We start from the raw sequence: 101,053 nt of genomic DNA, 5'->3' as shown, positions 1-101,053 counted from the left end.
GGAGAATCACCTCCCTTGCCCTGCTGGCCACACTTCTCCTGATGCAGCCCAGGATCTGGTTGGCTTTCTGGGCTGCAAGTGCACACTGAGAGCTCCTGTTGAGCTTCTCCTCCCCCAGCACCCCCAAGTCTCTCTCCTCAGGGCTGCTTTCCAGCCAGGCACTGCCCAGCCTGGATTTGTGCCTGGGGTTGCCTCCACCCAGATGCAGGACCCTGCACTTGCTCTTGTTGAAGCTCCTGAGGTTGGCTTGTGCCCACCTCTCCAGCCTGTCCAGGTCCCTCTGGATGGCCTCCCTTCCCTCCAGCTGTCTGCTGCACCACACAGCTTGGTGTCATCAGCAAACTTGCTGAGGGTGCACTCAATGCCACTGTCCATGGCACCCACAAAGATGTTGAACAAGCCTGGTCCCAGGACTGATCCCTGAGGGACTCTGCTTGTCCCTGGCCTCCACTGGGACATGGAGCCATTGACAGCCACTCTTTGGGTGCAGCCATCAAGCCAGTTCCTTATCCATCCAGTGGTCACCCATCAAACCCATGTGTCACCAGCCTGGAGACCAGGATGTGGTGCAGGACAGTTAATTATCTGTTAAAACTGCAGACTCAGCATGTTTTTTTTCCATTTTGCATACTCTTGCCACCACTCAGAAAGAAACATCACCAAAATATCCACATCTTGGTCTTCAGGAACTAGTGGGAGTGCCTGACACTTGGGAAGTCTGTTATGAACAGATTTCCCTTGCAGTCTATACTGAGACACCTGAAGGCTGTGTGGCCATTCAGTGAGATCTGGACAGGCTGAGAGCTGGGCAGAGAGGAACCTAATGAGGTTCAGCAAGGATAAGTGCAGAGTCCTGCACCTGGGCAGGAAGAATAAACTGCAGCAGGACAGCTTGGGAGGGGATCTGCTGGAGAGCAGCCCTGTGGAAAAGGACCTGGGAGTGCTGGTGGGCAACAAGTTCTGCATGGGACAGCAATGTGCCCTGGGGGCCAAGAAGGCCAATGGGGTCCTGGGGTGCATTCAGAGGAGTGTGTCCAGCAGATCCAGGGAGGTTCTCCTCTGCCTCTACTCTGCGCTGCTGAGACCTCACCTGGAGTATTGCATCCAGCTCTGGGCTCCCCAGCTCAATAGGGAAGACTGAGAGGGATTTAATAAATGTTTATAAATATCTGAGGGCTGGGGGTCAGGAGGCAGGGGCCAGGCTCTGCTCAGTTGCACCCTGTGACAGAACAAGGGGCAGGGGATATAAACTACAGCACAGGAGGTTCCACCTCAACATGAGGAGGAATTTCTTCACTGAGAGGGTCCCAGAGCACTGGAGCTGGCTGCCCAGAGAGGCTGTGGAGCCATCTGGACCTGTGCTGGATTCTATGGTCCTGCTCTGGCAGGGGGGTTGGCCTTGGCCTTGTTGATCTCCAGAGTTACCTTCCAACCCCTAACATCCTGTGAGCCTGGGACTTTACAGAGCTTCATTTCTGTTTAACTCACAGGTGGTGAGAGGGGAAGAATGATCCTGTCTACAAAGGGGGCTGTTTATTATTGTGGAGAAGAGGATGCTACAGGGGGCTATGGGATGGATGTCAGAAAGAGGAGGACAGACTCTTCTCAGTGGTCCCCAAAAACTTGAACACAGTTGCATCTAAACATGAGAAGGAACTTTCCTTTGAGGGTGGCAGAGCACTGAACCAAGCTGCCCAGAGAGGTGGTGGAGGCTCCATCTCTGGAGACTTTCGAGGTCTGCCTGGATGTGTTCCTATGTGTTTTAGGCGATCCTGCTCTGACAGGGGGGTTGGACTTGATGATCTTCAGAGGTCTCATCCATCCCCTACTCTTCTGTGATTCTGTGAGAGGCTGGTGGGACAGCACCAGCTTGTGCCCAGCTGAAGGAAAGTCACACAGAAAGAGTGGAAAATATCAATCATCTGTTGACCAGAATTTAAATCAGCAAAGCTGAGCACAGCCTGGGACCTGTTTGATGAAGTAGGTAGTGACTCATCCTCCACCTTGTCCAGGACATGGCTTGTCTGGAGTGACACCGAGATTGTTGCTCCTCTCAGTCCTCAGTTTCTGCTGAGACCAGCAGCAAACAGGTGAGAATGCTTCTAGGAAGCCTCCATGATCCTGCTTTCCCCTTCCACTGGGGAGGCAGCAAGGACAGCTCTAGCCAATGCAAACCCACCAGCTAAGGGCTTTCAGCCACTACTGGCCAGCTGGGTTCATAAAAAGGTTAAAAACTATGCATCCTGTGTGCAGATCCCAAAGCCTGTGACTCACTGCTTCACAGGGCAGCAGGCAAAGCAATTAGCAATGATGACTTAATGTAAAGAGAGGAAAAAAAAGGTTCAGCTGGGAAAGAAGCTATGAGGGGAATTGCATCACCAGCTCTTAACTCCAACATCAGTGTCTCAGAGAGACGCCACATCAGGTAGAGCAGCACCGAGGCCTGCCCAAGCGGGGAGGGCTACTTGTCAGCCAGCCCAGGTGAGCAGAAGACCAGCAGCAGGTTGGAATGCTTTTCCTCATCACCTTTAAAAATAGTTTCTCATTATAATGGAATCAGACTCATTAGGAGCCTTGGCTGCTTTTTTCCCCTCTCCATGTCTGGCTCCCATTCCTGCCAAGCTTTTTATACTCAATAAAAAGGAGGCACAGTTGAAGTGAAAAAGGGCCAAATTCCAAGCAGAATAAGCGGTTGCTGTGAAAGAGCTGAGCACCCTTTTATGTAGGCTGGGCCAAGTACTGAGCTCAGGTCTTGGCTTGTGCTAGCACTGAGCTTATCTGCTGCTTGCAAGAGGGACCACTTCATTCTCCACACTCTGATCACACTGCACTTGTACTTCGCTGGGGTGTGTATCCCGCCCAACGTTTCTACCTTGTCTTGCATGATAAACCCAGGAAGACAGGAGAAAGACTATTCTGTTACCATCCTACTTTCTAGAGCTCTAGAAGGGACTGAAACAGGTTTTGCTGCTGTTTAGCTTGCTGTTTCCCACCCACCTCTGCTGCAGAGCTCTGGCTGGCTGGGACACAGACAGACCTGTCTCTGGTATTGCCTACACCTCTGTGGCAGCTCAGGCTGGCTGCTTCCTGTTCCTGCCACATAAGCTGCACTTCTGGTGTCCGAGGGTCCAACCCCGTAAGGTGGACACAGGAAACAGCTTGTTTCATACCCATAATGTCCTGTGCCCTATAAATCCATCTGCAAAGCCATTCTCTGCCTCTTTCTTCCCTCTCTGCTGCTGTGGGAGATGCTCCCTATCAGGTAATGCTGGGGGAGTATCTCGGGTCTCTTAGGCCTAATGCCAAGAGAAGAGGGGAGGCAGTCTCAGACCTGACCAGCCTGAGACCAGCCTAGCAGCGGGGTGGGGGAAGAGTGAGCCCTGGGGGTTTTGGGTGTACCCTGAGGTGGGGAGATGGGAAGTGCTGGGAGGCTTTTGGGTGTGCTATAAGGGACTCTGCATGCTTTGGGATTCTTCTGTCACTATGCTTGCAGCTTCTGTACAACACTTGCTGCTTTCCATTCAAACATTCCATCCCTTCTGCAATCCTTTGGTGTGATGAGTGTCATTCTTTTGCCCCTCTCAGGGGCAAGAGAGGATCTGCCTGGCCTCAAACCAGGACAAACCTTGGTCACAGGAAGCCAGAGGAGCAACGCCTGGCTTGTAATCCCTGCTGCGCGGTGATGTGGTTGTGAGTAACAGAGAGAGAGAGAACTGAGCCCTTGTAGGAAGACAATGTATTTGTAAAACATGAGGGGAAGCAGAATATCCCCCAGCTCCAACAGAGGTGGCCTGGGAGCCTCCTCGAAGGCACAGAGCCACTGTAAGGCAGAGAAGTCAAAGGTACAGTTCAGGTTTTTAACACAAGGCATCAGTAGCTACAAACCCATCAGACATTTGTAGGCAACGAGGTGAGATGTTCATAGTGGGCAAACGTTAAAGACACTGACAAAACAAGTCACACTGTAATTGTCACACAACACATTTCTCAAGAACAGAACCCAGCCCTTCTTGTTCCCTTTGCTGACCTCTGAAACCAGTCTCAGCCCCACAGCCCTGAAGATGGAGTTGGCGTTTTTGGGCAGCCCCCCTCCCCCCCTCTGTACAACCTGCACCTGGGGGCCCAGGGTCCCCAGTCTGCCCACCTCCTGCCTCAGAGGAAGGTCTCCCCTGCAGCATGGCCCATCACCTCCCCAGCTGTCTGCCTGCAGGATGCACAGGAAACTCCATGCAGCTGGCTTCCTCCTGCCGCAGCGTCAGGATACAGCCAGGGTGCACAGGAAGGCACAAACCTGGGGCAACCTTCACTGCAAACTCAGGCACAGCTTCCTAAAATATCCTGGTGACAACAATGAGATCGACTGTCAGGAGGGGTCAGCTATCTGGCCATGGTGAAGACACACTGCCTCTTGTCCCCTGGGAGCTCTGCTGGACCCAGGACTCTGCCCTGCTCGCAGTGGCAGTGCACACTGTGCAGCACCAGTGCCAGCAGCAGTGGTGGCGCAGCCGCTGCCCTGTCTGGCCATGTCCCCTCACTGTATGGCTGTGGGATGACCTGCTCCTGCCCTGCTCCCTGCTTCCCCACTCCTCATGGCTGTTTGGGGAGAAGACCTGCAGGTTGTTTTGGAGAAGGGCAGCAGCCCCAGAGCAAAGGCAGCACCGTTCCTGCAGGATTTGCTGCTGGCTGGCAAGCTGGGCAGTGTGTAGCCACTTGTGTCCCTACAGCTTGCAGTGGTCTCTGTGTACGTGGGCTGAAAGGCAGCTTTTGTCTCCATATGCTCTCTTCATGCCCCTCCACAGAGGCTGCCAAGTAGTGCCAATTAGTATAAATCATGTTAATTGGTAATCACTACAAAGCTTAAACACCAGCTAAGAATCCCCACTGCTTCAGAAAGGGAAGAACATTTGTGATGGCAGCTTTGGCAGTGGGGACACCAACTATCAGGAAACTGAAACCACTAACACCTTACAACTTCATCCAAAAGTCCTCTTGAGGTAAGAGTTCTGCTTGTCACCAGCCTGGGTTACAAGGCTTGAAGGGAGGAGCACACTCATGGCTAAAGCATGGGGGTGAATCCTTCTGAGGTTGGCAGCCTACTTCCAGATCCACTCTCTTCTGACTGCTCTCTCTGGTGAGGAAGAGAGGCTACCTGTACCATTTAAGCCAAGAGAGTCACCCTCTGGATGCACCTAATTCTTCCCAGTGTCTGCAGATGAATGCCAGCTGCCAGCTGAAGGTGCTGCAGGTGACATTTAAGCTGGATGTGATAGCACATGGTACCAGTAAACCTTCCTCCCTGTGCATGGCACAAGGGCCACCACTGCATCCATCAGCTCCCCATGGGCAGAATGGGCCTCATGCCATTCCCTACTTGGTTAAGCCTCACAGCTGGGTCTTGTGTACCGGCACTCACCCTCCCCAGCAGCCTCTCCCCATTCCACAGGGATTGCGTGAGGGAGCCAGCCTGGGCAGGCTGCGGAGGCAGAGTCCTGGCGGCTGGAGAGCAGCTGAGCTGCACCCTGGCAGGGCTGTGCCGGTGTCTGCAGGGAGCGCCAGCTCTGGCAGGGGCCCGCGGCAGGGCTGCCGCACGGCACAGGACGTACTGCAACAGCACATCACTGACTCTGCCCTCCTGAACTTCCCTGGTGCACGAAGAAGTTAAATAAAACAACAGTGCAGACTGGTGCCAGCCCCAGAGCTCTCACCTCAGCAGCCATGCTCCATTTCTTAGTCTCTGCTAAGAGACACCGATACCTTCCTCAGTAAAGAGTCTGCTGTGGCCTGGCCAGAAGGCTGTGGCTGCCTCTCCCGAGGAAATCAGAGTCTGCATGCTGAGAAAGGTTCTGTACGTGCAGAGACACAGCTGCCTCTCCCCATGGCTGCACGCTGGACAGGGAAACGTTCTGAAATATAATTGACTTTGTCTACCTCTGTCAGTCCCAAAGCCCAGACTGAGGCAAGCAGATGATCTGAGAAGATGTCTGCCTCACGTGCCTCAACTTGAGTGTGCAGCTTCCCACTGCGACAGTGGAACCTGATGGACTTGTCAAGCATTAATAATGAATGAATGTCTGTTCTGAATTGGCTTGCAAAAAGCAAACAGCTCTAGTACCAAGTCAGCATGGCTTGTGTCCTGCACACCTCCCTTACTCACTGCTCAATGCTCCCAGCGGAGCACCACGAGCATCATCCCGAGGCATGCTCTCCCCTCAAGCTGGAGACCTTTTCAGGATGGTATGGGGAACGTGAAGCTCTGGTGTAGAGCATGGAGTGTCCTGGGATTCCTGGGTTTCTATACCCCTGTGAAGTGGCTCCAGGGGTTCAACACCTCGCCTTAGCTTAACGGAAGTGTCAGAGGATAGGAACTCCCTGGAGCATCAGGACACAGATGGACGTGGGCTACTTCCACAGCTCTTGGGTCACTGCTCACGTAGATCTGCCCCTCCTCTCTCCTGTTCTTGCTGCTCTTCACACACAATGCATGTGCCAAGGCCTCCCTACCAGGCCAGAGCTCACAGGGCTGTTCCAGAGGTGAAGCATCAACAGCTGTGCTGGTTCTTCCATCAAGAAGCCTTCTCCTTACATACCAATCAAACTAAGACAAGACATAACTGTGAGGCCATAACTTATTAAATTAACCTTTAGATGCTGCATACATGTACAGGATTTAGAGAGCAGAATACTCTGTCTCCTCTTTTTCTGACAAAATCACAACATTTCAACTAATAAAATATTGCCACTTCTTCCCTGCTAGGGTTTCCCTGATATTGTTAGGACAAACATATGTCTGTCAGATAAGGCTGCAAAGTTCCTCCTGAGATGCTTCTAGCTTCTCTGTGTAACATTCCACTATCCTCAGGCAGTGGATCAATAATTTAAGTGGAGTTGCAACTTCAACCCCTGCTGCTTCAACCTGACCCAGCTGCAGGCAAATGTGGCTCCCATAAGGGAAGCCGACTTGCATCTCCATCCACGGCCCACAGCCTGCTGGATATGAGCACAGTTTTTCATCATGACTCAGTGAAAAGCACAGAGAAGCATCTAAGCACCAGCAGCCTAAAGTGCCTACCAGCTCCTCCATGTACAGACTTCCTTGGGTCAGCACATGGAAATACGGACACAACACAGCTGAGAGAACTCACTTTGGTCCCCTGTCCAGAAGCATGGATACTGGAGAAACAGGGAAGGAGGGGAAGTGAGCAGGTTGGGTTTCCTTTCTTTTCATTCAAGTATTAGAAGAGAAGCTGTGCTGCTCTACAGAAATGATTCTGGGCTTAGCTGGGACTCATGTTTGTTTCGTTTGCACCATGCCAGACTGGATGGGAACTCTGGTGCCTCTCCCACTGCACCATCCAGCAGGCTGCACGGCAGGAAACACCAGCCCTTCACGCAGTACAGTGTCTCCCTCGCGCTTCTTCCCAGAGAGACACAGATCCTGCATCTTGGATACAACAGCTCACAAGAGAAGCTCCCACTCCTCTTGCCTGGCCACCCCTTCCTGGGCTGTGCCATCCCCTGGCGGGGCTCTGGAGGCAGAGTTCAGGTGCTCAGCTGCGTGCCTCGCCAAGGAGCAGGCCGAGCCGGGCGCGGCCGGTGCTGCCCCGCAGCGGGGCGCCGAGGGTCACAGCGTCTTCAGCTGGCGCCGGTTCCACATGCCCCGCTTCGAGTGGAACCAGTGGAAGAAGTTTCTCAGGGACAGGCGCTCCACTTCCAGCCCGGCCTGCAAGATCCTGCCACAAAGCAGAAGGGCAGACTTAGCCCAAACTTGGTCACAAAGGTACTGAGAGGCTCGGCCCGAGGAAATCCCGTGTACGACGTGCTGTTGTCAAGAGACTGCAACCAAACTGAGGAGTCCAGAGCAGCTCTGGGGTGCCTCATGTCCATAAGGGCACATCTCAGGATGCTTGCTGAGTGCTTATCCACACCTGAGGGCAGCACTGGGCAGGAGCACCTGCCGTGCTAGGCTAGGAGGAAAGGCATCAGGCAACACGGCACTGCTCGAGATGTTAGTCTGTACTGCAGGCAGGACGGGCCCCCAAACCCAGAGGCCTAGGATTTGTACAGCAGAGATCCTCTGTCTTAAACTGCTCAGAAACTGTAACTGTACCTCATGACCATCATCTAACAGCTACTCTTCTGGGCAACTGGCACACACAGTGTGGGAAGTCTGCGCACCCAAACTGGACTCGCTTGCAACAAAGTCTTTGCAGTCACCCACCAGTGCCTGAGTTTAAGGTCAGGACATGCTCAAAGACCCTCCCTCACTGATCAGGCTTATTGTGGCGTCAGTCTCCTCAGCCCCCCGCTCCTCTGGTTGTTAGTCCTCCAGGATCTAAGGGCTGTCCCCTCCTGAGCACAGGCGTGATGACAAGCATGTCCTACCTGTCCAGGAGCTCCCAATCCTCTCCTCCCCAGCGGTCCCGAAACTCTTTTGTGTTCATGCCTCCAATCTTGTCCAGGTCAGACTTGTATATGCCCAGGAGACCAAACCCATTCACCTCCCAGTAGCCTGAGGACAGCACAACAGAGGCACAGGTGTGTTAGAGCTTTGAACCACTGATGACTCCAGCAGGGCTGCTGGAGTGAGATTCCAGCTACCTTTAGCACAATGTGAACACCACAGTCCACTCAACAGCAAGGCTGAGCCGGCTGTATGAAAGCTTTGGGGTGTGGGCAAGGCTTGCCAACAGGCAGCACAGGCTGTCCCATCAGACTGAGCAGAGCCTCCCACGGCTCCTGTCTGCCAGCACAGCACCTAACTGGACTGGCACAGCTCCAAAGGGCTGTCTGCATGCCTGGGTGCCTCAGGATGGCCACCTCCCACTAAAGGAAAAGCTGTGCTCAGATGATCTGTGCCACTTTCCACCGCCTGGCATGGGTTGCTCACCATCAACCCCGGGCTACTAGCTCTCCTCAAGACAGGCTGTGCCCCCTAAGAAATAAGACAAATGGACAGAAAGGAGCCAAGTAGGGGTTTTCCAAGGTCCTGGAATCCACAGAGAGCCCCAGGAGACAGCCAAGAGTACTGCTAGATAAAAGGTTGGCTTTTTGATCTCAAATTCCAGGTCCCCGACACTCTGAAACCCCATCCTGCATCTAATGCACTCTCACCTAGCGATCCTGGAAGGGCCTGAAGCTCCAGACCTTGCCAGCGCCAGAGGAACAAATCTAGGGGTGGCAGAGAGCCCCAGTTCATTCCCCATTCCCCCAAGACTGAGCCAGAGGGCTCCCCTCCCTCTTACCCTCAGGCCACTGCGGGGACATGCCGCAGTGCAGCCTCATGACCATGGGGGCGAAGGCCATCTTGCCTTCCACGCAGTGCTTCCGGATCGAGTCAATGACTCCAGCCGGGAAGTGGATGTGGAGGTCACACAGGAAAACGATGCTGTGCGGGTCCTGGAACCCACCACACCGGTGGGGAAAACAAAAGGTTGACTTTGAGTAAGTGGACTTTGAGGAAGACAGAGATAGGGGAGAGAATTAAAGAGCCATTCACTGCTACATCAGAAATAGGTCCTAGGGGCTAGCAAAATGGGCACCGAGAGGCTGTCCAATGATAGGTGTGAAACACTGTGACCATGACCTGGCACAGCCAGCATCACAGAGCTGCAACTCACAGGATCAGAGGATGCCAGGGGTTGGAAGGGACCCAAAGAGATCATCAAGTCCAACCCTCCTGCCAGAGCAGGACCATGCAATCTAGAGCAGGTCACACAGGAACACATCCAGGCAGGTCTTGAATATCTCCAGAGAGGGAGACTCCACAACCCCCCTGGGCAGCCTGCTCCAGGGTTCTGTCACCTTCACAGGGAAAAAATTCTTCCTCCTGTTTCCATGGAATTTCCTCTGCCTCAGCTTCCACCACTGCCTCTTGTGCTGGCATTGGGCATCCCCCAGCAGAGCCTGGCTCCAGCTTCTGGGCACTCACCCTGCACAGCTTTATCAACATGAATGAGGTCAGCCCTTGGTCTCCTCTGCTCTAAACTGACCTGGTCTGCCAGGCTATTCCCTTCCCTCTAAAGCAGCATGTTCAGTATGAAAGACAGAGATAGCATCAGACCCATGCCCGCTCCCAGGGCCCCCTGGCTTACCGTCACAAGGTCTATCCCGGCCTGCAGCCCAGCAGAACGCTCGAAATTCCCTTTCAGCTTCAAGTACTGATAGCTGGGGGTCAGATGGGAAAGAGAAGTTCAGGGTGTGCATGCTGGTGAGCAGGGGAGGCACTGCCAGCAGCAGGGCACTGCAGCTCTCATGCTGCAGAGCTGCACCCTCTCCAGGAGGAGGAAAGCCTTTGCTGTGTGAGTTCCGCACTGCTCCAGGTCACAGCGTGCCCTGAGGGTGGCTTCTCCGTGCAGCACGGATAGGGAACTCTCTAGCAGAAGCCTTTTCAGCTCTAGTGCAGCTCTATCCTAGGACCTGTTACTGGGAACTGCTGGCACACACATGGTCAAAGCTGGCTCAGATCAGAGTAGAGAAAACCAGAAGTTATCCAACAAAGGAATCCCCACAGGGCTCCAGGCTCTCTGTGCCCCTTCTCACCGCTTTCTGGACTTCTCTCTCCTCCCACCTGTCCATCACTGTCAGACTTGCTCCCTTGCAAACTTCAACAAAAGCCAGGAGAAAAGAGATGCACCCAGATGGCTAACTACAGCAGCTCCTGCCTTACACTTCTCTACCATGCAGTCTCCAGGTGCTCTGTGCTCTAACAATGTTCAAGCAGATGTGGAAGGTCTGCACAACCTTTACCATGGGATTTCCAGCTGCAGAAGGCTGTGGGTGGTCAATACACAGAGACTGTTTGCATGTGAGCAGCTTTTAAGGGCAGGAAGTGCTCTCACCTGTGCAGTGCAGACCTTTTCAGAGCCTTCTCTACATCCATGTCATCACTGCTGTAGTCTGTGATGATGACGTTGAAGTAGTGATCCTTAGTGACTCGGAACAGCTCTTCCATGTCGGAGATGAACTGCAGCATCCAGCGTGCCTGGTTCTTCACTGGTTGGGTTGCAAGAGGCAGAGGATCAAAGCAAAACTAGTTTAAAAGACTCTGGGTTCTCATCAGGTGAGGCTTCCTGCCTCTCCTCAAGCCCCACTAACCTTGCAGGAATTCTGCAAGGCCTTTGCCACAGTCCCCCACACCATCCTGCTGGCCAGGGTGGAGAGAGATGGATTTGCTGTGTGGATGTTCAGTGGGTAAGGAACTGGCTGGATGGTCACATCCAGAGGGTGCTGCTCAATGGCTTGAAGTCCAGCTGGAGAGCAGTGACAGGGGTCTGTACTGGGACCTGCACTGTTTAATACTTTTATCAATGACATAGCAGGATCCAGGCACCCTCAGCAAGTGTGTGGATGACATCAAGCTGAGTGCTGCTGCTGATATGCCAGAGGGACAGGATGGCATCCAGAGGGACCTGGACAGGCTGGAGTGCTGGCTCAAGTCAACCTCATGAAGTTCAACAAGGGCAAGGGCAAGGTTCTGCACCTGGGCTGGAACAATCCTCACTATCAATACAGGCTAGGGGAGGAGGTGATAGAAAGCAGCCCTGAGGAAAAAAACTTGGGGGTGATGATGGATAAGAAGCTGGACATGAGCAGGCAGTGTGAGCTTGCAGCACAGAAGGCCAATGGCAGACCGGGCTGCATCAAAAGCAGTGTTGCCAGCAGATCCAGAGAGGTGATTCTACCACTGTCCTCTGCTCTGGTGAGACCTCACCTGCAGTTCTGTGTCCAGCTCTGGAGCCTACAACACAGGAAGGACATGGACCTGATGGAGAGGGCCCAGAGGAGGGCCATGAAAATGATCAGAGAGTTAGAGCAGCTCTGCTATGAGGGCAGGCTGAGGGTGCTGGGGAGCTGAGCATGTTCAGCCTGGAGAAGAGGAGGCTCTGGGGATACCTAATAGCAGCCTGCCAGTACCTGAAGGGGCTACAAGAAGGCTGCAGAGAGACTGTTTGCAAAGGCCTGCAGGGACAGGACAAGAGGCAATGGCTTCAAACTAGAGCAGAGCAGATTGAGATTGGATGTTAGGAACAAGTTCTGCACCATGAGGGTGGGGGAACACTGTTCCACCAGCACTGAACACCAGTGTTGCCCAGGAAGGTGCTTGAGGCTCCATCCCAGGAGATATTCAAGGTGAGGCTGGACAGGGCTCTGGGCAACCTGATCTAGTTGGGGAGGTCCCTGCTGACTGTGGGGAAGTTGGACTGAGTGACCTGTGGAGGCCCCTTCTAGCCTGGACCTTTCTATGATTCTATGAATGCTGACACAGGCCCAGGCTGAAATGTTGGCCCTGAGAGCCCAGGAATCAGCGTGGGTTCTTTCCCCACGTGTGAGGTGTTTTCTTTTGGGAGTTTGGGCCCTGCCATGTTCCTGAGGATGCTTAAGTTGTGGAGAACAGAAATTGGAAAGGGCCCAAGCTGGAAACGTCCCAAACACAATGGTGGAGGCTGGAGCAGAAGCGCTTCTCAGGACTGCCCCTGTGGAACCCACCCCCTGTGCCCCCCTCAGTGTCCTGCCCGGGCAGCTCCTCCTCACCTGGCACCACGAAGTGCACCACGGCTTGGTGGTTCCACGAGAAGCCCTGGGGCCAGCACAGCTCCGGTTCGCTGGCCGCAGCCATCAGGTGCCGGCGGCGACCCCACGCCATGTTCCTCATCTTCCTCTCCTCCTCCTGGTCGCCGGCCAGGCCCTGCCAGCCGCGGGCAAAGACGTACTCGGAGAGGCGGACGAGGCGGCGGCCCTGCTCCCGCAGCTCCAGCTCCAGCAGGTAGCGGCTGCCCCGCATGCGGTCCTGCCGCTTCTCCACGTTCACGATCCGCTGCAGCTGGAACCGCCTGCAGGAGAGAGGGCTGAGCTGGCCCCGGCCCCCTGCACCAGCCCCGCTCCCACCCCCGCCTGCCCAGCTCTGCCAGGCTCTCTGCTGCTGCCTAGCACCAATCCTTCAGTCCCCAGCTTCCTCCCGCTCTGCTGCCAGGCTCCCACCGCCCCCCGGGAAGTTTTAGCACCTGCCTCCCGAATCCACACACGTGGGACTGGCTCTGGGATTGTGGCCAACAGAAAATAGCTGGCAAGGAGAATGACATCAAGGTGACACAGGAGATAACAAGTGTGCCTGAACGATTACAGGGCTGGTAATGCCGAGTGTGTTCAACACCTCCCACAGTGAGCCCGGCACGAGGAGGCTGTTTGGGCTACTGAAACCGGCTGATGACAGCTTATCAGCCAGGGACACCGAGGAGGGCTGAGCAATCCCACAGGGAAAACTGAGGTGAGCTGGAGGTTTGGAATGGCCAGAACAGGAAGAAGTGCCAGCTCGAGCCCTTTGGGATCACGGGAAGAGTTCCTGCTGTGAAGTGGAAGCTCATCAGCTGAAAACCCTACAGAAGTCTTGTGTCTGCTGACAGTTACAGCTTGACTGTGCCTGAGAAAGCAAATGCAGTCTTAAGATGTACGATGAGAGCTATGGATTGAAGGACCTGCTGAAGGACCTGTGGGTGCTGGTGGATAACAAGCTCTGCATGGGACAGCAATGTGCCCTGGTGCCCAAGAAGGCCAATGGGATCCCTGGGGTGCATTCAGAGTGTGTCCTGAAGATCCAGGGAGGTTCTCCTTAGGCTGGAGGTTAGGAGGAAGTTCTACACAGACAGAGTGATTGCCCATTGGAATGGGCTGCCCAGGGAGGTGGTGGAGTCACCATCACTGGAGGTGTTCAGGAGGAGACTTGATGGGGTGCTTGGTGCCATGGGTTAGTTGATTAGGTGGTGTTGGATGATAGGTTGGATGCGATGATCTTGAAGGTCTCTTCCAACCTGGTCTGGTCTATCCTATCCTATCCTATCCTATCCTATCCTATCCTATCCTAATTCTATCCTATCCTATCCTAATTCTATTCCTCCCCCTCTACTCTGCCCTGGTGAGACCCCACTGAGAATACTGAATCCAGTTCTGGGCTCCCCAGTTCAGAGGGACAGGGATCTGATGGAGAGAGTCCAAAGGAGGGCCACAAGGATGCTGAAGGGACTGGAGCCCTGCCTGGGGAGGAGAGGCTGAGAGCCCTGGGGCTGTTTAGTCTGGAGAGGAGAAGACTGAGAGGTGATCTGATCAATGTCTATCAATAGCTGAGGGCTGGGGGTCAGGAAGGAAGGGACAGGGACAGCCTCTGCTCACTTGTGCCCTGGGATAGCACAAGGGGCAGTAGATGTAAACTCCAGCACAGGAGGTTCCACCTCAACATGAGGAGGAACTTCTTGACTGTGAGGGTCCCAGAGCCCTGGAGCAGGCTGCCCAGAGAGGTTGTGGAGCCTCCTTCTCTGGAGCCTTTCCATCCCTGTCTGGATGTGTTCCTGTGTGACCTGTGCTGGATTCTATGGTCCTGCTCTGGCAGGGGGTTGGACTGCAAGATCTCCAGAGTCCAACCAGAGGTTCTTTACTACCCCTAACATTCTGTGAGCCTGTGATTGGGAACTACTAACATCCATTCTATAAAACATCCAGAATAGTGTTCAGTTGTGTACAGGAAAACTAACCCAGACAGAAACCCACATGGAGAAGAGCAGATACAGAAAAGATGGAAGTAGAGGCCCACTCAGCAGAAGGCTCAGGAGTTGAATTGCTTATCTTACAAAAGCTCAGAGGAAGTATATCTCTTTGCCAGAAAGGCAATCAAGATGGTAAATCTGGAAAAGAAAAGGAACCATTTTAAGACCATAAAAAAATAGAGTACTTGAAAGAGCTGACCTCCAGGGGGTCAATGAGGAGGTGGTGAGCTGAAACATCTCCCTAGGTCAGTGCTATGATCTTGGAATCCAGCTGGTTTTAAGAGAGAGGTGCACACAATCAGACAACAGCCTTGGGTATTTGGTTGTCCTTGAGGGCAGCACATGATCTTACAGGTTCCTTCTAGTCCTCAGTGATTCATAAGCTGCTATGTGGCCAATGGGATCCTGGGGTGCAGCAAGAAAAGTGTAGCCAGCAGGGCTAGGGAGGTTCTTCTCCCCCTCTGCTCTGCCCTGCTGACACCACACCTGCAATACTGTGTCCAGTTTGGGGCTCCCCAGTTGAAGGGAGACAGAGAATTGATGGAGAGAGTCCAACAGAGAGCCCTGGGGCTGTTTAATCTGGAGAAGAGAAGGCTGAGAGGGATCTGATCAATGTCTATCAATAGCTGAGGGGTGGGTGTCAAGTGGAGGGGGCCAAGCTCTTCTGGGTGGTGCACAGCAATAAGACAAGGACCAATGGATACAAACTTGAAGAGAGAAGGTTTCAGCTCAACATGAGAAGAAACTTCTTTACAGTGAGGATGACAGAGCCCTGGAGCAGGCTGCCCAGAGAGGTTGTGGAGTCTCCTTCTCTGGAGCCTTTCCAACCCCACCTGGATGCATTCCTGTGCAGACTGCCCTGGGTGATGCTGCTCTGGCAGGGGGGTTGGACTAGAAGATCTCTGAGGTCCCTTCCAACCTCTAATGTACTGTGGTTCTGTGATACTGTGATGTGGTACCCATCAAATCACAAGCTCAAGGAGCTGCAGTCCTACTTCTCATCAGCAGGGTTTCTTCACCTGAAGCTCTCAATACCTATGCTGCACAAGCAGGAAGTCAGCAAGAGGCCAGGGATGCCAAACAGCTGGAAACCTCCAATCTTACAAATTCACTGCCACCAGCTTTGGAGGGCAATATCCAAACCCCAGACACAGTCTGTTGTCCATCAATGCCCATTTCTCAGCCAAAAGATGTATTTAAAGCCCAGGCTCTTACAGAGAGGCCTTACCTGAAGTCTTATTTCCCACCTCTAGCTTATCTTCCCATTCCCCCAGAATGAGCGCTCCCTTGTGCTGCACGGGATGCCAGCCCTGGCACACTGCCCCTTGGTTTTTGCCCTGTGCCTCACCCTTTGCTCCTCTGGTTGAGCTTCCTCAGGAAGACACGTGTGACCTCCAGGGCCTCCCTTTCTCTCAGCAGCAGGTTTCCTGAGGTGTTGCACTTCAGGTCGATCCAATCTGTACGCAGCATGTGGAAGTCCAGGTTGCTTGTGCTGAAGGTCTGCTCCCAGTTCACCGCCTGGTCAAACACTGGCACATAGTCAAAATCCTCCTCCTCTTCCTCCGGCTCTCCATCCGCGTCTTCCTCTCCTGCTGTCACAGGTTCAGGCTTGCCCTTCACAGGAGATGCCACCTGTGCCTCTGGCTTGCCCACCTCCCCACCATTGGCTGCCTTCTGCTCAGCAATGTAGGACTGCACTTGGTTCAGCCACTGCGACAGCCCAGGCCTCTGGCTGGGGCTGGCAATGCCCACGGCACGTCTGGTGCCCTTGACAGAGCCTGGGCCTCCTTTCCCAGCTGGCATGGAGCCCGCTGCCTGCAGCCCATCCTTAGTGGTGCTAAGGTCTCCTTGAGGTCTCATCCTTCTGGGAATCATGACCCCTGAGTCCCTGGGGTTGCTGAGAGGTCGCTGCCTTTGCGACACAGCCCCAGAAGGAGCGTTTGCCCTTCTGAGCGGTGCTCGGTCCTGGACGGCCCTGCTGCGCTGCGCAGGGCTCCTGGCGCTGGCTCTGACACCCCCTCTGAAACCAGGTCTTCTCGTTTCTGGGTTCCCCTCCAGACCAGCCTGGCTGAGGCTTTGGTTGGCAGAGGCCATCACAGCTGATTTGAAGCCAGCCCTCCTCGTGCTCCTGGTCTGTGTCCCCTCTCCTGTGCCATCCTCCAGCAGGGAGAGGAGCCGGCGCCGCTCTGGCCGGGAAGAGTCCCGGTGGAGGCTGTGGCTGCTGGGAGTGCTGCCTGCCGCCCTCCCCACCTCGGGGCGCTGCGAGGGGACGGTGACCTCCACCTCCTGCTCCACATACTGCAGATCATCCGTGTTCCGCTCCTGGGAGCCTGCAGAAGGAACTGCAGTTACACCTCTGGCATCCTCCTGCTGCCTCCCCTGCCCTGCCCCTGGCACCTGCCCAGCTGGGGGCAGCTGCTTTTTGCCTTATCTCAGTGGCTGTCTCCTGCTGTGGCAGTTTCAGGCTGATGCCTAGGAAATTTTCAACAGACTGAGTAGAAAGTGAGAGGATGCAAACAAATTATCAGTGGATGTAAAAGGGAAAATAATGCTAAGGTCTAAACAATCCCATTGGCCTGGTAACTAACATGAAGTTAGTTGTGTAAACTAACTCTCCCTCAGCTCTGTGCTCTAGCAGATACCAGCTGGTGCTTCTGCTTAGCTGTTGCTGACCGAGGTGACCCCATTGTGGCCTTCCAGTATCTGAAGGGGGCCTACAGGAAGGCTGGGGAGGGACTGCTCAGGATCTCAGGTAGTGATAGGACTAGGGGGAATGGAATGAAGCTGGAGGTGGGGAGATTCAGGCTAGATGTGAGGAGGAGGTTCTTCACCATGAGAGTGGTGAAGCCCTGGAATGGGTTGTCCAGGGAGGTGGTTGGGGCCCTGTCCCTGGAGGTGTTTAAGCCCAGGCTGGATGAGGCTCTGGCCAGGCTGATCTAGTGTGGGGTGTCCCTGCCCATGGCAGGGGGGTTGGAACTAGATGATCCTTGTGGTCCCTTCCAACCCTGAATGATACTGTGATACTATGATACCTTGGCTGTGTTTCTTGTTGTGGCTAGCTACTAACAAGCTACTCTCTGCTCCTCTCTGTGCTCCTTTGTATGGGGGGGGGGGGGGGAAGGGAGTAAAGAGGGCAAAGCTGTTGGTAAGCCCCTGCTTTTGTCCAGGGGGATTCTTGTGCTGTTTATAAATCATGTAAGAGTTGCATAGTTTGGACATATCCAAGGCATTTCATACTTACAGATTTTAGTCTGCTTGTAAATAGAGCTTCATTTGCTTTCCAACTGAGCTGGTCTGGCAATTCTATTTTGGGGGGCAATTTCAACCCACCACACCTGCTTAGAGGGACAGGGATGCTCTCACACCCAGGAGCTGTGCTCTTGCTAGTTACCAGCTTTCTCAGGTCCTCTTGGCTGGCACTGTGGAAGGCTGTGGAGGTGTCTGGCTTCGCTTTCAGCTGATCTGGCCACAGCTCTGCAGGGCATGTGTGAGCACACCTTTGGCTCTGTTGCTTGTATCTTTTTTTCCCTCTGAAACCACAGCTCAGTTTAGCTGTGGGCCTGAAAGGGAGCTGCCACATTCTCTACTCCAGCCCACTGTTTAGTGACCCCCTGACCTGCCCTGGAGAAAAGTCCAAGTGGCAGCAAAAATCTCCTCCTAGCCACAACAATCAGGCAGGGAAGGGCTGCGACTTCCTTGGTGCAGAAAGTAAACAGCTTCTTTCAGCTGGTGCTGAAAGGTCACTCACAAAAGAGATAGACAAAAGAATGCTCTGGGCTCTGATACTAGGACCCCTACCTGGCTGCTCTGTCTTCTCTCCAGAGTCTAGGCTCTTCTCTGGGTGATCCATTTTCATGTACTTGTAGAAGCCAAATCTGCAGAGGGAAGGGCAAAACACAAGTTTGATGACAGGTACCTTGCTGTCTCCAAATGAATTCTTCATCACAAGTGATGATCCTTCACTTTGATTACACCCACCCAGCATTTCAAAATCCTTCTTTTCCAGCAAGTCACAGACTATCATCATCCCCATCTTGCAAATTTTTGGTCAGCTTTCCTTGCTTACTATCTTTCAGACATTTTCTCCTCAGTGCAGAAGGACATCCCATCACAGCTATCCTGAAACCCTTCTTCAGTCTCCCTTAAACTGCTCCCTAAGGCTCCCTTTTGATGTAGTGTTCACAAGTCATCAAGCTGCAAAAGTGCCTCAGGCAGGTAACTGCAGTGATGTCTCTCTCTTCTCTCTTGCCACTACTGTCTGTGTGCCATCCTCATAAGTCCCTGCTTCAAGCTTTTGGGAGGGATTACCAGGACCACCTCCCTCCATGTACGCTAAGCAAAATGGCTCCCCAGTTCCCACGCCCTGTCACAATACAAATGAATTGTCAAAGCAAAGAACCTGGGCTGCAGCCACCTTCTCCACCCTTCACTATGAACCACAGTCCCAGGAGTTCCCTCCCAAACCTACAACTTGGTGTTTTGTTCCAGCCCTCAGAATAGTCCTGTAGGGAGGAAGAAGATCCTGAGCACAGGGAGGCCACCATGACCTACCTCACTGGAACAGTGACTCTCCTTATCCTGCAAAAAGGTCCTTCTGAATAGAGGGGAATCCTTGCACAAGGTCTGCTGTGGTTCTCTCACAGGTCCACAGCTGGGAGCAAGAGCCCAGGGGAGATGAATGGCAACCATTTATTTATTCCCCCAGAGAGACACCTGGTGGTGAGCATGGGTTGGTTTGCACAGCCACAGCCACAAGGAGGCTGCAGCTGCTGGCAGGCAAAGCTTGCTGGAAATCCATTCCCTGGTGTAGAGGGAACAAGCAAACACACTCTGACCCAGCTCCCAGGTTAACAGAGCAAGAGAAGCAGTGGAAGATTCCCCTTGAGACCTAAACAGCTTTCCACTTAAAGGGAACATCATTTATTAACAGACACTACAAATGCTTTCGTGTTTGGCAGGACCTGGGGAATCTTTAAGAGCCCTACAGAAGTGATTATGAGCTTCCACCCTAATTCCTGCCTTCCAACTGTCTCCTTCCTCCCTGCTTAACCAAATCTGCATGTTCAGCATCCTACCTTTCCAAGTAATGAGGGCTTTCCTGATAAAAGCATTTGTTGTCTTTCTCCATGTGGCTCAGGCGGCTGTAATCATTCGGGTAAACAAAGGATAAGTGAACCTGAGGAGGAGGGAGAAGAATGAAGCAAAACCCTCATAAACGCCAGGCATCAGTCACCAGGTGACCCAGACACGGCTGCAGAGCCACCAGCCCCCCCAGAGGGAGCAAGGATTGCTCACTAACCCTTTGCCTCTCCAAGGCAGCCTGTAGCAAGCTCTGAAAAAGGAAAGCAGAGGGCAGCATGCTGGGATGTGTGCACTGGTGTGACTTGCTCTGAAGCCAGAACTAACTAGGAGAGAGCTGGGAAGGCCTGAGGAGATCAGTGCTGAGGCCCATGATCAGGGGGGTGGAGCAGCACTGCTACAGGGACAGGCTGAGGGAGCTGGGGGTGTTCAGCCTGCAGAAGAGAAGGCTCCAGGGAGACCTAATAGCAGCCTGCCAGTAACTGAGGGGGGCTGCAAGAAGGATGGAGAGAGACTGTTTGCAAAGGCCTGCAGGGACAGGACCAGGGGCAATGGCTTCAAACTTCAGAAGAGCAGATTCAGATTGGATGTTAGGAACAAGTTCTTTACTATGAGGGTGATGGAACACTGGAACAGGTTGCCCAGGGAGGTGTTTGAGGCCCCATCCCTGGAGATATTCAAGGTGAGGCTGGACAGGGCTCTGGGCAACCTGATCTAGTTAAGGATGTCCCTGCTGAGTGCAGGGGGGGCTGGACTGGATGAGCTTTGGAGGTCCCTTCCAGCCTGCAACGTGTTGTGGTGCTATGATTAATGAGATATCCCTCATTCCTCCTTGCTTCTTCCCTGGGCAGGTGTCTGCTCAGGGAACAGAACTTACAAACTGGAGGCCCTGGTAGCGCTGCAGGGGGAATCCATTCACCACGTAGCTGGGCTTGTATGAGCACTCCGGCAAGGCGCGGTGCACACGAGACCTGCTCAGCAGAGGCACTGCCAACAAGAAACAAGAAGTCAAGGACTGCTGGAGGAGCCCTGCTGGATCTGATGCAGCAGCTGAGCTACTTCTGTGCCTAGTTTCTGTCTGTCCATGTGAAATACTAACAGATGCATAACACAAACGATCCTGTGCAGCTCATCTCTTTACACTGCTCTACAGCACTTGCACTGAAGCCTCACACCTGGGGGATGTTGAGAGCTGGATGCCAAGAAGAAGGAAAGGAGCCCAGCCTGTGCTTTGTCTCCTACAGTGACTCTCATTGTATGCTCTGCTCTGGGGAGAAAAATGTGTGGCTGCTCTGCTCCACTCTGGTGAGACCCCACCTGGAGCTGTGTCCAGTTCTGGAGCCTCTATTACAGGAAGGATCTGGAGGTGCTGGAAGGTGTCCAGAGAAGGGCCATGAGGATGAGCAGAGGGCTGGAGCTGCTCTGCTATGGAGGCAGACTGAGAGAGTTGGGGTTCCTCAGTCTGGAGAAGAGAAGGATCCAAGAAGACCTTATTGTGGCCTTCCAGTATCTGAAGGGGGCTAAAGGAAAGCTGGGGAGGGACTTTTTAAGGTAGTGATAGAACTGGGGGGGATGGAGCAAAACTAGAAAATGGTAGATTCAGATTGGATGTTAGGAAGAAGTTGGTCCCCATGAGGGTGGTGAAACAGTGGCACAGGTTGCCCAGGGAGGGGGTTGGGAGTGGATGATCCTTGAGGTCCCTTCCAGCCCTGACAAATCTGTGAGTACTGTGATACAAAAGGACAATCTTCCTTGGCTGTGCTACTGCATATCCTGTGACAGGCTGCAGCTACCTCCTGCAGTGCTCTGCAAGTCTTACCTTGATAAAGAGTGTCCCGAGGGTCAGGCTTCAGCATGTCAGCTGGGTGTGCCCTGCTGCCTGTGCTGTCATCAGGCCTGCTCCTGTGGCTGGCCAGCGTCCGAGGGATGTGCTTCACCTCATCCATCTTTAGCAGTGTCTCATCTAGAAAGCAGAGAGAGAGCAGGAGGGAGAGGGCACAACTAATTCGACTCTTGTCCCAGGAATGGCCTTCCTCAGTGTCAGCCCTTTCTAAATGGCACTGCATGAATGCTGTCCCTGCACAGCCATGCCTAACTGGTGCAGAACAGCAGCTTCACTGCAAAGACTTGCCCAGGGAGGTGGTGGAAGCCTCATCCCAGGAAGCTTTTAAGCCCAGGCTGGATGTGGCTCTGGGCAACCTGCTGTAGTGTGAGGTGTCCCTGCCCATGGCAGGGGGGTTGGAACTAGATGATCCCTGAGGTCCCTTCCAATCCTGACAATTCTATGATCCTGTACACTGTAGGAAGGAAAGGCTTTGACTCAGAAAGCTGCAGATACAGAAGCTCTGGGGTAGGAACATGGCTACCATTGAAAGCAAACAGATGAATGGGATTTTAATGGACACAGCTGAATAATTAGCATTACATTTACTTTAAAAGGAGAGAGAAAAGATGAAAGGGAGGAGAAATTTGAGCAGAGCTCTCTCTTGTTCTGGAAAAGCAGCAGGACCCTGGGGCAAGGCCTTCAGTGGCTGAGGAGGATAAAGCTCCAGAAGGCAAATGGAGACTCACAGTAAGCCAGGAGCATAGGCAAGCTTTTTTGTTGGGTGCTGCTGCCAGAAGACTTCAAGTCTCTATGGATCTTGTACTGAGATGAGGGGAACTAAATAAATGCCCAGGAGGGAAAGGCAACATACTGCCAGGGGTGCTGGGGTTAGTGCCAGCAACTTTTGGGAACTGAACAACATGGGAACCCAGAAGGAATGGGATGATGTGATACAACCAAAGGCTGATGTGGGAAAGGGAAGGACTGCACGGGCAGAAGGTGCCAAATAAAGATGAGACTGCAGCACTGTGCCCAATCCCAAAGGGATCTTCTGGGATGTGAGTCTTCCCTTCTACAGAGAAATAAAAAGAAAACAGTGTAAGAAAAAAGGATGGAGGCAGAAGACCTAAAGGAAAGCTTAGACCTGGCCAAATGGCAGGTTTCAAAACATACAGCAGCAGGTTTTGAACCAAGACAAAGCAAACAGATGTCTCCAGTGCATCAGGGAGTCTTTCATGGGCAAAACTGTTGTCATGGAAAAAAGTCCACAGATGTTGAAAGGCAATGGCAGACAGGGAAGGGGAGAATGCTGGCAGAGGAAAGCAGTGCTGACAAAGCTAGACACAGGTAAAGAGCACTAAGGAGCTCATTAACTGATGAAGATATCACTTGATGTGATAAGAAGGGTTTACAAAGCAGGAAGGACTGAGCTAATGTTCTTGCTGCAATCCAGCAGCACCTTGAGAGACTTGAGGCTGGTGCAGAAGAATGCAGCATCCCCAAATAGAGCTGCTGTAAGACACCCAGAGTGGACACCCAGTGCTGTATCCAACCCCCAGAGTGAAATCTCCTGGAAGTGCTACAGCAAGCCCCTTCTCCCTGGTGGAGTTGTTAGCACCCCCACAAACACCCAGATCCCATCTTATGGGCCTCACAGCACCCCTAGCTCTCTGCAGGCAACCTGCATGCTGTACCACCTGCACATCTGGAACAGCTCTCACCCTCACAGACTCTCCTCTCTGCCTCTAGATTCTCCTGAAAGAATGTTCCAGTCTTACTGCCAGCTCTCCTGTATGTAATGATGAGCCACACTCTTGTCCAGAGGTCTCTCTTGACCTCTGTACTTCTCTTTCACGTGATCTGTATGCAGGGTGTTTGCCTGGCTAGGCTTTGCTCCCTGGGGAAACGCCAGAGAAGCGTTTGGGAAGAATGGGAAGGTGCTTGGGGAAAGCTGTGGTCCAAATACTTACTAGCAAAAAGGGAGAGGTATTTGGAGTCAATGACTTTGAACTTGGCTTCTGGGTCATTCAGTCTCCACTAGAACAGAGAAACACACTACAATGAAGTGCAGCTTGAGCAGAAGGAGCAAGCACAAGATGTTTTTTCCACCAGATGGGCTCACAGCTTCCTCCTTCTGCATACTATGGCTGAATTTACCTAGAAGTAACACACTGGGAATGAGCTGAGATCCAAAGCCAGGAAAGGACAAAGAGCTGCAATGGAGATTGGAGAGGGCAGAATAACCCCAGGCAAGCAGGGGAAAGGGTCCTAACCTGTGGCCAGGACTATCCCACACCGAACTATGTAAGGGCTCTGGAAGGGATTAGATAAATCTCATGCAAGGAGGAGCTGGGGCCTGGGGAAGGAGGGAAATCATTACAAACATCACTCCTGAGCTCTGAGGGGACATACAGGGCATGGCCATTTGCACAGACTCACTGCTACTTCCACATGGTCTGTTCCTCTGTCATCCTGCTTGTGCAGCACCTCAAAATAGTACCTGCCTGCGGCTGACAACCTGTGAAGAACAACATGTCTGTCACCAGCAGCATTAAGTAACATTTCTTAGCTTGTCAGCAGACAATGAGTGCAGAGCAACCACACCCATGGAACAACCTAATTCTCAGGGTGAGCAGAGTTAGGACCACTAAGACAATCCAGATGCTGGCAGTGAGATAGGCAGCTCCCCCTCTGCGCCTGGAGGGCTAGAGACCCTTCTCAGTTTAATTCTGTTCTTACTCCTTTTCAGTTCTGCCTGCTAGGTTTTAACCTCTGGAAAACCTGGGCAGTTCCAGGGCAGGAGTCTCAGGATACAGTTCATAGAGGAGTCTGAATCTGCTGGTGGCAGCTTCCCCCAGGGAAATAAAGAAATCAGTGTTGCATGTTTGCAGTAGAGCAGCAAAGCAGCCGGCACAGATGTGGATGGGGTACTCCAGCTTTGGCCATAACCTAGAGTAATCCTCTTCTCCATATTGCTGAATTCTCCACAACAAACCTGGCTTCCTCTTCCACATCCTGGTGACTTCCTGTGCAGAACAAAGTTGGGAGCAAGGGGCTCTGTTACTCACCTCACCATCTTTGACTGCTGGCTGTGAAATTTCCCAAACTCCCCTGGCGCAGTCCACTCCTTCCCTGTCTGTGGAGGGACAGAAGAAGCTCTGGTCAAGAGAAGTCTCTTCCCTGGTTACTGCCCTAGGAGTGATGAAAAGGGAAAACTCCTGGGAGCTACTCCTGGTAAGCTGTCTGTGAGCTCCATGACCTGGGTCAGATTGAAATTCTTTAATCATAGAGCTGGGGCTCCCAACAGCACTGGCTCAAGGTATGTCACATCATACCCATCCAGCATCTGTGCTGCTGGTGTCTGGAATCAGACAGGAAAGGAAACTTGGGTAGTACAAACAAGTATATTAGACAGGAAGGTCTCCATCCTCACAGAAACATTAAAGCCTTGATAGAAGGAGCCCACAGCATGCACTGTACCTTGCCTACACTGGCCAGCAGCTGCAGACCTGAGGTCTTCTCATCTGGACTCAGCCAGAACTCAGCATTGTCGTCTGCAGCAATGGCAAACTGAAACTCCCCTGTTGAAAGATAGAAGGAGTAAGCAGGGCTCTGGGTAAGGGCTCGTGCACAGAATGGATCCTGCTCCTCTAAAAGACTGTCCTCACCCTTTTTCTTGGTGAGCCCATACCTTCTCTTTTGGTATTACCACCCCCACCCCTTTGAACCTCTCTGAACTCTCTAATGCGGCTGTGACTGAAAACAAAACCTCAAATACATATCTGGTTCACTCTGCCCCCTGCACTGGCTGCATCCAACACCTGGCTTGAAAAGCCAACAAGTCCACACAAAGCCTCTTTGCCTCCTCTTTTGTTTCCAGAGCAAATTTCTGTGAGAGAAGCTGTGTTTGGACAGAGGAAGGTGCACATGGAGCCATGAAGGGAGACACGAGTGCCTGTCCTGCCTGGGGTCACAGGGACGGCAGCTGAAGGCCAGGGGACCGGGCAGGACGGGTGACTGCTAGCAGGCTGCTCTGGGCAGAAGCCTGCTGCTGGCTGCTGCAGATGTCAGCTGCTGTTGGGTGGCATTCATGAACAAACAGCAGTGATGACATCTACAGCCCCCTGCATGCCAGAGAGGGAGGCAAAGCTCAGGGCTGGTGCCCATGTCCACACGTTCAAGGCAGCATTGTTTTTCATCTAGCACTTCCCAGCTGCTCTTTCCCAGCCTCATCCTTCCACCCTGCAGGGCAGGCAGATGTGTTGCACCCATGCCAAGGGCAGGGCTGGTCATGCACAGCTGGCTGGGGCTGTGGGGGCTGTGGCATGGGGCTGGGCAGGGGAAGGCAGCAGTGCCCAGCAGCAGCACAGCAGGCTCAGAGCCTCACCGTCGGCGAAAGGATGCAGGTAGCCAAATATGCGGAGGCCATAGTTGGTCCACCTGGGGGACACTGCCAGCTTCCTCAGGGTGGTTCGAGTCTGAGGGGCAGGAGAAAGAAACAAACACAACCATTAGATGTGACAGGAACAAAGGGGAGAGGCAAAAGCCCTGTGACAAGAGGGCAGAGAGAAGCAGGAGGTTTGCCCTGGGAAGGTGATGGGGAACAGTGTGTGCTGGAAAGGGGCAAAGGAGCAGGCCAGGTAGGGAGCAACTGATGCAGGAGCCACTGCAGAGAGGGGAGAGCTGCAGGGGACATGTGGGCAAGATGGTGGGGAGGAGATGGCATAGGCCAGCCTTCTGGAGGGACAGCACCAAGTACAGGGCTCCTTCACTCTGTGCCCAAGGCCTGTGAGACCAGCATGGGTAAAATGAGCCTCCCCCACTCAGCAGAAAAGCTGCCAGTGTTGAGCCCATGTGCAAGCTTCCTGCTCCCCCAGGAGCAGCAGGACAGAGAGGGTGATGGAGAGGGATGGGGACAGGATGCAGAGGGAGCAGGGGTGATCCAGCTAGGAGGCTGAGCTGGGAAGTGTGGGACAGAGAGTGTTGGTATCTTACTCACGTGGGGGAAGAGGGGAAAGTGGAGGTTCCTCCTGAGCTGCTCAATGGAGCTGCCACACCAGTCCTCAAACACGTGCAGATTGGCCAGACCCTGGAACTGAGGGGCAGAAGTGGGGCACCATGAATGGATGTGTCTCTCCCCTGCATCCCTCCACTCTCCTGCCAGCCTCAGCAGTGGCCCCTGGCAGTGGAGCACTGTTGCAAGGGGCTGCTCTGCAAGGACACATGGGGCCAGCCTCCTGTTTCTAATCTGCTGAAGGTTTAGGACCGGACCAGGTGACAGTGTGAATGGCACAGGGAACTGCAATATGCCCAAGACATCTCAGTTAAGTGGCTGATGCTAGCTCCATCTTGCTTCACCAAGAGGTCTTGAATCAGAAGGCTGTGATGTGAGGCCATGGTGTGGGAAATGCTGCAGTGTGGCAGCAGCCCTCCACAGTCCAGCAGGCACAGCACAGGGTCTTATGGCCCTCAAGAAGGTCTCTTTGGCTCCCTTGCCATATTAAGGTTGTTCTCCTGACCTGAGACAGAAGGGATACCCTAGGGAGAGGTGGCAGATCTCCTTCTTAAGGGTGTCTGTGAGGTCAGGCTCATGGGGGATGCTGGGGACAAGGAGATGGAGGCTCAGCAGGGTGGGGAGCAGCAGCACAGGCAAGACCACGTGGCCTCCATGTGCCCAAAGAAGCCAAACTGCTGTGAGAGGAGGGGGTCCCTTCTGGGCCAGCTTGGCAGAGTGTACAGTCTGGGTCTGGGTGGCTGTCCCCACTACACAGCTGGCCCTGCCAGGGGCCATGCCTGATGGAGCTCTGGAGCACAGCTTTGCTAGGAAAAGCCTGCTGGCCCTGTTTCTTTCTTTTGCCTGTGGGATTTCAAGGAATGGATTTATCTTCTTTTCACCAGAGCCAGTCAGGAGAAAGGAGCTGGCTGTACCCCAGCAAAGCCTGAGCTCTCTGCTTTCAACCTGCAGAACTGGACACTGAAACTCTCCAGGCAGGAATGACATCCAACAGTGGAGAATAAATAAACTGGAGACTGTAGAAGCTACCTTAGATGGGGAAATGCTGAAGAAAGGAGTAGGTTGCCTTGGGACCAGGGAGGTTTTGCTGTGGCTGTCTTGCCTGTATAAGGGCTGTGTGAGCAGGGCTGGGGAAACAGCCTGACCAGCACCCAAATGTCTACAGATGGCAGCACATTCTTAGTTTTTGCTGGGGACTCTCTAGCAGGGCTGAAGCAGCAGGCTGGGGGAGGACCAAACCCTTCCATCCACTCCTGGCAGAGAAACTTCTTCAGGGAATTATTTGTCCCAGGACAGAGTGCTGAAATTTCATTTTGGAGGAAGCCATGGCTGGAAGGAAGCATGCAGAGCAGGCTTGGCCTGGCACCAGCTGATGCAGTAATGCTCCCTGCAAGCTGTGGGCCTTGGTCATGCATGTGAAAACCACTTCTGTGTGTGCCAGGCAAAGCACACTCACAGCCACTGCTCCAGTGGTCTTTCACCAGTCCTGTCTCACTGGTGTCCACACTGCCAGGGCCTGACTGATGTCTGCAAGCTGGTGCTGGCCCCTGACACCGTATCCTCTTCTTTACTGACATCCCTCAGCCTGGGTTCTGCCCATTAGAATAGAATAGAATAGAATAAACCAGGTTGGAAGAGACCTTCAAGATCATCGTGTCCAACCTATCATCCAACACCACCTAATCAACTAACCCATGGCACCAAGCACCCCATCAAGTCTCCTCCTGAACACCTCCAGTGATGGTGACTCCACCACCTCCCCAGGCAGCCCATTCCAATGGGCAATCACTCTCTCTGTGTAGAACTTCCTCCTAACCTCCAGCCTGAACTTCCCCTGGTGCAGCCTGAGACTGCGTCCTCTTGTTCTGGTGCTGGCTGCCTTGGAGAAGAGACCAACCTCTGCCTGGCTACAACCTCCCTTCAGGTAGTTGTAGAGAGCAATGAGGTCTCCCCTGAGTCTCCTCCTCTCCAGGCTAAGCAACCCCAGCTCCCTCAGCCTCTCCTCACAGGGCTGTGTTCCAAGCCCCTCACCAACTTTGTTGCCCTTCTCTGGACTCGTTCCAGCAAGTCAACCTCCTTCCTAAACTGAGGGGCCCAGAACTGGACACAGGACTCGAGGTGTGGCCTAACCAGTGCTGAGCACAGGGGCAGAATGACCTCCCTGCTCCTGCTGGCCACACTGTTCCTGATGCAGGCCAGGATGCCATTGGCCCTCCTGGCTGCCTGGGCACACTGCAGGCTCATGTTCAGCCTACCATCAACCAGCACCCCCAGGTCCCTCTCTACCTGGCTGCTCTCAGCCACTCTGACCCCAGCCTGTAGCACTGCCTGGGGTTGTTGTGGCCAATGTGCAGCACCTGGCACTTGGATGTGTTCAATCTCCTGCCCTTGGACTCTGCCCATCTGTCCAGCCTGTCGAGGTCCCTCTGCAGAGCCTCTCTACCCTCCAGCAGATCAACTCCTGCCCCCAGCTTGGTGTCATCAGCAAATTTACTGATGATAGACTCAATGCCCTCATCCAGATCATCAATGAAGATGTTAAAGAGGATGGGGCCCAGCACTGATCCCTGGGGAACTCCACTACTGACTGGCCGCCAGCTGGCTGTGGCACCATTCACCACCACTCTCTGGGTTCGGCCATCCAGCCGATTAGTCAAGAGGAGAAACACTGAGACAAAGTGGATGCAATTCCTCCTTCTGATGCTGCAGAAAATCAGAGAGGGACTGTGCAGAGGGCTTGGGGTGATGGGTGCAGCCAGGAGAAAGCTGGGACTCTGCAGGGACTTGGAGACAAACAAATCACTGCAAGTGTGGCAAACACTGAACTGCAGCATGACTGCCAAGCAGTCCCATGCCCCTTGGCCAGACCCAGGTTCACACCCAAGGCTTTTACAGTACTTTCCTCAGCCAAACCAAACAAACACAATTGCTGTTTCTTGTGGCACGTGAAGTGAGGTGAAGAGGCTGGGTTCCCACGGGGGCTGAGTCTTATGGCAGCCTGCTTGCTACCTGCAAGTGATGTTGACTTTTCTTCTCAGCAAACTGTTTGCTCACTGCAGGTAGCAGGCTCAGACCTCTCCCAAGCGCAGCACAACACTCCCACACTGTGGAGAGGCTGGTGCTGCACTCCCCTCTTGCAAAGACAGAGCCAGGGAAGGCTTGGAGGCTCAGGAATGCAGCAGAGCTGGGCTGGCTTTAGCACGGGATAGCTGCAGTGCCAGAACAGAAGCCCAGAAAGAGTGGCCAGCCTTGCCCAAGGATCTGCAGAGAGCCTGCAACCACTCCCATTCTAACACAAGACTTTACTGCAGAGTTTGGCAGGATTAGGGAGAGGGTGGGCTACTAAACCCAAGGTGGACACCACTGTACTTGGTGCTCCATCAGTGCTGTTAAGAGATGGTCCCTGGGATTTCCAGCCTGATACCCCTGTCTCCAAAGCTTTGCAAAGCCCAGGGGGGAGAAGATTCTAGCAGGAGCTAATGAGGTCGTTCTGCTTTCCTGCACCACAGCTATGAGGAATAATTAACTGGTAAATAATGAGCATTTCTTGCATGCAGTTTCTGAGGCTTTTCTAAAGCCAAACAGACTTTCTCACGAGCTACAGCAGTCAAGTTTAGTTTCTGCTTCCTCTGACAGAGAAAAGAAGAACTTTATTGGCAGTGCTGGCTGCCCAAAGCAGTGCCCTGGGACTGAAAACTGAGACAGACTTCAATTTTAGGCCCCCACGAGTCATCAGTGAAGCAGCTGGTTTGAAACCCTATCACCTCTGCTCCTCCAACTCAGCTCAGCTCCACTGCAGGCAGCTCTGCTGACTGCTTGGGTCTCCTTCAGAGCACAGCAAAAATCTGCTGCTTAGAGCTTGTGCAGCTTGTGGCATTAGGAACAGTGTGGCCAGCAGGAGCAGGGAAGTCATTGTGTCCCTGTACTCTGCACTGGTTAGGCCACACCTTGAGTCCTGTGTCCAGTTCTGAGCCCCTCAGTTTAGGAAGGACACTGAGAGACTTGAACGTGGAGAAGAGGAGGCTCAGGGGAGACCTCATTGCCCTCTAGGTTGTAGCCAGGAAGGGGTTGATCTCTTCTCCCAGGCAACCAGCACCAGAACAAGAGGACACAGTCTCAAGCTGTGCCAGGGGAAGTTTAGGCTGGAGGTGAGGAGAAAGTTCTTCCCAGAAAGAGAGATTGGCCATTGGGATGTGCTGCCCGGGGAGGTGGTGGAGTTCCCATCCCTGGAGGTGTTCAAGAGGGGATTGGATGTGGCACTTGGTGCCATGGTCTAGTTATGAGGTCTGTGGTGACAGGTTGGACTTGATGATCTTTGAGGTCTCTTCCAGCCTTGGTGATACTGTGATACTGTGATGCTGTGCAATGGCACCACCATTCCCAGCTCATGCACACAGCTCCTGAGGGGTGTCACTGGGATTGCTGAAACACAGCTACTGACTCTGACTTCCCAGATTAGAACTACCTGCCCCTGGTTTTCAAAGGGCTGGAAACTTAGGACCTAGTAGGCAAGAAGCTATTTTCCCCTTCTTGCCTTAAAACCCTCTGCTTTCAAAATTCTGAACAGCCTGATTTGGGCAGAGCCAGGAAGAGAAGCCCAGAGCCTGGGCTCTCGCTGCTCTGTGCCTCCCCATGCAGAGGGCTTCTCCAGCCCCTCGGCTTCCTCCCCATCCCAACTCCACCTCCCAGTTGCTTATCTACCCCCTGCTGAAAAAGTAGCATTGCAAGAACCCAGCTCAGATCCACTGGCTGTGCACCGAGGGCACTGCTGAGAGGATGCCCAGGAACAGCCTTGCAAGAGCTCCTCTCCCCAGGGAGGCCTGCACAGGCTGCTGCCCTGCTGAGCACAGTGCCACAGGCACAAAGCTGCAGCACTGCCCAGAGGAAGGGAGAGCTGGACCCGAGCTAGTGCAAGAACTGGGACTTGCTTTGGTGCCCCCCAGCAGCAGCCATGGCTTTGGGAGCATGGCTGGGCTCCAGGCCCCAGTGCTGACCCTCTCCACTGAGCGTGCTGCAACCCTGGCTTTGTGCTGAGAGCCCTTGGTGTTCCTGCTGCCTCCTAGAGAGGGATTTAGAGTATCAGCCCCTCCAGGGAAAAGAGACCACCGAGGAGAACCAGGCATGCAGAGACCAGAGACCCCTCCCTCTAGCCCAAGCCTTACTGTGTGCAAAGCACCCAGCAGGATGGCACCATGCAGCCAGCAGCTGCCGGTGAGCAAGGAGCCCCAGGGCAGAAAGGTGAGGCAGTGGCAGAGGCAGGGGAAGCAGCAAAGCTGGGAGGAGTGCAGCAGCTGAGGCACGACCTGCTGCCCTGTAACTGGGGCAGAACGAAGCAGAGAGCTCTTTCCCAGTGAAACCCCAGGCAGCTTGGGCAGGACAGAGGCAAATCAGCTGCGTGGCTGCGTGCAGCACAGGGCATGCATCGCCGGGGACGAGAAACAGGGCACAGAGAGAGCCTGAGCCGGGGAAGAAAGGAGACACTGTGCAGCCAGCTGGAAACTCCTGACTTTGTAAGACTCTTCTGTGTCCGTGGAGCGGCTGCAGCCCCTCCTCCTGCCTGGCCCGGCTCCCCTGACTGGCTGACGGCCAGCAGGCAGCAGTTGGGCTGAGCTGCAGGCTCTGCTGCACTTGTGGGAGTCCATCAAGACGAGCCAGCAGCAAAGCCCTCCCTGTCCCACCAAGCCCTGACACCTGGTGGGTGCAAGTGGGTGAGGAAGGGAGGGACAGAACAAGCAGCAGTAACTTCATATTTCGGTCCTTTAAGGAGAGGATGCTTCCTTTCAGGGCAGGTTTGGTAGCAGGATGCCAGATCACAAGGCTCTGGTCTCATGCAGCATCTATGCACCTGCACAGGTGCTGCCTGCAAGGAGCTGTGCTGCCTGCAAGGAGCTGTGCTCCTGGACATTGCTCACACCTCCTTCTAGAGAGAAGGAGGTCCCAAGGGTGTGCAGACAAGAATGGGGACACGTGTTCTAAGTGCTCCCTGTGCTGCCAGAGCTGAAGAGAGGCTTTTGCAGAGGCAGAAGAGAATGACCAGGCTACCCAGGCGCATCTCTGAAAACCCTCCCCCTCCACAGCCCTGGCAGTACCAAAGGGTGACACTCACAGTCCCACAGCACAGGTCTGCCCTGGTGATAGCCAAGCACCTTTCTGGATTAATTAAACAAAATTAACCATGTGTCCCCAGCCTGACATGGCACCACAGGATCACAGGCCCAGGGGGATTCATTTAGGCAGAGTTACAACAGAATTAATCCCCAGGGCAGCAGAACTTCAGCCAGTGTCTAGGAGGACAGCAAGCAGCTCTGTAGAGAGGTGTCTGTGCATCCCCCTGCATGGCCTGCAGCTGGTGCTGGTGAACCATCTGTCCCTCTTTGCAGTCAGGGTGGCTCTGCTGACCCCTGTAGCTGGGGCAGGACATTTTGCCTCACAGACAAAGAGAAAACTGCTGAAGGAGGTGGGTGCTTCACAGAAGCAACGTTGGAGAGCAGAGCTGATGGAGGAGGAGGGCAAGGCCACCCAAACCAGCTCCCAGCTCAGGACAGGGGCATTCCCTTTAAAAAAAATTATCAAGCAGAGTAGACAGGAGACCTGCATGGATGAGCAGGGAGGGCCTAAGAACACTCAAATGGAAGAGGGACATTCACAGCACGTGGAAAAAGGCTCTGGGCAATTGGGAGAACTACAGAAATGCTGCCAGAATAGGTGGAGACACAAGGAGAAAGGCTCTCTTGGAACTTAGTGTTGGCCAAGGAGGTGAAAGAAAACAAGAAGAGGTCCTTCAAATGTATCAATGAGCAAAGGAAGCATAGAGAGGAAAGCTGTCCCACTGCTCAGGGAGGAGGGAGCTGTGCTAACAGAGGATGCAGAGCTGGCAGAACTGCTGAGTGCTTTCTGTGCTTCAGTCTGCACTCCTGAGACCAGCCCACTGCAATCCCCTGGGAACAAGAGAGCAAAACTGAGGGAGGGAGGGAGGAATGGAGGTGTTCCACTGGTCAGTGAAGACTGGGTTAGAGGTCATCTGGACAAAGGGAAACTGCCCAGATCCATGGGCCCTGATGTGGTGCACCCAAAGTGCCGAGGGAGCTGCTGGTGGTGCTGCTGAGCTGCCCTCCATCAGTTCTGAAAAATCATGGAGACTGGGAGAGATGCCTGAGGACTTCTGCCACTGTCTCCCATAACATCCTTGGGAGTAAGCTCAGAAAGGATGGGAAGGAAGAGCAGTGAGGTGGATTAGGAATGGGCTACAAAATGGAGCCCAAAGAGTGGTGGTCAGCGGTGCCAAGTCCAGCTGGAGAGCTGGGACCAGTGGAGTCCCCCAGGGATCAGTGCTGGGTCCAGTCCTGCTCAACAACTTCATCCATGACACTGATGAGGAGACAGACAGACAGACAGAGTCTGCTCAGCAAGTTTGCTGAGATACCAAACTGGGAGGCTTGGCCGAGACACCTGAAGGCTGTGTGGCCATTCAGAGACTTGGAGAGACTGAGAGCTGGGCAGAGAGGAACCTAATGAGGTTCAGCAAGGATAAGTGCAGAGTCCTGCACCTGGGCAGGAAGAATAAACTGCAGCAGGACAGCTTGGGAGGGGATCTGCTGGAGAGCAGCCCTATGGAGAGGGACCTGGGAGTGCTGGTGGGCAACAAGTTCTGCAGGGGACAGCAATGTGCCCTGGGGGCCAAGAAGGCCAATGGGGTCCTGGGGTGCATGCAGAGGAGTGTGTCCAGCAGATCCAGGGAGGTTCTCCTCTGCCTCTACTCTGCCCTGGTGAGACCTCACCTGGAGTATTGCATCCAGTTCTGGGCTCCCCAGTTCAGAGGGACAGGGATCTGCTGGAGAGAGTCCAAGGGAGGCTACAAGGATGCTGAAGGGACTGCAGCACTGCCTGGAGAGGAGAAGCTGAGAGCCCTGGGGCTGTTTAGTCTGGAGAGGAGAAGACTGAGAGGGAATCTGACCAATGTCTATCAATAGCTGAGGGCTGGGGGTCAGGAAGGAAGGGACAGGGACAGCCTCTGCTCACTTGTGCCCTGGGATAGGACAAGGGGCACTGGATGGAAACTCCAGCCCAGGAGGTTCCACCTCAACATGAGCTGAAACTTCTTGACTGTGAGGGTCCCAGAGCCCTGGAGCAGGCTGCCCAGAGAGGTTGTGGAGTCTCCTTCTCTGGAGCCTTTCCATCCCTGTCTGGATGTGTTCCTGTGTGACCTGTGCTGGATTCTGTGGTCTTGCTCTGGCAGGGAGGTTGGACTCAGAGATCTCCTGAGGTCCCATCCAACCCTTAATATCCTGTGAGCCTGTGACTGGAAGAAAGCAAGTGTCACTCCAGCCTTCAAAAGTGGCAAGAATGAAGACCAGCCCCACCTCTACCCCTGGTAAGGTTGTCAGGAGCAGCCAACATGGATTTACTATGGGGAAACCAACATGATCTACTGAGGGGAACCCTTGCTTGACTAAGCTGGTATCCTGGGAAGGTGTGAGCAAAGGGGTAGATGCAGGGGGAGCAGACTTCAGGAAGGCTTTTGACAGTCTCCATAACATAACTCAAGAAGTGTGGGCTAGGTGATTGGACTGTGAGGTGGATTGCAAACTGCTCAACAGCAGAGCTCAGAGGGTTGTGCTCAGTGGCACAGAGCCAAGCTGGAGGCCTGTGGCCAGCAGTGTACCCCAGGGATCAGTGCTGGGTCCAGTTCTGCTCAGGATCTTCATTAACAACCTAGGTGAGGGGACAGAGTGGACTCTCAGCAAGTTTGCTGATGATGCAAAGCTGGGAGGGGTAGCTGACAGCCCTGGAGGTTGTGCTGCTATCCAGTGAGGTCTGGACAGGCTGAGAGCTGGGGGAAGGTGAACCTCATGAAGTTCAGCAGGCACAAGTGTAGAGCCCTGCAGCTGGGGAGGATTAACAGAAGGCACCAGGACACGTTATGGGCTGCCCTGCTGGAAAGCAGCTCCATGGAGAAAGACCTTGGAGTGCTGGTGGACAGCAGGTTCTGCATGGGACAGCAATGTGCCCTTGTGGCCAAGAGAGCCAATGGGATCCTGGGGTGCAGCAAAAGTGTGGCCAGCAGGGCTGGGGAGGTTCTTCTTCCCCTCTGCTCTGCCCTGCTGAGACCACACCTGGAGTACTGTGTCCAGTTTGGGGCTCCCCCGTTCAAGAGGGACAGAGCTGCTGGAGAGACCAACAGAGAGCCAGGAGGATGCTTAGGGGACTTGAGCATCTCCCCTGTGAAGAGAGACTGAGAGCCCTGGGGCTGTTTAGTCCAGAGAGATCCCCTCTGAAGGGGGTCTAATCAATGTCTATCAATATTTGAGGGGTGGGTGCCAAGAGGAAGGGCAAAGAGCCAGGCTCTTTTCAGTGGCACCCAGAAATAGGACAAGGAATAACGGATACAAGCTAGAACCCAGGAAGGTTCAGCTCAGCATGAGGAGAAACTTCTTTACAGTGAAGGTCACAGAACCCTGGAGCAGGCTGCCAGAGAGGTTGTGGAGTCTCTCTCTGGAGCCTTTAAAAGCCAACTCAGATGCATTCCTGTGTGGCCTGACCCAGGTGATCCTGCTTTAGCAGGGGGGTTGGACCCAGTGATCTCTGGAGGTCCCTTCCAACCCCTACCACTCTACATAGAATAGACCAGGTTGGAAGAGACCTTCCATTGTGTCCAACCTATCATCCAACACCACCCAACCAACTAACCCATGGCACCAAGCACCCCAGCAAGTCTCCTCCTGAACACCTCCAGGGATGGTGACTCCACCACCTCCCCAGGCAGCCCATTCCAATGGGCAATCACTCTCTCTGTGTAGAACTTCCTCCTGACCTCCAGCCTAAACCTCCCCTGGCACAGCCTGAGTCTGTGTCCTCTTGTTCTGGTGCTGGCTGCCTGGGAGAAGAAACCAACCTCTGCCTGTCTACAATCTCCCTTCAGGTAGTTGTAGAGAGCAATGAGGTCACCCCTGAGCCTCCTCTTCTCCAGGCTAAGCAACCCCAGCTCCCTCAGCCTCTCCTCACAGGGCTGTGTTCCAAGCCCCTCACCAACTTTGTTGCCCTTCTCTGGACTCGTTCCAGCAAGTCAACCTCCTTCCTAAACTGAGGGGCCCAGAACTGGACACAGGACTCGAGGTGTGGCCTAACCAGTGCTGAGCACAGGGGCAGAATGACCTCCCTGCTCCTGCTGGCCACACTCTTCCTGATGCAGGCCAGGATGCCATTGGCCCTCCTGGCTGCCTGGGCACACTGCAGGCTCATGTGATGATTCTGTGATGATTCTGTGTTCGGTGTGCCCTAACAAGCAGTGTCTTCTGACAGTGCACCTGCTGCACACCACCTGGCACAGGGCACAGCCAGGAATTTGGGCAGCCACCAGCTCTCAACACAGCTGGCCTGGGGCAGCAGCCCTGCTGCCTGGCACAGCTCTCCTCCCCAACAGGGAGCAGTGCAGGACAGGGCTGGAGGCATGCAGCCGTTTTCCAGGCATGGGGCCATGCCACACAGCATGCAGGGGCATGAAGTCACCCCCACCAGCAAAGCAGAGGGCTTTGCAAATCAGCCCTGTGCTAAACACTGCCCTTTGCCCAAGCCACAGCACAGCCCCCACCAGGTGCATTTCTAACCCATCAAAGGCTCCTTGCACACCACAGCTGGCAGCTCTCAAGACTAACATGCTTATGAGAAATCACCAGGGAGGGCATCACAGACACTGGCAAAGCCTCAGAGAAACTGGGGGAGGCCATGTAAAGCCTGTAGTGCCCAGTGTCATGGGAGAAGGGAGCACTAAGTGCTCTGTGCCACCCCTGTGCCTGGCAGCAGTCCTGGCCCTGACGTCCTGCTGGTTCTTGAGCAGCTGCTCATGGGGGAGGCAGCCCTGCACTGCCTCAGGCTCAGCTGGGACTGGCACTCCTCAGAGCTAATGGAGCAGAACAGATCAATGGTCTGGTCTGGTTCTGGGCTCTGGAGGGTGACTGGGGCTGGCTGCTTCCAGGAAAGCTTTAGCCCATGGTGCAGACCTGAGCTGCCCAGTGCTATGCCCAGAGGGAGGAACTTGCCCTCCTGCCCTGAGTGCAGGGGCAGCAGCCTATTCCCTTCCCAGGAGAGCCACAGAGGCCCTTCTCATTTGTGCAGGTCTCTAATCACCTTGAGCAACTCAGTGAGCTGACTCCAAGAGCTAAATGCCCCTGGGCTGCTGTCCCTCTCCTTAACAGCCAGCTGCGTTGGTCCCTTATCTGAAGAGGAATGGTAAGATAAGGGAGCAGGGGAGGAAAGAGTAAGAGGCATGAGGAAAACAAACCAACCATTACCCCAGTCTTCAAGGGTCACTGGAGAAGTGGCACTGCTCACCACAAGTGCCACTGAAGTGGGGAAATCCGTGCCTGGCACACAGGGGGTGGATAGCAAGCAATGCCAGCACAGAAGCACTTCTGTGTGCCACACTCCTGTACTGATTTGTTTGATCCTTGGCCCTGTGCACTGCCAGCCCTGAATAAACTTTACCTCTCATGAAGGCAGCAGGCTGGCTGCTCTCAGGGAACTGTGGGGAGTGCTTGGAGCCTTGATGGCTGGTGCAGACCCATTGTCAGGAATCTGGGCACTCCTGTCTTTCCAGAGGATTGCTCAGGTCTGTAAGTGCCATTGAGGCAGGAGGGTGTGATAGGGAATGGACTTCCAGCAAAGCAAATTAATTTCCAGGCAGAGGTCCCTGCCTCCCATTCTTGCTGCACAGACCTCTAGAGCTCCCTCAGGCAAAGCAAAGGAGAAAGGCACCCACCTCTGGCATCCAGGGGACAGGGCTGTCCACAGCTGCAGCTTTTGATTCATTCCTCCTACCTCCTTGCAGCTCTTGGCTCTGAAACACAAGTAGAGGAAGTCAGAAAAGCCTCCTGAATGGCCCAGCACTGAGAGCTCCAGGAGAGAGCTCACACCTGCTCCCCACAACCTGTGAGGAAAATGCAGGTTCTGAAGCTCCTTTTCCAAGGGGCAGGAGCTGCCATGGGAATGTGAAAATGTTCCCTGGCTGGGGCATTCCATGGTGAGCTACTGAGGGCAAAGGACACCAGCACTTTGCAACTGTTTGCTAGCACAGGGTTAAACCTTGGACCATTCTCACTTTTTGCCCCAGCCATAGTATCATAGTATCATGGTATCAGTCAGGGTTGGAAGGGACCACAAGGATCATCTAGTTCCAACCCCCCTGCCATGGGCAGGGACACCCCACACTAGATCAGGCTGCCCAGAGCCTCAGCCAGCCTGGGCTTAAACACCTCCAGGGACAGGGCCCCAACCACTTCCCTGGACAACCCATTCCAGGGCTTCACCACTCTCATGGGGAAGAACTTCCTCCTCACCTCCAGCCTGAATCTCCCCACCTCCAGCTTCATTCCATTCCCCCTAGTCCTATCACTGCCTGAGATCCTGAGCAGTCCCTCCCCAGCCTTCCTGGAGCCCCCTTCAGATCCTGGAAGGCCACAATGAGGTCACCTGGGAGCCTTCTCTTCTCCACACTGAACAGCCCCAACTCCTTCAGTCTGTCCTCACAGGAGAGGTGCTCCAGCCCTCTGCTCATCCTCCTGGCCCTGCTCTGGACACCTTCCAGCACCTCCACATCCCTCTTGTAATAGGGGCTCCAGAACTGGACACAGTACTCCAGGTGGGGTCTCCCCAGAGCTGAGCAGAGGGGGAGAATCACCTCCCTTGCCCTGCTGGCCACACTTCTCCTGATGCAGCCCAGGATCTGATTGGCTTTGTGGGCTGCAAGTGCACACTGAGAGCTCCTGGTGAGCTTCTCCTCCCCCAGCACCCCCAAGTCTCTCTCCTCAGGGCTGCTTTCCAGCCAGTCACTGCCCAGCCTGGATTTGTGCCTGGGGTTGCCTCGACCCAGCTGTAGGACCCTGCCCTTGGTCTTGTTGAACCTCCTGAGGTTGGCTTGTGCCCACCTCTCCAGCCTGTCCAGGTCCCTCTGGATGGCCTCCCTTCCCTCCTGCTGTCTGCTGCACCACACAGCTTGGTGTCATCAGCAAACTTGCTGAGGGTGCACTCAATGCCACTGTCCATGGCACCCACAAAGATGTTGAACAAGCCTGGTCCCAGGACTGATCCCTGAGGGACTCCACTTGTCCCTGGCCTCCACGGGGACATGGAGCCTTTGACAGCCACTCTTTGGGTGCAGCCATCAAGCCAGTTCCTTATCCATCCAGTGGTCACCCCTCACACCCATGTGTCACCAGTTTGGAGCCATGTTTCAAACAGCTCCAAGCAATCCTCTTCCAGCACTTCCTTCAGGCAACAGTACTGAGATGTGCTTCACTGGAGACCTACAAACTGTCTCCTGACCTTTCACTTCTGCTTCCACCTTGCTTAGTGCTCCCTTCCTGTGCCACACCCCCAGCCAGCCTGGGCCCACCACTGCAACTTGGTACAGCTGAAGCAAGGTAGCTGCCTCCAGTGGAGTCCTTGTGCATTCTCACTGCTGTGACTCAGCTCAGATCTTGCCCTGTGGCATGCTCCCTTTCCTGCTGTCTCTTGGGGCCAGCATCAGAAGGGAAGGTCTGCCCTTCTAAACCTTCAGAAAGCATCTCAAGCCTCCTCACCTGGTGTTCCAGTTTCTGTGGATAGGAAAACTGAAGGCTTGGGCTCCCACCTGGGTCATTGGTGCCTGCCAGAGCCTTAGCCAGCTCCCTCCAGCTTTCATATCCTGCACAAAGGAAACAGAGAGATGTCAGAGCACAGGCTAAAAGAACCAGCTGCAGCAGCTACCAACATAAACTGCTCCTCCACGAGGCTGGGAGACTTCTAACACTGTGCCATGGTCCAGCAGAGACCAGGAGCTGTTTGTGTGACTTTGGAGCTGACAGACTGACACAGAGAGAGAAATTGCCTTTGTCTTCCTTAAAAGCTTTCCCCTCCTCCTTATTAATTTGTTACATTAAAGATTCATCAGAGCCCTAAAATAGATGCCAGAGATTCCATTAACCACCCCAGGACTGGGAAGCTCTTTGTGGATCCCTCAGATGATCCCACTGCTCACACTAAAGAACTGGCACGGGTTGAGCTGAGTCTGCTCTCACATTCAACAACCTGCTGCCCTCATGCCAGCTTCAAAACCAAAGTGCTGGCTGAGGCAAAGGATCCTGGGGCTGGAAGCTCAGACTGAAACATGAGAGGCTTCCTGTCCCACCTGCAGCTTCTGCTTCCTGGGTTTGGGATGCTGGGCTTTTCCTCTGGGCTGGTTGCTGCCTGTTTGGGATGGTTTTGTCCCTGGATTCTGCTGCTGCTTCTGCATTTTGCTGAGCTGCTCTGCAAACAGGCTGAGGGGGCTGTGTGTTTGTGTCATTTATAGGAAAGCTCTCTAGCTCAGCCCAGGTTTGCTTTTTTCTGTGTTACTTTCCCTTCTAACTGTGTGAGGGGAGGGTGGCTTGTGAGCCAGCTGTGTTAAACCAGGACAAGAACATCACTGGGTTTGAACAAGCAAGCCCAGAGGAAAATGAAGTATGACAATAAGCAGATCATGAACTAGTTTAACCATCAAAAGAAGACTAGTCTGAATAGCTACGTATTTGCACAATAAAAGCTTTCAATCTTTTTCTTGAAGGAGATGATGGCAAAGAATGCCCTTGGTGGGATTTGGCTGCAATGCCTAAACACAGCACTGATGCACTCAATGGCATCACAAAGTGAAGTCAGCTTCCAGATTCAAAGCACACCCCCCTCACCTCCCAGGCTGCTTGATCCAGGATCAGTGGTGATTTCCTTCTACAACCCTGCTGGCCTCCTGAGCTTAGAATGGACAAAGAGGAGCAAGATGCAGCCCAAGCTTGTAGCTCTCTGGAGCTGCAGCCCTTACCACTAATGAGTCAGTGCTGATGAGCACAAAGATCAGCAAGAACCCTATCCTGGGCTGCAGCAAGAGAAGTGTGGCCAGCAGGGCCAGGGAGGGGATTCTCCCCCTCCACTCCACTCTGGTGGGATCCCACCTGGGGCCCTGTGTCCAGTTCTGGAGCATCTATTACAGGAAGGATCTGGAGGTGCTGGAAGGTGTCCAGAGAAGGGCCATGAGGATGAGCAGAGGGCTGGAGCACCTCTCCTATGAGGACAGACTGAAAGAGTCGGGGTTGTTCAGTCTGGAGAAGGGAAGAATCCAAGGAGACCTAATTGTGGCCTTCCAGTATCTGAAGGGGGCTACAAGAAAGCTGGGGAGGGACTTTTGAGGGTGTCAGGGAGTGATAGGACTGGGGGGCAATGAAGCAAAACTAGAAATTGGTAGATTCAGATTGGATGTTAGGAAGAAGTTGTTCCCCATGAGGGTGGTGAGAGCCTGGCACAGGTTGCCCAGGGAGGTGGTGGAAGCCTCATCCCTGGAGGTGTTTGCAGCCAGGCTGGATGTGGCTGTGAGCAACCTGCTGCAGTGTGAGGTGTCCCTGGCCATGGCAGGGGGGTTGGAACTGGCTGATCCTTGGGGTCCCTTCCAGCCCACGCCTCTGATTCTGAGATGCAGCCCAAGCTTGTAGCTCTCTGGAGTTCAGAGTCACTACCGAGTCAGTGCTGGTGAGCAGAGCTCAGGCCTCCCTGCAGTGCTGAAGTCTCTCACACTGTGTGGTTTTCAGATCTGCTAAACATTTTGGCATTGAGTCAGCAGCTAACCAACCTGCCAGCAGCGCAGTGCAGTGCCCACACCTCATGATAGCTTATCTGTAAGGAGTGCAAGCGCCAACAGGGCCACGAGCATTTGTTTGTCTCAGGCTGGAGGTGGAGCAGCTCAGCATCCGTGTGCCAGGGAGCAGAACCAGGCTCTATCAATTCCAGCCCCATCTAGGAGGTCCAGAGTAGTTGGCTGCCTTGGCAAGTAAAGGGAGCCATCCCACCAGCTTCAGCTCTGAGTGTTGAGACAACAGTCTGGGTCCTCCGCACTGCTCCTGAAGCCCAAAGTGGCAGAGATGTGCTGTGAGCAGGCAGCACAAGCCACTGCTGGGGAAGGCTCCACTGTTTTGGAACCATCATACCAATCTCCAGCCTGGTCACCCACCCCAGCAGCACAGGAGACTCATGGTGGCTTGAGCAGGATCATGCTCCATCAGTTTGCTTTGGAGGGGGCATTTACATGCCACATGACTATCAGCTCCAGCACATCTTTGGGCTATAGAGAGACCAAGGCAAACCCAAACCAACCCCAGGAATGACCCTTTGACAGACTCCCCTCCCTGGCTGTGCTAAGCCCTTAGTCTGTTCCTCCCCTACAAAGATGGTTTGTGTCCTGCTTTGCTGACATGAACATTGCCTTAGCTGTGTGGGTTTCATTCAGGCCCTGCTAGATGTTGACCAGCCACAAATTACTGAGTTAGATCTTCCCACCACCAGATTCTGATCTGAAGCTACAGCTTTAAGCCTGTAACTACAAACATCAACATCAATATTTATCTTCTGCAGAAGATCTTTCAGTCAGACACTCTGGGTGAGTAATCTACTGACTAAAGCAGCTAAGCACATCTTGTGCTCCAGAGGCTGTGATGGGAAAGGAGAAGCTCCTGTCTCCACACAAGATAGTGCACTACTGGTGAGCAGTGGAGCAGTGAGTGTCCTGCAACTGGACACAAGGTCCCACTTTCAATGGGGCTGAAACAGACTGAAGTTAGCACTCACTGCTCTGAGGGCTCCCTGCACTAGTGGCAGAAGAGAGTTTGCTTTGTTTGTTTGTTTCAGAGGAGAGCCCCAGGACAGTGGGACAGCATAAGTCACAGAGGAACCAAGTGGAGCAAAACTAGAAGTGGGTAGATTCAGACTGGATGTTAGGAAGAAGTTGTTGCCCATGAGGGTGGTGAGAGCCTGGCACAGGTTGCCCAGGGAGGTGGTGGAAGCCTCATCCCTGGAGGTGTTTGCAGCCAGGCTGGAGGTGGCTGTGAGCAACCTGCTGTAGTGTGAGGTGTCCCTGCCCATGGCAGGGGGGTTGGAACTGGCTGAGCCTTGGGGTCCCTTCCAACCCTGACAGTTCTGTGGTTTTATGTTTCTCAAACAGGAAACATAATTTTAAAGGGCAACAGCAGTTGGCTGATTGCTGGAGACACATGAAGTGAAGACACCAAGAGGTTTTTCTGTTGTGCAGAGGGCAGAGATTATTTGCTTTCACTGTCAAGCTCAGGACTTCATGCTCAGCAGAATAAGCTCAGGACAAAACATCAGGAACCCAGCTCCCCTGGGAAGAGGATGCTGGCCACCAGAGCCTGCCACTGCCAGTGCAGGGACTGCTGGGCTCGTGTGCACTGCAGCTCCTGCCCTCAGAGGGCACAGAGCCTCCTTGCAGCAGAGCCCAGCCACACACCAGTGCCAGTGGCTGATGTTTCTCTGACCCTTGGGGAAGAGAAGAAAGGGAGGCAGTCCTCTGTGATGTACAAGTATTTAACTAACACACCAGCCAGGCACAGGAGAGAGAAACCAGCTAGGAATTAATCTGCAGGCAGTGATTTCCTTGCTGGTAGTTTGTACTTTGGCAGGCTAATTCCCACCGGGCTGGGAAATGATTTTCAGAAAGTAACAGGATACAAACTCCCTCAGAGAAAGGGCCTGGTGCTGCCATTCCTTTCCAGAAGAATGCCTTTTCCCTGGGAATCTCTATGTGGCACCCTTGGAGAGGGACCTGGCTTTGCCCAGGCTTTCCTCACTAGGAGGAGAGCGGGAGCTAAAACCAAAAGATGTAGCTTCATCCTCCCCGGTGTCCCCACGGTAAGAGGGACACAGATCTGTTGGAACAAGTCCAGAGGAGGGACACAAAGATGGTCCAGGGCCTGGAACACCTCTGCTGTGAGCACAGGCTGAGGGAGCTGGGATTGTTCAGCCTGGAGAAGAGAAGGCTCTGGGGGGACCTTAGAGCTGCCTTCCAGTGCCTGAAGGGATCCTGCAGGAAGGCTGCAGAGGGACTTTTTACAAGAGTGTCCATCCACAGGACAAGGGAAATGGAGTGAAATTGGAAGAGAATAGGTTTAGGTCGGGTCTTAGGAAGAAATTCACTACAAGAGTGACAAGAGTCTGGGATTGGTTGTCCAGAGAGGCTGTGGATGCCTCCTCCCTGGAGATGTTCAGAGCCAGGTTGGATGTGGCCTTGAGTAACCTGGGCTGGTTGAGAGGTGTCCCTGCCCATGGCAGGGGGTTGGGTTAGATGACCTCTGAGGTCTCTTCCAGCCTAAGCTGTTCTATGATTCTGTGACCTTCCTGCAGCTGAAGACATGCTGAGGCCAAATGCTGACCCAGGTTTTCTCCCCAGTATAGGCCACAGGATTCAAGACATCACCTTGTGAATATTGCCTGCTGCATGACAGCTGTGGGGTAGCCCTGCAGCTACATCCACTGCTCTGCCTCAAAACCACCAGAAAGTTCAGCCCAGCCTCAAGCACCTCATGAGCACTGTTCAGCAGCCCTGGCCAAGCTGTCAGCCCCTGGCTTGGACAGCAGCACTCTGAGCTGGGTTAGGAACTGACTGGAGGCTGAGCCCAGAGAACGGTGGTGAATGGTGCCACAGCCAGCTGGCAGCCAGGCACCAGTGGTGTGCCCCAGGGATCAGTGCTGGGCCCCATCCTGTTCAATATCTTTATTGATGATCTGGAGGAGGGGATGGAGTCTATCATCATTAAATTTAGGATAGGATAGGATAGGATAGGATAGGATAGGATAGGATAGGATAGGATAGGATAGGATAGGATAGGATAGGATAGGATAGGATAGGATAGGATAGGATAGGATAGGATAGGATAGGATAGGATAGGGTAGACCAGAACAGGTTGGAAGAGACCTTCAAGATCATTGCATCCAACCTATCATCCAACACCACCTAAACAACTAACCCATGGCACCAAGCACCCCATCCAGTCTCCTCCTGAACACCTCCAGTGATGGTGACTCCACCACCTCGGGCGCAGGAGTAATCAGTAATCAGTATCACTAAGCTTGGAAGAGACCTCAAAGATCATCGAGTCCAACCTGTCACCACAGACCTCATGACTAGAGTAGGGAGGACACTACTGCCCACTGCAGGCTTGAACTCACAACCTTCCTATTAAGGCTCTTGTGTGCTACCAACTGAGCCAGAGATACTTAATTTTGATCTGTTAGAGGGTAGAGAGGCTCTGCAGAGAGATATTGACAGGGTGGACAGATGGGCAGAGGCCAAGGAGAGGAGATGGAACACATCCAAGTGCCAGGTTCTGCACATTGGCCACAACAACCCCAGGCAGAGCTACAGGCTGGGGGCAGAGTGGCTGAGAGCAGCCAGGCAGAAAGGCTGAGAGCAGCCAGGGAGAAAGGGACCTGGGGGTACTGGCTGATAGTAGGCTGAACATGACCCAGCGGTGTGCCCAGGCAGCCAGGAGGGCCAATGGCATCCTGGCCTGCATCAGGAACAGTGTGGCCAGCAGGAGCAGGGAGGTCATTCTGCCCTGTACTCTGCACTGGTTAGGCCACACCTTGAGTCCTGTGTCCAGTTCTGGGCCCCTCAGTTTAGGAAAGATGTTGAGATGCTGGGAGGTGTCCAGAGAAGGGCAACAAAGCTGGGGAGGGGTCTGGAGCACAGCCCTGTGAGGAGAGGCTGAGGGAGCTGGGGTTGCTTAGCCTGGAGAAGAAGAGGCTCAGAGGAGACCTTATTGCTCTCTACAACTCCCTGAAGGGAGGTTGTAGCCAGCTGAGGGTTGGACTCTCCTGCCAGGCAACCAGCACCAGAATAAGAGGACACAGTCTCAAGCTGTGCCAGGGGAGGTTCAGGCTGGAGGTTAGGCAGAAGTTCTACACAGAGAGATTGGCCATTGGAATGTGCTGCCCAGGGAGGTGGTGGAGTCCCCATCCCTGGAGGTGTTCAAAAAAGGCTTGGATGTGGCACTTGGAGCCATGGTTTACTTGTCAGGAGGTGTTAGGCATTCGGTAATAGGTTGGACTTGATGATCTCTGAGGGCTTTTCCAACCTGGCTGATTCTATGACTCTATGATTCCTGGCCTTCCTCTCCTCTGGGCATCATTTCTTGAAGCACATCAGTTGTTTTCCAAGGCTATTTTGTCACTCCAAATACCAGACACAGTTTGTCAGAAGCAGCAGCCCTCTCCTTGGCATCAGGACCAGCTTCCCCATGGCCAGGAGGTATGGCCCAGGGCAGAGCTTCACCCTAAACCCAGACTAAAGGCAGGCACACGGCTTTCTCCTGGGCCAGCTTGGCTATCAGCCTGTCTGGTGGCCATGCAAGCAGCAGGGCAGAGCTCAGGGAGGGGGATGCCACTGCAGCCAGGGTGGAGCAGCAGCCATGCAACCTGCAGTTCTCCCTCAGTGGTGTGACATCAGCCCCACACCTTCACCTTCCTGCCCGTGGCCACGCCGCTGGTGCCACAGCGCAGCGCTGGGGAGGGTGGGATGGGTTTGTGCCGAGAGGGATCTGAAGAGCAGAGATGCTCTGAAAGGCACAGCTGAGGGCCAGAAGGGAAGATCAGTTTGCTGGAGATGACAGAGGTTCTGCACAGAGTGCATTCAAACTGCACTGCTTAACCTCACTCCACCCCCACAACATTCTCCCTGTGCCTACAACCAGAGGCTTGGCCAACTGCTTTCTACAAGCAGGGATCCACCTTGCCTTCTGCTTTAGTGCCTCACAGGCATCAGCTACTGCCCAGAAACATTAAGCTGGTTCTTCCTCAGAGAAAAGGGGTCCTCTTCCTTCCTGTTCCTGCCAGGCAGGCTGGCAGCTGCCTGCTGAGGACACAAATGACCCCTGGGGCTGAGCCTCAGCGGCCCCACTGGATTTGAGATGAAAAGTCCTCAGGACTTGAACTTGTTTTGGAAAGCAAAGTGGACACAAAGAAAAGCAAGAGAGGCTGAAGAGGAGGCTGAGACAGCTCACAGAATCACAGAATGTTAGGGGCTGGAAGGGACCTCAAAAACTCATCCAGTCCAACCCTCCTGCCAGAGCAGGATGCCACAACAGATCACACTGGAGCACATCCAGGCAGGAACACAGATGCTGTATGGTAAAGCAGAAACCCCCACAAAAGGCAGGCTGCTGGGAATCCCTTGCTCAAAGAGCCAGAAAGCTAACTGCTAAGTGACAGGAAAGCTGTAACTAGAGGGAATAAGATGAAGCTGCTTCTTGCTTTGGGTCTAGTCAGGGCCCAGCACCATGTCTGCCTTTTCTCAGCTGCAAGTGGAGTTGGGGAGGTCTCAGGCAGCAGTTAGAATCTTCTGGAGCAGTGCAGCTGAAGCTGTGCTCAAGAGAAAGAAAGAGATAAAGACTGAAAAGCAAAGAGCCAGAGACAGGAGCAGTAGCTGGGGAGCTCTCAGGCCTGAAGGCAGGAGCGTGACCAGAGCTGCTCTACTTGGAGACCAGATCCAGCCAGCCACTGCCAAGCCCCTGGCCCCAGCCAGCACTCCACATTCAATTAGTCTGAGAAGGTACCTGACAACTGTGCAAGGGAGAAATCCCAGACCCTCTCAGGTGATCAGCTTCCCCGCTGAAGGATGAGATCTAATTACCCTGCTGTTGTTCCTGCTGCTTACATAGCTGCAAAGGCTGTTAACACCCACATGCTGCCCAGCCCTCCTGTAACCCTGCTAAACGATTTCACTCAGCAGCCTCAGGAAGGAGCAGGTCCTGGGGCTGCTCTGCACAAAAACATTCTCCTTTCCTTTCCTCCCCTTCTGTTGCAGGCTCAGGGCAAGGAAAAATTGGCAGGTAGGAAGCAGAGTTCTGTTTATCATTATTTGGAAGGGATCCATCCAGAGGGACCTGGACAGGCTGGAGAGGTGGGCACAAGCCAACCTCATGAGCTTCAACAAGACCAAGGGCAGGGTCCTGCAGCTGGGTGGAGGCAATCCCAGGCACAAATCCAGGCTGGGCAGGGACTGGCTGGAAAGCAGCCCTGAGGAGAGAGACTTGGGGGTGCTGGTGGAGGAGAAGCTCAACAGGAGCTCTCAGTGTGCACTTGCAGCCCAGAAAGCCAACCAGATCCTGGGCTGCAGCAGGAGAAGTGTGGCCAGCAGGGCAAGGGAGGTGATTCTCCCCCTCTGCTCAGCTCTGGGGAGACCCCACCTGGAGTCCTGCCTCCAGTTCTGGAGCCCCTAGGACAAGAGTGATCTGGAGGTGCTGGAAGGTGTCCAGAGAAGGGCCAGGAGGATGAGCAGAGGGCTGGAGCACCTCTCCTGTGAGGACAGACTGAAGGAGTTGGGGCTGTTCAGTCTGCAGAAGAGAAGGCTCCCAGGTGACCTCATTGTGGCCTTCCAGGATCTGAAGGGGGCTACAGGAAGGCTGGGGAGGGACTGCTCAGGATCTCAGGTAGTGATAGGACTAGGGGGAATGAAATGAAGCTGGAGGTGGGGAGATTCAGGCTGGAGGGGAGGAGGAAGTTCTTCCCCATGAGAGTGGTGAAGCCCTGGAATGGGTTGTCCAGGGAGGTGGTTGGGGCCCTGTCCCTGGAGGTGTTTAAGCCCAGGCTGGAGGAGGCTCTGGGCAGCCTGATGTAGTGTGGGGTGTCCCTGCCCATGGCAGGGGGGTTGGAACTAGATGATCCTTGTGGTCCCTTCCAACCCTGACTGATACTGTGATACTATGATAGCTGCCTTATTGCTTGCTGAACAGATGCAGAGATGCAGTGCTCCACTCCATCCAACAGTACCTTTAGGTGCCTTACAAACACACCGGTCCACCTGATGCTGGGCAAGGCTGCTTGAAACTGAACATGGAGAGGAGCTCAGTTCAGGGAGCAGCCTCTCACACATATGCATCAAACCTCCTGCCCTGAACATGAACCTCAGCTCTACTTCCTACTCCCTGCTCTCATATGACTACACTCCACACAGACAGCCCAGCTCCTACAGCAGTGCACTTGGGAGTGCTTTCACCCCACCACATGGCACTGGGTGGCATGAGCAGTGAGGTTGTGGTCCAGCTACCAAATACTTCTGGACAGTGAGATCATGAGGACAGGCTGAGCTGTGCACCTCAGGCAGACAGGTTTCGTGCCTGCAGCCTGACAGCAGCTAACTTCTTGTCACCTGGCCATATGCTGCACTGCACCATGCTCTAAGGAAAGGTATTGAGAGCCTGGCATGAGTGCACCATGGTGTAAGGAAGGGTATGAGAGAGCCTGGCATGAGTGCACCATGGTGTAAGGAAGGGTATGAGAGAGCCTGGCATGAGTGCACCATGGTGTAAGGAAGGGTATGAGAGAGCCTGGCATGAGTGCACCATGGTGTAGGAAGGGTATGAGAGAGCCTGGCATGAGTGCACCATGGTGTAGGAAGGGTATGAGAGAGCCTGGCGTGAGTGCACCGTGGTGTAGGAAGGGTATGAGAGAGCCTGGCATGAGTGCACCATGGTGTAGGAAGGGTATGAGAGCCTGGCATGAGTGCACCGTGGTGTAAGGAAGGGTATGAGAGAGCCTGGCCTGACTTTCACACACCCTGCCCAGGGCAAACATCCTGCAGGGGAAGCCAACCTCCTGCCCCTGCTCTACCACACAGCATCCTCCTGCTCTACCACACAGCACGTGTGCAGCCTCACAGCACCAGGCACACCAAGCACAACAATGACCTCCTGAAAACAGAGGTGTGGGGGAGGAATAAAGTGAACAGCCAATGGTTTGCAGCCTTAGGGCTGAGGTCAAGTCAGGAGTAACAGACAGGGGGCCACAGAAAGTACCAGACTAATAATTCAAGGGCAGAGCCAGGCCAAGGCAGCCTCTGGTTACTTATTCAAGTCAATAAAATGCATAGGCAGAAGAAAGTGAATTCCTTGCCTTCAGACCATGATCAGAACAACAGTCTTGGAGTTCAGAGGACTGAGGAAGTTATGAAAGCTGGTGTTAGAGTGGAAGCCCTGCAAAACCCCTGCCAGTCTGACGGCTGGCCTCCTCCGGGGCTAAATCACAGCTTAGAGACTGTGTGCGCAGACAGAAATTGCTCCATGCTTCCTCCTGCCACGGCTCTGATCCACTGCTGTGTGAAACTCTGACTTTGCAAACTCTGGCAATGACCTGCAGAACGTTAAAAGGACAAAACAGTGTGCTGGAGGCAAAGGCAGGGCCCTGCCCACAGGAGGAGACAAATGAGCAGAAAAGCTACCCAGGCACTTCCTGCAGTCTCGCTCCCAGACACTGCCACCAAAGCAAGACCTCACTGCTGCTGCCCTCTGGGTATGGCAAAAGTCTTTCATACAGGAAGGGAGGAACTGAGCAGCAGTGGCTGGGGCACTGACTTGCTCTGTGGGAGATTCAATTCAAAGCTTACTTCAGCCACTAAAATGGGCCTAGTTAAACCATTCAATCCACCTCTGCCACAACATGATCTGGCACAGCGTGCCTGCCCCCCCAAAATCTCAGTGAGGATATGCACATGGAACTGCAGTGCTGAATTAGAACAGAATAGAATAGACCAGGTTGGAAGAGACCTTCCAGATGATCCAGTCCAACCTATGATCCAACACCATCTAATCAACTAAACCATGGCACCAAGTGCCTCATCCAGGCTCTTCCTAAACACCTCCAGGGATGGTGACTCCACCACCTCCCTGGGCAGCACATTCCAAGGGGCAATCTCTCTTGCTGGGAAGAATTTCTTCCTAACCTCCAGCCTGAACCTCCCCTGGCACAGCCTGAGACTGTGTCCTCTTGTTCTGGTGCTGGTTGCCTGCAGAAGAGACCAACCCCCACCTGGCTACAACCTCCCTTCGGGGAGTTGTAGAGAGCAAGAAGGTTTCCCCTGAGTCTCCTCCTCTCCAGGCTAAGCAACCCCAGCTCCCTCAGCCTCTCCTCACAGGGCTGTGCTCCAGACCCCTCCCCAGCTTTGTTGCCGTTCTCTGGACACCTTCCAGCGTCTCAACATCTTTCTTAAACTGAGGGGCCCAGAACTGGACACAGGACTCAAGGTGTGGCCTAACCAGTGCTGAGCACAGGGCAGAATGACCTCCCTGCTCCTGCTGGCCACACTCTTCCTGATGCAGGCCAGGATGCCATTGGCCTTCTTGGCCACCTGGGCACACTGCAGGCTCATGTTCAGCCTACCATCAACCAGCACCCCCAGGTGCCTCTCTGCCTGGTTGCTCTCAGCCACTCTGACCCCAGCCTGTAGCACTGCATGGGGTTGTTGTGGCCAATGTGCAGCACCTGGCACTTGGATGTGTTCAATCTCCTGCCCTTGGACTCTGCCCATCTCTCCAGCCTGGCAAGGTCCCTCTGTAGAGCTCTCCTGCCCTCTAACAGATCAACTCCTGCCCCCAGCTTGGTGTCATATGCACACTTACTGATGATGGACTCAATACTCAATTTGAGCAAGAAACCTGGGACATGGCTGCCAGTTGCACTGCCCTGTAAAATAATGGGCTGAGCTCCCAAGCTCAGTGTGTGCCAAGGTAAAACAACCTAGTGTGTGCCAAGGTAAAACAATTGCAAACTATTTGGGTGTTAGGAACAAGTTCTGCACCATGAGGGTGGGGGAACACTGGAACAGGTTGCCCAGGGAGGTGGCTGAGGCCCCACCCCTGGAGATATTCAAGGTGAGGCAGGACAGGGCTCTGGGGAACCTGATCCAGTTGGGGATGTCCCTGCTGAGTGCAGAGCGGGGTGGACTGGATGAGCTTTGGAGGTCCCTTCCAGCCCAGCCCATTCTGTGATTCTATCTGCACTCACCAAGCTGAAGAAAGAGGAGGTTCAAGAGCCAGTAGCAGTGAGAAAGGGCATCTATGACTGGCAGCCAGCTGAGATGCCAGGCCACAGAGGTGCAGTGTTGACTGCCCAGCTGTCATCTCCTGTCTGGGGCACTTAGATCCAATAGAGGTCCTGAGCGATGGAGATATCCTCTCCTGCCCATCCTCACATCTCTGACCAAGCAACTTAGTGCTTCCTCACCTGCCTTTCTTCTGCCTCTGCAAAGTGGTACTAAAGAACTATGAGGGATCAGGCTGGGGAAAAGGCAAGCCACTTTGTTTTTCAAGGGAAGGAGACAAGACTGACTCAAAGCCCCAGCAGAGCTCCTGCTGCTGTTCCTAGGAGCATAAGAGCAGCACCACGGATTTGGTACTGCTAACTTCCACAGCAACGGCAGAGAAACACTCTCTGTTCTGTTACTCTGTCACAGTAACCCACAGATCATTTTACCCACACAAAGCACATGGAGGAGCCTTTAAATAATAGAATGTGCTCTCAGCACTATGGCTGTAATAGCTGTGCAGTTAAATCATTAAGGGTTGGCAAGCTCAGCTCTGTAATTTACAGCTGGTGTGGCAGTGCTGCAGTGCTGCTGTGCTTGTCCCCAGGACACTGCTGCACACGGGCTGGGTTTGTATCTGCCTCCTCATGAGGCACTACCATCAAAAGCAAAGAGTTTTAAAGCATTCACATTCTTCCTTGTCTCTGTTTGAGGAGTGGGACAGGCTCTGTAACCCTGCTCAAAGTAGTTACACAAAACACAGCACATCAGGATTGAATTGGAAAGTTTGCCTGGAAATGCCACTCATGAACTACACAGTGCAAAGCAGGTAAAACACAAACAAATCCATAGGCCACGGTCCTCCAAAGCCTCCTTAGGACAAAGCTTCCAGGGAACTCCCTCCAAAGCAGGCCAAAATCCCAGGCCCAAATGCCCCCCCAGCCCCAGCCCTCTGCACCCCTGCATACTCAAGTGACACAGCTCCCATTCCAGCTCACCAGCTCCAGGGCAAGCCAGGGGGCTCCAGGCCCAAATGAACAGCATGAGCAAGACCTCCCTCCCCTGCACCAAACCTGAGATAAGGCTCTGCACATCCACCCAGGAGCAGAGAAGGAGGCAAAAAGGGGGAAGGAATAGCTTCTGCTGTCCCCTTACAAATGGGAAGATGCATGATGGGAATGAAATAACAAAGAATTACACTTCCCTGTTCCCCCCCTGGCCCTCTTGGGTTCTCCTGGAAGGATTCTCTACGGTTTCTTAAAGGCACTCAGCCTCAAACCAGGACATTTATGTACAGCAATGAATTTCTCAAACCAGCCACAGGCAGTGTGAAAAAGAGCTGCTTCCACTCATACCAAGATTAAGGTTAGAATAGAATAGAATAGAATAGAATAGAATAGAATAGAATAGAATAGAACAGACCAGGTTGGAAGAGACCTTCAAGATCATCGTGTCCAACCCATCAACCAATCCAACCCACCTAAACAGCTAAACCATGGCACCAAGCACCCCATCAAGTCTCCTCCTGAACACCTCCAGTGATGGTGACTCCACCACCTCCCCAGGCAGCCCATTCCAATGGGCAATCACTCTCTCTGTGCAGAACTTCTTCCTAACCTCCAGCCTAAACCTCCCCTGGCACAGCCTGAGACTGTGTCCTCTTGTTCTGGTGCTGGCTGCCTGGGAGAAGAGACCAACCTCTGCCTGTCTACAACCTCCCTTCAGGGAGTTGTAGAGAGCAATAAGGTCACCCCTGAGCCTCCTCTTCTCCAGGCTAAGCAACCCCAGCTCCCTCAGCCTCTCCTCACAGGGCTGTGCTCCAGACCCCTCACCAACTTTGTTGCCCTTCTCTGGACTCGTTCCAGCAAGTCAACCTCCTTCCTAACCTGAGGGGCCCAGAACTGGACACAGGACTCGAGGTGTGGCCTAACCAGTGCAGTGTACAGGGGCAGAATGACCTCCCTGCTCCTGCTGGCCACACTGTTCCTGATGCAGGCCAGGATGCCATTGGCCCTCCTGGCTGCCTGGGCACACTGCAGGCTCATGTTCAGCCTACCATCGACCAGGTCATTGAGTAGTTCAGAGTATCACACTTACCAAACCAGGCTTTTGCCAGTTTCTGCCTTTGAAACAGAGAATTTGCATCAAACCATTTACTTGTAGGATATGGAGATGTTTGGCTTGCTTGCACTACAGGATTTGCAGCAGGCTGACAGAAGAGCACAGACACAAGCCTAGGTTTTGGGGTGTATTCCTGTTTTTATGATCAAAGTAATTTCCTCCTTTGTGGACTCCAGTTTCATGTTTTTTGTTTTCTCTCCTCTCTTCTTTTTGTTTCTGGTAGTCAGTAACATCTGACATTATTTTTGGAACAAAACCAACTTGAAGTCCTGGAACACCTACAATGAGTTCCTAACTCTTCACTCCCAATGACTACATCCTCAGCTGCTGACTCACAACCTGCAAGCTCTGCATACAGTCTGCCTCTTTTCTGAAAAATATATTTATTATTATTAATAAAATCAGTAACCAAAGATAATAACAATGCCTTTTCCAACCCCAATCCAGCCCTCAAGGTGCCTCGTATGAAAAGCAGATGTTCTGCTTTATCTTGGGTGGAGATTCCAGCCACATCCAGCTGGCAGCCAAGCACTAGTGGTGTGCCCCAGGGATCAGTGCTGGGCCCCATCCTCTTTAACATCTTTATTGATGATCTGGATGAGGGCATTGAGTCTATCAGCAGTAAATTTACAGATGACACCAAGCTGGGGGCAGGAGTTGATCTGCTGGAGGGTAGAGAGGCTCTGCAGAGGGACCTCGACAGGCTGGACAGATGGGCAGTGGCCAAGGGCAGGAGATTGAACACATCCAAGTGCCAGGTTCTGCACATTGGCCACAACAACCCCAGGCAGTGCTACAGGCTGGGGTCAGAGTGGCTGAGAGGAGCCAGGCAGAGAGGGACCTGGGGGTGCTGGTCGATGGTAGGCTGAACATGAGCCTGCAGAGTGCCCAGGCAGCCAGGAGGGCCAATGGCATCCTGGCCTGCATCAGGAAGAGTGTGGCCAGCAGGAGCAGGGAGGTCATTCTGCCCCTGTACACTGCACTGGTTAGGTCACATCTTGAGTCCTGTGTCCAGTTCTGGGCTCCTCAGTTTAGGAAGGAGGTTGACTTGCTGGAACGAGTCCAGAGAAGGGCAACAAAGCTGGGGAGGGGCTTGGAACACAGCCCTGTGAGGAGAGGCTGAGGGAGCTGGGGTTGCTTAGCCTGGAGAGGAGGAGACTCAGGGGTGACCTCATTGCTCTCTACAACTACCTTAAGGGAGGTTGTAGCCAGGCAGAGGTTGGTCTCTTCTCCCAGGGAGCCAGCACCAGAACAAGAGGACACAGTCTCAGGCTGTGCCAGGGGAGGTTTAGGCTGGAGGTTAGGAAGAAGTTCTACACAGAGAGAGAGATTGCCCATTGGAATGGGCTGCCTGGGGAGGTGGTGGAGTCACCATCCCTGGAGGTGTTCAGGGGGAGACTTGATGGGGTGCTTGGTGCCATGGGTTAGTTGATTAGGTGGTGTTGGATGATAGGGTGGACGTGATGATCTTGGAGGTCTCTTCCAACCTGGTCTGGTCTATTCTATTCTATTCTATTCTATTCTATTCTATTCTATTCTATTCTATTCTATTCTATTCTATTCTATTCTATTCTATTCTCCTAAAGACTCAGCAGCTTGCCACTTCCACCCAGACACCAAGAGATCTGCCTGCAGATTTTCAGCCCAGTTCTGTGCAATTCTGGCCTCTGGAAAGCTTCCTCCAGCCCTCCCTGACACCTTATTTATTTCTCTCCTCGCCATTTCCAGCTGCTCAAAACTGCTGTACTGAATTACTCCAAGGCAGTAATCCACTCCTGCTGAAATGCAGTTTCCATGGCCTCTGGAACACTGTGACAAAATGATGATCTTAAGCTATCAGATTCAGCGCTGTCTGGAGGCAGCCTGGGGCCAAGACAACAGGAAGAGAGGAATTAAGATAAAGAACAGGCTGGACAAACGCCTGCCAGAGAGGGTGCAGGTAGGGTTGGTCTGACCTTGAGGCAAGCAAGCATGTTAACCCAACACTCCTCAAGGCCCCTCCAGAAAGGTCTTGCGATTTAGTTCAATTATTTTCACTTTCTTAAGTTCTTCAGGTCAGCAGAACAATTGGACTTGCCAGGGGTCTGCAGGAGACATCCTGCTCTGGCACCAAACAAAACCTTGAAGACAGAGGCACATTCAAAGGTGGGACAACAGCAGCTACGCTGAGCAGGAAACAAAAGAAGGCATCCTGTTGAGTCCCAAAGCCAGAGAAACACAGCAAGTCTTTTAAATAACAGAGAGGAGTGCTTGAGGTACTGCTTTGCATCGCTCTCTAGGGAGGTCAGATGGGGAACAGTTTGCTGAGTGAACCTCCAGTCGGATGAAGCCCTTCTCTTAATGGGGTTTAAGAAACAGCTGTACAGCGTGTTCCATAACACAGCAAACCCTTAGGGATGGAATCCTGCCCCTCTACTCCACACTGCTGAGGCCTCACCTCCAGCACTGTCTGCAGCTCTGGGCCCTCGCTGCAGGAAAGATCCTGATGTGCTGGAGCAGGTCCAGAGGAGAGCAACCAGCCTGGGGAAGGGACTGGAGGGAAAGGCTGCTGAGGAGAGGCTGAGGGAGCTGGGGGTGTTCAGCCTGGAGGAGAGGAGGCTCAGGGTGGACTTCATCTGACCTCTCGACCTACATGGCAGCCTTCATCCCCTCACAGAGGAGCTGTGCATCAGCTCTCAACGCAGCACCACCACACAGGTGCAATGTTTAACACTGATGTCCTCCAAACTGATGGCTGGTGAGGGCAGGCAAGCACGCCAGAGGACTAGGAATCACAGAGTTATTGAGGCTGGAACAGAGCTCTGAGCTCATCAAGCCCAGCCCATGACCCAACCCCACCACACCAACCAGCCCATGGCACTGAGTGCCACATCCAGTCTGGCCTTAAACACCTCCAGGGACAGCGACTCCACCACCTCCCTGGGCAGTCCATTCCAGGCTCTAATTCCCCTTCCCATCAGCAAGGGCTTCCTAACATCCAACCTAAACCTCCCCTGGCACAGCTTCAGGCCATGCCCTCTCCTCTTGGCACAAGCTGCCTGGGAGCAGAGCCTGACCCCCACCTGACTACAGCTTCCCTTCAGGTACTTGGAGAGTGTGAGAAGGTCCCCCCTGAGCCTCCTCTCCTCCAGGCTGAACACCCCCAGCTCCCTCAGCCTCTCCTCAGCAGCCTTTCCCTCCAGTCCCTTCCCCAGGCTGGTTGCTCTCCTCTGGACCTGCTCCAGCACCTCAAGATCTTTCCTGCAGTGAGGGCCCAGAGCTGCAGACAGTGCTGGAGGTGAGGCCTCAGCAGTGCTGAGCACAGGGGCAGAATTCCATCCCTAAGGGTCAGCTATGTTGTGGAACATCCTGCACCCCTGTGTCTTAAACCCCAAATCAAGCCTCAGAGTACTAAGGGGGCATGTGCATGCTCCAGCTCCTCCACAAGACAGGCTCAAAATTCAAGCGGACAAAACGAGCTGCCAGGCCTCCCTTTGGGCATCCTGGCTCCAAGCAAAGGCACAGCCTGCAATGGGAAGGCCTGCACAGCACTGACACTTGCTTCTGGGCTGGCTTTATTTACACAACACGGGTTGCCATGGGGAAGAATCAGTCCTGCAAACTCTCTTTATGGAACTATTACCCAATACCAAAATACCAACTTCTGAAATACTGTTTCTCCTCTTTCTTGACTAAATCACACATCAATGTCCTGCCCTGGGTCTCAAATCAGCCTCAAAACAACATGCTGGACAACGAAATCTCCCTCACCAGGAGGGTGGTGAGAGCCTGGCACCAGTTGCCCAGGGAGGTGGTGGAAGCCTCCTGCCTGGAGGTGTTTGCAGCCAGGCTGGATGTGGCTGTGAGCAACCTGCTGTAGTGTGAGGTGTCCCTGGGCATGGCAGGGGGGTTGGAACTGGCTGATCCTTGGGATCCCTTCCAACCCTGACAATTCTGTGATTTTTGTGAGGATGGGAACCAGAAATCACTTTTTATCCAAAAAAGAGCAAACCTTCCCCAAGCTGAGACGCAGCTGAACTTTTCACAGCCCAGGCTGCAGGGGCCAGCCAAATGCTGTTCCAGGGCCCCCATTCTCCATCAGCAGGCACTCCTGAAGGGTTGCAGGAGGTGATCCTTCACCCAGAGGCTGGGTTAGTCACCTTGGAGCCGGGCCAGCGTGCCTTACAGAGCTATCCTGTTTCAGTGCAATGTTTAACCCTGCCACAGCTTTCCACCGGAGCAGTAAAATCACCCTGCCGGTGGCTTGCAAGGACTGATTGCAAAATGATTGTTTCCTTTCCAACACGCTGGAAATTTCCATAAGGAAGAGAGAGGCTCCTGCTGCCCAGCACTCATTTAGCAAGTGCCTAATGAACTTAAGGAGGAGTGAAACCGTAACAACTGCAATCCACCTCCTGTGTCAGCCAGCACAGGAAACACACAGTAACTCTAGCCCTGGCTCCAGAATAAATACCCAATGAAAATACCATCTGACATTAGTTATTCACATGCTGACCTGAGATTTCCAACCTCTGCTCTCAGTCCCTCTGCTGTGTTTTACTGACCTTTTCCACAGGCTCCTCCTGTGCTTCCCACTGAGCTGTTTAGTTTCATTCCCTTTCCATGAGGGTGTGAGCGCAGCACCTTAGCCACAACACCAGCTTGCCCACACAGATCAGAACACTCATTTCTCCCATGCTCTGGTGAGGACAGGCAGCTGGCCCCTCTGCTGCACTCTGCCAAGGGACTTGTCTGTCCTCCATGTGCTGCTGACCCCAGCAACTCACACAGCTGCAGGTTTCACATCACACAGCTCCGGTGCCTTGGAACACTGCAGCACAGTCCATATGGGAAAAATTCCCAACCTGGTGTCTCCTGGGATGGAGAGGAGGACTGTGTGTGCCTGTAACTTCCCAGGCTCCATACAGAGCCCAGGGCAGACCATTCTCCATCCCCTTTTTGAATTATTTTTGTTCTAAATGCTAATACAAACCCCAGGATTCCTCCTGAGGTTGGAAGGCATCTCTGGAAACCATCTAGTCTGAATCTCTGCCCAGAGCAGCAGTGACCATCACCTGGAGCAGGTTGCACATGGCCACGGCCAGAGAGGTGTAGAATACCTCCAAGGACAGAGGCTCCACTTCCCTGGCAGCCTCTTTCAAAGTCTGACCACCTTTACAGTGAAAAAAAAGTTTTTCTTGTGTTTAAATGGAATTTTCTCTGGCTTGGTTTGTGCCCATTGCTTCCTGTTCTTTCCCCAAACACCAGTGAGAAGCCTGTATGCTTCCTCCTTCCTTACTTCCTATCATCCTATGGAAAAGATCTCCCTGAGCCTGCTCCTCTCCAGACTGAACAGCCTCAGTCCTCTCAGCCTCTCCTCTATGTCAGATGCTCCAGTCCTCTAATCATCTCCATGACCCTTGGTATGTCCATGTCTCCTTCCTGGGGAGCCCAGGACTGGGCACAGCACTACACATGTCTTATGTGGGCTGAGCAGGGTGGAAGGATCATCTCCTCAACCTCTACTAACACAGCCCAGCAGGCTGTTGGTCTGTGCTGCATGGGCACATTACTGACTTAGTTTCAACTCAAGCTGTCCACCAGGGTCTCAAGGACCTTTCCTGCAAAGCTGCCTGTCCCAGAGCAGAGTTCTTCCATGAGATTCTTTGCAGCAGGTCCCTGAGTATGACAGGATTTGCTTTCCTGAAGTCCAGGTCTGCTGTTTGCCTTGTTGCAAGGTGACACCAGCCTGTCCACCACACAAGGCAAAAATGATCTGCAGTTAATTGAAAGCAGTTTAAAGCAGCCAGTCATTTACATACCCTGATAACTCTGAGCCCCAGAAGTTTACAACCTCACTGCTTTTTGAACAATCTGCCTGTAGCTACCTTAGCAGCAGAAGTCCCGAGGGAAAGTGCTGGGATCAGAGCCAAGGCACACATGTGCTTTTTTAGAGCCTGACTTAAAAATGGCAATGCAATTAACTGCTTCAGAGTTTGCAACAACCACTGCAAGCCTTCCTCCTTCTGGGCTCTCCACCTCCCCATTACAAATCTCCACAGCAAGGTTCAAGTCTGTGAGCAAAAAACTGTAACCCTGAAAAATGAGAATGAAGGGACATGAAGAGAAGAGATTGAATGCTAGGAGGAATAATGAGAGGCCTTGCAATCTGAGCTCATTATTCATCTCCCTACTACACAATGAGATACTGATTTTTAATTTCAAACAAAGCAACAAGAGAATAGCATCCAGCCTACCACAGCAGCATTTCACAGGGCTCACAAACTGCAAATCCTGTTTGCTGCAGGATGTTAGGGCTTTGTCTACTCTATAACCCACTGCACTTCCACTGCTAGCCAACACTCCTCAGCCTGCCAGGTGATGCAAGGGGCCCATTGTCTGTCAGCTTATCCATCAGACAAAGCAGTTCTGCTGTAACAGGTATACTGGCAGAGACAGAACTGCTCACCCCTGCCAGGATCATTTGTTTTGCTCCTTTGCCCAGGCTGGGCCTTGGTGACAATTAAGTCAGGAGGAAGCCCTGCCACAGTGCATGGAGGCATCACCGTTTCAGAAAAGCCCAACCAGGCTCTCTTATGCCTTTGCTCTTTTAGCTGCCACGGAGTGCCACTTGCACAGCATTCATCAGAGAATGGGTTTGGGTAGAAGGGACAGTTAAAGGTCATCTAGGTCCAACCCCCTGCAGTCAGCAGGGACTCTGCAACTTTCCCTTGGGACTTCTGCTGCTAAGGTAGCTACAGGCAGATTGTTCAAAAAGCAGTGAGGTTGTAAAACTTCTGGGGCTCAGAGTTATCAGGGTATGTAAATGACTGGCTGCTTTAAACTGCTTTCAATTAACTGCAGATCATTTTTGCCTTGTGTAGTGGACAGGCTGGTGTCACCTTGCAACAAGGCAAACAGCAGACCTGGACTTCAGGAAAGGAAATTCTGTCATACTCAGGGACCTGCTGCAAAGAATCTAATGGAAGAACTCTGCCCTGGGACAGGCAGCTTTGCAGGAAAGGTCCTTGAGACCCTGGTGAACAGCTTGAGTTGAAAATGCACGTTGCTCAGAGCCTCAACCAAGCTGGCTTGGAAGCATTCCAGGGACAGGGCATGTACCATTTCTCTGGGCAACCTGGGCCAGGGTCTCAGCACTGTCAGTGTAAAACAGTCCTTCCTCCTGTCTAGTCTAAATCTCCCCCTTCTGGTTTAAACCATCACCCTTGTCACAGTATAACATAAGTTGGAAAGGACCTCGAGGATCATCGAGTCCAACCTATCAACACAGACCCCATGACTAGACCATGGCACCAAGTGCCACGTCCAATCTCCTCTTGAACGCCTCCAGGGTCGATGACTCAACCACCTCCCTGGGCAACCTGTTCCAATGACGAATTACTCGCTCGGTGAAGAACTTGTCCTTTCACAACAGGCTCTGATAAGTAAATCTGTCCCCAGCTTCCTTACTGGCCCCTTGAAGTAACATCACCCCCTTGATTTTTACCTGCCTGCAGGGACCTGAGATGCTTGAGTGAATCTGATCAGGCTTTGTTGGCAGCACTGTCTGAAATTCTAGGGGTGCCTTCATCACTGCTTTGGACATCTCATGACAGTGAAGATGGCTTTCATCCTGCCTGAAGAGCAGAGGTCTCCAGGTTTGAAAATTCACTAATCCCCACGGCAGCACCAAGGCATTAACAGGACACACAGTGAAGAGGAAGCAGGGTAGCAGTAGCAGCCATCCCTGCACCAGGATCAATGCCACTGCACTCATGTGGTAAAAGTCAGGCATGTCCTAGATACATGCCAGTGTGCTCTGGTTCTCAATCATCATCTGATGGTGAGAATAACACAAGCCTGTTTGCTTCCCAGGAGTACTGGGGGGCCTGATTAGCTCACTTTCTAAACCACCAAAACTGACAAGGATGTCTCGAGAGTCTGATCCACAGAGTCTGTGCACAGAGAACTGCTCCTGGTGCTGCTGGGACAATCAGGCTGCTGGGCATGCTGGTGCTCATTAGAAGTAATGAAAACAATGCTTTCCTGTGGCACACCAAAAAGAAAGAGCCTCCTCTAGGAATGGCTGCATCTCTCCAGCACTGAAGTATAGACGACAGAGAGGGGAATCAATCCAGCTGACCAATATGATCGAGTATGGTTTCTTTATTGTTCCACTGTTGTAGGACCATACTGTGAGAATATAGCACAGTAAAGCAAAGAAGAAGAAGGGAAAGGAAACTGCATAGCAAGGGAACTTGTACAACTGATATAAACTCAGAGTGCCTCGTTGGCATGGCTTCATTGGTTCCCTCTGAGTGACCACACATCACACTGTTATAGATTATTGGTCCAACTAGTGACACAACAAGGTTGTTGATGCAGGTGCATGTCCTGTTGTCCCAAGATAACTGTCCATGTTTATAGCTACCAGTGCCCTGTTTTAGTTCCATGCTGCAGGCACAGCACTGTTTTGCTGCACTGCTAGCTGGCTCTGCACTTATGCTGAGCATGGCCTAGCATCATGTCAGGCTCTAGGCCTGCACTGCCAGATTGCTCACACTGCTCGTCGCTGGCATTGCCACACTGAAGCTGCCAAAGGAAGCCTCACAGGATTTAGCTTCAAGTGCTCCTAATTTTGCACAGTTGGGAAATGTCAGAGTAACATTTTAACTGCATCTTTGCATAGGATCAGAAGCATGATGGCCACCAGGCAGGGTGAGAGACGCAGCACGCCGCAGAGCCGCCGTGAAATCTGGCTGCTGGAACACTCAGCTGCTGCAAGCAGCCCTCCTGGTGGGATGCCCTTTATCAACAGCTCTATTTTGGGCCATCTCAGATGAAAGAAGAGTTTAATTAGCAACTTTATCCCCACTACAGACTGTTAAGGAAAGTTACCCAGCTGTTGTGGGTTTAAGGCTGGTGCCTTAAGCAGAGCACAGCCCTCCAGAGGGACTGGACAGCCCAGGGTGGGCACCAGAAAGTGCCATCCCATCATGCCTGCATCTCCCCTACACACACAGACAGCACAGCCTCTTCTGCCATCTTCCCTCTCCCCTGCTCCCAGTGCAGACTCTTTGGTATTTTGGGGGGGCTGAGACTTTTGGCCTTGAGCAGCCTGGCTAATTTTTCCTGTGTCATTTGGGCCTGGGTAGGGAGGTAAGGGGGGAGGAGGGGGGAGCACTGCAGCCTGGGGTTCTGGTCTGGTTGGGGGGAGGTTTTGGAGAGAGGTTTTGATAAGCCCAGGATGGAGAACTGGGCCAAGGCTGAACATGGTTTTGTGTATCTTGTATGTTTTGTACTGTTGTATATAGCTGTGAACAGCACTTCCATTGGCATTTCCAAACCTTCCCAATCCTGGGTGGAGCATTTTCCTTTCACTCCTTTGGGGAGGGGTAAAAGAGCTTCTACCTGCTCTAAGCCCACAGCACAAACCCATGCAAAGCATGCACGATTCTCCACCAAACTCTACAGACATTTTTAGGGTGTTCCAAAATTTGCTCCAGGTGGTCTTCATGAAACCCAAGCTCACTTCTGCTAGCAAAAGTGGTAGGGCCTCTGTATGAGGTAATCTGTCCCCCAGCAACAGCTCAGTGACAGGAAAGACACTGCAGACATAACACTATCCTAAAACTATTTATCAAACAGGAAATATTACAGAAAAGAGGGATAAAAATCTTGTCTTTTCCTACCAACTCTGCAGTAGCACAATGACTGCCCAGCTGCTGCCATCCCTTCTGAGCTGGCCTCCCCATGGCTTTTCATTTATTCCATTTCTTTCCTCCTGTTATTCCCTGACTCCCTCAGACTCTTCCAGCCTCTGAGAGTTTTTGAGGAGCACCCAGACTTTCCCATCTCCCACTGAGCCTCTTGAAACTCCTCCTTCAAGTTCCTGGTGAGCTCTGTGTTCTCTTTCATCAGCTGCCTGCAGGTCCTGCACTAGTCTTACAGCACTGGAGAGAAACACAACCCAGCAGTATTAATAAATGATAGCTCTGCCCTCTGCTCCCTTTCATCTCCTCTTCTCTGGCTGTAAGCGATCTGCCTGCTGCCGAGGCAGGGAGCAAGCTGTGGTGCTGCCACAGCAAGCCCCAGGGCTGACTCCGGGCCAGGCTGCCATCTAAGCAGGCTGGTGAGCGAGCCAAAACAGTGCTCTGCTCAGCTGCTTCAGCCTTCTGCTTGGGTGGAAAAGACCTGATGAGTCCAGAGACCCAGCTCCCTCAGTCTCTCCCTTATGAGAGCCTGAGGGAGCTGAGGGCTCTGTAGCTTGGAGAGGAGGAGCCTGAGGGTGACCTCATTCATGTTGCTAAAGATGTGCAGGGTGAGTGCCCAGAGGCTGGAGCCAGGCTCTGCTGGGGGATGCCCAATGCCAGCACAAGAGGCAGTGGTGGAAGTGAGGCATAGAAAGTTGCATGGAAACAGGAGGAAAAGTTTTTTCCCTGTGAGGGTGACAGAAGCCTGGCACAGGCTGCCCAGGGGGGTTGTGGAGTCTCCCTCTCTGGAGATACTCAAGACCTGCCTGGCTGTGTTCCTGTGTGACCTGCTGTAGGGGATCCTGCTCTGGCAGGGGGTTGGACTGGATGAGTTTTTGAGGTCACTTCCAGCCCCTAACATTTTATTACTCTGTGACAAGGGCTCCCATCCAGCTCAGCATCCCCTAGGGGCCACCTCCACCAAGGGGTCTTCCCCAGCAGCCTTTTGAACCATCAGAGCTTGAGGCACCATCACTTTTCACCTGAAGGCTGTGGACAGCTCATGCCTCCCTCATGGCCACCAAGCAATCCTAGCACTCCCTGTTCCATACCTGCTCAGTGCCTAAGGCTCTTCTCATGAAAAGTCATTGGATTTCATGACTCATCCCTCAGCCAGGGTAAAGCTAAGAAAACAAGCAATGAGGAGGAGACAGAGAAAGGAGTAATTGCCACATGGGAAAATTTAGAAGTCATTCCTCACACCCAGGACTTCCCCATCTCAAGAATGAGGAAAGCACCAACTGAAACATTACAGCAGAGTCACAGAGCCCCAGCAAGGGCTGGGTGTGATGGGCACCAAATGACCCTGCTGACTCCTGAGCTGCTACAAGGGCCAGGGGTGAACCCTTAGTGCTAATGTCCTTACAGTGTAGGGCCACATTTCTTACAGCAAAGGGATTGCTGGGAGGAGGATCTGGGAAGAGCCTGGTACTTGTGAAGCTGAGACAGAAGACTAAATCCCTAGAATAGAATAGAACAGAATAAACCAGGTTGGAAGAGACCTTCAAGATCATTGTGTCCAACCTATCATCCAACACCACCTAATCAACTAACCCATGGCACCAAGCACCCCATCAAGTCTCCTCCTGAACACCTCCAGGGATGGTGACTCCACCACCTCCCCAGGCAGCCCATTCCAATGGGCAATCACTCTCTCTGTGTAAAACTTCCTCCTGACCTCCAGCCTAAACCTCCCCTGGCGCAGCCTGAGACTGTGTCCTCTTGTTCTGGTGCTGGCTCCCTGGGAGAAGAAACCAACCTCTGCCTGTCTACAACCTCCCTTCAGGTAGTTGTAGAGAGCAAGAAGGTCACCCCTGAGTCTCCTCTTCTCCAGGCTAAGCAACCCCAGCTCCCTCAGCCTCTCCTCACAGGGCTGTGTTTCAAGCCCCTCACCAACTTCGTTGCCCTTCTCTGGACTTGTTCCAGCAAGTCAACCTCCTTCCTAAACTGAGGGGCCCAGAACTGGACACAGGACTCAAGGTGTGGCCTAACCAGTGCAGTGTACAGGGGCAGAATGACCTCCCTGCTCCTGCTGGCCACACTCTTCCTGATGCAGGCCAGGATGCCATTGGCCCTCTTGGCTGCCTGGGCACACTGCTGGCTCATATTCAGCCTACCATCAATCAGCACCCCCAGGTCCCTCTGTGCCTGGCTGCTCTCAGCCACTCTGCCCCCAGCCTGTAGCACTGCATGGGGTTGTTGTGGCCAATGTGCAGAACCTGGCACTTGGATGTGTTCAATCTCCTGCCCTTGGCCTCTGCCCATCTGTCCAGCCTGTCGAGGTCCCTCTGCAGAGCCTCTCTACCCTCCAGCAGATCAACTCCTGCCCCCAGCTTGGTGTCATCAGCAAATTTACTGATGATGGACTCAATGCCCTCATCCAGATCATCAATAAAGATGTTAAAGATGATGGGGCCCAGCACTGATCCCTGGGGACTCCACTGTGAAATCCTGGCTGCTTCAACATCGTAAACAAAGCAGAAGATGCTGTGGAGCAACACAACATGCAGGCTTTAATCAGGACCCATGAGACATGGAAATGCAGTTACAGTCCAGGAGGTGACACAGGACAGCATCTCAGTGTCCTGTATTTTCTCTTTTAGCAGCTTGCTCCAATTCACTCACTTTTCAATTGAAGGGATGCTGTTGAACTGAAGGCTGTGCAAACCACAAGCTGGAAAAACAAGCCAGGTTATTTTTTGCACACCACCCACAGCAGGGATCTTGCCCAGTGGTCAGGGCTGCCCAGCTGCTCACTTGTGTGCACAGCTGTATACAATTTGTACAGGGCTGTACAGCTACAGGAGCGGAAGGAACACAGCACAACCAACTCGCCACAACCAGCAGCAGTCAAAGGACTCTTTTCATCGTCTTCCCAGTAATCAAGGTAGCTTTCTGCCAGCTTTCTGGGCAACTCAACCACCCTGGAAGAATCAAACCCAAAATACTTTCAACTTGTGTCTTTGTTTACTCGTTGGGGGCCAGTTTTGAATTCACTTCTCACAAGCACTCCCAACAGGCCTGGGTTATCAGCCAGATCCAGAGGAACAACAGCAAAGCCCACGCAAGGAACGGCTGCTGAACAACATCAAATACACAGGAGGAGATTCTGATCTGCTGCTGGAAGTTCCACCAGCAAACACCCCAAATGAAACAAATCTGCTAGATGATTGATTGCAGCTTCTTCACTCCGCTCTGAGCAGCTTCTGCCAGAAATACAGTTCCTGAAACCACAGAGGCCTGCCCAGGGCTTCTCAGCATGCAGACGTGGGCCAGGCTCCCTGAAGGCTGCTGGTTTCAATTAGGGCCCAGAGCTGGTGCTTGAATTCCATCTGAGCAGAAGAGGCATCTCTGCAAAGGCACAGCCCATGCACAGTACCTCCCTGGGCAGGAAAGAAAAGCCCCGTGCAGGAATTCAGTAATTAGCAGATCAGACCATTGCCTCGTCCCATCAGATATCTGCCTTTGACCAGTGGCCAAGTCCTGTTTAAAAGGCAGAAGAAAACAACCTTCAAAAGTACCTTGAGTTGTATTTACTTCACAGAGGAGGAAAAAAAAAACCAAAGCCCTCATGACCTATGCAGGCAGTCAGCTTATGCCCTACAGCACAGATCTGGATCACTCCTCTCTTACTAGGTGTAGCGGCAAGAGTTGCTATTAGTCATTAAATTATCCAACCCTCAAACAAATAAACATATATCTATGAAAAATGCAGTCACACCACTTGCATGATTGGCTCCTGCAGCACTGAGCTAGCTCTGCTGCAGTCAGCCAGCACCTACATGACAGACTTCTCTTAAAAGTAATGCTTCTGAATCTCCTGGCTTAACTCCCTCCTGCTGCGGGGCTGAAGGAAAGCAGGAAACCAATGTCATTTCTGGAGCCAGCCTGCATTCTGCTGTGGGACCAACCCTCAACACTTTTCAAAGAGAACAAAAAAACCTAAAAAGTAGCTATAAATACTTTAAACAAGGGAATCCTGGCACAAGGAAACCTCTTCTGCCTCACCCACCGCTGCTGGTTCTTCCCCTTGGTCCTTCTCAGTCCTCACAATAGCCCTGAGCAGGCAAGCACACAGAGTTAGCTGCCACTTGGAGAGGGACCTGGGGGCTCTGGCTGACAGTCGATTAAACATCAGCCAGCAGTGCCCAGGTGGCCAAGAAAGCCAATGGCATCCTGGCTTGGATCAGAAACACTGTGGCCAGCAGGGACAGGAGGTGACCATCCCCCTGTGCTCACCACTGCTGAGGCCACACCTTGAGTGCTGTGTCCAGTTCTGAGCCCCTCACTACAGGAATGGAATGGAATGGAATGGAATGGAATGGAATGGAATGGAATGGAGTGGAGTGGAGTGGAATGGAATGGAGTGGAGTGGAGTGGAATGGAATGGAGTGGAGTGGAATGGAATGGAATGGAGTGGAGTGGAGTGGAGTGGAATGGAATGGAATGGAATGGAATGGAATGGAATGGAATGGAATGGAATGGAATGGAATGGAATGGAATGGAATGGAATGGAATGGAGTGGAATGGAGTGGAGTGGAGTGGAGTGGAATGGAGTGGAGTGGAATGGAATGGAATGGAATGGAATGGAATGGAATGGAATGGAATGGAATGGAATGGAATGGAATGGAATGAACCAGGTTGGAAAAGACCTTTGAGATCATCAAGTCCAACCTATCACCCAGAACCATCTAATCAACTAAACCATGGCACCAAGTGCCACATCCAGGCTCTTCCTAAACACCTCCAGTGATGGTGACTCCACCACCTCCCTGGGCAGCACATTCCAATGGCCAATCTCTCTTTCTGTGAAGAACTTCTTCCTAACCTCCAGCCTAAACCTCCCCTGGCATAGCTTGAGACTGTGTCCTCTTGTTCTGGTACTGGTTGCCTGGGAAGGACACTGAGGGGCTGGAGAGTGTCCAGAGAAGGGCAACAAGGCTGGAAGGGCCTGAAGCACGTGGGCTACCAGGAGGGGCTGAGGGAGCTGGGGGTGTTCAGTCTGGAGAAGAGGAGGCTGAGGAGAGACCTCATTGCTCTCCACAGCTCCCTGAAGGGAGGTTGGAGTGAGGAGGGGGCAGCCTCTGCTCCTTGGTGGCAAGAGACAGGAGCAGAGGAAATGGTTCCAAGCTTTGCCAGAGGAGGTTCAGGCTGGATGCTAGGAAATATTTCTTCCCAGAGAGGGTTCTCAGACACTGGAATGGTCTGCCCAGGGCAGTGCTGGAGTCCCCATCCCTGGAGGTGTTTAAGCAGTGTGTGGAGCTGGTGCTTAGGGACAGGGTTTAGTGCTGGGTTGAGGGCTGGACTGGATGAGCTTGGAGGTCTCTTCCAAAAGGATGTTTACTGTGATCCTGTGATTCTGAATCTGGGTTCCAGGGAATACCAGAGCTCAGTCATGCCTGTTTACATTCTCTTCCATTGTTAAACCAATGCTGCTCTGGACTATACAGGCTTCAACACAGTGGACGCCCTACCCCTAGCTTCTGTGGGCTTAGATCCAGCCCTTGGCCCCCACTCTACTTACATTTGCTTAGCTGCAGCAGCCAAGGCAGATAGATTTGTTACTTAGCCAGTTCTTACTGTACAGCCCAGTGAGGAACTCCTGGGTGGGTCACCCTCCTAAGCAGCCCCCTGCCTGACAGTCTTTGGAATTCCAGAGATTGGATTCTTCAGTTTCAGGTAACGGTGTCTGGTTTCACTGTGGCCTTTCCAGACAAGCCTGGTAACTCAGAGGGATCCAGTTGTGGAGATCAAGGATGTGTTAGTTTGACCATATCAAATCTCATACTAGTCTGACTTTAATTAGCTCCTTATGGCCTGACTTGGGTCTCAGAAACAGCATGCTAAGTCTAGGAGCAGCCTTTTGAGAACAGCATTTGGCCCCTGCAGTGAAGTTCTGACCTTTTACAGCACTACAAGTGCTGATCAGTTGCCAGCTATGAGAGCGGCTCCAGGCACAACCAGCTTCCCAGAGCCCAGCTTTCAAACCCACGTGCCCCCTAACCAGCAAGTCCATGGTTCCTTCCTGCAGGCAGGACCTTCCTGTGGCACCCTCTGCTCTGCTCTGCTCCTGCAGCAACTCTTCTGGATGAGGCTGGTTTGCATTAAGCCAACCCCTAGACATCTCGGCCTGGCTTGGCAACAGCACAGAGGACAGGAGGGTAAAGGATGTCCCACTGTGGGGCAGCTGCAGCTCCATGCAGCCAAGGTGTGCTACTCCTCTTGCGCTGAGCTGAGTACTAGCACAGGTATGAGAATCTCACTGGAGGTTCACCTGCTCACATCAGAGCTCTGCTTGGCCATCAGCCTGACAGGACCCATGAGCAGTCTCTGCACCTCCTTATTCTTGCAGAGCTGGGTGCTGATAAATGCTGCTGCTGTGGGCACATCTTTCTGTTAAGCCAGTGCTGTCTTCATACAGGTATCTAAACTGCTTGGGCTGCTTGCCTAGTGCTATGTTACTCACCACAAACAGCCTGGCTGAGGTACTGAACCTGCTGACACCTGGAAGCAACGAATGGCATTTGGTCACTCACTTAGGAAATGCACCTCTATAAACATGCTTACAGACAGCCCTCACCAGCTCCTCATGCCAAAGAGGGTGCCAGGGGCCAGTTCATCCACCTCAAGGATGAACCTATTGCCTCTGATCACCCTCACCCAGATGCCCTAGTCCTAGTCTTTTCTACTACTCACTAGAGTTTCCCTCTGTTCCAGGAGGGGGTAGTTAGAGATCTCCTCAGCCGCTTGGATCCCCACAAGTCCATGGGAGCAGATGGGATCCATCCTAGGGTGCTGAGAGAGCTGGCAGATGAGCTGCCAAGCCACTCTCCATCATTTTCCAGCAGTCCTGGCTCACTGGAGAGGTCCCAGAAGACTGGAAGCTGCCAGCATGGTGCCCATCCACAAGAAGGGTTGGTTGGATGAGCCAGGGAATGCCAGGCCTGTCAGCCTGACCTCAGTGCCAGGCAAGATCATGGAACAGTCATCCTGAGTGCAATCACACAGCACTTACAGGATGGCCAAGGGATCAGGCCCAGCCAGCATGGATTTAGGAAGGGCAGGTCCTGCCTGACCAACCTGAGCTCCTTCCATGCCCAGGTGACTGCCTGGTGGATGTAGGGCAGGCTGTGGATGCGGTCTGCCTGGACTGCAGCAAAGCCTTTGCCACCGTCCCCCATAGCAAACTCCTGGCCAAGCTGTCAGCCCCTGGCTTGGACAGCAGCTCTCTGAGCTGAGTTAGGAATTGGCTGGAGGCTGAGCCCAGAGAGTGGGGGTGAATGATGCCACATCCAGCTGGCAGCCAGGCACCAGTGGTGTGCCCCAGGGATCAGTGCTGGACCCCATGTCCTTTATTATCTTTACTGATGATCTGGATGAGGGCATTGAGTCCATCAGTAGTAAATTTGCTGATGACACCAAGCTGGGGGCAGGAGTTGATCTGCTGGAGGGTAGAGAGGCTCTGCAGAGGGACCTCGACAGGCTGGACAGATGGGCAGAGTCCAAGGGCAGGAGATTGAACACATCCAAGTGCCAGGTTCTGCACATTGGCCACAACAATTCCCATGCAGAGCTACAGGCTGGGGTCAGAGTGGCTGAGAGCAGCCAGGCAGAGAGGGACCTGGGGGTACTGGTTGATGGCAGGCTGAACATGAGCCTGCAGTGTGCCCAGGCAGCCAGGAGGGCCAAGGGCATCCTGGCCTGCATCAGGAACAGTGTGGCCAGCAGGAGCAGGGAGGTCATTCTGCCCCTGTACACTGCACTGGTTAGGCCACACCTTGAGTCCTGTGTCCAGTTCTGGGCCCCTCAGTTTAGGAAAGATGTTGACTTGCTGGAAGGTGTCCAGAGAAGGGCAACAAAGTTGGTGAGGGGCTTGGAACACAGCCCTGTGAGGAGAGGCTGAGGGAGCTGGGGTTGCTTAGCCTGGAGAGGAGGAGACTCAGGGGAGACCTTATTGCTCTCTACAACTACCTGAAGGGAGGTTGTAGACAGGCAGAGGTTGGTCTCTTCTCCCAGGCAGCCAGCACCAGAACAAGAGGACACAGTCTCAGGCTGTGCCAGGGGAGGTTTAGGCTGGAGGTTAGGAGGAAGCTCTACACAGAGAGTGATTGCCCATTGGAATGGGCTGCCCCGGGAGGTGGTGGAGTCACCATCCCTGGAAGTGTTCAGGAGCAGACTTGCTGGGGTGCTTGGTGCCATGGGTTAGTTGATTAGGTGGTGTTGGATGATAGGTTGGACATGATGATCTTGAAGGTCTCTTCCAACCTGGTTTATTCTATTCTATTCTATTCTATGCTATTCTATTCTATGCTATTCTATTCTATTCTATATTGCAACTGCTCTGTGGTTGTTCTGGTGGATGCCTCTCTGTAACCCTAATCCTAGCTCCTGCTCTGAGTATTTCCCATGGATTCCTAGCCTCCCTCTACCTCCCTTTGCTATCCTTCCAGAAGACGCTGCCTGAGCATGGCAGCCTCCTCCTTTGTGACCCCCCTACAAATACTGCAAGCAGTTTCACTTGAGACCTGCATCATGTCTAGCTTTTTCCCCCAAACCATGCAACTCTACCAGCATCAGACTGAAGTAACCAGCCCTGGGATGCTCTTGCCAGGCTTGTGTGGTGGACAGGGGATGGTGTTTGCAGCATCTGAAGGGGACCTACAGAGAGGCTGGGGAAAGATTGTTTAGAAGGGCTTGTAGCGATAGGACAAGGGTCCACGGCTTGAAACTGGAGCAGAGCTGATTTGGGTTAGACTTAAGGAGGAAGCTCTTTACAATGAGAGTGCTGAAACACTGGGACAGGCTGCCCAGCGATGTGGTTGAGGCCCTGTCCCTGCAGACACTCAAGTTCAGACTTGATGTTGCCCTGGGCAGCCTCACCTAGGAGGAGGTGTCCCTGCTGATTGCAGGGGGGCTGGACAAGGTGGTTTGGAGGGTCCCTTCCAACCCAATGCAATCTGTGAAGAGGGTCTGTGGCAGCAGCAGCCAAGTATACCCTGGGGAAGGAAGAGCTCCATTTTGCTTTACCAACCACCTCTCCTTCACACAAGGCACTGAAGAGTCAGTTGCAGTAAGCTGTACCTTACTCTGCCTGAGGCCAGTAGGATTTTTACAACTGATCTCCAGAGGAATTCTATCTGGCTTGTATCATTTTGCTGCAGGATAGGCACAGGTGCCTGGAAATGCACACATATTATGGCTTATCTTGGCATATATTGGTTTATATTGGCACCCAGGGCAGCTGTTACCCTTTCTCATGCCACAGTTTAGCTTTGCATCTACTTTTAATGAGTCCTTGATTACCCAGTTTCTGTTGCAAGATTCCCAAGCAAAGTGCTCAGAATTGTTGAGTCTCTGCAGACCTTTGTCCAGCAGCATTTTGTCACAGGGGATCTGTATCTGTACAGGCCAGGTACACAGTGGGGTACCTCAGAGCTACTGCTGCTTTCCAGCACTGGCAGCCTGCAACCACACAGCATTCTAGGAGTCACCCTCAAAGCTAGGAAGCTCAGATGACCCAACAGAGCCAGCACCCACCCTTGGACTGAGCAGATGAAAACAACACCCCCATGCATATAGCCAGGAGGAAGTATCCTAAATGAGGGCACTGCCCACAGGATCGTTATTTGTGACCTGCTGCACATGCACCTGGCCTCAGAGACACCTCCATCCAAGATGAGTTGAGCAAGAGCAGTGGCAGAACCTAGCTGGGGACTGGATAACAGCAGGTGACAGTGCTCTTGTGTGAACAAGGTTTATCATTCCCTTGCACTTCTCTTGGGGTCATCAGGAGGTCTAGATGGGTCCCCAGGGACCAGCAACAACTCACTTTGTGCCAGGGGTGGCTGGGATCTGGATTCATCCTCCTTATCTCCCCCTTGCCACTCATCCTTTGCCACTATCACCCACTTCACATCCAGTTCCCTTGGCCATGACTTCTCAGCCTCCTCTCCACAGCACCTCCACCAAAAAGGAGAGGGGTTTTGACATGGTGCATTTGGGAAGATCCAGAAGAACACCTGCCTCTTTCTGTCCTCAATTCCTCAAGTCAGATTTCCCAGGCAAGGCAGGGAAGGTCCATGAGCTAGAGCTGTGCAAAGGCAGAAAGGCTTCCTGTGACACCCTGCCCTTGGGAGCCAGTCCAGCCTCCTGCAGCGAGCAGGGGGGCAGCCTGCAGTAACTGACACCAGTTCCCCACACAGACCTTCACATCAAAGCCTTCCTGCAGGAAAGCCACCCAGGGCAGCACTGCTGGGCTGTGCCAGGACAGGAAACCTTGCAAAGGCCAGAAAGTACACGGGCTGTCACAGAGACCCTCTGCACAAGTTCCCTTCAGCTGCCGACCTGGCAGACCTGCCCCTCGGCCGTGCACCGGTGAGGCAGGAGGCTGTGTCCCCCGGGGGAGGGGGGATGGGGAGCATCTGCTGTGGAGTTAAAGTTTCCATAGCCCTGCAGGCTGCCTCGCTGCTGTTTGCGCTTCGCTGTGCCCTCTCAGCCTCTCAAGAGGCTGCAGCGACTGGACACCCCGTGGTAGTATCTCTGACCTTGGCTAACAGGAGCACAAAGGCTCTCAGGAATGAAGACTGGTTTCTAGCATCGTAGTATTTAGTATTCTTCTCATCCTAGTGAACTACAAGTGACAACTCTTTGATCTAAGATGCCTGCCTCCTGAGGCAGAACAGTTGCTTTGTGTTTTCCTTCGGAAGGTGCCCAACACCTTCAGGTACTTGCACACCTGCCAGCACCTCAAAACTGGGGAAAAACAAACATCTGGGGAGAGAAATAAGATCCTGCAGCTTTGATTAAGCAAAAGGAGATTAAGAAAGTCTTTGTAAAACACCTGAGGAACAAAGTGCTGAAGCAATCAGGTACACTCCCTGATTAGCTGCAGGCTCTCAACAGACTCACAGCCAAGGGTTCTTCTGCTCTGCAGACGCACATCCGTAGGGCAGAAAGACCCAGGAGGGGATGAGCAAGGAATGCTGCAGGCCAAGGAGAGGCAAAGTGCAGGAAAGCCCTGAGTGAGCTTCACCAAGAAGCTAAGGGGGCCACAAAGAAAACGACCACTGACTGTCCAGTGCCAGTAGGCTGCTGTGTTGTACCATGCCTTAGGGGCACAGAGACTCCTGCTCTCTCTCAGATCAATACTTCAGCCCAGTTAGCTCACTGCAGCCAAAACAAGCACAGGCAACAGGCACTGGGAGCCACAGGCACAGTGGGAATGGGCAGGGCTAGGTGAGAAGGAGGGGACAGGTGCTGAAGGGCAGAGGGGACTGCTAGTTGGGAGGCAGTGGGAGCGCAGTGCTGGGGGAAGCTGAAACTCCTCTCTGCAGGCTGTGGATCAGGTTGGCGAGCAGCCAGCATGGGATGGTGTCAGGATTTGAAAGGGAAATGCATGGTTGCCACTCTAGAAAGGAAACTTACAAGTGCCACAGCTGTGTCATGTCTTATTTATTCCAGGATCTCACCTACCCATCTGTGAACGCTGCTCTCCAGCTTAACGGGCCCCAGAAGGGTAAAACACCAGAATGTACAACAAGCTGTGCAGTCCCAGGGGCTTAGCAGGGGAGAGAAAGGCTATGAACACTACAAAGAGCACTAAGCAGGCAAGGTCAGTGACATGCAGGTACTTGCATGCTGGGGTGCACAGGTATGTGTGAAAAGGGGTGAGTAACACGGGGAGCTCATCTACACACCCAGAGAACACCAAGCAGCACAAAGCCGTGAGCTGAGGTGGGTGGACAGTCTCAGAGATGAAGGGCTGGAACATTTCCGTGTGATGCAAGAGGTTTTGCAAGGACAGGCGGAGCAGTGTGGGGCTGTGGGAGTCCCTCCACGTGGGTGTGGAAGCTGGGAGGTGAGGCAAGCTGATGCAGCAGCACATAGGAGCCAGCACACGCTCCGAGCCCTGACACACGCACACTGGGGCTATCCAGGCGCTCCCGGCTTCCCCTGGGCGGGCAGTGGGTACAGAGCCCCCAGCCCAGCTCTGTGATGTGCCTGTGTGTACATCTGTGCAGTGAGTCCTTGGGAGGTGTCTAGGTGGGAGACAGCAGCACCTATTAGACAAACATCCTTTACTGAATTCCCTTGCCCATGGCACTGTCACTGCTCTAGTGGCCTACACAGAGGGAAGCCTTGGGGTGAGGGAAGACAAGAGCAACCCTGTGTTGAGCTGGGAGCAGCACTGGTGAGCCAGCTCACTGAGCAGGGCCTGAACCCACCTGGCTCCTCTGACTCATAGCAAGTGCAGAGCACAACCTGCATCACCCAGGGTGCTTTAATGCAGCATCTCACAAATCCCAAGCTGGATCTTAACTTTAAACCTAATGTTAAAACACCAGTTAAAACTTCAGGGTAGAATCTAATGACGTGCCCCACAGCCCAGCCCCATACAAAGGAAGTGGCTGCAGCACACAAGGCTTCCATGCAGAACTGTACAGCTACCATTGCCCACATACCTCTGGTCCACCAAACAGTGCACCAAGTGTTGTCAGCAGGTCATTCAAGAGCAGCAGCAAACTACTTAGCTGCCAAACCCCTCACCTCCACTTCATACTGTGGCCTTCTCAGGCTCAGAAGGGGAAGGGAAGAGCTGCAATTAGTTGTTCATTACAGATCAGCTCCATGCAGGCCGCCTTGGGTCAGCAAAGTGCACGTAAAATTGCCCTAGAACTAGCTCAGCTTTCTGTCAGGCCATAAAGCTCAGCATCAAATTCCCTGGACACCTGAAACAACAGAAAGTGAGGTGCAGGTGCTCAGCAATTAATCTGCTGGGAAATAATAGTTCTTAACTCCGGAGCAAACAGGTTTGGTTAGATGTGCTCAGCAAGCAGGAGGAGCTCAGCTGCCCTTGGAGCACAGCACACTTCAAAGGCATCATCATGAGGTGAGCCTCAGCACGAGAGGCAGAATTAGACCAGACCTTTTGTTTTGTTGGGAGACTCACTTGCTGCTTTCTGGGCTCTGGGCTGGTTGGTTTGCACCTGAAGCACACACACACACCCCTCTTGACACGTGGAAAATGCTACACATGGAAATGCCTTTCGAACCCTTGCACACGCTCGCAGGGAGCAAAGCTACAGCCATTGCTCTGCAAAGTCACAGAGCCAGCAGATCCAGGGAGGTTCTCCTCCCCCTCTACTCTGCCCTGCTGAGACCTCACGTGGAATATTGCATCCAGCTCTGGCCTCCCCAGTTCCGGAGGGACAGGGATCTGCTGGAGAGAGTCCAAGGGAGGGCTACAAGGATGCTGAAGGGACTGCAGCACTGCCTGGGCAGGAGAGGCTGAGAGCCCTGGGGCTTAGTCTGGAAAGGAAAAGGCTAAGAGGGGATCTGATCAATGTCTAAATATCTGAGGGCTGGGTGTCAAGAGGGAGGGGACAGGCTCTGTGCAGTTGCACCCTGGGATAAGACAAGGGGCACTGGATGGAAACTCCAGCACAGGAGGTTCCACCTCAACACGAGGAGGAACTTCTTCCCTGTAAGGGTCCCAGAGCTCTGGAACAGGCTGCCAGAGAGGTTGTGGAGTCTCCTTCTCTGGAGCCTTCCCAGCCCTGTCCGGATGTGTTCCTGTGTGACCTGTGCTGGATTCCATGCTCCTGCTCTGGCAGGGGGTTGGACTCAATGATCTTTGGAGGTCCCTTCCAACCCTTAACATCCTGTGATCCTATGATCCAGACAGCACTATCCCATAGCTTTATCCTAACTGTCAGAATAAAGATTATTTACAAAGGAAGGCAAAGAAATACACAAAGGTAAGGTTTTACTCCAGCCAGCTAGTGGTGTCCTATCTGCAGCACCCACAACAGACACAGCTGGCAAAGCCTGTGAGCGTGACAGAAGCATCACAGCAGGTATGCAGGTGCCTGCAACTGTACCAACAGATCTACTGCATTCAAGAGAAGCTGCCTCTGCCCTGAGCAGAGCTGCTCAGCTGGAACTGCCAAGGAGGCCAGAGCTGGACAAGGGCTGTCCTGAGCATTTGCCACCAGCAGAAGAGGTGGCTCAAATCCTTTCCTCCCCTCTGTAACTACTTTCTCATTCTCTTTCTGTCATTCTCTTGACCATGCTTGCTCTGGAAGACCTCCTGAGCATTGCCAGGTTTGAGGATCAGCTCATTCACCTGAGCTTTCCTCCCTCCAGGGGCCTCTACCCTCAGGAAAGCAACATAAGAAGCCCCATTCCCCCAGTAGAAGCTTTCTAGAAACTAAAATCCTGAGCTGCCTTTGCACACAACAGCAACAGGGAAATCACCCACACCCAACCCCACAGGATCCTGCTCAGCCTGCTAACCACAGGATAGACTGAGTTGGAAGGGGCCTTTCAAAGCCATCCAGTGCACTCCCCCAGCAGCCAGCAGGGACATCTTCAGCAGGTTCCTCAGAGCCTCAAACCACCTGACCTGGGATGGTTCCAGAGGTGGAGCATCAACCACCTCTCTGGGTAACCTGGGCCAGTGTTTTACAACCCTGAGTGTAAAAAATTGTCTCCCTTAGAGGTAGTCTAAATCTCTCTCTTTCATTTAAAGCCATCACCCCTTTTCCTCTCACAACAGGTCCTGCTGAAACAACCACTCCCATCTTTCTGATTGGCCCCCTGAAGTACTGAAAGGCCACCAACAAGGTCTCCAGAGCCTTCTCCAGGCTGAACTAGCCTAATTTCCTCAGCCTGTCCTCACAGCTGAGAGGTTCCAGCCCTTGGATCATTGCTGTGGTGGTCTCTGGCTCTGCTCCAACAGGTCCCCATCTGTGCTGTGGATGCTTACTGTATTGCATCTTCCTCTTTCTTCTCCCTCACAAAGCCTTCTCCCAACACTCCATTTGTTCACTCAGGATGGTCAATGACAACTTATACACCCACTGTCTGTACCTCCAGACCACTGGTCAGATCTGAATACCAAACTTGGCCTTTCCAGGAGTTTCCTGCTCTTAAGACTCCAGGCACAGGGTTGTCACACTGCTGCTACAGCAAAAAAAAATCATCCCAAACCTGCAGCAAATTTACAACTTTCTTCAGTCCACCACCCACTTAATATCAAATGAGCAAGACACAGGGAATAGGAAGGGGGTGGAGGGAGGAGGGAAGAAGAAAGCAAGCTTTTAAGTACTTTCTGGAAGGTGCTTCTGTGTCAAACATGTTGAAACAGAACCACAGAATCAACCAGGTTGGAAAAGACCTCAGAGGATCATCAAGTCCAACCTATTACCTAACACCTAACACCTCCTGACAACTAAACCATGGCTCCAAGTGCCACATTCAATCCCTTTTTGAACACCTCCAGGGACGGTGACCCCACCACCTCCCTGGGCAGCACATCCCAATGGCCAATCTCTCTGTCTGGGAAGAACTTTCTTCTCACCTCCAGCCTAAACCTCCCCTGGCACAGCTTGAGACTGTGTCCTCTTGTTCTGGTGCTGGTTGCCTGGGAGAAGAGACCAACCCCTTCCTGGCTACAACCTCCTTTCACATAGTTCCAGCTGGCAGCCAGGCACCAGTGGTGTGCCCCAGGGATCAGTGCTGGGCCCCATCCACTTTAATATCTTTATTGATGATCTGGATGAGGGCATTGAGTCCATCAGCAGTAAGTGTGCAGGTGACACCAAGCTGGGGGCAGGAGTTGATCTGCTGGAGGGTAGAGAGGCTCTGCAGAGGGACTTCAACAGGCTGGACAGATGGGCAGAGTCCAAGGGCAGGAGATTGAACACATCCAAGTGCCAGGTTCTGCACATTGGCCACAACAACCTCAGGCAGTGCTACAGGCTGGGGTCAGAGTGGCTGAGAGCAGCCAGGCAGAGAGGGACCTGGGGGTGCTGGTCGATGGTAGGCTGAACATGAGCCAGCAGTGTGCCCAGGTGGCCAAGAAGGCCAATGGCATCCTGGCCTGCATTAAGAACAGTGTGGCCAGCAGGAGCAGGGAGGTCATTCTGCCCTGTGCTCAGCACTGGTTAGGCCACACCTTGAGTCCTGTGTCCAGTTCTGGGCTCCTCAGTTTAGGAAAGATGCTGAGATGGTGGAAGGTGTCCAGAGAAGGGCAACAAAGCTGGGGAGGGGTCTGGAGCACAGCCCTGTGAGGAGAGGCTGAGGGAGCTGGGGTTGCTTAGCCTGGAGAGGAGGAGGCTCAGAGGAGACCTTATTGCTCTCTACAACTCCCTGAAGGGAGGTTGTAGACAGGCAGAGGTTGCTCTCTCCTCCCAGGCAGCCAGCACCAGAACAAGAGGACACAGTCTCAAGCATGTGGGCATGAAATGGAAAACGTAACTTTGAAATGAAAGTAACACAGAAAATACACACAGAAAACCAGCCCTGAGAGAGCAAACAAGACCCAGGATCCCAGCTTTCCACATGTCAACATAAAAATGTATTTCCCCCAAACAAACTGAACAGGGAAGTGTACTTAACCCTGGAGAGGTGTATTCTCATCTCTGCAAACCAGATTAGAGAACTATCACAGGTAATGAACCACCCTGGGGAAATGTGGCAGGCACATGAACCATCCCAAGGTCCGAGACAAGAATTATAAGTGGTCTCCATACCTTTGGAGCCCAAAGAAGGCATCTCTGTGGATTTTGGCAGCTTGACACTGAGGAGGAATCTCAGCAGACATTGTAGATGACTGAGCTCTGCAGAGGGCAGGCAGCAGAATCCCAAAAAACATCCTCCTGGAAGAGACCTCCAAGCCCATCCAGTCCAACCTTCAACCCAGCAGTGCAGGGTCAGCACCAAACCATGTCCCTAAGCACCAGCTCCACACACTGCTTAAACACCTCCAGGGATGGGGACTCCAGCACTGCCCTGGGCAGAACATTCCAGTGTCTGAGAACCCTCCCTGGGAAGAAATATTTCCTAGCATCCAGCCTGAACCTCCCCTGGCAAAGCTTGGAACCATTTCCTCTGCTCCTGTCTCTTGCCACCAAGGAGCAGAGGCTGCCCCCTCCTCACTCCAACCTCTCTGCAGGGAGCTGTAGAGAGCAATGAGGTCTCCCCTCAGCCTCCTCTTCTCCAGCCTGAACACCCCCAGCTCCCTCAGCCCCTCCTTGCAGGCCAGGTGCTTCAGACCAATATTGCAATGGTGCATTTTAAACCCTGACTGCAGAGGTAAATTCAGTACAGGGACAAGTTCAACTCCTTCCTTTGCCAAGCTGTTGGGGACACACTGTCCCATCCTCGAGGGAACACCAGCCCCCTCTCGACACCTTCTCTAGGGTGGTGAGGGACTCTCCATATTACACAGCCTCTGTCCTATAGCATCTTCCCAGCAGCTCTGCAGGGCAGGCATGCTGCCAGCCTGCCTGGCAGGGACAGAGCTGCCCAGTGCTGCAGCTGCAAGAGAAGACTCTTCCTGGACAGCCTCAGGCAGCACAGGCAGGACGTTTCAAGTGTCTCTCTCGTTAGAATCAGTATTTTTGCCAGGAGGGAATGCCAGAACAGAGTTCAGCACTGGAAGAGAACATGGAAGAACAATTTCCTCCTCCTCCCCCAGTATATTATGATTAAGAGCAAGGAGGTCCCTCTCATTGTTAGCAGCAAGTGCAGGAAAAAGATACTTTTTCATCACAGAGCAGTATTCAGCTGGGAAAAGACAGGTCCTTCCTCTCAGGCTTGTTAGCCAAAGTGACACAACTGGCTTAAGCGCTCAGCCTCATCACAGCCAGTGCCCCACGGCTTCACTCCAGCCCTTGTGCCTTCCCAGTGCCAACACGGGGAGCCAGGAACTGCCAGGGATGCAGGGTGCCAGCATCAGGAATAAATCTGGTACTAAAGGACTTGTCAGATTTGCATGAAGGAGAAAGTGCAGGACACAGCCACCTTCTGCCCCAGCCTCCCGGCAAGCCTGCAGCTGGGGGTGCTTCCTCCACCTTGCTGGGATCCAGGCACACAAATCCTTTCCAGCACAAGCAGGAGCCCTCAGCTGGTCTAGCACAGAGTGCAATTCCTCTGCAGCTGCAGGAGACACATTTTCCCATATATTTTACATTTTGCCTTACTTCATCAATGCTAAAAATACCTTGATGTCCTTCACACAGACACTGCCCCTCATTCTGCCTCTGGCAGGGGAGAGGAAAGGGAAGCTCAAGACTGCCTTGAAAGTAGTTTCCTTTACTTCACTGGCATGAAAACCACAGAGTGGTGCTCACAGGAGGAAGGCACCTGTGCCTGGAACTGACAGAGGAGCAAGGATGGACTCCAGCAGCACTGCACCCTCCCCAGGTCCTGGAGCTCTTTGCTTCCCATGCAGCTAACGTCATGGAGGCCTGGCAAGAGGGCGGGCAGGGACCCTCTGCACACACCTCCACACACAATGGGAGAGGCCACTTCCCAAACTAGCTGGTCAAAGACATAAGACAGCTAGTGCAGGCATCGTATCAGCTGCTCTCCTTTCATTGCTGCTTACAGGAAAAGTGGAATTTCACCTCCCTTTCAGCAGCAACAGTTGTCAGGCAGACCATGAACATGCCTTCCTGGCTCTCCTTCCTGCAGCTGCCACAGCATTTTCCCCACATCGATGCCCACCAGCCCTTGCTAAAAGAAATAAATATCTCACTGCAAACCTCTTTTATGCTTATTCTGAGCTTCATGAGGCTGTCATGGGGGCTTGTTTTGCTTCATCACACCCATGGTGTCTCTCAGATTGCCTCCTCCTGAGCTGTCAGGACCAATATAACCTGCACGGCTCTGCAATCCTCCCTGCAATGGTCACTATTTGCTGTTGTGCTGCCCTTGCACATACTGCAGACAGGCCCTTCCTAAGGCCATAGATAAAAGGCAGGATAGGGTTTAAGGTATCAGGTCCCTCTCTGCTGCTCCTTTCCATCAATTTCTTGCCACGGGCTGTGCAATTCAGGCAAGAGCAATGGGAAAGGTCAGACGCAAGGCCTGCATTCTGCAGGAGCCCGGTCAAGTTCCTGCTGCTGCATACACACACCAGCAAAGCTGGGTCTCAAGAGACAAAATGGGAGCATGCCTGGGGCAGCCAAAGCAGCAGGACTGTATCCTCATGGCAGGCTAGGTGCAGCACAACAGTCAGTAACGACACAGCAGCCTTTCCCCCTGCATTCAAGTCATTTGGAGCCAAGGTAATGCTGCTTGATTCATGGGCATTAAGTATTTCACACCGGTAAGTAGCAATTATCACTGACATGCTTGCTACAGAGCCCAGCTGGGGCAAGGGCTGCTGAAGCAGCTTGCTCCAAAGCCTTGGCTGCTCAGCAGCAGAGACAGGGATGGTGTGCACTGCCATTCACTCTAATCTTGCTGGAACCACCACACCAGGGGATCATAGTATCATTCAGGGTTGGAAGGGACCACAAGGATGCTGTGTGCTTCCATTCCCCCCAGTTGGTGCTGTGAGCACCACACCAGGGGATGCTGTGTGCTGCCTTCACCCTGGTTGGTGCTGTGAGCACCACACCAGGGGATGCTGTGTGCTGCCTTCCCCCCAGTTGGTGCTGTGACCACCACACCAGGGGATGCTGTGTGCTGCCTTCACCCTGGTTGGTGCTGTGACCACCACACCAGGGGATGCTGTGTGCTGCCTTCCCCCCAGTTGGTGCTGTGACCACCACACCAGGGGATGCTGTGTGCTGCCATTCAGCCCAGTTGGTGCTGTGACCACCACACCAGGGGATGCTGTGTGCTGCCTTCCCCCCAGTTGGTGCTGTGACCACCACACCAGGGGATGCTGTGTGCTGCCATTCAGCCCAGTTGGTGCTGTGACCACCACACCAGGGGATGCTGTGTGCTGCCATTCCCCCCAGTTGGTGCTGTGACCACCACACCAGGGGATGCTGTGTGCTGCCATTCAGCCCAGTTGGTGCTGTGAGCACCACACCAGGGGATGCTGTGTGCTGCCATTCACCCCAGTTGGTGCTGTGAGCACCACACCAGGGGATGCTGTGTGCTGCCATTCAGCCCAGTTGGTGCTGTGAGCACCACACCAGGGGATGCTGTGTGCTGCCATTCACCCCAGTTGGTGCTGTGAGCACCACACCAGGGGATGCTGTGTGCTGCCATTCAGCCCAGTTGGTGCTGTGAGCACCACACCAGGGGATGCTGTGTGCTGCCATTCAGCCCAGTTGGTGCTGTGAGCACCACACCAGGGGATGCTGTGTGCTGCCATTCACCCCGGTTGGTGCTGTGAGCACCACACCAGGGGATGCTGTGTGCTGCCTTCCCCCCAGTTGGTGCTGTGACCACCACACCAGGGGATGCTGTGTGCTGCCTTCCCCCCAGTTGGTGCTGTGACCACCGCACCAGGGGATGCTGTGTGCTGCCATTCACCCCGGTTGGTGCTGTGACCACCAGACTGCGGTGCCCTCCTGGAGCCTGCCCCATAACAGAGAGCAAACAACTGCCCATTTAGGGTGGGCAGCTACGAGGGCCAGCAAAGTCTTCAGCAGTTTGTTCTGGTGTGGTGACAGCAGGGAACACACACTATTTTTCCTATGGCAGCCAAACCCCCGAGCAAGAAGATGTTTGCAGCTCTGAAGACATCCAAGAGCAAGAATTGTCCTCTTTAACTCTTTTAATTATATCCAAAGGGAGACTGAGGAGGAAACAGAGCTCTGAGAATCAAGATTTCCTACTGTGCCCTGAGAATTGTCCAGGCAATACCCTGCACTCCCCACTGTCTCAGCACCTCCCCAAGCACCCCATGTTGGGCATGCCCTCCCATTGCAACAAGGGCACCAAGCAGCTGGCAGGCATGCTGGGTGCTCTGTGCAGGGAGATTTAAGCCTGTTTTCTTCCTTCTGCCCTCAGCAGGCTCGGCTGGGCCAGACACAGCATTTGGCAGGAGGAGAGCTCCCTGCTAATTTTAGCCTCCAGCTCTCCACCCAGGCAGCTGCAGCTGAATCGCTGTGGCAAGCCGGGCAGCACCGGGGTGAGGGCTGGGAGGAGCTGCCTTCAGCCGGCCTCTGTGGCAGCACACTGCCAGCTAAATACAAAGCAGTGGCAGGCAGGGGCAGAGCCGTGCTGGCTTGGGCTGAGGCAAGGAGAAAATGCAGCTCCCGAGGGGATCTGTGGCAGGGCTCGGGCAGTGCCGGCAGGCCTTGCTTTCTGCCCATATGCTAATTCAGGCTGCAGGACCAGAGGTGTCCTACAGACCTTTGGACAGATGTGGAGCTGGTGCACCTCAGAGCCCAGTGCACCACACCAAGCAACCACCACTCTGCAAGCACTGCTCACAGCAGCCTGCTCCAGCTCCCTCCTGTAACACTGCCTTCAACACCCTGCTGCCCACTAGCACAGGGCCCCTGGGGGTAGCAGGCAGGGGCTGGCAGCTGCAACATCGCAGGGGCTGCTCTGGAAGTCAGGGCTTGGGGGTAGGAGTCAAGCCCCTGGACTCAGCACTGGTTAGGCCACACCCTGAGTCCTGTGTCCAGTTCTGGGCCCTTCAGGTTAGGAAAGATGTTGAGATGGTGGAAGGTGTCCAGAGAAGGGCAACAAAGCTGGGGAGGGGTCTGGAGCACAGCCCTGTGAGGAGAGGCTGAGGGAGCTGGGGTTGCTTAGCCTGGAGAAGAGGAGGCTCAGGGGAGACCTCATTGCCCTCTACAACTACCTGAAGGGAGGTTGTAGCCAGGTGGGGGTCGGTCTCTTCTCCCAGGGAGCCAGCACCAGAACAAGAGGACACAGTTTCAAGCAGTGCCAGGGGAGGTTTAGGCTGGAGGTTAGGAGGAAGTACTTCACAGGAGGAGTAATTGCCCATTGGAATGTGCTGCCCAGGGAGGTGGTGGAGTCCCCATCCCTGGAGGTGTTCAAAAAAGGACTGGACGTGGCACTTGAAGCCATGGTTTAGTTATGAGGTGTTAGGTAATAGGTTGGGCTTGATGATTTCTGAGGTCTTTTCCAACCTGGCTGATTCTATGATTCAGGGTAAGCTTTATCCTGTGCCTGGATGGAAGCTCACACTGAATTCCATAAAACCCCTGGTCCTCTGTGCAACAGAAAAATCCAAAGGGCAGGGAAAGGAAGAGAGCTCTGTCCTAGCTCTGAGCCATGAGCTGCCCAGGGCAAAAGGACAGAGAAGACATTTCAGCCCTTCCCAAGGAGTAAGATAAAAATGCTCCACACTGGGTTGGAAGTTTAAAAGGAAATTCTATTTACAAATATATAGGAAAGGTAGTCGGGTAGAAGGATTCCATTCACAAACTAGGCTCAGTCCTTCGCTGGGCCTACCAGGCCAAAACCTCCACCCCCCTCAGCCTCAGCAGCCCAAGAGCAGCCAAGCTCGCTTGTAAGTGCATGTCCTGAGACAGAGAGAAGAGAAAGACTTGGCTGTACACTCCCTTAAATAGTGAGATACAGGAAAAGGGAACAGAGCAACAGACCACAATATCCTGGGACAAACTGCCCATCCCCTTGGCACTCTCCAGCCTCTGGAGGATTTTTCTTTATGGTTACACCAATGAACTCTTGGTTTCCCTCAACCCACAACAAGCTCCAATGGTTAGGAAAGAGCAGAGGTGGTATGAACCTCAGCAAATCTAGGCAGTTCCTGAACTAAATGCTACCCAGCCATGGACCATGCACACAGCAGACATCTCTTCCTTGACCTTTCAAGGGCAGGAGGGCTTGCATCTTTTGGAAACAGAGGGACACATGGAACATTCCTGACTGAATTAGCAAGTCCTTTTCCTGCAGGGAAAGAGGCAAAGTGCTGAGCACCCAGAGCAAACCAGGTAACCACACTCTGCAAAACCAAGCAGAGCAGCTGCAGGGCTGAGCACAGGGAACCCAGACGGCTTGGCAGACACCGACTCCAGCAGAAGGCCACCATGGTACCAATTTTTAAGGCACCAAACACCCTTATGACACCAAGTATGTTCTTAACCATCTCAGTAGTGCTGCTTATGGTCCCTGTCAGCATCCATAATTTGTGTATAAATAACAGACATATAATCCTGTTCCTGCATTTTCCTCCAGCTCTTTCAAACCTTCAGGTCTGGGGTTTACTCTGTGCCCTCCAATTCCTTTCCACATCTCTCTTTTTGATCTCTGTACTTGAGACCTTGACATGCAGCCCCTGCTCCACTGAAATCCCAAGTATTTGCTGCTAATTTAGCTTTAGTTCCTTCTCCCTTACAGCTTGTTAGTGACCACTGGCATCTTCTGACCACTCTGCTCTGACACTCACCTCACTATGCCTCATTTCTGACCGCTTCTTACTTGTATTAAAGCTGCCCTGCTGTCTGTATTGCCAAATGCTGCCTCTTCTGTCCTGCTGGTCTTGTCTTGCACTTCTCTTTCTTCTTCTACATCTCTGAGAGGCACAAGACCTGCTAAAATATTTCTTTCCTCCCCTTGGTGTGGCTGTGTCAGATATCTAATTCAAACACTCAGAAGAAAAAAGGTGGAAAGAGAATTTACAAAGAATCTAAGTATAGGAAAAAAACCAAACCCAACTAATCATGCCCTTTGGGAAGCACGGGGCTGGGGGACAAAGCACTCAAGAGACAGCACTGGGAGACCCAGAGTTAATTGGCAAAGCAATTACAACTCGTGAAGCAAAGGAAATCAGCTGCATGGCTGGACCTGGTGGAATGTAGACAGCAATCAGACAGTACAGACAAAGTGAAATAATACCAGCCCAACTGAGGCAGGGGGACAGCAGGAGTTCAGAGGGGGATTGCATCCTCTGCTGCCCCACCAGCACACAAAAAAGACCCTCTGCCCCACTGCAGCAAGCAGTGCAAGTCAGTGAGACACACCTGGAAACACCCTGCAAGACCCATAAGGAATGGCAGAATGGTCAGAGGAATGGCAAGTGCAGAGCATGACCACAAGATGGGCAGCAGCACTACTGTCAGCAGGACTTCTTCAGAGGAGCAGCAGGGATGAAGACGAGGACTCAGAACAAGAGGAAAGGAACATGAAAGGCAGAAGCATTTAGCTGCAGACCAGGTGCAGGTGATCAGCATCATGCCAGCAACTGCCAATGGATGAAAAGATGGTGGCAGGAGAAGCAAATCAAATTCAGGCTGAAATGTTGGTGAGCTCAGCTCCACCACTGGGGCAGGTGAACACCAGGGACCAGTTGATGGAGTGCAGCCAGCAACTGCAGGGCAAAGGAGAACAGCCACTGCCAGGGGTCTGACCCTGGCCTCACAAAGCACACTCAATGCCCTGAAGAGACAGGAGGCCAAAACAGCAAAGACAGGATTAGAATACATCTACTGAAGGACAAAATAAGCTCCCAGCATAGCACCACCCAGAGCAGTGCAACTGTCCTTCAATGCACCACCTTACAAACATCTTCCTATCCTGAGGAAGTGGCTGCAGAAGAGCTAGACTGGGAACAGCCCCTGAAACCAGAACAGAACTGGAGCAGCCCAGGAGTCTGAGCAGAAAGAGATGATGAAGCAACCCCTGCCATGCTCCTCCTCCCCCAAACCTGATTGCTTAGGCCCTGAAGAATTAAAGTATCTTTATAAAGAGGAGTTTGCTCGGGCCTGCAAGGGGAGAAGAGAACGATGGCCAACACCAAACCACTTCTGGTACTTCTGGAGCTCACAGCTGGTCTGGCCAGTGTCACTTAAAGCTTTGCTCCACAGACCACCATACAGGCTGTGTTCTTCAATGAAGCTCTTTCTAGGACCCACATGAACTCAGATCCATGAAGATATTTATGAAGCAGGGGGACAGTCCTGCAGGGTCATCAGCCATGCCTTAGAAAAAGCTACACAGGCTGGGCTTAAGCAAAAGAGACTACACAACCTGTGGGACAAACAGGGGAATAAAACCAACCTAACACCCAGGATGCTGTCTGGGTGCCTGGCTCAGAGTCAGCAGGAAGGGATACAGTGGTTCTGGGAATGCTGAATTACAGCAAGCAAATCATAAATGCTGGGGAAAAAATATCCTTCAGAGCTAAAGCATCCTGCAGGCACAGGGCTCAAGCTTCGGCCAAGAAGCTGCAAAAGAAATGATGCAGGCTTAGCACATTGAGAATAAGCAGTAAGGTAGTGCTGCACAGCCTGTGTGTTGCTTGGTGGTGTTGAACAACCCTGTTTCACAAACTGGCTACCAGCCCAAGAGAGGGATGCTGACTGCAGACACTTGCTAGCAAAGGCCACAAAAATGCAGGGCAACTGAGCACAGCAGCACGTTACAACACTGCCTGTCCCACACTTAGAATGCTTTGAGTGAGAAGAGACTTGTAAGGATCCACCTCCACCACGACTGATGACCACTGCTACCATGCAGCTGATGGTGCCCCACCTCTGACTGTGCCTCCTCTTCCTCCAAGTCTCCTACAACAGAGAATAAATCTGATGGAGCGAGACTGAAGGAGCTGGGGGTGGTAAGTGTGAAAAAGAGGAGGCTGAGGGGAGACCTCCTGGCTCTCTACAGCTACCTGAAAGGAGGTTGTGGAGAGGTTGGTGCTGGTCTCTTCTCCCAGGCAATTAGTGATAGAACAAGTTGGAACAGTCTCAAGCTGCAGCAGGGCAGGGTCAGACTGGGCAGTAGGAAGAATTTGTTCCCAGCAAGAGTGGTCAGGCCTTGGAATGTGCTGCCCAGGGAGGTGGTGGAGTCCCCAAGCCTGGCTGTGTTTGAAGGTATTTTGGCTGTGGTGCTTGGAGCTATGGTTTAGGGGTGAGCCTTGTAGAGTAGGGTTCTGGGCTGGACTTGGTGATCCTGAGGGTCTTTTCCAACCTGAATAATTCTGTGAATCACCTATCTGCCTTGCCCCCCTCACCCTGCTACTGGGGAACCTTTCTTCCAATCACCCTTGAACCCAAAAGCTCAAAGCTCCACAAATGGTGTGCTGGTGGCCAGGGTTCTTGTATGCACAGGGCCCAGAACAGAGGGCAGCGAGGTGGCTCCTGTTAGGAGGCCACCATGATGCCAATGCATGTGGCCAAAGATGGTTGTTCCAGGAACTAGGAGGCCTTGGAGAAAATGATGGCCAGTGTTTCAGGGAGATCAAGAGTCCTCAGAGCACCTGTCTGACCCAGGTCCCTGCAAGCAACTCAGCTTCAGCAGCTGTGGGGGAGTAAAGCATCCAGACACCCTGCCAGCGGACAAGGGGGTGCAGCTGGCCTGCACAAGGTCTCCCAGCACTCCACAGTTGATTGCCAAGTGTCCCAAGCAACCTTCTTTTCCATCCCCCAGCCCTGCCCTGGAGTGTGGAGAGCTGCCATGTCCTCAACGCAGAGGCTCCAGGGAGAGGAGGGGAGAAGAGGGCCTGGAGTCCTTTGGTCTGCTGTTCCAGCACAACACAAAGAACCTGCCAGATGCCACAGAGGGAGGACCATGGGGCCTGGAGGTGGTTAGGTTTCTTTCCACTCCAAGGTTCACCCTTGCTCCATTCTTCAGTTTTAAGGACAATGGAAGCAGTGGATGTCCCATCCCTGGAAACATTCAAGGTCAGGTTGGACTGGGCTCTGAGCGACCTGATGGGAGTTCCAGATGTCCTTGCTCACTGCAGGAGGGTTGGGCTGGATGCCATTTAAAGGACACATGACCTGGGAAAGAATTCAGTAATGCATCCATTCCTAACACCTTGACTTGGGGGGTGTTTGGAATTTCTAAGTAGATGCAGCTGCTCCCTCCCATGGGTACAAGAGTGCAGACCCTGGGGCACAGCTGCTGTCCACACCACCTCCTGTGACACAGGCAGGCACTGGTATTTTGAAGACATAGCAATGGGAAAATGAGACTTCTTCTACTCGCTCCTGTGTGAGACAGACAATTTACTTTCAGGGGACAGCTCTGGAAATTACAGCTCAGTAAGGGCTGATGGAAAACCCAGCTTTGGCAGATTGCTGGTTTCATTTGCATTTTTGATTTAAACCAACCCAAACTCTCCCAGCTTACAACAAAACACAGCCTGCAGCAGCTAATGCCGAGTGTGCTGCTGCTGCTGCTGCAGCTAATTGAGACTATTAGCACAGGGTGGTCTGGAGAGGATATTCTCAGACCAGCAGGGGTTTTGTTCTGCAGCTTAGATGGGGTTCACAGCACCCAGACCTGAGTACTGCAAGTTGATTTTTTTTAGTTCAGAAAATAACATTACAGAACATAAATAAAGCTAATGTAGGAAGTGAAGCATTTACGAGAAGGGCTGCAGACCAGCAGGCTGAAACCAGCAGCAGCGCCGAGGAAGCTGCTGGTGCTGCCAACACCAAACACAGGAGCCAAGACAAACAGCCCACACTAATGACACGGCAGTAAGTGGCCTCTTGATGCAAGGCAGAAACAGATTTATTTAGAGTGGCAGACAAAAAACCCCAAAGCCACACATCATTAATGTACTTTATCCTTACTTCCAGAGAGCTTCACCAGGCAATTCTGCAGCCGAAGAGGCAATGATGCAGATCAAATATTGCGTTGGTAAACAGGATGTAAGAGTGCCAGGCCAGGATAGTGTGCATGAATTTACACCATTTCAGGGGAATATGGGCTTCTGTACAAGCCTGCATGTTCCTAATACTCACAGAGCAGAGGGCAGGCAGATAAGAGATGCCTGTTACGGAAGGCCCCACAGTCAAGCCTCCGACCTGCATGTAATGCTTTCACATTGCTGAGTCCCACTGGCTGCCAGTTGCTCCTATTTGGCTCAACAGAGGGGAAGAAAAACCAAACCTCAAGAATATTTAGACTGTCTGAAATTAACATCGAGGTCACTGACATGGAAACCAGGAAGGAAGAAACCTCCCATGGATGCACACAAAGGCCTTGGACTTAGCATTTGCATCTCTGAGACAAAGTAAAAAGGAAAGCAAGAACAGCAGGAGATGCAGTACCTGTGCCCAGCGAGGTACTGACAGACCTACAACATAAAACAACAGGGGACAGCTCTTCCAGCTGCTAAAACCAAGAGGGCTGCAATAACAAAGCCTTTGAAAAGGATAAACCCAGAATCAGTGACCTTTTGTGAGGGGCTCTGATGCTTCAGGGGGACTCACGGGTCCACCCAACAGCAGCTGGGTTTGGGTGAAGTGACCAAACACCTCCAGAACTCACTGAAGCTCCTTAGTCTGTGTAGTCGATTTAAATTACCGTACCACCAGGAGTGACTGTGCTGCTGCTGCTGATTTATGAACGTGGCCCCAGACAAGTTTAGCACCTCAAACCACAGGGGGTCACAGAGGTCTAACGGGCAAGTCTCTGCAGAAAGACACAAGCTGAGAGGAGCTCAGGTCAAGAGCCCAGTGAATTTTAGTTGGGTTGATTAGACACAGACTATGAATGCCTAGCCATGAAAAGCCGGGATCAGCACAAGGTTCACATCTGTTTCCACCCAAGGCATGACATGGATCTTTCTTAAATCTCACACCACACCTAAACAAGAGAGCCTATTGCCTCTTCTGGGAAGTCCTTTTCAGCTTTACTTCAAGCCTGAAAAAAACAATTTAATAGGGAAGTGCTTGGAAAAGGGAAGATCAATGCCCAGCAAGAGTAAGTGAGACAAGGAAACTCAATGTACAACAAAATATATAACCTTAGAGATTCTTGAGTTGTTGTCCTAAGTGCTGGAGAAAACCCCATCAACACTTCTTTCCCTACTGCCATGACCTCTACAATGCGATCTCTGTCTCCAAGAAAAAAAACCCTGCTTGTACAGAATCACAGAACTGCCAGGGCTGGAAGGGACCTCAAGGCTCAGCCAGTTCCAACCCCCCTACCGTGGACAGGGACACCTCACACTACAGCAGGTTGCCCAGAACCACATCCAGCCTGGCCTTCAAAACCTCCAGTGATGAGGCTTCCACCACCTCCCTGGGCAACTTGTGACAGTGTCTCACCACCCTAATGTCTGATCTGAATCTACCCATTTCTAGCTTAGGTCCATTCTCCCCAGTCCTATCAGTCCCTGACACCCTGGAAAGTCCCTCCCCAGCTGTCTTGTAGGCCCCCATACTGCAGAAGCTGGCAATTCCAAACCACCAGCTGGAAGGCCGTGTCCATCATCTCTCCCAGTGCCACTCTTCCTGAACTTGCAGGCAAGAGAAGACAAACCTCTTACTGTACCACAGACAGAAATGCACCTCCAGCAGGCAACAGAATTCCTCTCCCACCCCCATGGTGCAGAGGTGATGCGCAGAAGAGCACCACTCCAAGAGATCTCAGTCATGCCAATCCAGTGGGATTTAAGGGTCCCTTGTGTGACCTGCACTAGATTATATGGTTCTGTGGTCCTGCTCTGACAGGGGCGGTGGACTGGATGATCTCCAGAGGTCCCTTCCAACCCCTAACTTCCTGTGATCCCACCAGCAGGCATGGTGCAGGAATACAAAGCAGTGCTGGCACAGCACAACACAAATCCATCACAGGTAATGTGTACACAAAGAGGACAGCAGGAGTTTATTTACAATGATCTGTAACCTTTGCAAGAGGTTCGGTGGAGCCAAACTGCAAGCCAGATTCCAAGAAAACAAACACAATGCTCACTTTGTGCACCAGGACCCAGGCACTTTATGCCACTCCACAAAATGTTAAGAGTCTAATCCTGACCTGACTTCAAGAGGTGAGAAAAGACCACAAGTTACCTGCAGGGCATGCCCCAGAAGGATGCACTGGCTCAGGACAAGTGTGGCATGGTTAGGATAGGATCCAGGCATTCCATGGCTGTTGTGTCAATGAACCTCACCATGAGGCTGCTCTCTGGCTCTGGCTTCTCTGCTGAGTCTGTGACAGCAATCTGTGCTGTGCCTATGAGCCTGGCAACCCCGATTCACTTTACAGGTACCGATGCAGAGCAAGATGTGACAGCAGCACTTCCTATCATCTTTCAGGGAGACTGAACTGACTGCCTGGAAGTGAAGAATCTGATCCAGCTGCAGTGCCCCTGCTCCTCCCTGCAGCCCGGGATCACTCTGGGGAAGAGTGTCACTTGGCACAGGTGCCTGTGCAGGAAGGTCTCCACTCAAACACACAGAAAGAACCTCTGCAGACCTAATGGTACAGATGCTGCCCTGCTGCCAGCATTGCTCTTCAGTCAGGATGTGGTGCTTTGAGGGTGACAGCTAGTCTAATTTTTCCTCCGGGCTAACAAGTTTCCACAGAGAGGAAACATACTTCAGCCACCACTGAAGAGTCCAATGTCTCGCCAGGGGCACTCAGCAACCTCCACTGCCACCAGCTGTGCCAGAGAGCAACCCTGTGCACACACAGGCCTTGCATGCCAGTGACTGCAAAAGCCAGCCTGTGTACATGGGAATGAACCTGCAGCTGGGGGTGTGCAGGAGAAGGAAGTCAGTGCCTTACACTCAGCAAGGAGCTTGGGCTCTCAGCCAGCTGCTTTTCTCACACAAACTCCTGCACCTGCCCACGCTCGGGTCAGCTTCTGAGCAACTCCTGCTCTCTGTAGTAGTCTGGGTGCCTGATGGCTCACCAGGGAGGAGAGGAGGTGAGAAACCAGTTTTTTGGGGAAGGAAAAGGACACTTGAGATGGGTGGGGTAGAAGTATAAGGGCTTCTCTATTGTCACATCCCCATGGTTTCTTCTGAACCCCTCCTGTTTCCACTGCAGCTAGTGAGTTTGAAAAGCAGCAGCCAGACACTAGGAGTGAGTGAGATCCACTTGTCACAAGCCAAAAAGAGAACACACTCCCACTGTTATTGACATGCCACAGTAAAAGGTGAAGGAATAAAAGTAGGCTGAAGCAGCTGAGAGAGGCAGGTTAAAGTGGCTGTAAGTGGCTCAGTTGGTAGCACACAAGACCCTTAATGGGAAGGTTGTGAGTTCAAGCCTGCAGTGGGCAGTAGTGTCCTCCCTACTCTAGTCATGGGGTCTGTGGTGACAGGTTGGACTCGATGAGCTTTGAGGTCTCTTCCAACCTTAGGAATACTGAATACTGAAAGAAGGGCCCTCTGCCCCTTACTCCTACAAGCTGCACCTCCCAGCAGTCATGCACACACTGCTTGTGCCTGGCTGAGTGTGGCACACATCTGCCACCAAGGAAATCAGTGCAAGTGATGTCTAGTCTCCCAAGACACCCTAGTCCTGACAGCAGAAGAAACACTCTGCACAGCAATGCCTGGGAATGGCCTCACCCCCAAGTTTCCTCAGGGCCTGGGATTTGCTTTGACTGTGTCGATGTAAGGTTTTAAAGCAAAGGGAGAGCATTGCTCATCCTCCTGGCCTTCAAGCACGGCTTGCTGGTGCCAGCCTTGCTCCCTCAGTCATACCCTTCTGCACGGGTGGGCAGGATGAGGCACTGCTGGGCTCGGAAGAGAAAAACAGAAGTAGCAGGAGGAGGTCCCTGACCCACCAGCCCTTCTATCCAACCACAGCAGCTCTGCAAAGAGGCAGCGGCTTGGCTGTCCCTGCCCTTGCCCCTTCCGGCCAGGCTGCCAAGCTGTGCTGGTTTAGGCTGGGTGCTGGCCCGGATGCCACTGCACAGACCACACCTGGGAGGTCCCAAGGGGTGGGCCCAGCCCAGGGGGTGGCCACAGGAAACCAGGTATTCCATTCCCATAATGTCCTGCTCCCCTATAATACATCAGCACGGGGTCTTCATTGCCTCTTTCATCCCCCACTGCTGCCTAGGTAAGATGGGGTGAGCTGCCTCCCCTGGGCCTGCCCAGGCCCAAGGCTGGGGGAGGTGGAAGAGCCCGGGGGGGGGGGGGGGTTTGGGTGTACCCCCAGGTGGGGATGGGACATTCTTGGGTATGTTCTGGGATCACTCTCTCTTTGTCACAGTGCTTGTGGTTCTCTGTAAAACTTTCATTGTTTTCCCATTTAAACTTTCCACCATTTTTGCAGTCCCTTTGTCCGAGTCTTTCTTTGCCTGTGGTGGGAGAATTGATCTCCCAAACCATGACACATGCCAAAGGCATTAGAGCAGCAGAGGCATGGTGCAGGACTCTCTTCCAGGCCTGCCTTCTCTGTGCTTTACTGGTGTTTTCTCCCACCCCAACACCTCATTCACCTTTGAAATGAGAAAGTTTCCAGTCTCCAGCACTCTGTTGTGGGAGCACAGTGTGCGGGGCAGCAGCTAGTAAAGAGGAGAAAAACATTCCTGCTGGAGAGCTAACTGCAGGGAGCTGAGGTTAGTGCCTGTCAGCAGCAGCAGTAAACAGACTCTCCAGCTCCTCGGGTTTCTTGGCAGGGAGGCAGGGTCCTGCCTGTTACAACTTGTTTTGGATGACAACAGGCTGCATTTCATGTGAGGAGAGTGGTGCCCGTCTCCAACTCACATCAGCTTGCTTGTTTTTCCTCACTCAACTGTAAACATTTTTAGGATTCCTATAAATACCCATTGGCCAGCAGCAGCCCAACTGCTCCACTGGAGAGAAAAAAGACAAAAGAAAGGCAAGCTCCACAACAACAGGAAAAGAAACACCCTCCTGCCCAGGAGAGACAATAGTCCTGCCACTGAGGCTCCCTGGGAAGCACATGAAGGAATACCTTGATGCAGTCATAGCACAATATTTATATATATATTCCTGCCCTCCCCTCCACACACCCAAGACTGCCTGCTCCTTCCAGCATCACTTTCAAAGGAAGGTTCTAACTCTTGAGAGTCCATACTGCCACCTGTTCCTGCCCAGCACATCCCAAACCTAGAAAAGGAGCCTGATCAGCACATTAATCCCAATCCAAGGGGTAAACTGAACCTGAATTCTGCATCTTGGGTCAGTTCCTTGACCTTTAATGTTACAGCACAATGAACCTCATGGCCAGAGCCTCTCTAGTGTGCAGTGATGCAGTGCCAGGGAAGCCAGCACACTCTGCTGATTACAGTATATCCTCCTAGGCTCCTCACTCTCTTTCATCCAGACAATCTAGACACTCATCTTTGTTGCATACCAGAGCAGCACAGGCATCACAGGAGGACAGTTTTAAAGCATCACTTCCTCAAATACCCACACCCAGGCTATCTGATGTTTGCTTCCTCCACCACACACTGATCTGGTGGGGGAAAGGGAGGACAGGACCAGCTGGGGAGGATCTACCATGCCTGAAGACCTGCTCCATGACACTGACCCTCAGGTGGCTCAGTTGGTAGCACATCAGACCCTTAATGGGAAGGTTCTGAGTTCAAGCCTGCAGTGGGCAATAGTGGTCCTCCCTAATCTAGTCATGAGGTCTGTGGTGACAGGTTGGATTTGATGATCTTGGAGGTCCCTTCCAACCTTAGGAATACTGACCCAGGGGCAGGGCAGAGCCATCACAACAGCCTGTGCTCCATCCCATGCATGGCTGAGAGGAAGGGGAGTATTCTCTGTGACTCCTTACAGCCCTGCAATAAGAAGGTTCCCCTTTCTGGAGAGAGAAAATACCTTGGCTTTCCATACACAGGCTGTTCTGCAAGGCCTTTTAGGGAGGCAAGGAGAAACTCTTGTTACAGGCACAGCAGATGGAAACAGTGCATCTCCATCTAAGCCCAACAGCTCTTCAGCATCCAGGCCCCAATGGAGGAAGGCTCTTAGCCTTTTGCCCAGAAAAAAAACACCCAACAAACAGCCTTCACACTATCACTAATAAGGGTAATAAGTGGGGAGGCTGTAGCAGCAGGTAATTCGAGGTGGTAGTTCTTGGTGCCAGGTGTGACTTACAGTAGGGTGCCCAACTGGGACATGTGACAGAAAACAACGCAGAAGTGGTGGGGGAAGTATTAATTGCTCAGAGTCACTCCCACCTGCCCCAGCTCCCTGGGATCTCTGCAGAGTCTCACCACGTGGAGTCAGAACGCAGCTGCCTGAGTCTCCACAGAAGAAAATCTGACTTAGTTTTCACAGCCAAAAGAAAGCACTTGTCCTTCACTCCACCCTCTGCCTTCTCTTACAACAAATGGGCTTTTAGAGGTACTGAGGCAAGAGGGTCACAGATTACCCTTCCTCCTATTAGCAGGTTCTGGGATCCTGGCCTTGTGGCCAGGAAAACATGATGCCAACTGCCTGGTGCTCCTGCAGAGCCTCAGCTCTTCGGGCACAGCTTTCCCTCCGTGATGCTGCAGAGCCACGAGGAGCTGCCTGACAGAGGGTTTCACACTCCCACTCTTTCCAGCAGCATTTAAATGCCTTCCACATGCAAGGAGAAGCAACATCTCTGGTGGATTTGGGGGAATCTGGACTTTTACATAATTGAGCTTTGATATAATGTAATTAATTTGCTCATCTTCTGTTTTATCTGGTACTAGCCACAGTCACATCACTGTTTCCAGTTTCAGTCTTACAGTAGTTTCAGTCTTCTGTAACAGAGGTACAAAAATAACCCTGTCTCAAAGCAGAGATGAACCGAATCTGCAAGAAAAGTTGCTTGTTCCTGCACATCTCTACTGCCCTCGTGCTCTCTGCCCATTTCTCCAGTCCCCTCCTCCTCCTTTCACACTGCTGGCAGCAAGAGGACTGTCAGCTGCATGGCTGACACCCTCTCTCCTTACAGACACTATGGTAAATGCCTCCAGAGGGCTGTTCTCTCCCATGCTGCCCTCCACATGCCCCTCCAGCCCTCTCTAAGGCTCTCTGGGGGCGTTGGCAAAGCGGTGCAAGGAGGCTTAGCTAGACCGCACGGCAGATACACTGCAAAGCAGAGCTGTAGCACAACTCATCCGCTCACAGCCCAACTAATTCCACCAGGCAAACCCCCCAGCGGATTATAACCAGAAGATTCCTCTTAGCCAAAGAAATCAGATCTCTTATGCTGTTGGAACAATAAATACGTGGGTTTAGCTTTAACATCACAGAGAATACAGAACCAGTGGACAAGCTGCAATCCTGTAATGAACTCGGTGGGGGTAGATACTTGTAGAGCTCCTTACACAGCCACAGCCTAAAGCTTTAAGACTGCAACCAGGTCTGACTTGTGGAAATAAGAATCGAGGGTGTTAACTGATTAAGGGACTAGCATACTGCAAAGTATTACTAGTTAAATGTTCATATGCATTCGGAAAACTACTCTCTCAACCTAGACCAGCACCAAGTACTGCTACTATTTTAAACCCAGCAGCCACCCCGCCACAGGCTTTTATAAAACCTTGGTCCGTTCAGCGCTTTCTTGTAGCTGCAAAAAAAAAAAAGAAGCGAACCATAGAAACCCGACCGCGATTAGCGATGGTTGTTTTCTGCTCCTCGGGTGGAACAAGCAGCCAGCTGCACCTGGCGTCAGCCCTGCTGTACTGCTAACCAGAAGTTTGAACAAAACGCACCCGCTGCAGGCGAGCGGGGCACATCTGCAGCGGATGCATTCCCTCCGCCTTTACATGCACTTCTCTAACCAAAGCAGTATTTAAAGTATCTTTTGATGCCTTCCAGCACCGGAGCACCGCGCACGAGAGACACCCAAAAGCCGTGACTCCGGGCTCTGCCTTTCCGGGAAAGGTCACACTTTGACAGGTCTCCTGGCGGAGAGGAGAGCGAGAGCCCACAAGCCAACGGCAGAAAAGCGAAACCTCCGAAGCCGCATCTGCTTCCCGGGCTACAAAACCCAAACCCCAGCTCTGCCCCCGAGGGCTACCCGGGAAGCGGCCGCCGTGCAGCGGCGCTGCCTCCACCCCCTCCTCCTCGGCCGGCCTGGGACCGGCTACTCTGGATGAGGCTTCCGAGCAGGACGGGAGCGGGCCGGGCTGGGACCGGACCCTACCACCCTGCCTCGCCCTCCCCTGTAGCTCCTCAGGGTAACTCACCGCGGTCTGGGGGAGTCCCGCCGCCGGCCGCGGCCGCCACTAGCTCCAGGTAAGCGGCCCAGAGCCCCAGGGCCAGGGCGCCCAGGGCCAGCAGCAGCCGCAGCAGTCGCCGCCGCCGCCGCAGCCGCGCCAGCAGCCGGCCCCGCATGGCGCCGCTCAGGACGCCCGGCCCCCGCCGCCCCGGGCCATGCTCCCGCCGCGCCGCACCGGCCCCGCCGCTCCGGCCCCCCTCCCTCGCGGGGCGGGCCCAGGTGCGGGGCGGCGCCGCGCCCCCGCCGAGGGAGCTCCCGGCCGGGCTCTGCCGCCGCTTCCCGCACCTGCCTCCGCCCCGCCGGGGCCGAGCCGGGGGCTACGCGGCGGGACTGCCCCCGTACCGCCCCTCCCGGCGCTGCCGGAGCGGGCGGGCGCCGGGAGCGCAGCCATCGCCGCCCGGCCCCATCGCCGCCCGGCCCCATCGCGCCCGGCCCCATCGCGCCCGGCCCGCGGGGTCAGCGCTGGCACAGGTCTCGGCTGCCGCCAAGGCGGTGGGGAGGCTGCGCCAGCAGCGGAGGGGCGGCCACGCTCCCAGCTCCAAAACCTCCTCCGAGTCAGTTTTCCTGGCGGCAGGAGCGTCCGTAGTTCGCTCCGAAGAGAGGTGACTCCTCCGCGCTGCGGTAAGCAGGGCTAGAGCGGGGCGGTTCAAGTTCGTAGAGCCACACGCAGCTGAATCCATTTCCGAGTGTCTCTCACCTGGCGCAACAAGTGTGCTTGCTTCGGAGTACGGAGGAGCAAGGCTCAGTAAATCTCCGAGTCTCAGTGAAGCAGCTGACTAGATGCAACGTTAGGCTGTTCAGCTCCAGCAGAGGGAGGACGTCGGAAGCCCACTAGCAGAGCAGGAGGGGTGCTGCGCCCACCGCTCGGCGTTTCACAGCTCAAGCACGCCTTTGTAGCGGCTCTCTCAGCTTCCCCTCCCCCCCGCGCTGCTGGCTTCGTTCGCACACACAAAAGATCTCAGAGGATGAGAACTGAATCCCTCCTGGGTGAAAGTGAACTCTCTGAGATGCAGGTTATGCATCCCAGGGAGCCCAGGATGACCTCTTACCAAACGTCCTGTGGGCAGTTGGTCACAGGCACCAAAAAGGCTCTGCAGCTGCCCAGATGTGGCAGCCCCTGTGCTGTGTGCAGCCATGGAGAGACAACCTCGAGCTTAGGCATAGTTTTTAAAATGCATGTAACAATGACAAACCATTTTGTAAGGGTCCAGCTTCTTTTCATAGCAGCATTCTGAAGTGAGAGGCTGCACAAAAAGATACTCAACATATTTGGCCTTAGAAAGTGTGCTAAAGGCCTTTAAATGGCACAGACGGCCAAGGAGGAGCAGCAGTGCCCCAGCAGGGACTGGCTGACATCAGCCCAAGTGACAGCATCCCAAGCATGGCACCAGCAGAAGCAGTGCAAGTCCCCAGCATCAAGTGTTGAACATTGTGCTGCCAGTGTCCAGGCAGCACCTAGAGACCCTGCTGTCGCTTGTCACAAGCTGGGATGGGCAGACA

General features: G+C 53.2%; 1 protein-coding gene across 1 annotated transcript; it reads right to left on the bottom strand.

Moving 5' to 3' along the window:
- Positions 1 to 3,719: 3,719 nt before the first annotated feature.
- B4GALNT3 (beta-1,4-N-acetyl-galactosaminyltransferase 3) lies at positions 3,720 to 99,827 on the bottom strand. Its single transcript, XM_068141784.1, has 20 exons — positions 99,522 to 99,827; positions 40,027 to 40,130; positions 38,208 to 38,285; positions 26,438 to 26,533; positions 25,826 to 25,916; positions 24,919 to 25,019; positions 24,507 to 24,574; positions 23,878 to 23,956; positions 23,409 to 23,475; positions 21,433 to 21,576; positions 20,491 to 20,600; positions 19,610 to 19,710; positions 18,333 to 18,409; positions 15,883 to 16,864; positions 12,532 to 12,830; positions 10,839 to 10,992; positions 10,092 to 10,164; positions 9,243 to 9,396; positions 8,383 to 8,509; positions 3,720 to 7,730 (listed from the first exon to the last, which is right to left on the bottom strand). The coding sequence occupies exons 1-20, from the start codon at positions 99,667 to 99,669 to the stop codon at positions 7,622 to 7,624; spliced, it is 3,162 nt and encodes a 1,053-aa protein (XP_067997885.1). The 5' UTR covers positions 99,670 to 99,827; the 3' UTR covers positions 3,720 to 7,621.
- Between the last annotated feature and the right edge of the window lie 1,226 nt (positions 99,828 to 101,053).

This window comes from Melanerpes formicivorus, unplaced genomic scaffold (genome assembly GCF_026170545.1).
Source record: "Melanerpes formicivorus ecotype bairdi unplaced genomic scaffold, bMelFor1.0.p_v2 SCAF_8, whole genome shotgun sequence".
Taxonomy (NCBI): Eukaryota; Metazoa; Chordata; class Aves; order Piciformes; family Picidae; genus Melanerpes; species Melanerpes formicivorus.
The sequence above is the reverse complement of the archived record's forward strand: the minus strand, read 5'-3'. Positions and strand labels throughout refer to the sequence as shown.

Excerpts from the sequence above, each read along its gene's own strand:
- B4GALNT3 (XM_068141784.1), bottom strand. The coding sequence starts at position 99,669 with ATGCGGGGCCGGCTGCTGGCGCGGCTGCGGCGGCGGCGGCGACTGCTG. Across the intron at positions 38,286-40,026 it reads CACAGAAACTGGAACACCAG|AGCCAAGAGCTGCAAGGAGG; the intron begins GTGAGGAGGCTT and ends CTTGTGTTTCAG. Across the intron at positions 10,165-10,838 it reads AAAAGGTCTGCACTGCACAG|CTATCAGTACTTGAAGCTGA; the intron begins GTGAGAGCACTT and ends TCTGACCCCCAG.